The sequence below is a fragment of the Ipomoea nil genome, unplaced genomic scaffold (genome assembly GCF_001879475.1).
Source record: "Ipomoea nil cultivar Tokyo-kokei standard unplaced genomic scaffold, Asagao_1.1 scaffold3321, whole genome shotgun sequence".
Taxonomy (NCBI): Eukaryota; Viridiplantae; Streptophyta; class Magnoliopsida; order Solanales; family Convolvulaceae; genus Ipomoea; species Ipomoea nil.
The window spans coordinates 5,097,754-5,241,333 of record NW_017619749.1 but is presented as its reverse complement, the minus strand read 5'-3'; the positions used below and the strand labels follow the sequence as shown (position 1 = coordinate 5,241,333).

The 143,580-nt window shown below is 34.5% G+C and overlaps 10 protein-coding genes, 3 long non-coding RNA genes, 1 other non-coding gene and 1 pseudogene across 21 annotated transcripts; 10 read left to right on the top strand and 5 right to left on the bottom strand.

Moving 5' to 3' along the window:
• Positions 1-1,950: 1,950 nt before the first annotated feature.
• Positions 1,951-13,700, top strand: LOC109170575 (probable receptor-like serine/threonine-protein kinase At5g57670). Of its 2 annotated transcripts, XM_019319747.1 has the most exons (11): positions 1,951-2,331; positions 2,587-2,684; positions 2,918-3,167; positions 3,268-3,990; positions 4,086-4,334; positions 4,473-4,636; positions 4,739-4,818; positions 5,085-5,232; positions 5,343-5,492; positions 5,779-6,065; positions 13,656-13,700. In XM_019319747.1, the coding sequence occupies exons 1-10, from the start codon at positions 2,166-2,168 to the stop codon at positions 6,046-6,048; spliced, it is 2,298 nt and encodes a 765-aa protein (XP_019175292.1). In that variant the 5' UTR covers positions 1,951-2,165; the 3' UTR covers positions 6,049-6,065; positions 13,656-13,700. The 2 variants fall into 2 exon arrangements, with proteins under 2 accessions (XP_019175292.1, XP_019175291.1); XM_019319746.1 differs by lacking the exon at positions 13,656-13,700 and having other exon boundaries at positions 5,779-6,339.
• A 16,110-nt stretch (positions 13,701-29,810) lies between these two features.
• LOC109170644 (sugar carrier protein A-like) lies at positions 29,811-32,685 on the top strand. The gene is made up of 4 exons (XM_019319843.1): positions 29,811-29,939; positions 31,549-31,625; positions 31,713-32,017; positions 32,146-32,685. The coding sequence occupies exons 1-4, from the start codon at positions 29,815-29,817 to the stop codon at positions 32,581-32,583; spliced, it is 945 nt and encodes a 314-aa protein (XP_019175388.1). The 5' UTR covers positions 29,811-29,814; the 3' UTR covers positions 32,584-32,685.
• On the bottom strand, positions 32,568-37,435 carry LOC109170649. Its single transcript, XR_002052479.1, has 3 exons — positions 37,424-37,435; positions 32,775-32,898; positions 32,568-32,697 (listed from the first exon to the last, which is right to left on the bottom strand). It is a non-coding gene; the product is annotated as an uncharacterized LOC109170649 (long non-coding RNA).
• On the top strand, positions 35,270-37,420 carry LOC109170646. Its single transcript, XR_002052477.1, has 8 exons — positions 35,270-35,346; positions 35,558-35,632; positions 35,762-35,874; positions 36,010-36,083; positions 36,380-36,477; positions 36,563-36,614; positions 36,685-36,752; positions 36,830-37,420. It is a non-coding gene; the product is annotated as an uncharacterized LOC109170646 (long non-coding RNA).
• Positions 37,436-40,966: 3,531 nt separating the features above from the next.
• TRNAR-UCU lies at positions 40,967-41,039 on the bottom strand. The gene has a single exon. It is a non-coding gene; the product is annotated as a tRNA-Arg (tRNA).
• Positions 41,040-41,108: 69 nt separating this feature from the next.
• LOC109170647 lies at positions 41,109-62,713 on the top strand. Its single transcript, XR_002052478.1, has 3 exons — positions 41,109-41,118; positions 42,863-42,873; positions 62,602-62,713. It is a non-coding gene; the product is annotated as an uncharacterized LOC109170647 (long non-coding RNA).
• On the bottom strand, positions 43,332-46,987 carry LOC109170645 (floral homeotic protein GLOBOSA-like). Of its 2 annotated transcripts, none has more exons than XM_019319845.1 (6): positions 46,727-46,987; positions 46,534-46,600; positions 45,563-45,624; positions 45,306-45,405; positions 44,687-44,716; positions 43,332-43,516 (listed from the first exon to the last, which is right to left on the bottom strand). In XM_019319845.1, the coding sequence occupies exons 1-6, from the start codon at positions 46,912-46,914 to the stop codon at positions 43,481-43,483; spliced, it is 483 nt and encodes a 160-aa protein (XP_019175390.1). In that variant the 5' UTR covers positions 46,915-46,987; the 3' UTR covers positions 43,332-43,480. The 2 variants fall into 2 exon arrangements, with proteins under 2 accessions (XP_019175390.1, XP_019175389.1); XM_019319844.1 differs by having other exon boundaries at positions 43,402-43,522; positions 46,727-46,986.
• LOC109170643 (F-box/FBD/LRR-repeat protein At1g13570-like) lies at positions 59,913-61,776 on the bottom strand. The gene is made up of 4 exons (XM_019319842.1): positions 61,686-61,776; positions 60,781-61,606; positions 60,512-60,664; positions 59,913-60,390 (listed from the first exon to the last, which is right to left on the bottom strand). The coding sequence occupies exons 2-4, from the start codon at positions 61,537-61,539 to the stop codon at positions 60,034-60,036; spliced, it is 1,269 nt and encodes a 422-aa protein (XP_019175387.1). The 5' UTR covers positions 61,540-61,606; positions 61,686-61,776; the 3' UTR covers positions 59,913-60,033.
• Positions 62,714-63,904: 1,191 nt separating the features above from the next.
• Positions 63,905-72,247, top strand: LOC109170439 (ubinuclein-1-like). Its single transcript, XM_019319564.1, has 14 exons — positions 63,905-64,354; positions 64,545-64,631; positions 64,844-64,936; positions 65,488-65,564; positions 66,096-66,315; positions 66,396-66,650; positions 66,973-67,054; positions 67,140-67,249; positions 67,390-67,476; positions 68,637-68,762; positions 70,004-70,141; positions 70,235-70,282; positions 70,677-70,778; positions 71,512-72,247. The coding sequence occupies exons 1-14, from the start codon at positions 64,070-64,072 to the stop codon at positions 71,980-71,982; spliced, it is 2,181 nt and encodes a 726-aa protein (XP_019175109.1). The 5' UTR covers positions 63,905-64,069; the 3' UTR covers positions 71,983-72,247.
• A 2,574-nt stretch (positions 72,248-74,821) lies between these two features.
• On the top strand, positions 74,822-85,407 carry LOC109170440. 2 transcript variants are annotated; one of them, XM_019319565.1, is made up of 14 exons: positions 74,822-74,943; positions 77,951-78,494; positions 78,586-78,620; positions 78,701-78,779; positions 78,902-78,980; positions 80,071-80,154; positions 80,227-80,393; positions 80,549-80,605; positions 81,280-81,439; positions 81,544-81,745; positions 82,803-82,916; positions 84,015-84,167; positions 84,225-84,312; positions 84,868-85,407. In XM_019319565.1, the coding sequence occupies exons 2-14, from the start codon at positions 78,057-78,059 to the stop codon at positions 85,018-85,020; spliced, it is 1,809 nt and encodes a 602-aa protein (XP_019175110.1). In that variant the 5' UTR covers positions 74,822-74,943; positions 77,951-78,056; the 3' UTR covers positions 85,021-85,407. The 2 variants fall into 2 exon arrangements, with proteins under 2 accessions (XP_019175110.1, XP_019175111.1); XM_019319566.1 differs by having other exon boundaries at positions 80,227-80,391; positions 80,538-80,605; positions 84,015-84,140; positions 84,261-84,312; positions 84,868-85,401.
• Positions 74,929-77,115, top strand: LOC109169834 (annotated as a pseudogene).
• Positions 85,408-97,237: 11,830 nt separating the features above from the next.
• Positions 97,238-106,532, top strand: LOC109170154 (transcriptional corepressor SEUSS-like). Of its 5 annotated transcripts, none has more exons than XR_002052361.1 (11): positions 97,238-97,689; positions 98,459-99,485; positions 99,762-99,881; positions 100,106-100,154; positions 100,669-100,883; positions 101,041-101,109; positions 102,299-102,399; positions 103,040-103,133; positions 103,673-103,742; positions 105,212-106,284; positions 106,451-106,532. XR_002052361.1 is itself a non-coding variant. In XM_019319140.1 (11 exons), the coding sequence occupies exons 3-11, from the start codon at positions 98,466-98,468 to the stop codon at positions 106,180-106,182; spliced, it is 2,709 nt and encodes a 902-aa protein (XP_019174685.1). In that variant the 5' UTR covers positions 97,238-97,415; positions 97,519-97,689; positions 98,459-98,465; the 3' UTR covers positions 106,183-106,425. The 5 variants fall into 5 exon arrangements, 4 of the variants coding, with proteins under 4 accessions (XP_019174685.1, XP_019174688.1, XP_019174686.1 ...); XM_019319140.1 differs by lacking the exon at positions 106,451-106,532 and having other exon boundaries at positions 97,238-97,415; positions 97,519-97,689; positions 105,212-106,425; XM_019319143.1 differs by lacking the exon at positions 106,451-106,532 and having other exon boundaries at positions 97,238-97,415; positions 105,212-106,425.
• Positions 106,533-111,841: 5,309 nt separating this feature from the next.
• LOC109170153 (transcriptional corepressor SEUSS-like) lies at positions 111,842-119,749 on the top strand. The gene is made up of 10 exons (XM_019319138.1): positions 111,842-112,216; positions 113,222-114,357; positions 114,612-114,731; positions 114,966-115,014; positions 115,356-115,570; positions 115,743-115,811; positions 116,566-116,663; positions 117,325-117,418; positions 117,923-117,992; positions 118,445-119,749. Exons 2-10 carry the CDS (start codon positions 113,230-113,232, stop codon positions 119,365-119,367), a joined length of 2,766 nt encoding a protein of 921 aa, XP_019174683.1. The 5' UTR covers positions 111,842-112,216; positions 113,222-113,229; the 3' UTR covers positions 119,368-119,749.
• Positions 119,750-129,359: 9,610 nt separating this feature from the next.
• LOC109169692 lies at positions 129,360-130,015 on the top strand. Its single transcript, XM_019318557.1, has 2 exons — positions 129,360-129,630; positions 129,716-130,015. Exons 1-2 carry the CDS (start codon positions 129,592-129,594, stop codon positions 130,013-130,015), a joined length of 339 nt encoding a protein of 112 aa, XP_019174102.1. The 5' UTR covers positions 129,360-129,591.
• Positions 130,016-130,046: 31 nt separating this feature from the next.
• On the bottom strand, positions 130,047-132,951 carry LOC109169691 (ribosome maturation protein SBDS-like). Its single transcript, XM_019318556.1, has 6 exons — positions 132,745-132,951; positions 132,519-132,648; positions 132,009-132,209; positions 131,620-131,787; positions 130,683-131,136; positions 130,047-130,280 (listed from the first exon to the last, which is right to left on the bottom strand). The coding sequence occupies exons 1-5, from the start codon at positions 132,876-132,878 to the stop codon at positions 130,684-130,686; spliced, it is 1,086 nt and encodes a 361-aa protein (XP_019174101.1). The 5' UTR covers positions 132,879-132,951; the 3' UTR covers positions 130,047-130,280; position 130,683.
• Positions 132,952-143,580: the final 10,629 nt, after the last annotated feature.

Here is a 143,580-nt window from a genome sequence, read left to right as displayed (position 1 = left end):
TGCATGATGCGTGTGATTATTTGGTACCACATATTCTTTATGCGTAATTCTACTTTTAATACTAATAATGGTGACAACATTTCTTCATATCTCACTCGATAGTAAAATAAATCATTTTTTTTAATACATGAACAAACAGACATGAATTTATATTGTCCAAATTCATTAACACGAAAAATAAGATAATATATCAAAAATTTACAACATATTTGGTCCACGAAATGAATATTACACAAATACTAATATTATTAAGTAAGGATTTTTAAAAAATAATAATAAAGAATAATCATACTTGTAAGAGACTATATCACGGATCGTTATCTGTGAGACGAGTTGGGTCGATCGAGTCCGGTCAACATGTGAGTGTAATACTTATACTAGTAAATGTAATACTAAATTAGAAATAAAATGTTCGTTACTTATAAAGAAAAACATAATACTTTTGAAGACAAATGTAATACTTTTATATTTCGATGTAAGAGTATTACTTTCTTCATCAAAAGCATTATATTTTTTCTTATACGTAATGTTACACTTATAAAGACAAATGTAATATTTTTGATGAAAAATGTAATACTTTTACATCAAACTGTTAAAGTATTATAATTTTCAATGTAAGTAATAAACATTTTATTCTTAATTTAGTTCTATATTTGCTAATATAAATATCATATTTATCTTGATTTGACTTATCTTATAAATAAGAATTCGTAAGACGATCTCACAGAATATTTTGCCAATAAAAAAAAAAGAGCCTACCAAAGCATGTTGCATTTCTTGGTCAAATGTGACTTTTAAGGGTCCAGACAAATTAGAATGGTACTAATATGTATATAATTATGAAAAATGTGAAAATTTGACTTCAATATAAATAAACAAAAAAATATGGTTTGATGGAGATACGCCTCCTAATCAAGCCAATAGATTTGGACTAATATTCTGCTAATTAACAACATGAATCATTCATTCCTTCTTACAACCGCCCAACAACTTTAAATATAAGCAAAAAACATCCTTGTTCCTATCAACAAATTGACCCAATATAATATATAATATATACATGTTTCATGTTTGGTCTGGGGTAAAATAAGGTTGGCGTAGTAATTTTCCATAAGAGTATATTGAGATGAGATTAAAAAATAAAAATAAAAAATCCTAGTGTTGACAAGATTATGGGGAATAAATTCAAAGGACTACAAATATAGAAATTTTAAGAAGTATATCAAATGTTAATGTTAATGGGCGTATGTTATTATTAGTCTATTCAAGACAGTATTTTATTAATGAATATGAATTATTTCGTATACAGCATTAAATAGAAGTTTTAACTGTTTTTTTTCATGTCATTAAACTAAGTTTTTTTTTTTATTGAGTAAATTAATATTAACATGTCACTTTATTAATTTAAAATCTAATAGTTTAAACTAGTTGATAAATGAACGACTAATGCGATATAAGATTGGAGACAAAAGAAGCACTATGTTTATTAAAAAAAAAAAACACACACACACACAAAGTTTAGAGTAAATTTATTATATATATAACATTATAAAATTCTTTTAGAAATGAAATAAGAGCACCTCCCCAATAAGTTATTCATTACGTGTCTAAGTCAAACAGGAAGTCACAATGTCATGTTTCGAATTGAGTATGGCTTAAGCTCATACAGTAAAGGCCTAACACTCTTTACAATTCTCAATTTTATTTTATATATTTTTTTAAATTTTTCTTTCATAAATAATTATTGACTTTATTACAAGATAACCAAGTCGATACCCCTCTATTAATGTTTGATCCTTGACATTTTCAGGAGAACTATAGGGGTGCCACGGTTAATTATGCCAAATAAAGTGGTAATAAATTTACCGTCCAAAAAAAAAGGAAGTAATAATCCATTTGCACGTGAATTAAGAAGAAAGAAATATTAATGGCTGCTGGCTGCTGGTTGATACCAAGCAACGACACTGCACACTTTCTTCTTCCTGAATTTCTGGTATGTGATCTTGAAAACCAAACTACTCTTCAGCCGCCGAACCAATCGACGGTTAAACCAATACCCTTCAATGCAATATGCAATGCTCCTTCCTCCTTATATTGCCCTTTCTTCCACATGAAATTCATTCGGTGGAGGTAGAGTCGTCGGAAATTCAATTCCCAGCAGGATAATGACCCAGTTTCAATCAATCCTCGCCGCCGGAGAAGAGGGAGGTCGCACCGTGGTGGTGGGTGTTAAGCTGGATGGTCAGAGCAGGGAGCTCCTGACTTGGGCACTCGTCAAAGTTGCGCAAACTGGTGACCGCGTCGTTGCTCTTCACGTTCTCAACAACAACGGTACAACTCCGGATCCTCATAAGCATGTATTTATTTAGTTCAATTCCATCCACGAATTGGAGGATCTTCATTGAAATGAGTTGTTCGTGTTTTGACCGAATAGGGAAAATCTTAATCGATCTTCATTGCTTCCTACAAGAAAAAACGTAAACTTTAAAAAGAAATGCAGCAAATGAAGCGATTTCTGTTTTCCCTTTAACTATGATTTTTTTTTGTTGTTTCAATTGGTTTTGTAAAATGGTGTTACATACACAGAAATTGTGGACCGGGAGGGCAAATCATCTCTGTTATCGTTGGTGAAAGCATTTGACTCTATTCTTGCAGTTTATGAAGGCTTTTGTAACCTCAAACAGGTTGGTTTATTTCTTTAAATTTGAAGTATTAATGTTGTCAAATAATTGTCGGTGGATCTGTTTAAGCCGTTGGAATTTATCTAGCCTTATTAGTAGCATTTATTTACTTTGCTTTCCAAGAATTAGAAACAAAAGTTACCTTATTCACTCTTATTGTTCTTCATTTACATACTTTCTTTGGTGGTAAATGAGGCAAGGAATTGAAGTTTTTCTGCTAATTTATGTGAATACAGGTGGATCTCAAGCTTAAGATATGCAGAGGTTCATCAATCCGGAAAATTCTTGTCCGTGAAGCAAATGCTTACCTAGCAAACGACCTTATTGTTGGGACAGCACGGAATCATCATACAATCCGATCATCAGCTTCTGTTGCAAAGTACTGTGCTAAGAAATTGCCAAGTGATTGCTCAGTCTTGGCTGTTAATAATGGCAAAGTGGTCTTCCATCGAGAGGCATCAAGACCATCTCTGGTCACTACGAAAGGTCTGTCCTTTTAGATGTTAATTTTGTTTGAGATTATGCTTGAATTCTTTCTGGAAGGAACCTTAATCCTTTTCACATATGAATGTATATATGCATGTAGAAATTGAACTTCATCAAAGGAATGGTTTGCTTAGTGCAATCCAGAGGACATTAAGCAAGAACTCAAAGGTATTAAATGGCAACGGTGGTACTAATGATCAAAGTGCTCATGAGACCTTGGGGGAGGCATTATTGAAATCTGGTAATGTTTGTGCTGAGAATGCTGCACTCAAACAGAATTGTTCAATTTGTTCACCGGATTATTTGCCTGATAGTTCTTGTACCCAATCATCCACTGATGAGCCTTCAAGAGATAGCAATGACGAAAGCTCTATGGCTTTAGTACCAGTGGAGAAGCTAGAGCCTGCTTCTACTTCAATCTCACAGTTGATAAAAGAACTGCCTGAAGTTCGACCGGGTTGGCCACTGCTTCGCCGTGCTGTTTTCTCAAACAGACAAGCCACAGATGGCTCCTCTGTGCAGCAGATCTCTGTTGTCCAGTGGGCACTCCGTTTGCCAAGTAGACATCCTTTGTCCGTTGAAGACCTGGACAAGAAATTAGTAGGAGTCTCCTTCGGTGATGACAAAAATAATGCTTTCAAACTAGATGGAGAAAGCGGTGCCATTGTCCCTTTTAGCAATGAGAACATTTCTCATCCATCCTCTCCAGAGAAGTCAGGCTCAGTATCTGAAGAGTTAGTGTGTCTTCACGAGAAATATGCAGCAACTTGTAGATTCTTCAAGTACGAGGAACTTGTGTCAGCAACTCTGGATTTCTCTTCAGGTTTAGTATTATTTTACATCTTTAGACTTAATGCACGGTGGTTTGGTTTTATTTAAGTGGATATACATACGTACTTGTTGTTGTTGGAATTTCAGATAATGTCATAGGTAAAGGAGGGAGCAGTAAGGTTTATAAAGGTTGCCTTCCTGATGGCAAAGAGCTTGCTGTAAAGATTTTAAAACCAACTGAAGATTCACTGAGAGAGTTTGTTTTAGAAATTGAGATCATTACTGCTTTACATCACAAAAACATCATCTCACTCTTCGGCTTCTGTTTTGAGGGCAACCATCTCCTCCTGGTTTATGATTTCCTATCAAGAGGAAGCCTTGAAGAGAACCTTCATGGTATGTTAAAATGATTGTTTATTGGATAAGATACTTTCTCCTGGAGTGGTCTGCTTAGCTTGATTATTAATTTGATCCTTCTGAAGAACGAACCAGAATTATCATTTTCTAATTTTAACATGAAAATTCACAACTCAGGTACTAAGAAGGATCCACAAGAATTTAGATGGAGTGAGAGATACAAGGTAGCTGTTGGTGTTGCTGAAGCACTGGACTATCTTCACAGCCGAGATGATCAACCTGTGATTCACCGTGATGTGAAATCATCAAATATACTGCTATCTGATGATTTTGAGCCACAGGTGAGAAACTTGTGTTGGGCTTGCTTTTTCTTGTTACTCTCCTGTCTCCCTTCTGTTTTCTTTCCCCGGTTGTTATATATGTAGTTTTTTTTTTTTTCCCAGCTTTCTGACTTTGGACTTGCTAAATGGGCATCAACGACCTCCTCTCACATAACATGCACTGATGTTGCTGGGACTTTTGGGTATGTCTTCAAATATCCTCTTCAAGCTTTCAGCAAAGCAAAGCAAAGACTAAAAGTAGTTTGTCAAAAATTGAATGTTTCAATGTACGAAACATATGTTAAAATGGAAAATATGCTGCATATATGACCTGATTGCTAATATAAAAGAACCGTCTTCTAGACTTTTTGCTCTAAGTGAGGAAAAAAAAAAAAAGAGGATCGGAATTCATTACAGCATATTATATTCTTGCTCCTAATTATGGTTACTTTCTTTAATGTTGGTGTAGTTACTTGGCTCCAGAGTATTTCATGTATGGAAAAGTGAATGACAAGATTGATGTGTATGCATTTGGAGTAGTACTTCTTGAACTTCTTTCCGGAAGAAAACCTATAAACAGTAACTACCCAAAAGGTCAGGAGAGCCTGGTTATGTGGGTATGTTCACTACTACTGTCTCTTGCTCTGGAAACTATTTAAAGTTTCAACTTCATTCTTTAGTCCTACTCGTTAACCTGGAACATGCACTTTAATTTCATAATTTACAGGCAAAACCAATTCTGAACAGTGGGAAGTATGGGCAGTTGCTAGACCCAAGCTTGGGCAGTAATTATGATCGTGAACAGGTAGAGAAGATGGTTCTTGCTGCTTCTCTGTGTGTTAGACGTGCTCCCCGAGCTCGGCCTCAAATGAGCCTTGTAAGTTATTTCCTAACTACTTTGTTTATATTGTTGATGTTGATTAGATTGAGATGATATGAATTCACAGCATTTATTTTCTGGTAGTGAGTTTATTACCGCAAGTTATATTAAATGCTAGTAAGGTGACATTATCTTTTCTAGGCTTATTTACTCTTACAACATGTTATTAATCAGTTGCCTCCTTTTTCTGGAATAACATTTTTGGAAGAAAATATAATGAAAAGCTAAGAGAAATTCAATACTTCATTTGTTGGAGAGAGTAAGTTAGTAGTTTGGGTTGCAGATTGTGAAGCTGCTCCAAGGCGAGGTTGAAACAATGAAATGGGCGAGGTTGCAGGTGAATGGGTCAGAGGCAAAGCTACGAAATAGTATGGAAGGTGGCGAGACATTGGATGATGACACATATTCGCAGCATTCTAATATACAATCCCACCTCAACCTTGCATTGCTAGGGGTAGAAGAGGATTCAGTGTCGGTCAGCAGCATCGAGCAACATATCTCACTGGAGGACTATTTGCGAGGCAGGTGGAGCCGGTCATCAAGCCTCGACTGACTCACTCAATAATCTCAATTTAAGTTTTAGATCCCGTGATTTTTGTGTACATTTCATTTCTTGTTTTCTTTTACCTAGCTAATTTCCAGCTTCATTTTGGTTAATGCTGGGTCTTGGATGAGAGGTTGTTAGTGGTGTGCCCTCCTCCTTCCCTTCCCTTCCCTTCCACGTGTTGTGTATGATTTGTCAAGTATAGGTTCAGTTCAATTGTCATCATAATTGGAACCAAGAACTGAACCCCACCTTCAAGTGTATAAAAACACAATTAATTTTACTTTATTTTTGGTTTTAGTAAATCTATTTCTTTGATTTTTTTTTCCCTTTATGAATGATATGTATCTTGCTATATCCGTATCTATGATGAGTTCCAATTTTGGTCTGTTACATTAAGTAATAAGCTACTGGTTTTATAAACTTAAGCTTTCATTTAATTTTGTTTAAAGATCTGCTGCTAACTTAGCTGTCTACTTGATAATAGGGAAGAGTTCAGGTGCGGGTGATGTTTCCCGTGCAGTTGTGCGGTTGGATGCATCTTAAACATTAACATGACGCACCTTAAGTATGCAAATCACTACACACATTAAGCACACAAACAAAGCACTTTAAGAACACAAATCACTCACATTAAGTACATAAACCACGCACCTTAAGCACTGAACAAAGCACATTAAGTACAAAAATCGCACAAACTCACGCACATTAAGTCCAAACCCAAACACCTTAAATTTACCTAGATGCAAAAATTATCAAAATGCCACTACGTTTTTTAATTTAATTTTGGTAATCTAAATGTTGATTTAAGCAAAATCAATGATTCTCCTTTCACCGCACTTGACACCCTCAACCGCATAGGAACCCCTTTATATATATATATATATATATATATATATATATATATATATATATAAAGGGGTTCCTATGCGGTTGAGGGTGTCAAGTGCGGTGAAAGGAGAATCATTGATTTTGCTTAAATCAACATTTAGATTACCAAAATTAAATTAAAAAACGTAGTGGCATTTTAGATTACCAAAATGTCTTATTATTATAGTGACATTTTGCTTAAATCAACATTTAGATTACCAAAATTATATATATGGGTATCGACTTTTTCACTACATCCAATTCATAATTAGTACTATAATTACTATTTACTAGCTACATCCAAGAAAAAAAAAATACATAATGTCTTATTATTATATTGGTATTTTTGTATAGTAAATTTCAATTTTGGTCCTGTGACTATAGATGTCCTGTTAATTGCAGTCCACGACTTTAAAAAGTGTTAATTTAATACCTTGACTATGTAAATTTTATCAATTTTGGTCATTCCGACCAAATTGCGCCGTAAAAACTTAATTCATCAATTAGGGTTTAATCTGAGGGGCAAATTCTTCGTTTGAATTGTGGTCTAAATTAAGCAAAGTCAATCTTTAACCCAATTTTTCGGTGAAATTTGACCGGCAATTTAACCGGAGTGACCAAAATTGATAAAAATTACATAGTCAAGGTACTAAATTAACACTTTTAAAAGCAGTGGACTGCAATTAACAAAACCCTATAGTCACATAACCAAAATTGAAATTTACTCTATTTTTTATTTAATTTGTCATATATATAGGGTTCTAAAGTCACATTAGCTATGCAATTGTGTGTACAAAAATTGTGTGCATGTGGACTTATTTACACCTCAAATCATTTTTTTTTTTTTGTGACGAACGAAACTCGCAACCATTACTCAATGTATATTAGGTAAACTAGCTTAGGTGTCGCGTGACTTTAGTTGACAATCATTTTTATTGTTTTTTTGTGTATCTTGTGTGACCTTAGTTGACAAATTACCACAATAAGATAAACTAGTTTAGGCGGTTTATAACTGACTGACTCAAATTAATATGTCTCTCATAGTGAGAGTCAAACTTTGAATTTTATAGTTACTAAACCAACAATTTAACCAACTTAGCTAAGATTGTCATTGTATCTCAAATTATATTGTTATGTATTCATAGAATTAGTTTTTTTTTTTTTTTTTTTTTTTTTTTTTTTTTTTTTTAAGTATAGTCAATAATCAAATAAACAACACAACTACAAAACAGCAGTCACCAGGCAAGCAAGAGATCTAAGAATTAAACAGTAGGATTGAACAAGAAACACTAAAGAATACCGTTTCAATTAAACAAGAAACACTAATAAAGTAATTACTGTTTCTTGGTAAAATTTTCTAACATGTGAAAATTCATAAGTTCAAACATTAGCAAGATCAGAATTACAATCACCTCAAGGAATTATATTTTTGCCTGAAATGTTAGATCTAAATAGTCTAACTATAATGAATAACAGTATAAGAGTGGAAGCGTAGCCATGTAGATCTCCAGACATAGTTGATGTTCATGTTGTGTTGCCTCTTAACGGTAAACCGTTAGCCATATTTTTCCTCAGACCTGACTCAGAACCCTAGATGGTGTATTGGTGTCACCGTAACTGAATGTGCTAACATCCATCATCCTGTATCCCATCAATCTAGGATTATATTAGGCACAGAGTTTGATTGACTAACAACTTCTAGTTATTCAGTTCAACCAGACCACTTAACAAAGCTAGTCAACTTACACCACTTAATTAAGGCTCTAATATATAATATATAATATATAATATATAATATATAATATATATTATTAGGGAAAATCTTACATTCTCCCACTTGGCGCAAGTATTAGCACAACCATCATCAAAGAACAAAACACACGAATAAGTAAGTAGTTAAGGGACGGAGGGATGAGGGAAGTCGGTGGGCTGAATTAAAATAAGAATTAAGAAGCGAGGCAGAGAGGCATATATAAGAAAACTTTATAGGAATTAAGAAGTAACTAACATATACATATATATAGGCAAACTTTAAAAAAATATTCGTGCATTGCACGCGTACTGCACGGATAATTGGACAATTATTTGCTCGAATTCAAGTAAGAACAGTGGCGAACTTATCATGGGGGCAGTAGGGGCAGCTCCAAAACCATCAACCTCAACTTTTACAAGCTTTAATTTATACGTTTTTCCATTTAAGAATCTTCAATTAAAAATCTCATTTTCTAATTAAAAAATATATCATTACATCTTATTTGGTAATATGAATTTTTATAGTTGGATTAGTGTTTTTAAGTGAGTTGTAGTAACTAATTAAGCTGACTCATAAGTTTTACTTGTTCAATCAAACAAACTCTCTAATATTAAACCATATATGGATGCATTATGAGTGGTTTGTTACAATATTATCAGGATGCTTTCCATATAAATTATTAAGCGTGTTTCAGTTGTATTGCCCCTTTTTCATTTGAGCAATTAATGCACCAAAAACAAGACAGAAATAACTAAGCTGTTAATATTTCTTCATAAATAAGAATATTTCTTCATGAATAAGTAAGTGGTTAAGGGACGGAGGGATGAGGGAAGTCGGTGGGCTGAATTAAAATAAGAATTAAGAAGCGAGACAGAGAGGCATATATAAGAAAATTTTATAGGAATTAAGAAGCAAGTAACATATACATATATATAGGCAAACTTTAAAAAAATATATATATATATTCGTGCATCGCACGAGCATTGCACGCGCACTGCACGGATAATTGGGCAATTATTTGTTCGAATTCAAGCAAGGACAGTGGCGGACCTGCTTATTGAAGAAAAATGCATGATTAACATAATTGGTTACCTTGCTTACATGGCACTAAATTAATTTTTTTTTAAGTACTCATGATTTGATCAACCATTTGGAATGGTAACCGGGATGCCACCACACTATATGGTAGTTAGCTAAATTAGAAATTATCATTAGTACTCATCAAATGATAGAAAAGTTCAAAATTTTATTAGCTCCAAAACGAATGCGAGTGAATAGCATAATTCTTGTATTTAAAGGTAACGAGTTTAATAAATACACACTCAATAAATAGTGATGTCATGTTTCTCTCTATCAACCCTAAAAGGCTAAAAATTCAAAATTGTTACTTCAACCCTACAGTTACTGTGCGTTAAGTTAATGAAAATTGAAATAATGATTTAAAACTGTGGGGTGGGTATGTGAGTGGAAAATTATATTTGACAAGAGAGCCGGGAGAGAGAAATGGGTAGGTACGGGTAGAAATTCTTCTCAATTTTTAACCTTAAAAGAACCCAACACCATCCTTTGGTCTGACTCTGATACCAAATTGAAGCATATGCTGCTGATAGTTGGATACACATTAATGGTTATATGCTCACACGCCCCCTCACGTGTGCGATGGGTTCCAAGCAACACGTGGACCGGTAAACCGTAGTCGGTTCCAAGCAACACGTGGACCGGTAAACCGTAGTCGCTTACGGGTGGCGCTGAGATTCGAACCCATGACCTTTGGTCTGGCTGACTCTGATACCAAATTAAAGCATGTGCTCCATCTCAACTAAAAGCCTAAACTAGTAGTTAGATTGCACGTTAAGCAACACGTGGACCGGTAAACCGTAGTCGGTTCCAACAACACGTGGACCGGTAAACCGTAGTCGCTTACGGGTGGCGCTGAGATTCGAACCCATGACCTTTGGTCTGGCTGGCTCTGATACCAAATTAAAGCATGTGCTCCATCTCAACTAAAAGCCTAAACTAGTAGTTAGATTGCACGTTAAGCAACACGTGGACCGGTAAACCGTAGTCGCTTACGGGTGGCGCTGAGATTCGAACCCATGACCTTTGGTCTGGCTGGCTTTGATACCAAATTAAAGCATGTGCTCCATCTCAACTAAAAGCCTAAACTAGTAGTTAGATTGCACGAAATTAAAGCATGTGCTCCATCTCAACTAAAAGCCTAAACTAGTAGTTAGATTGCACGTTAATGGCTATATGCTCACACGCCCCTCACGTGTGCGATGGGTTCCAAGCAACACGTGGACCGGTAAACTGTAGTCGCTTACGAGTGGCGTTGAGATTCGAACCCGTGATCTTTGGTCTAGCTCTGATACCAAATTGAAGCATGTGTTCCATCTCAACTAAAAGCCTAAGCTAGTAGTTAGATTGCACGTTAATGGCTATATGCTCACAACCCTCAACTTTTACAAGCTTTAATTTATACGTTTTTCCATTTAAGAAAACTCACTTTGGGTATGGCTAGAAATTAAATTCTTCTCAATTTTTAACCTTAAAAGAACCCAACACCATCAACCTCAACTTTTACAAGCTAGCTTTATACGTTTTTCCATTTAAGAAAACTCACTTTGGGTATGTTTGATTTATGAGTTTACGCATTATGAATGGAAATTAAAATCATAGTTAATGTTTGGTTGATAATTTTTTAAAACACAAATATAAATTTTGATTATGTACTTCTTTAATTAAAAATCTCATTTCCTAATTAAAAAATGTATCATTACATTTTATTGATGAGTAGTAGAAAATAAGAATACATTTATTATTATTATTTTTTCTTGATGGGATTGGTTGTATGACGAGAGAGAAATCAGAGAATGGCATAGAATCTATGATAGAAAATGGTAAGGTCCACAGCCTCATACTACTTATTGTACAACAAAAATGGGGTGATATTTATGAAGAAAGAGCTAAAGAATAGCATGCATGCAGACAGCTATATCAGCCAGTACATGCAGTACACTAAGGTATAGTTGGTCCACAAAATAAATTTTAATTTTAAAAGAAAAATACTATATGTACTCTCAACTTGTACTTCCTCTCACAAATTCTTGATTTAAACGCATTTCATGACATCAACATGATGAAAATATCAAATCTTCATTTATCATGTCATGGAGTAAAATTTGAAAGTACATGCATGTAGTATAATTCGTTTTGAAAACGAAACAAGTTATAAAGTCAAACAAAATACTCGTAAAGTGAAAACCATACTTTGTATGAAAATGGTTTTATTTAATTAATAACATTTGCAAAACATAGACTATGAAAATATATGGATCACACTCGTGTGCAGCTTCTTATTAGTTAGATTGGTCGGGTCGAGTTATTATGCAATTGTAATACTTATACTAGCTAGCATATGTAATACTAATTAATTAGGAATGAACTGTTTGTTATTTATAAGAAAAAATGTAATACTTTTGAAAGAAAATATAATACTTTCAAACTATAAAAAAAATATTATATTTGTCATAAAAAATATTGGGGTCGTTTATTTCATTTCTCTGTTTTTCCATCTCCAGTTTTCCATTTCTCCATTTCTCCAGTTTTCTTTCTCCATTCTTCCAGTTTTCCATTTCTCCATTCTTCCAATTTTTTATTTATCTAATTTTATATTTTATTAAGTATTATCATCCCTTATATTATTTGTACATTTATACAACAAAGATAATAATAATAATAATAATAATAATAATAATAATAATAATAATAATAATAATAATATGAAGAAGAGGCTAATAATAATAAAATCGGTAGAAGAAGCAAAAAACTGAAGATGATGATAATAATAATAATAATAATAATAATAATAATAATAATAATAATAATAATAATAAATATTATTATTATTATTATTAATGTTTATTATTATTATTATTATTATTAATGTGATTAATAATAGTAATCTGAAGATTAGAAATGCAAAAAGATGAAAAAAAAAAAAAAAAAAAAAAACTAGGCGCACAGTAAGGCCCAAATGAGTGAATGACTGAAGAAAAAAAAAAAAAAAAAAAACTAGGCGCACAGCAAGGCCCAAATGACTGAAGAGAAAAATGAAACAAATCACACGCTTAACAAGATTCGAACCAGAGACCTTCTTCACCAAGTACTATTCACGCGTGTTTTCTCCATTTCTCCATTTGGAGAGATCTAATTTTGGTTTCTCCAAATTTGTACATAAAGTGGAAAAAATGGAGAAAGAATAAGGATTTGAAAAAAGGAATTTAGTAAACAACTTCTCCATTTTTCATTTTCTCCACTTCTTCATTTTTCATTTTTCTGGAAAATCCTCCATTTTTCCAAGTTGGTAAACGACCCCATTACGTTTTTTCATATATAAGTAATAAATATTTTATTCATGATTTAGTATTACATTTGTTAATATACCTATTACATTTCATCTTGACTTGTCTCACGGACACTCACATCAATTTTTGTCATTTAAAAATTGAAATCCTATAAGTTTGACTAACATTATTAATAATTTGAATCAAACATTTCAGATCGACTATGCCTCGATCTGTGTACAGGACAAATCTCGGCTGAATGTTTTTTTTTTTTTTTTTTTTTTTGTTATCAAATTTGTTAAACTTCTGTAATTTTATGTTTTTACACTTTCTCAAATCCACTAGACTTAACCCAAAAAGAAAAAGAAAAAAAAAAACTGGCTCACCAATTTTAGGGTTTGGGACAAAGAATCATTAGATGATGATTTGAAGATTTGAAATTATTTTATAATATTTAAATGAGTTCTAGTAACTAAGTTGACTCATAAATTGTACTTCTTCAATCAAACAACCTTTTTAATATGGCATTCCTTTTATCAAACCAACACCCTTCTTACCTAAAACTTCAACCATTCATAATGTTTCATAAATATTCATTGTTATAATATATGAAAAATTTTACCAAAAAAAAAAAAAAAAGGTAATTTGTTAATGCATGGAAAAATATTATCTGCCATTTAATTTGAAATTATTATATAATTATAGGCGTGTTTAAATTATGCAGTTATAATCTCTGTTCAATTTTCCAGACACATATGATGATGATGATGATAGCATTATAAAATAAAAAATCACACTCCTAATTAATCAATTATTATTGAGTTATAAATTTAGTTTGTGGGTTATGATAATATTACATAATGCACATTAGTAGATAATGAGTGATTTTTTCATTGTCATTAACAAAAATTAGCTATGAGTTTTTATTTATGTTATAAATGATCACGTAAATAAGATTTGATTATATTTGTTAATAATAATATATACTACTCCGTAGATGATTAATGTTAGTTTAAACTTTGATAAAATTAGCTCAATATTTCCATTTTATATTAAAAATAAGAGAAATGATGTTAAAAATAATGTGAACAAATTAGAATACACAAATAATGTGAACAAATTAAAAATAATGATGTTAGAATACACACATCTTATTTTGGAAATGCTGTTAAAAATAATAGAAATATAAATTTTCGTTTGATAATATGAACAAATAATTAAATAATTATCAATTGTATGTGAAAAGAACTCTTTAATTAATACTAGAACATTGGATAGAATGTTAGTTGTAATATAATGTGGACCGTACCATTGAAAGTCAAATGCACATACTTTTTCATACACGCTTTTCTTCTGTGTTTTTTGTTTTCTTGTTTTTTTGTTTATTTTTGCACCATTACACAATTACACGCATTATTTCTATAAGGTCAATTGTTGCTTTGGATGTTATTATATTATAATTAATTGTCTCAATTTTTTTGTTTTTATATTTCAAAATAATTGGCATCAATTTGAAATTGTATTTCCTCTTGACTTTCTTAGCAATGTCCTATCACAGAATATTGATCTTCACTCGAGATCAAATTTTTATTAATTTAAATGAAAAAAAAATTAAAAGAAAAATGTAAAAAGCATGTCATCAAATAACATGAATGGTGCTAACTACCCTATAGTGTGATAATATCTCGATTATCATTTTAAATTGATGCCAACTATCATATAGTGTGATGATATCGATCTCGGTTACCATTTAAACTCCAATGATAGGGACTTAGATTCTTTAGAGGGAAAATGTTTAAGAAATTAAAGTATAAAATATATAGATACTCCCTTGTAAAAAATAATGAGTATTAAAAAAAAACACAAATGATTAATGATAGAATTAATATTTTAAAATTTAAACCCAACAGTATGATTTACCTTAATAGTAAAAGTAACATTATATATACTTTCACCTTTCAATAATCTGATAATATATAGGGAAAATCGCATTTTTGGTCCTTCAATTGTTCCCAGATATGCAATATAGTCCCTCATTGTCAATTTTGCAAAATTAGTCCCTCAATTGTAGCCAATGTACTCCTCCGGTCAGATTTTTCACTAACTAGTGTTAAAACTATGGACAATTTTGTAATTTCGCAACCCATCACTTTTACCCCTAATTTCTTCCTTCACCCGAATTGACCTATGCTAAGTGAACGAGTACTTCCGGCACATATCCAAGCACTCTCCCAGCCAGAAAGCTCATGTGTCGCCGGCGAACCACCGGGATCCATAGACCTAGAACCACCTACCAGGAAATCACCGCTGGAAGTGGAAAGCAAAGTAAGAACAAATCAAGAATGGTTAGGAGAAAAATTGTGTCGGTGGGCATGGAGAAAACATGGTCGGGGATATCCAAACGAGTAATTTGTGTGGACTGGGAAGGGGGCTGTAGTAGGGTCTGGAAAATTAATTATGTTTTCCAGGAAATCTCAGGAGGGAAGCATCATTTTATTTTTGTTACAATTAAAGTGATGATGAGTGAGGCTTGGCTGTTTTGAGGTAGAAGCATGGTATAAATATGAAGGCTGGTCTGTTTCTGGAACCTTGCAGTTTGAATGCTGGAGTTTGGTTTGCGTCTGGATGGAGAAATGAAGCTTCTGGAATGGTGTTTTTGGCTTATGATGGCCGAAGGAAATCTAGAGTATGTTGGGCATTATTTTGGGTTGATCCCACTTTGGAAAATGAAGCCTGGGCAGTAGTAGCTCCAAACTATTTTCAGGGAGGGGCTGCTACTGCTTGAATGTGTTCCAGAAAAAAGGAGGGGGGTCCATGTAGCTTGGTGGACTAATGGCTACTGAATTTGAGTTCTGGTTGTTCTGGTCCAGTACCTGCGTATGTATTATGATAATCAGGTATTTGTTTTCAATGCACCGAAAACAATCAGCAAAAACCATATAAAGGAGTGTTACATATCAGGAGGAGAAGTGGTAAGCAGATATACCCAAGTTGACATGGATATCATCGTCAACTTTGACATAAAACTCAGCATCCCATTTCGCAACAGCAGTGGAGAAGAAACATTTTCTCTTTGCAAACAACTCATGATACCCTTCTATGTGGTTCTACAAAATATCGTCATCAATGAGAAGGAGCTTGAGTACAAACACAGATCAAGTTTTGGATTTTACTTACAAGTCTGAGAATGTTCGTTGTGTTGAGCATCTTTCATGTCAATTGCGCTATCTAAAATGCTATTGGATGTCACACTGCAAAACAACACGAAAATTGCTTTAGCTTGAGACCACCATCTTGACGACCACCCAACAATACATATCACAGACAAACCAATATGACAGGAAAAGAGCATGGATCATCAGAGAGTAATGCTGGACCCTGAGGCCACCATTCACCATCCCCAACTACGTCCTAACTCCAGACGCCATTTGGATTCAAGCAGTCCAAAAGGGGGAGTCAATAGGCACGCCAGAGGTAATCCATTCGCCAGAGAGTCAATTTAACACCAGAAAATCTCACACAAAAAACCAACAGCAAAAGAACACCACCAACATGAAAAGTTGGACGTAAAAACGTCCAACCTTCATGACAACCAAAGAAGTTTCAGGAAATCTTTACCACCAGTCAGCACTCAGCAATAGCCTGACCGGAGGTGTAAAACAGGGGAACAAAATCTTCGAAAACAGTCAAGAAATCTTCCATCCGCCGGAGCCGGATTTGGTGGCCGCTGGAGCAAACATCAACAAATAACGGATTAAAATCATTCGTAGACATCAGTCTTCTTGTTCGGTGGAGACGCCATCGTGCCGGAGGTGAGCCATTCTCGTTAGCCGGTGACACATGAGCTTTCCGGCTGGGAGAGTGCCGTGAAGTACTAGGTCTACTTTGCGTAGGTCAATTCAGAAGAAAGAAGAAATTAGGGGTAAAAGTGATGGGTTGCGAAATTACAAAATTGTCCATAGTTTTAACACTAGTTAGTGAAAAATCTGACCGGAGGATTACATTGGCTACAATTGAAACAATTGAGGGACTAATTTTGCAAAATTGACAATGAGGGACTACATTGCATATTTAGGAACAATTGAGGGACCAAAAGTGCGATTTTCCCTAATCTATATCTATATCTATATATATATAAAAGTAAAATCCTCCTAACAAATTCCCCCCCCCCCCCCCCCCCCCCAAAATTTTTGTAGTAAAACTTATTTGGTAAGTAAATGTCAAATGGAAATTAAATAAATAAATAAATAATAATAATAATAATAATGTTATTACCTTAAATAAATAAATTATTATACTTTCCCTTAAATAAATAAATTATTATACTTTCCTTTTGAATTAGTATTTTCTACCTATAAATACAAGGGCTTCTTCAATCAAAGAATCTCATACTCATCTCTCTGCTTTCCTTTTGTATGAATTTTCTACATTTTTCTAACTATATTCTCACGTACTTCAATATGTTTTGCAGTTTATATCGTCTGGTATGAGTTTGAAGATACTTAAGGAGGCTCTACTTCAACAAAAGGAAATTGAGGAGGAAGAGCATTTGTAACATAACTCTATTGATTTAGTTTTTATGGAAGATTGTAGAGATGCGATCGAGGATGATAAAGACGGTAATTTTGATAATTTTGTAATATTTTTTGAAATTTAGAGTTAGTATGTTGACTTCGAGATTTGTACATGTCATTCAAGTTTCTATGTTTTTTTTTTAACAAACAGCGTTAAGGGTTTACGTGGTTCGCTGGGCAAAAGAGCAATCAAGCAAAAGCTAAATCGAATTGAGGTGTGAGGACGTTGTAGATGAATGCCTTTTCTCATCCTACTTAGTCATTTTCTAGAGAGAGTGAGAATGTGATAGTGAGTAAAGAGAAAAAGGAAATTGAGAGACTTTTTTTTTTTTTTTTAACTAGAAGTTTATATGTTTTTTGTTATACAAATTTATAATTGTAAATTTATATTAATAAATAATTATTCAGACAAGTATAATTTATTTTATATTGAGGACACATTATTTTAAATAAATTTGATTTCAATATAATGAATAAAAAAAGTACCTAAACCATACAAAGAAACGGAATTGTGGAACGAATTACATATTTAGTGTACTAAGTAAGTGCTGATTTGTGCTCAAATATTGTGGTTCTTTCTTTTCTAATGATATGTTTTACTTTAAGATTGAAATCTCACTGCATTTTTGGACAAATATGATTTTTTTTAATGTGTATAACACAGTAATAGATTTTGCCAATGTGGCAATTTTATCAAGAGTAATATTATACCTTAATTATAAAAATTCTACCTAATAATTTTAGTATCAAATGTCATACAATAATTACCATAAACAATGTTTAATAATTGACAAATTCTATTAGGCAATAAAAATTACTATTATAAAATCTTTGGTAATATGTACACATTATTTTCAAGAAGGAAATGAAAATTCCTTTGGTTTTCTAAAAAAAATAAATTGTACACATTATTTTTAATTATTTTGGTTTAATAATATTATATCTTATTTAAAAAAAAATTAAAATAATAGTACTATTAACTATTGATTGACTAAAAATTATCTTAATTATTAAGACAATTCATAGGTATTTAGCTTTAAAAAAATTTCAAATATATAAATTATACATAGTAGCATAGAATCAATTAGTAGGAAAATTATATTAGGTAATCTAATTAATAATTTACTTTTTAAATTATATCCCCTTCATAATGAATATTTTATTAAAATATATACACAAACAATGCTTATTAAAATAGAATTAAAAGTATATATATATATATATATATATATATATATATATATATATATATATATATACACATACATACATACGTAATGTATGTTATTATTAGTACAAAATCAATTATACTTGCCTTAATAATTAGTAATTATTAATATTATTGCCTAATAATTATGTATTGTCACCTTTTTCGATGTAATTATTATGGTAATTTATATACATATATATTTTTATACTTAATGTATAATATTATTGGCACAAAATGAATTATACTTACCTTAATATATAATTAATTTTTAATATAATTTCTTAATTTTTATTAAAGGTAATTATTCTCATAATTTTTCTTTCCTTCTTTTTGTGTAATTATTATGGTAGTTTTATGGTTATGTACTTAAATATTGGAAGAGAACAAATATTATAATTAATATTAATATAATATAATTAATGAAATTATTATGGTAATTGCCACAATATTTGGTAATTATAATTAGTATAATTAATGAAATCTATATCTATATCTATATATAATTAAAATTAAAATCTTTCTTGACAAACTATCTCCCTCAAAATTTAAGGGCATTTCTGTAATATCATCCATTATATATATATATATATATATATATATATATATATATATATATATATTATACAATTAATAATATTTCAAATATATATGAGAAGACGATATTATTATACTAGAAAATTTGGAATTTATGCATAGTGCATATATAAATTACACAGAATTTATAAAACGGTAATGTTAATGTTAATGTTAATGTTAATAATAATAATAACAACAACAATAATAATGAATCATAATAATAATTTTAAAGTCTAAATTATAAATTAGGTATTATGGTAATAATTAATATATATATATTATATATTATATATTATTATTATTATTATTTATATATATAAAAAATTATCCTATTTCATTTTCTCGCCAAAACTTTTGTAGTAAAGATTATTTGGTAAGTAAATGTCAAATGAAAATAAAATAAAATTTATTAATTGGTAATATTATGTATGGTATTATATTCTATAATATAATTGATAATATTATTGTTCAAGTATAATAAAAATCTTATGTAATAATGTAATAATAATAAAATTAAATTAAATTAATAATAATAATAATAATAATAATAATAATAATAATAATAATAATAATAATAATAATAATAATAATCCAAACATAACTATATACAAAATAAAATTAAAATTTAAAAAAAAATAAAATAAGAAGAAGACAAAGGTGACCCCTTTGTAAATGATGTGGGTTCATTTTGATCCCACATTGAAAATGTTTGAAAAGAGGAACTCTTGAACTCCTCTATATAAGAGGAGCAATGCGCCTCTTACAAACATATATAATTGTTTGCCCATCAATGTGGGCAAGTATTGAGAAGTCCAAAGACTTTTTTTTTTTTTTTAGTACTATTGACCCGTCAAATTATGCTGTGGAATCGTGTCCTCCTTGCTAGGTGGACACGATTCTAAAATTGTTCATAATTATGAATATATAGTTCAAAAATTATGAATATATAGTTTTATAAGTATGAACATAGTGTTGTGAACATAATTATGAACATATAATTATGTAATTATGAATATAGAGATTCAATAATTGTGAATATGAAGTTCAAAAATTATGTATATATATATATTTATAATTATGAATATATAATTCAGTAACTATGAACATAGAATTCTGTAATTATGAATATGTAATTCAATAATTATGAATATGATGTTCAAAGATTATGAATATTTAGCTTTATAATTATGAACATATAGTTAAGTAATTATTAACATAAAAATGTGTCCACCTTGCAAGGTGGACACGGTTCCACAGCATAACTATTCAATTGACCCTGTTACATGTAGTATATGTTCATATAAAGTTTCTCAACCTATTGAAGCCCAACGTGTCAAAAAGACTCTTATTTAAGAAACATTATCTTAATGACTTCTTATTTTAGTTTTTTTCTTTATTTATTTATTTTAATTTATTAGGGGGTTTGGGAAAGATTAACCCAAAATGTATACGAGTTGTTTTAGTTTTTAGCAATTTCGAGCAAATTGCTAAGTTATTAAATAATATTTTTGGTGTTTTGATTAAATATAAAATATTAAACAGACGAATTTCTTAAAATTTTGGCAAATTTACCAAATAATCAAATTACAACAACAACAAAAATAATAATAATAATAATAATAATAATAATAATAATAATCCAAACAAAACTATATACAAAATAAAATTAAATTTAAAAAAAAATGACAGAGGGGAGTCACGAGCTCCTTTTGTAAATGATGTGGGATCATTTTGATCTCGCTTTGAAAATGTTTCAAAAGAGAGAGTTTCTCTATATAAGAGGAGCAATGATCCTTTTACAAACATAATTGTTTGTCCATCAATGTGGGCAAGTATTGAGAAGTCCAAAGGTTTTTTTTAATTAATTAACACAAACAACAAGCTATAAATAGCAAACAAAACTATATACAAAATAAAATTTAATTTCTTTTTTTTTTTTAAAAAAAAAGAAGACAAAAGGGAGCCACGGGCTCCCCTTTGTAAATGATGTTGGATCATTTTCATTTCACATTGAAAATATTTGGAAAATGAGCTATTGAGCTCCCCTTACAAACATAATTGTTTGCCCATCAATGCGGGCAAATATTGAGAAGTCCAAAATGTATATGAGTTGCTTTAGTTTTTAGCAATTTCGAGCAAATTGCTAAGTTATTAAATAATATTTTTGGTGTTTTGATTAAATATAAAATGTTAAACACACAAATTTCTTAAAATTTTGACGAATTTGCCAAATAATCAAATTACAATAATAACCACCACACCACCAACAACAACAACAACAATAATAATAATAATCCAAACAAAACTATATACAAAATAAAATTAAGTTAAAAAAAAAAAAACAAAGTGGAGTCACGGGCTCCCTTTATAAATGATGTGTGATCATTTTGATCCCACATTGAAAATGTTTGAAAAGAGAGAGCTCCTCCATATAAGAGGAGCATTGTCCCTCTTACAAACATAATTGCTTGCCCAACAATGTGGGCCAGTATTGAGAAGTGAAAATGTTCTTATTTAAGAAGCCTTTACTTTGTCTTTTTATTTATATATTATTTATTTATTTATTATTAGTGGGGGTTGTGAAAGATTAACCCGAAATGTATGTGTTGTATTAATTTTTAGCAGTTTGGAGCAAATTATTAAGTTATTATATAATTTTTTTAGTGTTTTGATTAAAGTTAAAATGACGAATTTGTTAAAATTTTAGCGTATTTATCACTAATAATAATAATAATAATAATAATAATAATAATAATAATAATAATAATAATAATAATAATAATAATAATAATAATAATAAAAACAAAACGATAAACAAAATAAAATGAAAATTTTTTTAAAAAAAAAGAAGAAGACAAAAAGGAGCCACGTGCTCTCATTTGTAAATGATGTTGGATCATTTTGATCCCACATTGAAAATGTTTGGAAAGATGAGCTTTTGAGCTCCTCTATATAAGAGGAGCAACGCTCCTCAACGTGGGCAAGTATTGAAAAATCCAAAGGTTTAAATTGTTCATAATTATGAATATATAAAGTTCAAAAATTATGAATATATAGTTCTATAATTATGCACATAGTGAAAATGCTTGAAAAGAGGAGCTCTTGAGCTCCTCTATATAAAAGGTACAAACATAATTGTTTGCCCATCAATGTGACAAGTATTGAGAAGTCAAAATGTTATTATTTAAGAAACTTTAGTTTTGTCTTCTTATTTTAATTTTTTTTATTTATTATGTATTGTTTATTTATTTATTTATTTATTTATTTATTATTTATTATTTATTATGTATTATTTATTTATTTATTATTAGTGGGGGTTTGGAAAGATAAACCCAAAATGTATGTATTGTTTTAGTTTTTAGCAGTTTGGAGCAAATTACTGAGTTATTAAATAATATTTTTGGTATTTTGATTAAAGATAATTTGTTAAAATGACGAATTTTTCAATAATCAAATAATAATAATAATAATAATAATAATAATAATAATAATAATAATAATCCAAACAGAACGATATACAAAATAAAATTAAAATTAAAAAAAAAAAAGACGAGCCTTTGTAAATGATGTGGGATCATTTTGATCTCACATTGAAAATGTTTGAAAAAAGGAGCTTTGATCTCATCTTTCAAACATAATTGCTTGCTCATCAATGTGGACAAGTATTGAGAAGTCCAAAGTCTTTTTTTTTTTTTTGATTTTTTTTTTGTTTCTTTGTTTTTGTTTTTGTTTTGAGAGAAGTAAAGAAAAATTAAAAATGGAAAGGAAATATTTCAATAATAATATTTTACATAATCAAATAGTAAAGACATATTTTTAAAAAATAGTAATGGTAAATTGAAAATGGAACGAAAATATTTCATTAATAATATTCTAAATCTTCAAATTAAAATGGAACTGAAATTAGGTAAAAATATCACTGCATCTATATTTTAATTGACTAATTGACTGAAAATAAAAAAAAAAACAATAATTGACTGAAAATGAATCTAATATTACTAATTGACTGAACATATAAAAGGAAATGAATATTGATAATTGATTGCAAATAAAAAAAAAAGATCCATAATTGACTAAAAAAATGGTCAGATCATTGCATTTTAATTAAAAATGTAATGAAAATTAAAAATTAGAGAAAAATATTTTAATAATAATATTATACATTATCAATAGTAAATGCATATTTTAAACAATAGTAAAGGTAAATTAAAAATGGAATAGAAATATTTCAATAATAATATCTACATCATCAAATAAAAATGGAACGAAAATTAGGTAAAAATATCACTGCATTAGATATTCTAATTAACTAATTGATTGAAAATTAAAAAAAAAAATTGTCTGAAAATGAATCTAATATTACTAATTGTCTGAAAATATAAAAGGATAACTAATTGAGTGATATTTTACCATTATATATTTTCACCCAAGTAACCCGTCTTGATGGAGTGAAGGTGTTAGCTCTAGACGAAGATGAACAAGATTGTGTTGCCACTACCAATATCGTCTACAAAGAGGTTTCAATAATGTGTAAATATAATCAGTGATATTATTTTTTTTTAAATGAAAAAAATTGTTATATATCTAGACAAAATATATATATATATATATATATATATATATATATATATATATATATCTTCCATACAAATGAATAATGATAGCAATTCATTTCTATAACTGAGTTGTTAGAGAACGAGCACATTTGTCTAATTTATGAAAATACTAAAAAATGATAAATAAAATCTTCAAAGTTATAGCACCGCATGCGTACATCTAGATATTAGCTATTCATTTGAGCAATTATGTGCACAAATTCAAGCAATGATAACATTAAAATATATAAACAATCCAAATCATATCTTTAATTGTACTATATAATATTTGATGTTCTAATTTAAATAATTATATATCCCTTAATATATTCTCAATATATTACAACAAATCCATTCCGTGCATCACACGGGTGCAAATACTAGTATATATGTTATAAGAATTTTACCCGTTATGCTTACTATTTTTCTGGCTCAAGAAGTGGTCAACTTTTAGTGATACAGCTGGCAGCCTGGCATTGGAAATTAAACAACGGGGAATATAATAGGCAAACCAATTAACACTTTGATTATTTTTTCTTTAATTTTCCATGAAAAGTAATTTGAGCGTTGGCAATGTTCGCTAAACTTACGAAATACATCATATATTGTATTAATGATTTAATTTTGATTTTGATTTTGTTCCAAACGCATAAGAAGCTAAGGCTGCCAGAAATGCAGATGGTTGATTTTGATTTTGATTTAATCCGTTAGCTTGTGCTTGCCAATGTCTGAAGCAAATTAATTAAAACTAACATACAACAACGGCAGTCCTTTAATCATGTAATCGGGCTATTAAAATTAGTCAGCCAAGGGATTTGAGCAATTTTGTTTAGGGTGAGGACGTACACTTGTAGTTATTATTTGAGAGTACGATATGCACTAAATGCAAAATGTCACAAGAAAGTAGGTCAACCTAAATTGTATGTCTATAGCTGACCGCTTTAAATAAAAAAGATAAAATTTTGAGCAATTATTTTTCTTAAAAGGTCAAATCCTCAATCTCAAGAACCTCCATACCCCGACCCAACAGAGCATTTGGGAGGACGTAAATCATGGTAACTCAGTTGAACAAGGAGTCCCGAGCCCCTCTCACTTTGAGAGGTTACTTCCACACTGTCATTGGTAAGACTCGATATCTTGTCATTCTTTTCAAACTTCACCATGTGACCAACTAAGCTGCGGCTAAATTTGAGCAATTATTCTTCCCAAACTTCAGTCCTATGACCAGTTGAGCTGCCCATGCGGGCTAATTTAAGCAATTATTATTACTATTATTGGGTGACAAAGAAAATTTCTAGTCTATCTAAGAACGCGCATGATATGTAATAGTTTGAAATCTACATAGAAGAGGTAAATCACATTACGGGAATAACTTTTGGCTACTTACTTTACGTTTTAACTTTCTGGATATCTTTCTTAATTTTTCTTGTACTTTGAATACCAAAACTTCTATCCCTTCAATGGGGTCAAATAGTAGGACTAATAAGGGTAAATTACGTAGTACTTTCTATAACGTGGTATGTGCTCAAGAGAGTTTTATAGTATTTGACTCGTAGCCGTTATATATATAGACTCACAAGAATTATATTAGATGACATTCTTAACTTGATATTAGTTTTGCACATTAAGAATGAGAATCAAAATGAGTAAGTGTTTAGTAAATAATTTTTTAAAACACAATTATTAAATTTGATTACTTCTTCCATCAAAAATCTCATTTTCTAATTAAAAAATATATCATTACATCTTATTTGGTAATATGATTTTTTATGGTTGAATTAGTGTTTTTAAATGAGTTGTAGCATTCAAAAAAAAAAATGAATTGTAGTAACTAATTAAGCTGACTCATAAATTTTACTTGTTCAATCAAACAAACTCTCTAATATGGCATTATATTCAAAATAAGTACAAGTGTAGGAAGTGGGAACGTTGCATGCCACTCTTAGTTTTCAGCACTCGATCTTGAGATACAAAATCACTGACCACTCCAATTTTATACTACTAAACACCCCATTTGTATGACATTATATTGTGGACCCAACGTAACATTAATTTCATACCATTCTCTCTCTGATCTTCATAAAACACATTGTATTGCATGCACCCCAGCCACAAACCTCCGCTCGATCATTGTTTTGTTTTACCCTATACACTATGGCCCTGTTTGATAAAATGAAGGTTAGCTGATAACTGTTAGATGTTAGCTAATTATGTTAATTAGAGGGTATAAATAGTTGATACCATTAGCTGATTGTAGAAAATTGTTTGGTAAATTAGTTGTTAGTTGATAGCTGTTTTGTATAATTTCTTTTCTCAAAAAGCTAATTGAAAAAGTTGCTTGGAGTAGCTTTTTGAATTTTAGGCTTTTGAAGTTGCAAAAAGCTAATTAACCAAACATTTATATTGATATTTTAACTAAATCAAACAATTAATAGTGATCAAATAAGCTAAAATTTTTTTACCAAATAGGGCTTATATATTTGTTCCATCGGCTCATAATTATATTAATGCCATCAGCCAATCATCGCTTCATTTTTATTTCTATTTTTAAAAAACTCAAAAATAATAATGATTTGAGTTTATAATCAATCCCCAAATGCGAAATCATTTTAAGAAAACACTACATGTACTCCCACATACAAAATCTTGATATAGACACTTATATTGAGACTCACATGAAAAAAAATACCTTATCAAAATTTGTCACATTAGAAAGTAAGATTAGGGAGTACATGTAATAGAACTTTTAATTTTATAATATTGATAGTATTAATTCCCACGTATATAGGATGTATGTATATATGTACTATATATAATGTAGTATGTATGAACAAAAAGGAAGAAATATAGAGCAAATAGGCCTCTTTTATTCATGTTGTTCTTGTGTGTTTCTTTGTAGAGAGAAGGGGGAGAGGATGGTGCATATATATATATATAGAGAGTGATTTATGAGAATGAGGGGAGAGACCCTTAACTAGAAGGGCTACATGCCCTTTTATAGGCATAAGGATGACGGGTTTGACCCGTCACTTTTGATTTCGACGCGTAGACCGGGACTTGAATCTCTTGACCCCGACCCAACTATAAAACGAGAATTCGGACGTATAGGGAATTCGAATCCGGGATATATATCCTATCAAATATTATAAACTAAAATTAATTTGACACTATATATATTATATAAAATGAGGGAACTTGTAAATTAAAAAATAAAAAAAATATGAATACGAGTCATTTGTCTAGCTCATTTAGAACTTTTTCCTTTCACTGTTCCTGATTTCACAAAAATAAAAATTGATAAAATTTTCAGATTCTCTCAATAAGCCAGATATGTTATTCCTATTGATACAGATCCAACAAGATACATATATATATACGCTCGGATAAAAAATCATGCATATAGCTTGAATATATCAGCAAAGATGTAAAAGCAAGCCACTACAATCCCCTCTAGACATGGATTTGAACCATGACCTCAATGGACAATGTTGATTAAATGCACGTTAATTGCCTGATTTGCCTCAAATGGGTGCTTATTTATTATTGTGTATAGTAGCCATTGTCGCTTTACATAGGTTTGAGAAATCTCCATACTCCATAGTAGAGTTGTTTTATTAGTTCTAAGCTCATTACAACAATATCAGCTATGTATGAATAACTTTTGTGCCATCTTACCAAATCAGAACTTTTCATTCCATACTTTAATTTTAAAAACCAGGCAGGCCAAAAACGCATCTATTGAAAACACAAGTTTACATAGAGGATCAAATACAATTACATTATCACAACTATAACATTTATAGGAATCAGAATTCATATAATATGTGTGGCATATAGAATAGGATTGCCCTTATAAAATTCCAAATTTATTATATTATTTTATGAATAAGGTTCAAATTGGTCACTGAACATAACCTGAAAATGCAATTAGGTCACTGAACAAAAAAAAAAGTGCAATTAGGATACTGAACACTCAAAATGTATGCAATTTCACCTTATAGCAGGTTACTTGCTTACGTGACAACTGAGTTGGCATTTTTAATAATTTTAAAATATTTTATAATAAATTTTAATAATAAATTTTTTAAAAAAATAAATAATAAAAATAAATAAAACGACGCCGCCCCGTCGTTTTATTTATTTTATTTTATTTTTCAATTTTTTTAAATTTATTATTAAAATCCTATTATTAAAATTTATTGAAAGTTATTTACAAATTATTAAAAATGTCAACTTAACTGCCATGTAAGTAGGTAACCTGCTAAAATTGATAGTAACATGCTATCCAGTGAAATTGCATACATTTGGAGTATTTAGTGTGGCCTAATTGCACGTTTTTTGTGTGTTTAGTGGTCTAATTGTACTTTTTATTCTTTTTCGTTCAGTGACCTAATTACATTTTCAGGTTAGGTCAATTTGAACCTTATTCCTATTTTTTATAACATTTTCCTTAACAATATATATATTTTTAAAAAAAATCCACTTCACTTCTGAAAATATTATTAGCATTTTATCCCCCCAACAAAAAAAAAAAGTATTAGTCTTTTAAACATACGTCTTCCCAAAAGCAACACTAGAAGCATTCTTAAATTACCTTTGTACTCCATTCCCCCGAATGTGCAAAAATATAGCATAAAATTTCCTCCTTCGGCCACCTATAACGACAAAATACATTAATTAATACATATATGGAAAAAGAAAATTACAAAATACAATATAAAATGAAAACAAAAAAAAAAAAAAAAAAGTAATTATATAGACTCAAAACAAAACTTACACGAACCATTTTTCCTTCTCCGGTGATGTCTTTGGTGTCAAGATACTTCGATTTCGCGAATTTCGCGAATACTAAGTACTGCAACAACGTCTTTCATGTACGATTATTGAGATTTTTTAATTTTTCTGTCTGGATTTTCGATTGAATGCCTCATAGACAGATCCTAGGCGTACAATGGAGCTTCTGGTTGTATGAACTGTTTTCTGGAAGAATAGCGACTTGATGTTAGTTGGAATGGGTTTCTGGGTTTTATTATAGAGTTCTTAGGGGCCGGGGATGAATAGTATGACATTGTTGTCGCTTGGTAACAATCTTTTCAATGCTTCGATTCCACTAAGTTTTGGTGGCCTTAATCGGCTTGTTTATTTGGATGTAAGCAGCAACAATTTGGACATTTTTTAGGTCGTTATTGAATAGTGATAGTAACATGAAAAAACGATTTTATCCTTAGCTTGATATAAAGGGAAAATATTTTTATGATGAAAAATAGACAGAAATTTCACTATTCTTCTAAGAAAATGATACTTGTGAACTAACTATGCAAGTTACGAATCAACATCATTATAAACACAATATTTATGAGATTAAAAGTGCCCAAAAAAAAAAAAAAAAAATCAGTCTCTTCAATTTGTTAACCAAAGAGAATAAAAGAACACAGTTGAGGAAATCCATCAAGAAAAAGCAATAAAAGAAAATAAAGTTAGATATGCCAAAAAGGCAAAAACCACAAACAACTCAAAAAGTGTACGTTCAAGCAAGCACCACTATGGGCACACACTGATGTAGTCAAAATTTCCTCCAACCGCCACTTCTCTTCTCTACAAAGTACAAACAAAACCTCTCCTAACGCCACCACCGCTTCTCTTCCCTTCTGCCACCGCCGACACCGCTTCTCTAACGCCATCGCCGACACCGCTACAGCTGTCGCTACCCGCTCCTAATCGCCACTGCTTGCTCCGCCGCCGGACGCCACTGCTTGCTCCGACGCCGGACGCCACTGCTACCTCCTTCTGGTATGTATGTTTATACCAACTTTTGATGGTTGCATTTTGAAACAGTGTGTTTGGATTAGAAATGCTCACCAGTCAGCCTTACCCTGTTAGGTGCTCCATGAGGACTCTCACCAACCGCCGGGCTAGAGCCCAGCCAGTCAGCCAGTCAGCCACAGCCCATGCGTCGGCCTCTGCCACACCCAATTTGTGAGTTTACCCTTTCTTCTTAGTTCAAATATTTTTATATTTATATATAAAATTAGCTGCACATCTGCAAAAGATCCTCCTAGCTAAGCTGCACCAGATTAGACCTGCAAAAAATAGCCTCATTTCTGCAGTTAAACTGCAGATCAGCCCCCAAAAATCTGCACAGCAGATCAGCTGAAACAGCTTCATCTCTGCTGCCAGTCCCCAAGCAATCTGTATACCCTCAGGAACTGCCCAGAAACAGCCCATCATTGGGTTTAACCTTCCTTATTCTCCCTCATAGCACTCATTATCCTCATATCTCTTAATTTTCCAAGACCTAAGGTTTTTAATTTACACCTTGGACTTAATTCAAACACATCAAAACACCAAGGTAAAGCCCCAGAAACTGCAAGAGCCTCATCAGCCCATACAGATCCCCAGGGGTGCTCAGAAAGCACCCCAAACCTTCAATCATCCAATAGAATCAATGCCAGGGCCAAACACAAAGTGGGGAATACCCTCAAAGCAAAAGACAAGCTTCCCTTCTTCCAGAATCAGACATTCACCAAAGCCCTAGCCACAGCATTAACCCTTTCTCAGCATCTACTGCTTCTGAAAAACAATCCATCAGGTGGCAACAAGTCCTCCACCTGATCAGATTCAAAACAGACTTTCAAATCTTTTTCCTCCTACACAACATTGCTTCATTAAGACCATACAATCATTTAAATCATGCTCATTCAGGTTGAATTGACAAGATGCCTGCAATGCAGAATTGGCCTCTTGAATTTCTTGACAAATTAAATTTTATCTCCCCCAGACCTGGCTTACACCATCTTGCCCTTTGAGTTATCCTGCCACATCCAAACCCCTCAGCCTTCCTCACCATGAATTTCCAATAAGCCCATTTTCTAAGAATACAGTCACCCATGTCCTTAGACACTTTCTGGATAATTCTAGCAACTGAAGGGGTTCCACCACCATAGAACCAAAACTGGGAGTCTATCTGCCATGAAGGCCAACATTCTATTTTTGTACCTCTTATTCCACCACTCATAACAAACATGCCTTTCACTTCTTACCTGAACCCTTGCTCCCATTCATCTTGAGAAGAAATCCCATACCTGTCTTGCAGTTTCCCCAATGCCAAACAGTACAAATGTCTGCACCTTGAAACAATCTCATAACCCATGCCTCTTAGAATATCATCAACTGCCAATCTCCTTTTAAATACCCTCCAGGCCAGCATTGACATCTTCCATGGCAAACCTTTAGACCAAATCTTCTTATACCAGAGCCTTCCTTCCTCTCTTGGCATTTGCTACCTCAGGACTTCTTTGGCTGTTTTAAAAGTGAAATCTGATCCTGAAGGTTTCCAGATTAGAGTATCATCCCTATCTGTTAGGTCTAAGGTAATTCCCCAACCTGGATCTTGGATTCCCATTCTTGTCCAATTCAGAGCTCCATTTTCCACTCCATCCTTCAATTCATCCTTAGCTTTACTTTTTCCTCTTAAATTCAGAATCATGGCTTTGACTAATAAAAAATTCATCCTTAGCTCCATTGTTTTGATTAACTTTGATTAATAAAAAATTATTATTAACTTTTTTTAATATTCAAATTTTAGACGGGTCAATGCACGGAGTTTAAGAGTGTTGAGCGTGATTGTGGGGATGATGAGTGGTTTTCCACAACCATTCATAAGTAAGTATGATTTAAAATTATTTTAGATGTGGTATTATGTGCTTGCGTTGTATAAAATTAAACTTTTAACAGTGTGATTATTTTTAGGTGGATTAATAAACATGTCCGTGTATGTGTTTACCCTATCGACGTCGGCATATACCAATTCCAACCTGGCAGCAACATCAAACTTCTGTATATATACAGACAGTTTGGTGTTTTGGATGTATGCATTTGTCTATTTTGGGACAATCACGGGGTTAATCGTGGGCGAGTGGCTATGCGGGCTCAATTTGATTATTGGGCCCGTATTAGTAGCCACAGGAGCTGTTGTGTGCGCGCACTTTCCATACCTGGGTCTCCATGCATTCATGTATCTCATGATTGGACTAGGTGGTGGAATTGTTCGGGAGGTAATTTTTTTTTTTTTAAATTTTTTATCTAATACTTATATATTGTCCATGTATATATATATATATATATATATATATATATATATATATATTTTGTATATATACTAATTTGCCTACAACATTTGCAGGCTGTTCCGATACATTTCATCCAAATCTCTCCCGAGGGCGAGAGGCATACTTTAGACGTTTTGTTTGATATGTCTAATTTATTTGGGGGAGTTATAGCTAATTTAATAAATTTTATTATTTTTATTTTTAGATACTTTACAAAACTTTGGTGGGTAGGGTTTTATGCTTTAGTTTGTTTTGCATGTTTTATTTTGTTGGCATCATTAAAGATGAGGATTAGGGGAAATGAACCACGTAGACCCCAAATAGGAGGTTCAGTAACTAGAGGTGTCCTAACCAAGCTGCAAATGGCTATAGTACCTCACTTTATTGCTTTAGATCTACTAGTTTTTTTCGCACCTTCTGTTTTAGAGTCTTTTGGGGTATGGGTGGGTAATACCTTTATCCTAGTTTTAGTAGCTAGTATAATTGTATTTTCTGCGCACCTTCTGTTTTAGAGTCTTTTGGGGTATGGGTGGGTAATACCTTTATCCTAGTTTTAGTAGCTAGTATAATTGTATTTTCTGCGCACCTTCTGTTTTAGAGTCTTTTGGGGTATGGGTGGGTAATACCTTTATCCTAGTTTTAGTAGAGCTAGTATAATTGTATTTTCTGCGCACCTTCTGTTTTAGAGTCTTTTGGGGTATACCTTTATCCTAGTTTTAGTAGCTAGTATAATTGTATTTTCTGCGCACCTTCTGTTTTAGAGTCTTTTGGGGTATGGGTGGGTAATACCTTTATCCTAGTTTTAGTAGCTAGTATAATTGTATTTTCTGCGCACCTTCTGTTTTAGAGTCTTTTGGGGTATGGGTGGGTAATACCTATTTTCTGCGCACCTTCTGTTTTAGAGTCTTTTGGGGTATGGGTGGGTAATACCTTTATCCTAGTTTTAGTAGCTACGATTTTAATTCGTCTTTTCGCCTGCGCAGTCATAGTCTTGTGTCAGGTATTTTTTTTTTTTTTTTGAAAGTTATTGGTTCTATTACATTGTAGTTGTAGTATCTGTTCATATACTTTCTCAACCCACTGAAACACAAAGAACCAATAACGCCTCCACTGAGGCCCGAACTCATAATCTTCCAAATGGAAGTCCAACCCGAGTACCATTAGACCACATAGTCCTGGTTGTGTCAGGTATTTAATTAATTTAGTTTTAAGTTATTTTTATTATTTAGTAGATTAATTTCATTATTAATTTGTTATATCAATTTTTTGTTATATTGCAGTGTGTGATGATTACCATTTCTCGTGTTGCCATGACCACTAAAAAGCACCTTCAGTATCCATACACTATATATGCTGGCATAGATTTTATAGTGATTTATGTGATGCACAGGATAGTGAGTGGTCCACATGGATGGACCGCCATTGCATATCCTAGAGAGAGGGAAAGATCATGGCGTGCATGGGAATTGGTGCTGAGTCTTTCGCTCCAAGCCATCCTTCCTTCAATCATAGTATTGATGATTTGTGGACTACAGAAGTGGATTTTTGTATATATGACTTGTGTAGCTTTATTTTATTTTGGATATAGTTTATATTTGTAAGATGATGATGATTTGTATATATTCAGGCCAACATTTTCTCTCATATGCATCCCATCAATGCTTCCTTCTTCATGTATTCATATTCACCTATATTCATGAGTTAAGTTGTAAAAATTTTGGTTGTGCTGGCCTGGATACCAATTCCACTCATCAAAACCTTCCATCCATATTACTCTATCATCAATTTTCAAATTGCAAGTCATTGTCGGTAGGTCGGTAAACACTCAAACTCAAAATTGGATAACAAGTATCTATCGTTCAACTTCATAATTTCACATTTTCAAAACGAATTATCATAATAAAATGCTAAATAAGTTGAATATCTTAGCTTGCTGAAAATACACAAAAATATTTCATCAATTACTTCATATTATTTAACTTGTACACCTTATCTAATCAAATGGTCCATAAGTACACATGTATTGAGGTATAGAGTTATTTCTGAACATTTTTCCCTCACAAAAATACTCATACTATTATTCTGCTGAGATCTCATTTATAATTTTTTTCTGCTGATATGTTTATTATTCATTTTGAGAGAAATGTAGATGAAAACTGGGGGCCTTGTTGTCTGGAGTAAGAATGGTGCTCTGGTTGTTTATAGAGGGCAGAATTATCAACTAGGGTTCAGAAGAGAGTGTATCAATTGATGGATCACTCTATGAAAGAGAAGCTGACAGATTGTTGGATGGTTTAGGACCTCGTTTTGTTGACTGGTGGTATCCAAAGCCTTTGCCAGTGGATGCTGATTTAAGGATAAACATGTTTTTATTTTTATTTTTATTTTTTTTTGTCCAGATCACATCAAAAGGCACATTGACACAAATGGTTGGTGTACAATCTGAGGTTCGCGAAGATAATCTTGCTGCTCGCCCCGGGAGCATTGTGCAGGTATCTTTTCATGACTATTTCCTGTCTATACATATAAATGTTACGCGGTTTGTAGAAATATGCAGCACAGGACAGATCAGAATTCTTGTTTGTGAGGTAAATATAGCTGCACATTCATTACAAGCTAGCAGAAAATTAAACCAGAAATTGACCATACTGAGGCTACCTTGGTTGCAAATCTCAGGTTCCAGGAGCAACAAGATACTCCCTTGCTCTATATTACATGCTGAAAACTCCTCTAGCAGAAAACCCATTGCTCGAGCGCTTCGTCAATGGAGATGATGCCTTCAGGAACTCAAAGTTTAAGCTCATTCCATACATCTCTAAGGTCAGTACAGTACTTCTCTGTATCTATCTGCAATTCTGCAACCAATCTTTTCATTCTGAAACAAAATTTTCTGACTGTTTCTTTAGGGATCATGGATAGTGAAACAAAGTATGGGCAAGAAGTCATGCTTGATTGGACAATCACTTGAAGTGAATTACTTCAAGGGCAATTATTTTATGGTCATATGATGTGTTTAGATCTTCCATTTGCAGAAAATTATGATTCTAGAAAAAATTATTTCTTGGTTTTTCAGCTTGATGTAGATGTTGGATCATCCACAGTTGCAAGGGGTGTTATCAACCTTGTTCTGCGTTAGAATCTGTAATCTCAAGAGACGGGAAATTAAGTTGAGGAAAAGAAACTAATAAATTTGATCGAGCTCTAGTCTTGATGAATCAACTCCTTCCTTAAACTGGATGGTATATATTGTTGCTGAAGGTGATGTCAAATTGCAGGTACATACTTTGTATTTATTTGGTTTAGCATTTGATTTATATATGTTACCAGGAAAGAACAGAAGACTGCATATATATATATTTTTTTCATTTAGAATTGTTTGAAAAGTTTGTACAAGATCTGAAATTGTTGGAATTACCAAGTGAATGCCAATTACGGAGATCATTCAGTGTAATGTTGCATCTTCCTTTTTTTGGGTCTGTCTTTCAGATTAATTGGATTTAGCCTTCTTACCTTCAATCTACTATCTGGTGCTTGAGACACTACAGGCTACTGTCAAGGCAGGTTAGTTCTCATGCCCAAAATTGTAGTCTATGCTCACTTGGTGCCCAAAATAGCTTTACTATTTATCATATTTTCTCAAATGTCAACTTCTGTAAGAGATTTTTTAAATGTTTTTATGCTCTATTGTAGCTCCTCAACTATTGCCATCTGTGGAACCCATTCTCTCTCCTATCATCCTTAATGTGTGGGCTTCACATGTTTCATACCCTTTTGCCACCATTGATGCTCTTGAGGTTTTGGAGGTAGCTTTTTATAATCTTATTGATTACAAATGTGATTCACTCTGCACTCTGCATACTGCTTTTTTGATAAATTCCTTTAGTAATTGTGATTTTGGAACACATACCTTTTAATTTTTTTTTTTAATGTATTCTTAGTTTTAGTAATGTGAATCTGGGTTGCGGTTTCTTCTTTGCCCACTTGGTTCTAACATTGTTGTCCGAACAGCAAGGTGAGGTTTTACATTTCTTATTTATTATCTCGACTTTATATTTATTTTACAATTTGTTATCAGTACAATGGATGATTTTGTTGATGGTGATCCATTTCTATATGCTTAACCATATATATTAGTCAAGTGATCAATAAAACTCCTGATAGAAAATAGTAGAGCGAGCAATGAAATTATTTAATTTACTCGTATATATATAATACTAATTGCTAGAATTAGAATATTCCTGTTATGCAATTGAAGATTAGACAACACTTATTAATGAGGCTTCACTATGCATGGTATGGCTTCTGCAGCTGTTGTGTTGGTGTTGTTTTACCTGTTTATTCTACATTTAAGGCAATTGAACGAAGGGATCACGAGGAGCAAAAAAAATGGCTTATGTACTGGGCAGGTTGGTGGTGTTGTTGAATATTGTTGATGAATGTTGTAATGGGTCTCTTAGAACTAATGATGACTTCCTATTGCTTGCAGCTTAGCTTATGGATGTTTTAGCATGGTAGAATTGTTCACAGATAAGCTTCTTAACTGGTACATATTATTCCTGCTTTCCTGTCTCTGACCTTAATCTGTTGCCATCTCTTTTCAATATAATCTGCAGGTTTCCACTATATATACTATCATACGAAGTTTGCATTTCTTGTTTGGCTTCAACTTCCATCTATCGATGTAAGTCCGGCCAGGTCAATTCTGTCTTGTTTTTTGTGTTACTATATATATGAAACCTAACCAGTTGAGATTTGTAGAAGTTGGTCAGGAAATTTATGCATGGCTGCAGGGTGCAAAGCAAGTGTATAATTTCCTCTTGGACCATCAGGCTAAGCTTGACTGAATTGTTGGATTTGTATATGGTGAAATGGTAAATAGTTTACACATGCATTTGTGAGGACCAATTACCAAATGTGGAGGATGCATGATTCAGATTCTGAGGATATATGATGATTGAGTAAAGAGTTCTCAATCAAACTAGTGGGAGGTCCATGCACAGATCAGAAGGGCCAGGATCGGTGAGCCTTTCTTTCTTTAATTTCTTTCAATTTGTTTTAGCAGTTTGTTTACTTGAATTGGCTAATCACTAATTCTAGTGGGCAGGAGAAAGTAAAGCCTGAGGTTACGTTGAATAGATTTTATAGATCCAATCCTTACTTTCTATCTATAAAAGGTAACAGTATTACTGTTATCCACTTGAGTGTCTACCTGATCTGATCAATCTCTTTGGGATATGATTAATGCTGCTCACTGCTTATGAAGCTAGCATCCTTATTTAAAGTGAAAGAAGATTGATTATTTATATATATGAAGATCGACCACAAAGCGCCTTTAATTTGGCGCCCTTTTACTAGGTTAATTATTTATATTCTCATTATTATTTTCCATAAATCTTGAGTAGCTTATGAGACTGCAAACAGATCTATTCTTGCCTTCTTTTAGCTTATACTATTCTGTGAATGCATTCAAGTCACACCTACTTTTAATTGACTTGTCATAATATAATCTTTTCCCTTGGTCATTCGTTAGTTGTTCAGTTTTTATATATTTTTATATTCTTTCATTATTTCACTCAACTATCCCAGAATTAAGCAGCGTTAATACAGTGTACGTAGCATTTAGAGTCATTTTATTATAAGAAATGAATTTTAATTTTGGCAGGACAAGTTGTAAGTCCGATCCATCATAAATCCCTAAAAAGACCTTTCCATTTTTTGCTTAAATTAGACATGATATTGGTCAAACACAGAATTCATTAAAGGTGGAAAGAAAATTATTTGTAGTGTGATGGATATAACACACCATGTATGCAAAATAAATAAATTAATTGTACTAGTATAGTTGTTACCTTTGACACCATATATACTTGGCACAAATGACGCAGGACCAAAGGCTTTTCTTCTCCTTTAGTGTTCTCAGCTCCATCCTAACTTTGCAAGGAATGAATTGAAGCTAAGGCCATATTCATTTGTTTAGAGCTTCTAATCCCCAGCCCTCTGTTCTCTACTTCTCTTTAGGTTGTGTGACCATATTCCACCCCACAGGAAAGCTCTAATTTTCTTATGAATTTGATCACACACGCCCAGTAAGAAGAGGTACACGGTCTGCATCATATAATACGGGATCGGATTTAATCAACACTTGTCTGCCTGCAAGTCTAAGGAACTTCATCTTCCACCCCTCGATCAAGTCGATCTGTGATTTATTTTAAAAACAAATTTAAAAAAAAAAAAACATTAATTTCTTATATGTTGAAATATTTTGCACTTAGGGTCCGTTTGTAAAGCAAAAAAATGACTTCTAAAAAATGAGTCATTTTTCAAAAAACATTTTCCTTTCTGGTGTTTGGCTACGTAACAGAAAATTGTGTTTGTGTATTTGGTTCATTTTTCAAAAAATAGGTAGGAAAATGACAAAATCAAAAAAAATAATAATAATAAAAACCACAAACATCAATGGAATATCAAAAACATAATACAATTACCTAGAATACAAGTGCAAATTCAAATAATCAAAGCTCAGAAATTTCAGCTCAAACAAATGGAAAAAAAATTATAAATTTTTATAGGATAAACAATGAGTGAAAAGAAAAGAAAGCATTCTTTGTACTAAAGGATAAACAATGAGTTTTCTATTAAAAAAAAAAAAAAAACATATTCTCTGTACTCAAAGAAACGGACCAGCAGCCTCGTCTCCCTCTCCGGAGAGGGTGGTGGACAGCAGATTCGGCGGTGAAACTACAACCCTTGAACCTTCGTCTCCTTTCTTTTTTTTCGACCCGTAGCGATGGCGGTGACCGGACGCAGTGGCTGAGCAAAGCAACGGCGGACCTGGGTTTCTTCCTTCGTCTTCCTGTAGCGGCGCGCAAATCGACGGCAGAAGTGGCTGGGTAGAGCAGCGGCGGATCTGGGTTTCTTCTTCCGTCTTCGTCAGCAGCGACGGGGAGATTGACGGCGACGATGGGATGAACTTCCAACAGTGGCGATGGTCTCCGGTGGTGCAGCTTCCCTTTCTGCGTTTGGTGTTAATGGAGGCTGAGCTTCATCTGATGGAGAACCAACGAATGGAAAATGACTTTCCCAAAAGGGGAATTCATTTTCCGGAAAATAGGTGTGATTTGCAATTGACCACAAGTTATTTTCTATTGACTTCCATTTTCCTTGCCTAGCGGCCCTAGCCAAACACCAGAAACCCGGAAAAATGATCATTTTTCGGGTTTCCAAATACACCCTTAGGAGAATTTGGATCGGATCTCTCAAGTGCCCCTACCACAGTTGAGACATAAAAGCCATCCCTTTCTGAACTCATCTCATCATCATCATCATCACCAATTCCTCATAAGAAAACACAAAATATCAAATGGGTTCACAAAACTTACCTGGTAGGGTTCAAGCATGTCGAATTCAAGAACCACATCATCCAATTTCCCTTCAAAAATCACACACACAACATAAATATCAGATAAAGATTGGATCTTTATATCAGTGAATTGCTTGGATGACAGAAATGAAGGCGGCATCCCATCTCTATCTGGTACAGACAAGGAGATGATGGTGCAGCCATAGTTTGAAACCATAACTTGGATTGCGCCATTGTTGAGTTCAAAGATATTTGCTTCCGCCATTGTTCTAGAATCTAGAAAATTCTCGAGATACAGATTACAGAGTATAAACGTTAGACTTTAGGAGTGAATAAAATAGGTTTGGGAAGAAGAAGAATAAAATAGGTTTGATAGGAAAATTGTAAACCAACATGGTTGGTGTGGTGGTTCAACACCTCGTCCCTTAAGCATGAGGTTGGAGGTTTGATCCGCACCCATGTGAATGGAGCAAACCATTTGGCCAGTCCCCTACCACGACAGTAGGGACCGGAGATTAGTCTTTTGGTGTTTAAAAGCTGCAGGCTTCTATATGTTGTGTTTTCACTCAGGATATCTCCATGTTAAAGTAGCATGCTCCTGCAACATGGAACCTGATCTGGTTTTATGCACAGAGTAATATTGGTTTTTGTGTTACCTTTATTTATCAAATTACACACACACATAATGGTTTTTGCCACTCTCTTTATATAGTTTTTGATAGTAGAGGTGATATTCGTTTTTGGGAGGTTGGAAATGCTCATTGTGCTTACTTTGACCTTTCCTTTTGTCATCCTAGCAAGCCATGTTCTGATGTGGAGGTTTTGGTGACACTTGAAATTCATGCTAACCATGCATTCTAGTCTAGATATATAAAAGTATAACAGTTGCTTGCCTAGCTCCTGTACAGGGACAAGCAAAGTACAAACATCTACTGTAATATAATAAAAAACTTTCATGGTCACTATCTTTGCATTGTTGGCATATTTATGCCGAAATGTTACCATGGGTGATAAAATTGCTGTAGCATGGTCCATATTAGTAGACCCATGGCAACTGGCCACTGGTCACCACTTAGTTAATTATTCAGTCACCCCCCCCCCCCCCCCCCAGCTAGGTTGTTGATCTATTCATCTATTTATAGAAAAGTCATGCAGAACTTTCCCCCTTAATGTTTTTGGTTAACAAGTTCCAGTTGAATTTAAAGTCCGATCGAGGTAATTTGTGTTAGATACTTTAGTTGCATTCACACCATAGCAGATCGAGTTTCAACTTTCAAGGACACCATTCATACCATATATGCATCTACTATACGCCGTGAAACATGGAGAGCCAGAGAAGAAACCTAGTATATATAGTATTTTAACATCAACGTGAATGGAATTGAATAATAATCTTCCCAAGATGCCACGTACCTGAAACATCCACACCACCCAGAAAACGCATGCAGTCGGCAAATACAAAACTCTCCTTCAACCACCAAGATATCCCATGCCCTTCTGCTCAGCCAAATTAACTTCTCAATCTCAAAAGAATACACGCCCAGTGGGACTCGAACCCACAATCGCTTGATTAGAAGTCAAGCGCCTTATCCATTAGGCCATGGGCGCTTGATGATTTAGGTTTGAATTGAAACTATATGTTTATGGTATGAATTAAAGCAGAGCCTATTGAAGCAAATCTTAAGTAGTAATGATATTTATGATGATAAGATTTTGAAAATTGAGGAAGCACGCACTTTGCAATATGCAGGAGGAATTTTGCGACATTTATTCTCAACGTGGAATTAGTTAGATAATCATTTGATAAAAAGTAATTTTGATAATTTTACATATATTGCACAAAGTTTTTTTTTTTTTTTTTGGATCATAGGGAAGGGAACACCCGGGTTTATATTGCACAAAGTTGGTTATTAAATTACCTGCTGGAAAGTGGAAATGTTGTTATAATTATTATATATGGCACCATCATACTGCATATTCAATTTCCCACAATCGCACATACTTATATATCATACCATCATTACCATGCATCCAATCGATTAAGTTAAAATTTAAATAGTTTAAGTAATAAATTGACTTGAATTTAAATATTCTAATATATACTTGTTTAAGTAATAAATTGAGTTGAATTTAAATATTCTAATATATACTTGTTTAAGTAATAAATTGAGTTGAATTAAAATATTCTAATATATACTTGTTTCAAAAAGGTGAAACTTCAACTCTAAGGGTCTCTTATATCCTACCATTGAGTTGAATTTTTTATTTTTATTTTTGAATACTACTAACTCTGTTACAATGTAGTATCTGTTAATAACTACTTTTATTGAGTTGAATTTAAATATTCTAATACTTGATTTAAGTGGTTCATGAGTTTAATAAATTGAGTTTTTATATTTTTTATAGGAAAAATTGCGCATTTTGTCTATAAATTATATAATAATTGTAACATTTGTTCTTAATTGTTAGTCATGTTCGTCGATCACTTTTCGTTCTTAAGTTATCATTAGCGTTGCACTATTTGTTCTGTTACTAACAAAAGTTGTAACTTTAGTATTGCTTATAGACGAAAAGTGAGTACAAAAACTTAATACGGAGTAAAATGATGAAAAGTGTAACGTTAATAATAGCTTAGGGGTGAAAAATAAGCACGACCAATACTTGACGAATTCTACCGTTACCCTATAAGTTAGGGATGAAAAATGCAATTTTTCATTTTAATATATAATGGGGATGTTTAGTAATTTTGGTTGATAATCCATTTTGTCCTTTAGGGTCAGTTTGGAAAGCAGAAAAATGACTTCTGGAAAATGACTTTTGGAAAATGAGTCATTTTCCAGAAGTCATTTTTCTTTCCTGTGTTTGGCTGCAGAATGGAAAACTGTCTTTTGGTGTTTGGCTCATTTTTCGGAAATGATGTAGAATTGTATAATTAAACATTTTATATAATTAATTATTTTGTTTAAAATATATAAAATTTACAATAATATTATAAATAATAATATTTATTTTTAAAATCAAATAATATTATTTATTTAAAAAAAAAAAACAAACAAACATAATATTCAAAGGATGAAAAAGCCAATGAAGATGAAGAAAGTCAACTGCTCTTAAAGTGAAGAAATGAAGAAGTCAACATCTAGAAAATGACTTCCCTTTTTTTAAAGGGGAAGTTGTTTTCCTTAAAAATAGGCTCATTTTCCATTGACCAGTACCTCATTTTCCGTTGACTTCACATTTTCCTTCTTTCCAAACATTGGAAACCCGGAAAATGATTTCCAGAAATCATTTTTAGGGTTTCCAAACACACCCTTAATTAATTTGGACAAGTCCAACCATCCAGAAAAATGTATTTAGTTAAATAGAGTTTTTGAAACTATTGTTTAGTTAAATAGTATTCTGGAGCAGCGTTTTGCTCCAAAACCCAGTAGAAATCTAAAACGTTAATTTGAGTAACGTTTTAAAAAAATTTCAACCTCTTAAATTGCCTTGCAATAGGTTCCCCTAGACCTGTGACAAGCAACGAGTCTGGTAGTAGATCTTACTGGTGAAGTCTATATATATATGACGGTGAGTAGAATGTCGTTGTACTCCGAAAACATGCATAGTGATCAGTTTGGAACAACTAATATTAACGGGATACATTGATAAATTAGTAGGTAGTTGAGTCGGCAAATTATAGTTAAAGACCGGAGTGCAAGAAAATTATGATCGAAATCATGCATCTCAGACGACAAACCCTAGTTAGCTAAGCTAGGTACGTAGAGTATTAGATAGTAGTTAAGGTAGGAGCATGCAATGTTTTATAAATGTTAATGATCGGAAGTACCAAGCTAGGTAATTAATTAATTAAGATAATAATTAAGCAAGGTTGCAGGCAATAGATGTATATGGCTAGGAAAAACAGCAATATAATTTTATTTTTTTTGAAAATACAACAATATAATATAATTTAATTTGCTACATTATTATATTATATTGTTTGGTGCAAATTAGGCTGCATCGGCTGCACACGGAATGTCAAAGGCATCTCTGCGGATTGGTAACCCCTAATAACCACCATTTCGATCTGCGCCCATCTCCTTCTGTTGCTGTACGTGCGTTAGCAATACCAAATTAACAAGTACCATTTTTATTATATTCATTAATTAATAATTAATGATATAAGAATTACTCGCTCAGTCCCTCGCCAATCAATTCATTTAATTTGTAGAAAATAATATATATAAGTTTAATTAATATAATTGATTTCCCTTTCAAATAATAATGAGACACCATACATAAGATGTCTATGATCATATTCAAAATATTTATATGCAAAGATTTTGATTTCGTCCTATCTAGAAGGAAATTATGAAAGATGTTTCACTTTTCAATAGTACAGTTTGATATATATAATCAACATATCCTTGTATTTTTTATTTTTGGTAAGAGATCAGAACTAGATATAACAACACTAAAAAAGTCATTGTAACAACATGTTTGGCTTACATTCTAGGCTCACTAGAGGTACTATTATTATTATTATTATTATTATTATTATTATTATTATTATTATTATTATTATTATTATCAATGCATGTTAATTTTGTTATTTGAATGTTTATTGTATTTTTATTCCTTAATCCTATCAAACATTAATACATTATAATACAATTATTATTGAATTTATTAATTTTATAAACCAAAAAATGAGACATATTCTATAATTTCTATTCCATTCATATTTCATTTATTTTCTTAAAATTTATTCACCAAACATAATGTAATAAATTTGGGTTGAGAATTTCAAGGTAATAGCCAGCCTAGTTGGTTTGCAAATCAGAATTGCAGTTGATGAGCACTTGCAAATATCTCTAAGCTAGCCCCTCAATCTCTTCATTAATTTGTCCAATGTACACGTACATTTACTTTACCCATCCATCTAGCTACTACTATCTATCTGCTTCCATTCTCATCTATAGCTCCTACATACATATATACTTTGTCCAATGGACTACTTAATCAAATGCAAGTAGATGTGATATCAATAATTTTTTAGGTAACACTTGTGTGAGCCTGTCTCACGGGTCTTGATCAATTCGTGAGACAGGTCAGATCTTTGACTAATGGACCAATTTATTTATTAGTTAGTCGGATATTTGACCTCATCAATCAACGATTCAACCCGTCTCACGGATTGAAACCCATGAGGCGGCCTCACGCAAGTTTTTACCTAATTTTTTAAAAATTATTTGTAGAGTTATGCTGCATACCTGTTCTCTCATCATCTTGACTATTTCAAACTGTTAAAATCATGAAAAAAAAAATAAATATTAAATTATATTATGATTTATTGGACTAATTTAACACACACACACACACACACACACACACACATATATATATATATATATATATATATATATATATATATATATAATTTTCCAGTGCAGGTAAAGGTTTTTCGTGCAGTTGTGCGATTTTAACGTGCGTGAGTTTTGTACTTCAGGTGTGTGAGTTTTGTGCTTAAGGTGCGTGTATTTATGCTTAATGTGAGTTATTGTTGAAACTTAAGTGCGTGAGTTTATTTTGTGCTTAACATGCGTGAGTTTTGTGCTTAACATGTGGTGGGGGTTTGTGCTTAATGTGAGCAATTGTTGAAACTTAAAAGACGAGTGTGTTTTGTGCTTAAGATGCGTGTGTTTTGTGCTTAAGGTGCATGAAGCTTTTGTGCTTAACATGCGTGAGTTTGTGCTTACCGTGCGTAAAATTATTTCTTAAGGTGTTTTGTTTGTGTGCTTAATGAGCATGTAATATACGTCCATCTGCACAACCGCACAGAAAATCTTTCCCGCGCCTGATCCCTTCCCTATATATCTTGTCATAACTTGCCTGTTTGTTTCGGATAGAGGTGAGACCACTTTCTAGAGCATCTTCTAAAACCCTGAGGTCCTTGTAGTTCAATGAATTTATATCTTCTCCTTTAAGGTGCCTGAACACACACACACACATCAATGCTTACACTTCAATAAAGTATATATATATAAGAGAGGCGGAGATGGAAGAATATAATGAAGAGAACCCAATTTAGAACTTAGTAACTTACACTTCAATACAATATAGTGGACCATATATACAAATATATTTACCTGAGCTCAATATGCATGCTGTCATTCTCTTTCTTCATCCTATCAATTTCATTGTTCAAGTTCTGTAGAATTTCTCATTTCACTTTCAGAGTTAGTAGCATTCAAATACATACATATATATATATATATATATATATATATATATATATATATATATATATATAGGGTCAGGTCTTCCTGTGCAGTCAGCGACATATATTATTAGGTATGTCAAAATGCACCACACATTGTTCGTAAATACACCATTATGTGTGGTGTATTTTTTGACATTTTATTCTGGTGTATTTTCGAACACTGTATGGTGCATTTATACATACCTAATGGTGTATGCGGCACTGACCGCACGGGAAGACATGACCTCATAGGAACCAAAATATATATATATATATATATATATATATATATATATATATAACGGTAATTATTCAAATCACACAAAACAAAGGGAGTTATTATATTGCAGGATTTTTTTTGGGATATGTATGCACTTATGCAGATCTGTCTATGACCAAATGATCCAGATATGCTGAAAGAATAATATCTCATATCTCATGTGGGATTTCATTCTTTGAAAAGCCAAAAAGAGTAATTAATATAGAGTAATATATTACTGAAGATTAAGACAGAAAATTAAGATGAGACATCTAGAGAGAGAGGGGAGAGCTACACACACACACACACATATATATATATCCTGCCTAGCTATTTGTAGATCTAATCCTAGATTTCATGTTTCAGGTCAGCAGACATATTTTTGATAAAAGCCATGTCTTCAATTCTTCCCCATGGAAAAGCCAGAAAACAGTGTTCTGGAATAGCCAGACACAAGGGTGTTTCACATTTCCATTCCACACAGTACAATTAATTATATTAAACACAAGAATGAAGAGAATTGAGAAATTGATGTATGCATATATTAATGTAGAAATTAAAGAAGGTAGGGAGAAATGAGAGATAGATGGGGATTTAACCTCATGCTTAGCATCCCACAGCTTCTTTCCAGATGCCTTCTGGTAACCATCCAGCATATTAACTAACCTATCAACATAAATATACATATTTATTTATTATTTAGTATTGTTCTTCATGTACTGTAGAAACTGACCAAGAGATATACATATATAGATAAATCCAAAAAAAAACATAGGATGAAGAAGAGCGTACTCGGTGGAAGGGCTACAATAGTGATGCATCTTCCCAGAGCTGGCATAGACGATGAGTGAAACCTTAGCATCACAGAGAACACTGATTTCCTTTGCTTTCTTGATGATGCCATTTCTTCTCTTGGAAAATGTAACCTGCCTATTACTTGAGTTCTCTATTCTCTTTATCTCTATTTTACCCCTCCCCATTCTATATACTATATATGTAGCTAGCTAGCTGCCTGCTTAGCTTGATTTAATTTGAACTATACTATCTAGTAGTTTGTGTTCTGTTCTTCTGATCCTATAATATATAAACATAAAAAGATGAATGGAATAAAGGGGCAGGAAGCTAAGAAGGTGAAATAAATTAAAGAAGATGAAGAAAGTAATTAATGGCGAGTTTCTACTTTCTATTATGGGTTTGATGGACAATCAACTTTTGAAGTTCACAGTAAAGAAGGGTTTAATTTATGTAAGATCAGAGCATGCATTTCACAACCCCAACGTAACCCAACTGTAAACTCCTTTAATAACTTCAACTATTTTCAAATTATATTACTTTCACCGTTTACAAGCTATTATATAAAAGTATAATTTACTAAGTTTGCATTTTTAAATAATAATTGTGAATTTTTTCTTTTAAAAAAAATAACATTTGTCTCTTTCTTTTCCTTAGTGGTTTGCACTTTTTATCCTTTGGTATCTATACTTTCTCGTAAGGACTATGCCATTTTTAAAATTACTTGTAAACTGTAACGTAACACTATAAATGAATGCGTGTACGTGATTATGCTAAGTAAAATTTCAATTATATAATATATATGCTCGATCCAAATAGAATAAAGTTGTGTCAATCTTATGGGAAAAATTCTATACTTCATGCAAATGTATACTTTTTATGTTACATTCAAGATAATTATAATTAAATATTCACCACTCTCATCCCTTAAGAGATGTGAGATAATTCAAACTCCCTCCCATATAGAAAAATCAATCTGGCCAGAACTTTGTATATATATCATGACCGAACCAGGGTCTACATAGCTGATGGGGGTTATACTCTGGTTATTCGGGTCATCTAGCCCGGTCAGCCTATCTGCTCGATCAGCCCCACGGGAAGTCTTTCCCTAGTCGCCAGACCGTCTTCTGGAGGCAGAGTGTTTTGAGGTCCTTGTGCCCCTTAGACCGGTGACCGGGAGGAACGGCCGGGTGGAGCTAGGCTCTGTTACCGTCAGGAGGAGGGCGCCACGTGTACGACTACATGCTTGCCTCTATGGGGTCCGGTGCATGCACGCCACGTGCTACCGTCAGGAGGAGTGCGCCACGTGTACGACTACATGCTCGCCTCCACGGGGTCCGGTGCATGCACACCACGTGCTCATCATGCCGGAAGACCGGGTGCTGCTCCCCATGTCTCTTATAAATACCGCATTAAATGCTGGAGAGAGGAATTTTGGATTGATCTAGACTCTGTACTTTATTAGGTCCCGGTCATTATCTACGATCAGATCTCTGACTTTACTGTTGAAGTACAGTTATTTTATACACATCAATAGCATTATGGACCTTGGATCGAAATGACGAGATACAAAATTCATACTCGTAAGGTACAAAGTTTTATAACACAAAACACAAAAAATCACACACAAGAGACATGTGCATGTTATATATTTACTTATTTTTCAAATATGATTTAGATACATAATTTGTGTTCATAGGCACGAAATTTCACAATACAAAACACATAAATTCATAACATAAGATGCAATTAGTAATTTGTTTCAGATACAAAATTCATACTCTTAAAATACATAATTTTATAATACAATACACAAAAATGCACAACATATATACACATACACTAGGATCCACAATACACTGTAAACCCTAGTTCATGGTATAATTAAGAATTAAAACACCTTGTGGTCTAACAAAACTCACCAAATACAATTAATAAAGCTTCAATTATCATTACAATATAGCACGTAATACTGATAATTTGGTGGATGACTATATTGATGTCCCTAGCATGAAGAAGTTTTTGGTCTTTAAACTTTAGAGTTTAGTGAATACTAAGTTAATTATTTGATCAACTTGATTGTAATTGTAATTAAGTGGCAAATGTGATCTCTTTGTGGGGGAGAATTTGGGATAACTCGAGTTTGATTCTTTTTAGACCAATTTCTGTATCTCTCGAAGCGAATTGGGTGGACCTGGACCGTTAAACGGATAGAAAAAAACCTGGACCATAGTGTGGTTTACACAAAAAAAAAAAAAAAAAAAAAAAAAAAAAAACTTGATTGTAATTGTCTTTAATAAATACGCACTTTAATTATCCATAATTTGTAGCGCGCTTTTGGAATAAATAAGCGAATCAAAATATATATTCCCTATATTCCTGGTCGGCCTGTCACCAGTGGAATTCGTTTTCTTTAGTACGTTAAAGTTCATACGGAATTGAATGTCATATCCATTATATTTTCTATCCATTTTCAAAGAAATTTGTTTTAAGGAAACTAGTATTTGCACCCGTGCGATGCACGGAATGAATTTGTTGTAATACATTAAGAATATATGAATCGATATATAATTATTTAAATTAGAACATCAAATATTATATAGTGCAATTAAAGATATGATTTGAATCGTTTATATATTTTGATGTTATCATTGCTTGAATTTGTGCAAATAATTGCTCAAATTAATAGCTAATGTCTAGATGTACGCATGCGGTCCTATAATTTTGAAGATTTTATTTATCATTGTTTAGTATTTTCATACATTAGGCAAATGAGCTCGTTCTCTAACAACTCAGTTATAGAAATGAATTGCTATCCTTATTCATTTGTATGGAAGCTATATTTTTTTGTCTAGATATATAGCAATTTTTTCATTTTAGAAAAAAAAAATTTAATATCACCGATTATATTTACACATTATTGAAACCTGACAACATAGGTAGTGACAACACAATCTTGTTCATCTTCGTCTAGAGCTAACATCTTCTCCATCAGGACGGGTTACTTGGGTGGAAATATATAATGGTAGAATATCACTCAATTAGTTATCCTTTTATATTTTCAGTCAATTCGTAATATCAGATTCATTTTTAGCCAATTATTCTTTTTTATTTTCAGTCAATTAGTCAATTAGAATATCAAATGCAGTTATATTTTTACATAACTTTGGTTCCATTTTTAATTGATGATGTAGATATTATTATTGAAATATTTCCATTCCATATTTACCTTTACTATTGTTTAAAATATGCATTTACTATTGATAATGTAGAATATTATTATTGGAATATTTTCCTCCAATTTTTAATTTCCATTCTATTTTTAATTAAAATGCAATGTTCTGACCATTTTTTTAGTCAATTATAGATCATTTTTTATTTGCAGTCAATTATTAATATTCATTTCCTTTTATATTTTTAATCAATTAGTTATATTAGATTCATTTTCAGTCAATTATTCTTTTTTATTTCCAATCAATTAGTCAATTAGAATATAGATGCAGTTATACTTTTACCTAATTTCGTCCCATTTAATTTGATGATGTAGAATATTATTAATGAAATATTTTTTCGTTCCATTTTTAATTTATCTTTACTATTTTTTAAAATATGTCTTTACTATTTGGTGATGTAAAATATTATTATTGAAATATTTCCTTTCCATTTTTAATTTTTTGGGTAAACCCAGAGTTTCCGCCGTCGGACACAGTGACTAATCCCCTCGCTAAATTATAAGCGAACCTCTTTTGGGTAGGACAGCTGACTTAGAGATTTAAGGCTGCTCCATTCCCAAATCCAAGGATCGAACGCGTGACCTTTGGTTAAGGATGGATGAGTCCTTTACACTCAACCACACCCTCCAAGTTACTTGCCAACATTGATGGGCAAGCAATTATGTTTGTAAGGCTCCTCTTTCCAAACATTTTCAATGTGAGATCAAAATGATCCCACATCATTTACAAAGGGAGCCCGTGACTCCCTTTTGTCTTCTTCTTTTTTTTTTTTTTTAAATTAATTTTATTTGTATATCGTTTTGTTTGAATTATTATTATTATTATTATTATTATTATTATTATTATTATTATTTGATTATTGACAAATTCGCCATTTTAACAATTTATCTTTAGTCAAAACACCAAAAATATTATTCAATAACTAAGTAATTTGCTCCAAACTGCTAAAAACTAAAACAACACATACATTTTGGGTTAATCTTTCCTAACCCCCACTAATAATTAATAAATAATAAATAATAAATAAATAAAACTCAAATAAGAAGACAAAGCTAAGGTTTTTTAAATAATAACATTATAACTTCTCAATACTCACCACATCGATATTCAAACAATTATGTTTGTACCTCTTATATAGAGGAGTTCAAGAGCTCATCTTTTCAAACATTTTTAATTTGGGATGAAAATGAACCCACATCATTTACAACGGGAGCCTGTGGCTCCCCTTTGTCTTTTTTTTTTTTTTTTTTTTTGTTAATTTTAATTTTATTTTGTATATAGTTTTGTTTGGATTATTATTATTATGAACCCACATCATTTACAAAGGGAGCCACCCTTTGTCTTTGTCTTTTTTTTTTCTTTTTTTTTGTGTTAATTTTAATCTTATTTTGTATATAATTTTGTTTGGATTATTATTATTATTGTTGTTGTTGTTTTGTTGTAATTTGATTATTTAGAAAATTCACCAAAATTTTAAGAAATTCATCTGTTTAATATTTTATATTTAATCAAAAAACCAAAAAATATTATTTAATAACTTAGAAATTTACTCCAAACTGCTAAAAACTAAAACAACACATACATTTTGGGTTAATCTCAAGGTTGCAAAAATCGCTAGGCGCCTGGGGACCGCCTAGGGCGCCTAGAGCGCCTAGGTGGGTGCCTAGAGCGATTAATCGGCGCCTAGGTGGCCGACCGCCTAGCGCCTAGGCGCGATTTTTGCAACAGTGGTTAATCTTTTCAAACCCACACTAATAATAAATAAATAATTAATTAATTAATAAAAACTAAAATAAGAAGACAACGCTAAAGCTTCTTAAATAAGAACCTTTTGACTTCTCAATACTTGCCCACATTGATGTGCAAGTAATTATGTTTGTAAGAGGAGTTTTGCTCCACTTATATAGATGAGCTATCTCTTTCCAAACATTTTCAATGTGTGATCAAAATGATCTCATATCATTTACAAAAGGAGTCTGTGACTCCTTTTTTTTTTTTTAATTTTATTTTGTATATAGTTTTGTTTGGATTATTATTATTATTATTATTATTATTATTATTATTATTATTATTATTATTATTATTGTTGTTGTTGTTGTTGTTGTTGTTGTTGTTATGATTTGATTATTTGGAGAGTTCTTCAAAATTTTAAAAAATTCGTCTGTTTAACATTTTATATTTAATCAAAACATCAAAAATATTATTTAATAATTTAGCAATTTGCTCCAAACTGCTAAAAACTAAAACAACACATACATTTTGGGTTAATCTTAGCCAAACCCCCTAATAAATTTTTAAAAAAAATTAAAATAAGAAGCCATTAGAATAATGTTTCTTAAATAAGAGCCTTTTGAAACGTTGAGCTTCAATAGGTTGAGAAAGTTTATATGAACAGATACTACATGTAACACGGTGAATCGAATAGTTATGCTGTGGAACCGTGTCCACTTTGCAAGGTAGACACAGTTCTATGTTCATAATTGCTGAACTATATGTTCATAATTATAAAGCTAAATATTCATAATCTTTGAACTTCATATTCATAATTATTGAACTCTATATTCACAACTACAAAACTCTATGTTCATAATTACTAAACTATATGTTCATAATTATAAAGCTATATATTCATAATTTTTAAACTTCATATTCACAATTATTGAATCTCTATATTCATTGTTACATAACTATATGTTCATAATTATGTTCACAACACTATGTTCATAATTTTAGAAATATATATTCATAATTTTTGAACTATATATTCATAATTATGAGCAATTTTAGAACCGTGAGGTGGACATGATTCCACAGCATAATTTGACGTATCAATAGTACTCAAAAAATAAAATATTTGTCTTTGGACTTCTCACTACTTGTCCACATTGATGGACAAACAATTATATTTGTAAGAAGAGCATTGCTCCTCTTATATAGAGGAGCTGAAGAACTCCTTTTCCAAACATTTTCAATGTAGGATCAAAATGATCCAACATCATTTACAAAGGGGAGCCCATAGCTCCTTTTTATCTTCTTCTTCTTATTTTTTTTTTAATTTTAATTTTATTTTGTATATCATTTTGTTTGGATTATTATTATTATTATTATTATTATTATTATTATTATTATTATTATTATTATTATTATTATTATTATTATTGTTGTTGTTGTTGTAATAAATGTTTGTATATCATTTTGTTTGGATATATATTCATAATTTTTGAATTTCATATACACAATTATTAAATCTCTATATTCATAATTACATAACTATATGTTTATAATTATGTTCACAACACTATGTTTATAATTATAGAACTATATATTCATAATTATGAACAATTTTTGAACTGTGCCTACTTTGCAAGGTGGACACGGTGCCACAACATAATTTGCCGGGTTAATAGTACTAAAAAAAAAAAAAAAGTCTTTGGACTTCTCAATACTTGCCCACATTGATGAGCAAGCAATTATACGTTTGTAAGAGGAGCAATGATCCTCTTATATAGAAGAGCTCAAAAGCTCCTCTTTCCAAACATTTTCAATGTGGGATTAAAATGATCCCACATCATTTACAAAGGGGAGCCACCTCTGTCTTCTTATTATTTTTTTTTTTAATTTTAATTTTAATTTGTATATAGTTTTGTTTGAATTATTATTATTATTATTATTATTATTATTATTATTATTATTTACCAATTAATAGATTTTATTTAATTTCCATTTGAGATTTACTTACCAAATAAGCTTTATTACAAAAATTTGGGCGGAAAAATGAATTAGGATGATTTTGTTTTTAATTATATATAGAATATAGATAGATTGATTCTATTTCATTTTTAAGCAAAATCTTCCTTAAAGATTAATAGTAAAATAAAGCTAACTTATTAATAACCGATTCTATTACATTTTTTTACCCAGAATTTGTCTTAAAGATTAATAGTAAAGTAAGGCTAAATTATTAATAACCAATTGTATTCTATTTTTTATGCAAAATCTTTCCTAAAAGATTAATAGTAAATATCTTAATGATTCTTTTCTTATACTGCTTATTGATTCTTTTCCATTTTTCAAGAGTGTAGAAAAAATTCACATGGCTAACATTTTCTTCCATTCATTTCCATTTTTCCATATTATTATTAATTTCTTTTTCAATATTATTCTATATTGTTTTGGTGTACGACTTCCTTCCATTCATTTTTATTTTTTCATATTATTATTAATTGTTTAGGCGGGAACTTGTAAAGGAGGATATTGTTTTTATTAATTAATATAAAATATAGATCACCAATTAAAATTAGAGTTTTTATTATAATTGACCAATAATATTACTAATTATTATTTGAAGATTTTGTGAAATAATAAGTAAAAATTATATTACGGATAGGAAAGTATATGTACTTTAATTTTAATTTAAATTATTAATAATTAATTCTATTTTATTTTTAACAAAATCTTTCTTAAAAATTAATAGTAAAATAAAGCTAAATTATTAATAACCGATTCTATTACATTTTTTACGTAGAATTTTTCTTAAAGATTAATATAGTAAAATAAAGCTAAATTATTAATAATCAATTTTATTACATTTTTTACGCAAAATTTTTCTTAAAGATTAATAGTAAAATAAGGCTAAATTATTAATAACTAATTATATTCTATTTTTTACGCAAAATCTTACATAAAAGATTAATAGTAAAATATCTTAATGATTATTTTCCTAATACGGCTTATTGATTCTTTTCCATTTTTCAGAGTGTAGAAAACATTCACATGGGCTAATGTTTTCTTCCATTATTTTTCGTATTTCCATATTATTATTAATTTTCTTCCCAATATTATTATTAATTGTTTAGTCGTACGGCTTCCTTCCATTCTTTTTCATTTTTTTCATATTATTATTAATTGTTTAGGCGTGAACTAAAATTAGGTTTACTACTACTATGGAGTAATTATGGCGATCCCATAATTACGCCAAAAAATATATACACTTTTTGACCTATACACTGAGGAATTGAGCATGGACTTCATAACTTTCAAAATCGACACCATGAGAATAAAACAACTTAACAAATCAGAACTTCATAACCGATTACTTCAATAATCAACGCAAAGAACTAAGAAGAATATAATAATAGTCAATTGGTGTATTAAAGGCGATTCCTGCTATATCTTGTCGTGTATATTACAACAGAAACACTTAACCACTCCCCAATCTCCAATCACCCATGAGTCACACATTTTATTGTGTGGCACTTTAAATTCTTGACCAATAACAGTATAGCAAAAAAATGAAGAGAGAGATTAGAGGAGTCAGCATTCAGCATCCCTTTAAACGGGCATGAGTAGGCACCACTCAAAGCGAGATTCACATGAGGATGTCTTTCATCAATGATAATGAAACTTCAATAGAAACAAAAAATCAATATATGAAATGGACTTGGAGTAACAGTAAAAATATTCAGAATAAATCATAATCTAGGCATATGATATGAATAACTTTTCGCTGGAAAAAGTATTAAATTTGGACAATACAACCATGAAAAACGTATTGTATCTAATCCAATCAAACTACTTGGATGCTAAACCTACCGTTAATTTCGAAACGCGGCTAAACTGAATGATCAAGGCTGAAGACCTAGTGGGAAAAAGGGATGCAATATAAAATGAAGACTTATAATTTTTGTAGTCAGCAACTCATTGTATTTATAGGTGAAAAATATGAGAATTATAAATTTATAAATTTTTTTAAAAAGAAAGTGTATTTATTTATTTAAGGTATTGCCCTAATCAATTCATTATATTGATATTCCTAATCAATTCATTATATTAATATTCCTAATTAATCTTATTCCTAATTAATTCATAATATTGATATTACTAAATTCCCATTTTTCATTTGCTTACCAAATAAGCTTTATTAAGTATTTGACCAATAAAATATAAAATATTTAATTAATTTGACTACAAAAGTTTGGGCGGGAAAATGAAATAGGAGGATTTTACTTATATATATATATATATATATATATATATATATATATATATATATATATATATATAGATTAGTACGGTGAGTATGCACCATTTGTCGCAATATATGCCATCGTAATGTTGCTTTAAGGACTTTATTACGGTTAGTATGCACCATTTCTCGCAATATATATATATTCCATCCTAATATTGTTTTAAGAAATTAAATGTAAATACTTGTGTGAGATTGCCACACAAATTCTTCTCAGTGAGATCGGATGAGTTTCGTTGACAACGGGGTGTATAAGTATAACAATTTTAGTTATAAGTATTACAATATTTACCATTAGTAATAATAAATTTATCTTAAATGGCTAAATAATATCATAATTTAGTCATAAGTATTACAATATCTACCTAAGTAACGATTTATTTTTAATTTAAATTAGTATATATTGAATTTTCTACAATAAATATTGTAATTTCTTTTATAAATAACAAATATTTATTTTAAATTAGACTGTCTCACCAATCAAGTGTTACTCTTCTGGCTATATATTTCATCCTAATATTCACCACGCAGCTGGCCTGTTTGGCCGCTGTCCGAAACCACGGCCCCCGTTACCGCGATCAGGACCGCGGCCCTTGTGGCCGCCCTTTTGCGCTGTGAAAGCAGCCGGCGAGCCACCCCCGGGACCATCGCGCATCATGAATTCCTCCGCGTCCAATAGATCCGCAAGCTCTTGGAGAGTAACAGGTTGTTTGCGCACGTTGTTGAGAGACGACACGAGACCCCTGAACTTTGGTCGTAACTCCCGAAGAACGTAAATGTTTTGTTCTTCAAGTGTCATAGGTCGGCCGGCGAGAGCGAGCTCCTCCACAAAACCCTAGCCTTGCCAATGTAGTTATTCGCGGACATGTCTCCTTAATTGATCAAGTGTCTGCAATTGTCCGAGTAGATTGAGATCACGGGAGCGGGAAGACGACACGAGTACACCAAATGGGAGTAAAATTCGAGAGTATGGGTAATATTTTTCTTAATATAATTGCCAAGAATGGATCAAAAGCAAAAGACTCACAATTAGTCACAAAACTAGTTTGCTCCACCTGCCTCTTTCAACAAAGGAATATAATTAACGTAATAACGGTGTATAGTTTACCTTACGTTGACCGTCCCCGAAAAATTAAATATAAAATATAACAATTAAACGAAAGCCAGTCAAAGTGCCAAACATATATCAAACAATGGCTGATAATGATGTGAAACATGGGATAGATGCCTAGCTTAGCTTCCATTGGGTTTTTACCATTTTCATCGACATATCTTGGACAAATGCCCTCCCGATCTATAATTTTTTTTTTTTTAAAGTATTGTAAATGAATTAATATATGATATGAATTTATATAAGAGTAGTTCTTGTGTGTTAACCTATATATATCATGTAAGAGTGTAAGACCTATAATATATTTTGAATATATAAAAAAGTATGTATTACACGTCTCACGTTTTACATTATATATATATATATATATATATATATATATATATATAGTTTAAAAGTAATTATTCTAAATTAGTTGTAATATGATGGGATTTTTTAGTACATTATTTGGTCTTTTTCGTGAAACTAACCAAATTTAATACACATTATGACAGTAAAATTTGACTATTAATATTGAAAGGTATATGTTCAAATAGGGATGTCAATCGGGCCAGCCCACTCGGTTTCGGGCTAATCCTGTCGGGTTGTCGGGTTAATCGGTTCGGGCTAATCGGTTAATTAATATTTTATTCTCGGGTTCGGTTTGACCCTAACCCTAAACTTCGGGTTGTCAAGCTAATCGGGCGGGTTGAACAATCTGAACTAAAATTAAAAACTGAGAGTGAGTACTCATATTTAGAGTAGGAATAATAACGAGGCGGGGCAAAACAGGGGATAGCATTTAGTTATATATATATATATATATATATATATATATATATATATATATTTATTTATTTCTTTTTAATTATAATAATTATTTTATGTATGTTAGGTTTCACATCACTTCTATAATAAAAAATAATTTTCAATAGTTCGATTATCGGGCTAGCCCTATCGGGTATCGGGCTAATCGGTTTCGGGTTCGTCGGGCTAATGTGTTTTATCGGGTTAGCCCGTTCGGGCCATAGCCCTGTCGGTTTCAGTTTTTATCGAGTTGGCCTATCGGGTTCGGGCTAAATTGATATCCCTATGTTCAAAGCTCTTTTTCGTACACATATATAAATGAAAAATCAATCCAAAAAAAAAAAAAAAAAAAAAGTAAATACTTCTGTGCCTCTGTGCTGTCTGTGGTGCCGGTCAAAAGGTGTGTTCAACAACAATTGTTATGCCACCTTCAAAAATTCTTCTTTTTTCCGCTCGGTTTGAATTAGACTTTTGACTTTTTGTAACATATTTAATTTGCTCATCATATTTATTCATGCAATACTCTTTCAATTTTAAAAATGAATATCACTTTTATATCATTAAATTTATAAATCATTTACTATTTTCTCTACATCTAAATAATATTTCGATCCATCATTTTCATATTATATTATTTATCTTTTTTGGGTAAATTTCATATTATATTATAAAGGAATAAGGGTCAAATAGACCACTCAACTGCGCACAACATTTCAATTAGGCCATTGAACTAAAAAAATAATGCAATTGAGTCATTAAACAACACAAAAACATGCAATTTAGTCCAAATGACTTGTTTACCTAATTAGCAAGTTACCGATTTTAAAATTAATTTTTTAAAATAATATTTAATAAATAATTAATTAAAATTTTAAAATTTAAAAAAAAAAAAAAAAAAAAAAAAAAAAAAAAAAACTGCCGGCCGGAGACGATTCGGCCGAATTGTCTCCAGCCGGCTTCGTCTCCATAGCCATAAGATAGCAAAAATACAAGAGGTACAATTCTAAGAGTCAAACATAACATAATAGCAGCGCTACACATACAACACCGTAGTCATCCAATTCACCTTAACATGCATTTATGCAGTTGGAAGCAATAAATAATACGGAGTAGTTATTAGTGAATGGAAGTTGGCCTGGGATAGTAGCACGTGGCGGCTTGTGGTGGATTATGTATATTGCGGGCTCTTTCCGGTGACCTTTAATTTGGGTTGGTTGATCTGATCTGCATGCCGGCCGGTATGATGGCGTTAATTGGTTACGTGAGAATTCCTTAATTGGGGCGTGGCCAATCGATGCATGCTTGGTGTCTGTTACGTTGCACGTACTCCAATCTGATGGCCGGATTGGATTTGACGTCATGCATGGAGTTTAATTGGCCGGCCGGCCGGGAACTTGAGTACAGTGTTACGTTAGTTGGATATTATATTGCTAGCTTTAATTTGCACTCCGGCGATCCTTGTGTACGTTTTCCGGTCATTATATATGATCGTGTTCTTCATGTTTTTCGAGGGTGGTTGACTTTTTTTGTACAAATTTGACTAAGTAAGAGGAAATATTTTATATGATGTTCAAAATAGTTCAGTTTTCATATCTAGAGATTTACATTTTTATGAACCAGTGTTTCCCACTTTCCTTGAAGACAAATGAAAGAAATGATGCTAAGAATCCTTCAGCAAGTAAGGCACATGATTTGTTTAATCCCTCTCTGCCACTGATATTCTTTAATTTTCAGATGATTATAACATGGGTGATATAGCTATTATATTGATGGTCATTCCACTTTAGGTGTTACATTATCTGCACCTTCACTTACAGCTCAAAATTCAGCAGCAGAGAGTGGTTTGCCAGATGAAACTCAAAATGAATCTCAAATTCAAGAATATAATTATCCCTCTTTTTGCTGAAGTTATGTTAATTGTACTACGTGCATTCTACTTCAATCTTTCCACTATCAGGACCTTGATATAGGAACAAAAAAAAAAAAAAAAAGCAGCATATTGAAGTAATTTATTAACAAAAGTAAATATATATTGCCCAGAATGCTTGATGATTACAAATACCTCATGCTGAACAACTTAGAAAACATTTCAGCTTCCAACACAACCTTTGCTTACATTTCTAAGCTGCAACCAAATAGAACCGATGGAGATTCACCATACTGCGAAATCTAAAAACCTAACACCATGGGTATCCATCCAGTCCTCATCCATACCCGCATAGTAATTGCCAGCGCAGACAATCTGTGCATTTGGAGATGCATGAGGGAAGCATTCCAACTTTCTTTGGATTTTTCTCACCACCTCAGAGGCATTACTACCCCAAGACTTCACAATAACAACTTTCTCTAGCGCAGGGGATTTTGAGAGCAGCGTTTTCATAAAAAGCATTTCCATTACGGATTGGTTACTGAATGCTTCAATCTTAATTGTGTTAAGCATCTGCAGCTCTTGAATAAATAAGAGACCATTTGGATCCTCAAATGCTTCATCGTTCAGTTCATTGTCATCCTACCAAACTAAAAACTATTAACTCAAGAAGAAATGAAAAGCAAAGCACAACTGTGAAGACATTTGAAAAAGCAAAACAAAACAAGAAGAATCATACATGATTGCCAAATATATACTCTACCTCAGTTGCCATAATTTGCAGTTCACATAGGTTAGGGAATTTTTGAAGCAATTGTATAAAAACGGGGAGCTGATCCCCATAACCAAAACGTAATCTATATAGCTTCAGCACTCGCAGATTTATTGCAGTTGGAAACTGAGATACATCCATATCCTTGAAAAATAGGAACAAAGAAACACAATTAGCCACCACAAGAACTTTAACAAGCCAGAAGGTAAGTAATTATATCTATCCATCCATTTGCCAAGTAAAATGAGTTATATTCTCACCTCCAACGAAGAGCCACACAACCAAAGAGTCTTAATGGCTTTCAAATGTGGTGTCAACCATCTCAAATCAACCACAGAACCAATAACAGACAAGATTTCAAGCTTTGGAGGGCTGATCTCAAACATATTGATCCCTCCACAATACTCAAAAGCTAGCTTCTCAAGCTTAGGAGTACTAATACTAGAGGCAATTCCATTAACACCAAATGTAACATTCAAGAAAGCTAATGAAGTGACATTGGAAAATATACCACAAGCATTTACAGGCAAATCAATAAAGAGACCTTCGACTATCAGTTTCTTAATTGTCCTGCATGAGAGTAGACAAAATGGCAGCTGATGAGTTTGATAACTATATAAAGATATGTTAAGTTCTTCGACACCATTTCTTGACAGAAAAAGACACCACTTATCAAAATCAGATTGCTGCGGCGATGGATCATATTTAGTGTCTATCTGTATAGTAAACTTCCTAACAGGCCCAGCACGGGAAAAGAGGATACTATTGATTATGTTCACGAAGGTTCTACCGTCATCATCTTGGCACTGTTTCTGGACACTTTGCACGAATTCGTAATCGAACGTAAGCCGCTCATGCTGCAACCAAACATGATTCCAGTTCCTTGAGAGTAGAGCAGTTCTGGCGGCATCTCGGGTGGGCAAACACTCCAAAATTCTGTCCTTTACCTCTACCGGCAGCTCACGTATTAAATCCCTACTTGCATCCGGTAGGGTTTTGAGTCGCCGACGTCGAGCCATTAAATTGAAAGAACAATGAGGCCTCAGTCGAAATAAAAAGCTAAAATCAATCTATTCTATTCTTCAACTGCAAGATTTTGTAAATAAAAGGAAATTAGGAAGCGATGAGTTGGGAAGAAAACAGAGATTGGGTTAGAAACCCTCACCTCTGATGTTTGGTTTGGGCCTTTGCGGGTTAGGAGAGCCAGACGCCATACTTTGGGTAAACGGAATGCTATTCCTCTTGAAGATTAGCGGTGGAGCAGAGTAGCAGACGCCAGACGGAGAAGACTCTGGGAGTGGAGACGGGAGATAGAGACACCTTTTTATTGGGTCATAATTTAAATGAGGTAAATTTCAATTTTAGTCCAGTAATTATAGGGGTCTGTTAAACTTTTAAAAGTGTTGATTTCGTCAAAAAGGAAACTTAATTCATCAAATAGGAATTAAGATCATTGCCGTATTGGTGTATACATACTATGAATCCATTTAAAAATTGAATTATATAATTGTTTGTTAGTGGATTGACTGGATTCATATAATTGTTCTTGGTGTATATTTATGATACTGTGTGTATTACTGTTAATTTGGAAATGAATTATATAATTGTTTGTTGGTGGATTGAATGGATTCAATCATTCATATAATTATTCTTGGTGTATGCTAGTAATACTGTCATTTTGATTTTTAAATTGTACTAGATTTTGACAGTTTGATTATAGAGTTAATCAAAAATAGAGATTTTTTAAATTTTTCGCGGGAGACAAAGACGGGGTAGCGAAGATGGGAGTATACTTCCTGCCCCACGGCATTGTCATCCCTAGCCACAATTATATTCTCATTTTCAGACCAAAATCCTATCAAAAGGAAATTATGCAAAATTGCACAAGTGTTCATATTGGAATAAGGTTTCTCATATCACAGGGCAAATGAGAAGGGTGATGTTTTATTTTACAATACATAGATTATAACTAATAATAAGTGGGAGACTCTGATTTAGGCTTCCTTAAAGCTTGAGCCTTTGACCTTGTGGCACAGCCTAAACAGTACTAACATGCATCCAAAATTGGCATTGATCGTAAGTCTACTTGTTTTTCCATGTCATCGTCTAATTCTACAAGATCATTATGGGGCCAAAAGATCCAATTTGATCCACCATGCCTAAAACCAATTTGATATACTGAAGTCCCTAAACCAATTTGTCGACTTCCTCAACCTCTTCCTCGTCCATGTCATAGTCGTCTGGACCTCCGCCGTCCGCGTCACCGTCGTCACTCGTCAGTCCATGCCCAAAAGTCGAGTCTCGGCCGAGGAAACGGCCTCAAACTCCATGCAATGAGCTTCGTGTAGGTGGGAAGGGAAGTACTACAGTGCAGCGAAGACGCCGTTATTGAGGAGGGAAGCTTAAAGCTTCAAGCGTGATCCACGTATCACCATGAATAACTATGTTGACCACAATGTATGCCACCATATTTGTTCTTAGTAGATAACTAGATATGCACAATCAATGCCCCCCCCTCCTTCCACATTCACATAGTCCCTACACGGGTCACAATGACCCTTGATTTTTTACCATCCACTAAAGAAGTCCATAAACTTTTTCACATTTACTCTAAATCTCAACACATTGAAAACTTCTTATATAGGCCCAAAGCGCACTTTCTTTAGCACCTACTCCTCCATTTATAGTGCGTTGTTTCATCTAGCTTAAAACACAACGCATACAATCCACATTATCCTAATATCTCGTAGCATTCAACTTCTTATTGTATTTGCACTGTCAACCTTGAAACACTCGTCAATGTTCAATATCTCTTTACTGGTCTACACTTGCCAATTTGCTATCATATAACAAAAGAATAGCATGCATCAATTAACACGTTACACTAATTTCTATTGACCATGTAATTATAGTCAAAATCATCATAACATTTATGTTTAGATAATATTCAATCTTACCATATCATCTATTGAGGCAATAACACATATTTAATTGGGATAAAAAAACATTAACATAACCCATTTATTTTGACTTGGGTATACTAAAAGGCATAAAATTAATAAACTTGTACAACAAAATGCATTTTTACTCTCAAATATGTTCCCTTATCCTAATTCATTAAAGTTAGTACATTCAAAGTTTAAGGATTCATAAGTAGGAGCCATTAGTCACTTGGCAAAATATTTTTATAATTTGTCAAATAATCAAAATCAAAAGCATGCAAACTCCAAAACTCCAAAACCATATTAATATAAATAAATACAAAGAACTAAAATATTAAAATAATAAAATCACAATATTTAAATTTAGAATGACTAAAAATTGAATTAACTCAATTGGAGTGATATATATTACTCCGTATATATAAAGTATATAAACTTCAATGAACAATTTCGTCCTGTGTCCACTGCATAGTTTCGAATTTTCAACTCCTTTCAATTTATAGAATCCCAATCTAGGGTTTCGACTTTCGAATTTCTGTTTCCCTCTTTTTACGCTCCCTTTGTTATTGAACCCTAATTGGATTCAGATTCAACAATCACAGCATCAATGAAGCCTCCGATAGATGAAGGCAGCAGCGGCGGTGAACCTGGTGTCGGGAGGGTGTCGACGTCGTACGAGGCGGCGGGAGGGCGGCAGAGGTTCACGGTTGAGTTAAGACCGGGAGAGACAACAATCGTATCGTGGAAGAAGCTTCTAAAGGAGGCAACTGGTCTTCAGTCCAACGGTAATGGGGCTCCTGGCCCTGCCCCAAGAGCCTCAGCAGCTGCAGCTGAGCTTCAACCACTTATTCTTCCGCCACATAATGATTCCCCAGGCCCTGGCTTCTCTCCAGTAAGTTATTCGGTTTATTTTGCACGGTGCATACTTCCTCAATAGTAAGAATTTCATCGTGCCTGAACTGCTTTTTTTCTGTGATATCAACTTGCCGACCTCTTTATCTGTAGTAATGCCTCTTTATATCTATATTTGTATATCGGTTAATTAATTTAATTGTCTGTTACTTTTTTGGTGGCCTATGTAGGAACAACCTGTTGAAAAGGAAGCTAAGGATGCTCCCCCTGGAAACCGTTTAAATGCTGTAATAGAGAAGATAGAACGCCTATATGTGGTATGATTTTTTTTTTTTTTTTTTTTTTTTTTTAATTTTTTCATTTACAGATTATCTAGGTAGAGAGCTGTGAGCCATGAGCATTACGTATTTAAATGCTGTTCCTAGTTAATGTATGGTTTCTTTATCTAATCTGTAAGCCATGTTTTAAAGGCATTTTGAGCATTTTGCTATGAAGCTAATATGCTAAATGGAGATTTAATATTTTTAAGGGAAAGCAAAGTGACGATGATGAAGATCTTGATGATGTTCCTGATGAAGATGAGTATGACACAGAAGATTCTTTCATAGATGATACTGAGCTGGTCTGCCACATTCCCAATTATTTTCTTTGTTCATTCTTAAAGTATTATTCTATTTCCCCCCTCTTTTGAGTTTAGTGTCTGATTATAGGACAGGACAGGGAATCCTGTGATTTTGATGTAGGGCACCTTGGGGATAATAACCAGCAAGTTTTCCTTAACTTTGTTACTGATAAGGGTCTGAATCTCTGGTTTCAAGGTTTCATATCAAACTATGGTTTGGTAATTGGACTAATTGGTATCGATAGTAAGTGGGATAAAACATCAAAAGATTGATCTAGGGATGAAAATCAGGGCGCTGAACAGTGAAGAAATTGCAGCATATTATGAGGAAATAAAGGGAGACAAAGATTCCATATGAATCCTGCCCATGGTTTACTTCGGCATTAAAACTACGGAGAAACTTGCCCCATGCAATTCAAGCCAAGAATCATTTAAAAATTCTTTAGTAATTGAGAAGTTTTGGTTGTATGTGCTCATTTTATGAATTGGTTTTTCTCCAGTGTTGATTTTATTTATTTATTTATTTTTTTTTTTTCATTTTTTATATGCAGGATGATTATTTTCAGGTTGATAACTCAGCTATAAAACACGATGGGTTCTTTGTCAACCGTGGCAAATTAGAGCGGATGTGCGTGTTTATTGTTATTAACTTATTATTATTATCATTTTATTTAATATAATTTGTAGCACAGATCTATTGCAATAGTGAATTTAACTTTACAAAATTATCTGTCCATCAGAAATATTTTCTTGTATGGTTTTCTATGCTTTCATTTGCTCAGTTGGGAAGATTCAGTTATATTTTATATTCATGTTCTCTTCACTTGAGGAAATAAATCTGTTAATAGGCAGATTCATTGAAGTATAACATATTAATTTCTTTGTTTTTGAAATCATATTCCCAATAACATAGTTCAATTATTGTTTCCTTAGTATTTACCAGTAGTAAGTTTAAGTGTTTTAGAGTTGTCTGATACTAAGAATATCATTGCAACATAGTGGATGATGTTACCTCAGGCAAATAAGAAATCCTTTCCGAGAACATTTTTGCCTATGATTTCATTGCATCTTGTTGCTATGCTTGAGAGATGAATGCTTCCTTCTTCAACCAAGGTTTTTTTGGTCTTCCTGATATGCATTTGCTTCTGTTTTTTCTTAGTGAACCTACTTCTCAACAAAATCAGCTGCCAAATAAGCGAAGAAAGAAAGATCAGACCAAATGTCAGTCTGGTAGTGATGATGGATGTAATCCAAATAAGCCTGCTAAAGTAGGAAAGAAGGCTGGGAAATCAGTACCGCTTGCTGCGGGAACATCTAGTCCCTCTTATGGTGTTGTCATGCCAACTTTATATCGTGAAAATGCTAATGTTCATAATCAGGTGAGTGCATGTTTGCTAATACAAGAAATACATGGAATCCACTTCCTTCAGGAGTCCTAAATGATGAAACCTTCTTGCAGGAGGTGAATTTTGACATGCAGAAGGCTGAAGTTCTACATTCCAAGAATGTTGTTGATAAATTAAAAGAAAGCTCTGAAACTTCCAACCAAAGGTCAAATGAAAGAATTTCTGTTCCTCAAGAAAAATCTTCTGGAAGATCTGCAAATATTTCCAATGGGCTAGATCAGTCTTTTCAGCAAGGAGAAAAAAGTGTAATTTATGATCAAAGGCTTGACGCAAGTGCTCCCGAGGGCAAGAGATCCACACAAACTGTGGTAAGTAATTGTTTTTTTTTTTATCTTCTTTGCAGTCAATACATATATACATATGCATGCACACACATATCCAAAATGTGTATATATACATGTGCATACATATATGTGTTTGTTTGTAATATTGCAAACTTTACGGTTCCTATAGATACTTATGATCCATTTAACTTGGTATGAATATTGTATGTGATTTAAGTGGTTGGATCGGTTATCATGAATGTTCTTCACAATTTATTGTTTATGTTTCTAATGATTATCATCAGAGATTGCATGAACAATGCCAATTTTGTCTTTTGTATAAGTGAAGAATGCCCTTTTTGTGCAGAGAAGGGATGGATCTAGTGTTAGATCAAAAATTACAATGCTTGAGAAGGCAATCAGAGACTTGGAGAAGTTCGTTGCAGAATGTATATTCTGTTGCTCATGATTCTTTTGACTTTATTATTTGATCTTCTTATGCATTAATTATATTCATATGATTTGATATCACAGCAAGGCCACCTAATGCTGAGGTTCAAGATGGTGATAATTCATCTCAGGCTATCAAAAGGAGATTGCCACCTGAAATAAAGCAAAAACTGGCGAAAGTTGCTAGATACGCAGTACTAGACAAGCTACCCTAAGTCCATAAATATGTTTTTAATATTTTTATCTTTGTTTTGCCACATTTGTTACTTCAGCCTAGATCTTTTGGATTTTCCCTATTGACTTCTCATGTTTTTGTGTGTTTGGGTGGTAACAGCAGGCAAGCCATGGAAAATTATCAAAAGAGTTAATAAATCGTTTAATGAGTATTGTTGGCCACTTGGTACAGCTCCGGACATTAAAGGTATTTTCCTCCTAACCAAGGATCAGAAATTGTATCTTAGCTACATTTTTCTGAATCCAGTAAAGCAGTCCCTTCTTTATTTTCTTTATTTGTCGGTGTAATGAAGGACTGAAACAACCACAATCTAGATCTTTGTTTTTTCTTCCCTTGATGCAAGTTGTGTTCTTACTTCTTAGATTCCAACTGTACTCTCAGAGACACAAGTAAGAACTGGCATGAACTAAAGAGAGAGAGAAATTTGGATCTGAACTAGGAACTCAAGTATTGCCATCCATAGTTATCATGGCGTCGCCTAGGCGTCCTGTCGGTGGAGACAGGACGCCTGGAGAGCTTGCCTCTCCTGAAAATGGCAAGGCGAGCTCCAGCGTTGCCTAGGCGTCCCAGGCGACGCCATGGACGCCAATCCGGCGTCCAACCCATAAACCCTACCCATTTTTCAATTTTTTTTTTTAAAAGGTAGACCTAAAACCCTAATAAGCATAGAGAAGAGAGAGAATATCAGAATAAACATCAAACATTTCGTGCGACTGCGTAGAGAAGGAGATGACTGCCGTCGCCCTCCCTTCCACTGCTGTCGCCGTCCCACCGAGTCTTGGTTTGTTTCTAGTTTCTTCTTTCTTCTTCATTTTGCGGTTCACACTTCGCACTATTCGCGGTCTTCTTGCTGCTGTGATGCTGACTTCTTCATTTGTCTTTGTTTTGGTTTATAAACCAAAGAAAGTTATTACTTTGATTTATAAAGACACATGGCTAGCAGTGGGGGCAGAGGCAGTGCTCAATGCCTGCCACTTGTTTTTTATTTTTTTTATTTTCCTAATTCCCTACATTGTTTGGACTTTGGACAGTAGGATTATAATATATATATATATATATATATATATATATATATATATATATATATATATTGTACTTTTTAACTTGTCGCCTAGGCGACAAGGCGGTCGGGGGGCGCCGCGACTTATTTATGATGGCATCAATAATCCCTAGTTTATTTATTTCTTGATAATAATAATTCCAGAATGTATGATATGTATTAAGATGATTGGAAGGAGGGGACTATTTGTCATCAGTTCTGATGTTTGTGGGGAAGACTATAAGCAAAATCTCAAGATGGTCTGAATATGAAGCCATTACTTGATTTATCTTATTTTTGGCTGCAGAGAAATTTGAAGATCATGATTAATATGGGGTTGTCTGCAAAGCAGGAGAAGGATAACAGGGTACAGCAAATAAAAAGGGAAGTTGCAGAGATGATAAAGGACCGAGTTCCACTTATGAAATCAAAGGTGTGTTTTTCTTTTTCTTATGGATTTCCTCATTTCTGTCCATAATGTAATGTCTCTGGGGGATTTCCTTTCTTATTATTATTTTATATTTTTATTATTGTTGCTTTTCTTGTTACTAGGGGTGGGCATTTTGGGTTTCGGTTTCGGTTTCGGTTTCGGTATTAAAAAAATGATACCATTCGGTTTAACATTATAGTTCGGTTCAGTATTCACATAGTCCAAATTATCAAATATGAAATAACATTAGAATTAATACTGAAAACTGGAATTAAACTCCAGTTAACCAGTTTACTGGAATTTAATTACTGGTAGTGAACTGGTGGGAACCAGTTTACTGGAATTAATTTCAGTAAACCGGAACTAGTTTACTGGAATTTAACATGGAATTGTGATTCTTGAGTTCTTCAATATGTAATTAGGCATTGCTAACAAGTTATAGTTAACCACCAAATTCAACCAATCATAAACAGAAGCAACAAGATACCCAAACAACAAAATCAATTTTTTTTCATTATATAGACTATAGAGGACAACATACAACAAAACTTGGTAAAAGCCATGGCAACAAACAATTAAAAGGGGGAAAAAGGTACATGTTGTAGAAAATAAAAAGAAAGTAGCCTCTTACCTCTGTGGTCGCCAGTTGGTCTTCAACAGTGATCGACAGCGGTGAGGCTACGGCGTTCAGACTTCAGGGCTCATGCTACGGTGGTCGGCGGCAAGGAGAGTGAGTGCGTGGCTGCGTATGGAGTATTGACTATGGCATTAAGGCGTATTGGTGTATGCAGTTAGGGACTTAGGGTTGTGAATGTGTAACTTATTATTATTTTATTAATATATATATATATATATATATATATATATATATATATATATATATATATATATATATATATATATATATATATATATATATATATATATATATAACGAACGGTTTTCGGTTCGGTATTTTTGCCCACCCCTACTTGTTACCACTCTACTACATACTAGTATACTACAACTACTACTACTATTTGGCGAGGCTCGGCCGTTAAGTGGTATTCTGATTGTTGTGCATTACCAAAACTATATCCTTCAATGTTCTAGTTATTCAGATAGTAGGAAAGCTCTGATCAAAGAAGTGTGTAGGATACTCACATTTGATATTTTGTTGCTTTTTTGAATTATGTTGATAAATAATGGTGCCACAGTTATTAAGAATTTTAATTTTTTAGTGATTGCTTAATGTATATGTGCAGGCAATCGAACAACAGCCTGGAACTTCCGATGATTTCCAATCAATTGCAACTGAAGAAAAAGAAGCTTTTAAAAGAAAATATTGCATGGATAATGCTTTAGAAAACAGAATATGTGATTTATATGATCTCTATGTTGAGGTTGTAACATTTAGTTTCCAATAAATGTTGATGCATTTTCTAAATTATCTGTTGGTAATGTATTCGTGGAGGCTTAATGCTGTTCAATTTTAGGGACTGGAAGAAGATGCTGGTCCACAAGTCAGAAAGCTGTATGCGGAGGTAGAAACTCTACTTTTGACTTTATCTAAAAAAATCAGTTGGCTGGTAGTAAATGATGATTTTTCACTTTGTTTTGGGTGAAAACTATACTTTTTTAATTTTTTTTAATTTTTTTTTTTAATTTTTTCCCAATTGTTAAGGCACAAATCACGGCCATTTGCCCATTGTCAAGACAACCCTCAATTGTTCAAACTCTAGATGTTTTTAGGTTAATATATAATAGTTTAGTATTAACTATTAAAGTATTAAATAGTTTATAATTATCAAGTCTTAAAAAATTAAAAATTTTAAACAAATTTTAAAAAATAAAAAGTAAAAAAATACAAGGGCGGCGATTGCGTCCCTCGGGCGCCTGAAGTCTATCCCTGATGTGCTGATGTTGTTCTTGATCTAGCTTGCTGCATATTGGCCAAATGGATTCATGGACAACCATGGAATTAAACGTGCTATCTGTAGAGCAAAAGACAGAAGGAAGACATTATACAACCGGCATAAGGTATGAATTCCTTAATCTTGTTCACACATTATAAACTTTATAACTCTATTCCCATGCATGTCTTTTGATCAACCATGTTTTTCTATGCTTTGGTTTTGAGGTACACCAACAAAAAAATAATGAGGATTTAGGAAATTCAATCGCAACTGAAATTAGAAGTGTTGTTTATGTTTTAGAAATTACTCACAACCAATAAAATTGAGGAGCTGCCATTGGGAAAACAAATACTGTTCCATCTAGTACGAATATGTTACTGTTCCATATAGCAAAGAAGAATTACTGGAAAAAAGAATAGGGGCAAAAAGGATAAGAGAGACACTGAGTCATCTATATTTGCTAAACTTACCACCCTTTCTTGCCCTCTTGTGATATACTCTGGTGCATTCATGTTGTATGTGCATATTAGACTTGGCTGTGTCAGTGCACGTGTGATCTTTTGACAGTTTTATTCTTCTAAGCCTGTGCCTGATACAAAATGTCAAGACAAGCCTGCTGCTCTTTGCCATTAATTGCCTAAACCAGCATATGTGCTTAAAATTTTGATTCGTCTAGTCCTGTCTCCTTTTTTATTCTTATTTTGCAACATAAATAAAATAAGTAAATGTGTTCTAGAAATATATAAATCATGATGAGTACATACTCTGTAGTTTGTATAGGTTTATTTATGTATTCTTTGGTGTATTCCTTCTTGTCTCATTTTGCATAGCATCTGATGTGTTCATTTTATTTTTAGAATCAAGAGAAAATGAGAAGGAACAAGATTTCGGCTCAAAAGGAAGAAGAGGGTTATAGAGTGGAAACTACTACTCGTGATCAACCAGTGCAGATCCAAGAGAAGTCAGCAGTTGATGCCAGAGATCATGGTTCAACTGCAACAAATAAGCCAATCTCCAGTACTGCAGCAATAAATATGGTCGGGCGCATACCTGTTCCTTCCCCGGGTGGCACTAGTTTGGATCGACCAAAACCCGAGAAAGTTAAGGGAACTGGTAATTCTACTGATAGACATATCACAACAGATGCGTTAACAAAAAAGAAAATGAAGAGGAAACCAGAACCAGAGTTGGGTGAAGGTCAGTATCTTCCAGAGAAGTTGTCTTCCAAACAAGCGGAGTACAAACCTCAGGAGCCAATAGCTGCTGCTCCTGTTCCAAAACCCAGTATTCAGTTAAATGAGCCTCCAAGCTTTGAAGAGCTGACATAAATTATCAAATACCACATATATTTAGCCTGATTTTTTTGCCCTTGGCCAGCTTCTTCCCTTGCGGCTACTTTTAGATCTGTAATTATTACGGAGTAGTCAACATAGTACATTTCTACTTTAAATCATTTATTTTCATCACATTAGTTTGTCAAAACTCAAGTATTGGGTACTTGCGGGCAACATGGACAATGCAGTGTGTTTGGAAATGGCTTCAACACAGCAATTGCCATATGGATGTGATCTAACAGCATGGTTCTTCCCGTCAGTTTCTCTGATTTAGACGTGCACTTTCTGTAACATATTTACACTCTTTGACCCGGAAACTACACTTCTATAAACACATTTGATAATGCTTATATGTTGTTGCATACAAGCATTAAACCATCTGTATATTGATTCGGGAACCCTTGTACAATAATAAGTGATATACCATGCATCACATTGTCGAAGTATGTAACATCTGTTAACATGTTCACGTGCATTTGGTATATTCAATATATTTCTTATGGTAATTTTACTAATCGATACACTGAAGAATTTGTTATCTCATGTTACTAAGAGCATCCACACCAATGGATAATATGGGGTTAATGTAAGAATAAATATCTTGGGTGGAGTTATTTATAGATGTGGGGTGGGGTTAATTGTAGAGTTATTTCTCTTGCAAATACAAAGATATTTCTCTTCCCAATGCATTCTCTATATCAGACAAAACAGGTTGTTGTGCGCGTTTTGCGCACAGCAGCCATCCACACGGGCGCGTGCCTGACCATGTTTTTTTTTGTTTTTTAATTTTCTTTTATTTTAAAAATCAGTTTTGTTATTTTTTTTTATTTATTTTTCTCTCCTTCCCACTTTCTCTTTCCTAATCATTCTTACATTATCCCCAATTCTCCCCAACCATTGTGGATGCTGTAATTGTAAATTGTAATTATCATTCAACTATCACAATGTGACTTTTTCCAACTTCTTTGTTTAACTGTATATCATTTCTAGAGTTTTGAAGTATGGAAAGTTGTGTTTTAATTTATTTTTCATGATTATCTAACCAATTGAATTGCTCGAAGCCTCAAATACATCAACATAAATCTTAAGCAAATTTTATATAATCTAACAGGTGTAATGGTAATAGTTGTTATCATTGGAAACCATATAATAACACCACCAATTCCAACGACGACCATGACCACAATGATGACGATGTGGACATGTTGAGACAAGTGTATTTTATCAAACTCATTTGGCTCCATCATTTGCCAGACACAAAGTTTGATCCTAATTACCATTAATGCCTAATTTTAGAAATCAACCATAATTTTCCCAAGTCCATTAATCACACTGAGCCTTTTACATTATAGAGTTAATTTAATTTTTTGTCATAGATTTATAGATGTCATTTCACTTTTAGTCTTTTTTTTTTTTTTTTTTTTTTTTTTTCAAAACATTCATGTTAATTCTAGTATTATTGTGACATGACTATTTTTTGTCTTCCGTCAATAAACTTGTTTAAATGACACGAAGACATTTCAGTCATTTTCATACAAAGCGGGTAGACGCCTAAATTTTGAATTTTATTTTTTTTGAAAAATTTCTAATTCAAGACAAGAGTCGTAAATCTTCTTCAATTGCAATTCATGCCTCCACAGGCCACATCAGTGCCTCCACAACCTAAGTCTTTGCGTCAGTGAAATGAGACATAAATCTATGACAAAAAAAAAAAAGAAGATTTAACACTTAGAACTAAATAGTCCGGAGGACCAAGAATGATCATGCCACAATAATATTAGGACCAATAAGAATTTTTTGAAAAAAAAGAAAAAAAGACTAAAAGTGATATGTGACCTAGATATATTCTTGCATTGTAGTGTGCTGGTATACTAGTTTCTCGTGTCGCAATTTCTACTCATCACCATCTTCAATATCTGTTTCTATTATTGCAGGCATAATTTTTTTTAGTTATTTATGTTATGCATGGTATAGTGATTGATTCTTATATGAATGTACCTCCCTTGCATTTCCTAGAGAGGTGGAAAGGGTATGATGTCATTGATGTGCATTGGAACTAGTTTTGTCTCTTTTTGTTGAAGTCTCCATTATTTCAACCTTGTTAACCATGATTAGTCCACACACACACACTGATGGAATCGTGCACTCAATTGTATTACTTTACTACTTAATTGGACTGGTTCGATGTGAATGAAAATGAGAATTAGTTTAAGCATGGTATAGCAATTGTTATACCCTACATCAAGGCGCGCATAGCATTGTGTGCCGCGCGCTTCCTAAAACGACGTCGTTTTAGAAGGCGCGGTAAGAAGTTATTGTGATTATGTATATTTGTTTATACAATTATGTATATTTGTTCATACAATTATGTACATTTTTCTACAATTATGTACATTCTTTTTATATAATTATGTACATCTGAATCAAAAAAATTTTGTGTATTATGTTAAGAGTTGAAGTGTATTATGTTAAAAGTTTATGTTTATTATGTATTATGTTAGATTATGTGTATTATCTTTTAAAAAAGAGTATGTATATTTTGTTATATAATTATGTACATTCATTTATACAATTATGTGTATTTTAGTATAACATTATGTACATTTTTGAACATGTATTTTTTTTTGAAGAAAAATTAATTGCCAAACACTAGGGCGGGAAATTTCAAATAAAAAAAATAAAATTGAAACGACGTTGTTTTTCAATAGGACGCACAATGCAACGCGCGATGTGGTGCTTGATATAAATTGCCCTTATATCACCTAATTAAAAAAAAAAAAAAAAAGGAATTGGGCCTAGAAAATAGTTTAATTACCTAAAGGAAGAATCCAAAATTTCTCTCCATCTCGGCATTCGCATTAACACCGTCAGTCCAGCTCCAGCCCGCACCGCAATATATTGTCACCACCATAACAGTTAACAGATCAACGGCCAAACCATATGCAAAACTTTGAGGTGAGCTTCTCTTGCTGTTTTCAACTTTCTGATTCTGATTTTTTTCTTTCTTTGAATGTTTTATATGTTCGGTTCAAACCACTGTGTTGAAAGCGCCATTGCTTTTTCACTCTGGCTCGCCACTACCGGACCCTCCTTAGGTCATGCGCTCGATACTTAGCTTTAGATGTAGGCCAGAAAGCTCATGCTGCGGCCATCACCTCAGGACTGTTGAATACTCCCAACGCATTCCTTCGGAATGCTGTACTCCACATGTATGCCGCGTGTGGGCGTGCACTGTCCGCGCGCAAGTTGTTCGACGAAATTCCCCTGTCCCAGAAGGACACCGTAGATTGGACTGTCTTGATGGGCAGTTATATTCGGGCAGGGTCTCCACTAAGCGCGCTCAAGCTATTTATAGATATGCGCAGAGAAATTGTTCCTGTTGATGAACTTACTATGGTTTCAGTGTTCAATGGGTGCGCAAAATTAGGTCGCGATGGGGTTGGGGTTCAAGGACATGCTTTTTTAATTAAAATAGGGCTGGATTTCTGTGTTAAAGCGTGCAATGCAATTATGGATATGTATGTGAAATGTGGATTAATTAATGAAACGAGAAAGGTTTTTGACGAGTTGAGAGAAAGGAGTGTTGTTTCTTGGACTATATTGTTGGAAGGCGTGGTAAGGATGGAAGGCTTGGAAATTGCTAGGTTAGTTTTTGATAGGATGCCCCAGAGAAATATTGTTGCTTGGACAATTATGATTGCAGGGTATGTTGAAAATGGGTTTACCATGGAGGCTTTTAGACTTTTAAGCATAATGCTTTTTGATTTAAGATTTGAGTTAAATTTTGTGTCACTTTGTTCGTGGTTATCAGCTTCTGCACAATCAGGGAATGTCATGATGGGTAAATGGGTGCATGTGTATTATCTGAAAAAGATAAACAGTGAATTGGATGCTATGATCTCAACGTCTTTGATTGATATGTACGCTAAATGTGGTAGGATTGATGATGCTTTTCGAGTTTTTGCAATGACACCTCAAAGGAATGTGATTACATGGAATGTTATGCTAAGTGGGCTGGCAATGCAAGGGAAGGGAAACACTTTGTTGGATATGTTTGGGGAAATGGTTAAAGATGTCAAACCAGATGATGTTACCTTCACAGCTGTGTTAAGTGCTTGTAGTCACTCAGGTTTAGTTGATCAAGGTAGACACTTTTTCTATAATCTCGAACCTATGTATGGGATAAAACCCTCTATGGAACACTTCTCTTGCTTTGTAGATCTTTTGGGCCGGGCAGGGTATCTTGAAGAAGCAAAATCTGTAATAAAAAAGATGCCTATGCCCCCAAATGAGGTTGTGTTGGGATCACTTTTAGGGGCCTGCAGTGTACATAAAAACATTGAAATGGGGGAATGCCTGATGAAGGAGCTGGTTCAAATGTATCCACACAATTCAGAGTATCACATTTTGCTTTCCAATATGTATGTCTTTGCTGGCAAGAGAGACAAGGCCAATTCACTTCGTGGAATTCTTAAGCATAGGGGTGTTAGAAAAGTACCTGGTATTAGTTCTATATATGTAGGTGCTCATTGGTCAAATTCATCAGTTTAGTGCTGGTGACAAATCACACTATGAGGCTCATGAGATATACTTGATGCTGGATGAGATGATTCAGATGTTAAAGTTGGCCAGTTATGCACCCAATGTTGCCTGCCAAACATTTTCCAGTTGTAATGGTGGAGAGGAGTATGCAAATGAGTGGGAGGAGAAGGAGCAAGCATTGTTCTTCCACAGTGAAAAACTTGCTGTTTTTTTTTTTTTTTTGGGGTCTCATGAGAACAAGGGCTACAACACCTCTTTAGTCTTTACATTTTCAAAAATCTAAGAATATGCTAAGATTGCCATTCGGCTATGAAGATTGCTTCAAAAGTTTTTGATTGTAAAATTGTTACAGAGACCATAATCACTTCCACTGTTTTGAGTTAGGCTCATGTTCTTGTTTAGATTACTGGTAGCTGAACCTCTTGACAGTATTAGCTCTAGTTATTCCCTTTTTTTTCTTATATATATAATTACCGAGAGTGATAACTCTTGCTTTAGATAAGCTCTCTGTAAAACTAGTCTGTTGTATGATTGTGCTGAAGTTTTTATAGAATGATAATGCAATGACAAGAATTTTAATTTCAATGGCAATGCGATGAGAATTGAAACTTGTTAGGTGTTTTTCTTGCTTAGTTGGTACGTGATGCTAGCTTGTTGTACTTGTATAGCACCCTGTTTGTGGCCTTCAATTATACTGTGTATCTTTATTCATAGAGAATGGAATTCTATTTTTCAGTACTTATCTCATGTTGTTTATAGCATTAATGTATAAATACCTGCTTTAACCATACATGGTGCTTACGAGACACAAACACACACACCCCACATATACCAGCTAGTATTTAAGATTAGTATGCCTACAAACACAAGATGATGAATTTGTGTATTTTTTTTTTAATTATAAATTTAATGTGTTATACTTCCATTTGAAATCAACACTCAAAAGTTTGTCTGCATTTGATCATTATAGTCTTTATTAGCAACATGATCAATTAGGATTTGCTATGGAAGATAACTGTAGTCCTATTGTTGTTACACCTGAAGGAACCAAATATCACTTGTCATGTAGTCTTTATTAATCCATGCATGGTCAAAATGTAATTGTAAATAACTCTCATGAAGTCCTTAGCGTTGCAAAAGCTTGCCTTGAATTACAAATCATTTTTTGTAACTAAGGTGAATTAGAATTACCTTCCAAAAAAAAAAGGTAATGAGACTTCAAATTTTCCTAGAATGATTGAGGAGTTAATTGTCCAGTTTCACTCTGGAAAGACCAGCCTTCTTGAAAGTGTACTTTTTAGATCATTTTAATGGCAATTCATTTTTCTTCATTTATCTTGAAGATGAAATCTCTTAACTTTATTATAATTTGTGCATTGGAGTTAATACTTAATAATTTCTTTTTCACTTTCTTTTGCAGGTTTGAACAGCTTCCCTTTGGTTAACACCCATTTTTCTTCAACCTTTAGTGATTTTGAGGACAAATTTTTTAGATTTAGGCATACACAGAATACCATTTTAAGCTTATGGATCATCATTCAGATCAACCGCTTCCTCCTGGAGTCCAGACTCTTTCAATTTCTTCTGAACTCCTTCCTGCAACTAAACCTTCTACTCCAAATTTTCAGAATTCCAATAATTTTGAATACCCTGCTCACTCTTCTGAGGGCAGTCTCTTTCCTGTCCTCCCTTCTAATGGATTTAGGTTTACTCCAGCAGAAAGCTTCCAACCACATTCCACAAGTTCATCTCAAATTCATTGTACAAATACTCAGCATGTGGTAGATCAAATGCCAAATAGCTTTCAATCTGTTCAGAAACTCAAAGAAGATACTTCTGGAGTGTCTACTGAGGTCACATGTCATATAATGCCTTCTGGCTTGGAATCTAGTGGTTCTACCCCACAACCAGAAATCACCAATGACATTGAGAATGCGGCTCGGAGTGCTGTTCTGCACGAACAGGCATGATATTCCCCAACCTTCGTTAGTACTTAGTAGTTTACTCATTGCTTTTTGTTCACCTCTAATTTTATCTTGTCAAACATCTATTCAGGAAATTGCCACCCAGAAAGTTATACAAATTCAGAGGTTGGTGTTGGTTGGAATTTATTTGCCTTTTGTAAGTAGCCCACATAATTGATCTTTACATAAATTTACATCTCAACCAGAGAAGCAAGATCAGCAAGTGAGCTTCATGAGGATAGTAAAGACCTTTTTTCTGGCCGTCATGACCCAAATACTTTAAAGGTGCTCACCTCCACTGTCTGGCTGTCTCTGTTTCTTTCTATTTTCCTTTGGCATCTTTGAATGTATGTAACCACATTAGATCATTCTCAATTGGGAGGTGCTTACTCGTTTGTGCTCTATAGGAGCATTTACTGAAAATGACTGCAGAGCATCGTACTCAGATGGCATTGAAGCGTGGAAGGTCTGTGTTGCCTGAGGAAGGTTGGTTCAGGAGTTTCTTCTGTTTGACCTGAAATTCTTTGTATCATTCTAAATTTTAAAAAGAGAATACTATTGGTAAGTTTCATAGATAACGATGTTAGTAGATCCAATAAAGTTGGAAACAGGAAACCATTAATGAAGGGAAACCGGAAAGGAAAACATTACTGAGAGGTGTTTTCCTCTGAATTCTCATCTAGAATTCACCCATTTCTTAAATAGGTTGAAAATTTTCTTAAAACAAATGTTACTACTTTTTTACTGTTTTTGAAAATGATGAATTTTATTTTGGTTTCCTAAAGCAATCTTTCTTCTTGGAGGGTGAATGTTTGGAAAGTGAGTAATATAACTTTTGATATCCAAAAAACAATACTGATGTTGAATCCCGCATTATGAATCTGAAGAAAAAGATTTGAAAGATTAACTTATACTTTATAAGGTTATAGTAGCTGTAGCTCTTTCTCTGGAACCAACATTATGGTGCTGTGGGAGGGACTTCTCCTGTTAGAGCACCCTAAATATATAGGGGCCCGCTCATAGCCCTTGATGTGGTAATGTGTGGTCCCACAGTATTTCTGGATCTATATGATTCGGAATCTATAGTAGCTTTAGAGAAAAAGATTCCACCTTTTGATGTGGGGCCCAATAGTAATTAGTATGATTTAGATTAGAATCTATGAAGTAGTTTTTAGAGATAAATTTCAGCTTAAAGCTGGTCCCAACTGGATTTTGATTTAAGGATTAGCTTAGTTAGCAGAGATGACTTATATTTTCAACTCAGGCCTATGATAAATTTCACCTTAAAGTGATAGTATTTCTCTGAGATGAAAATCGTGATGCCTGCCAAGTTTACAAAAAATTAAGATACCTTTGTGTTTTATCGGTCATTTCTTATTACTCATAAGAAAAGTAATCTCAAAATTTCCTCTAATGAAGAATGAGAGGTCTGTCCATGTTCTTCAAAATAATGTGCATCTGAATCCATATCTCAAACCTGGCATTCTGGCAATTATATTAAACTAGATTAAGCAATTTTAAAGTCTAGGATTCTGTCATATTTTATTATAAATAAAATGTTATTGCTTCTTACCAGGTAATATAGAAATTGGAAATGGGTATGGTGTTCCGGGTGGCAGTGCTTATTATGGTGCTCTGAAGCCAAGTGCCACTAACTCCAGTAAGACTTCTTTCCTGCTCTTTATTTGATGTGTACTGTCAAGTTTGATCTAATTGGACAAGATTTTTCAAGGAGATGCCGTCCCTGGCTATGCAACAAATGAATCCAATGCAGAGCTTAGTGGGGATTCTGGACACAAGTCTACTGCTAAAGAGTTGCCTGAATTTCTCAAAAAGAAGTTGAGAGATAGGGGTATTCTGAAGGATGGTCCAACAATGGATCATTCCATTCCAGCCAACGTAAGTTGGAATTTCTTCACCTCATGCCCATATTTATTCCTGTTTTTCTCTTGTGAGGATCTTTATTCTGAAGTATAATGTGTGTGTTTGTTTATTTTATTTTTTTCTTGAAAACATGTATCTAATTAACTGTTCTAAAAATTTATAAAATCCAGAGATCAGAGATGTTGCCATCTCAGAGGATGCCACTTGCAGAATTGCCTCCAGGATGGGTGAGTACTTAAGTTGATATTTGTATTCTTCCCTTCTATAAAGTTGTTATATCCATCTTATAGACAACAAGAAATTATTATTTTTTGCTTTTGAGTTTTGAATGATTGAAATAGGATTTTGAGTTGTGGGAGATTCCAAACTCACATATACCTGAACTACTCAAAATAAGATTTTTTTTTTCTTCTTGTATGTATGTATGTAATTTGTGTAACTTTTTAAAAATTTCTTTGTTGTTTTATGGACTATCCAAGCCAAGCTGAAGTGGTGTTAGAAATAATTTTTGACCGTACATAAGGTTGTATTGTCAATGAGAAATTTATTTAGCATCTATGTTTATAAGAGTGAGAAGTGGGAAAACTGGTTAGAAAATATTGCAGACATTGTGTTCAGAGTATCGTTTTAGATCCTGGATTTCAGCTGGTCAAGAAAGATTTAGGGCACAGTTGTATATACCTGTTTTTGCTATACATTGAAGGGTAAACAAATTCTATTGACATCTTCTGCCTAAAAATATTTGGCAATTTGCATTTGCTCTGGATTTCATCTATGTAAAATGTAGCCTAGAAGATTTTAGGTTTGTTTGGAGTTATACAAAGGGAGTTTCTAGTCTAGGCTTTATGTTCAAATTAAGAGTTAATTATATTGAAAAGATTTCCATCAAATGCTTGTGCAGATTGAGGCCCATGACCCTGCAAGTGGTGCTACATATTACTATGATGAAAGTACAGGAAAAAGTCAGTGGGAGAGACCTACTGTGGCTGCTTCTGTCCTGGACTCAACATTGCCTTCACAGCTTCCTGAAAATTGGCAAGAGTTTATTGATGAAACAACGGGTATGCTCATGCACTTAACTTGTTTGGCTACTCATTGTTTTTTGCTTGTCTTTCCCTCCTCCCTGTCACCCATAAATCCATAATTCCTGAATTGTGTTGTACAGGTCAAAAGTATTACTATAACACGTTGACCAATGTATCTCAATGGGAGAACCCGTGTACAAAGCAGGTTGCCTTACAGCAGCATGATGCAAATACAACTAGGAATTGGGGTGAACAGTCATCTACACTACCAAAATGTATGGGATGTGGTGGATGGGGGGTGGCCCTTTTGCAATCATGGGGATATTGCAGACATTGCACTAGGTTTGCCATATTTTAGCTATTTAATTAGTTAACCATTTCTTGCCATTTTAATTTGGACTTTTTCTTTTGTTGCGAATTTGGTGCATTGTTTGTTGTTGCTGCTCCCCACAATATTCTGTTTTTTGGCCTTCCAGCAACAAAATTTTGATCTAACTGTACCATGAAACCTACTATTAATGAATGAATTAAAGTAGTTAAAGAAAAGCTAAAATTTTGTAGGGTATGATTATTATAAGATTTCTTTTATTTTCAATGGAAAGTCTTTTTGACTAAATTAAGTTCCTTTATGTTTCAAAAAAAAAAAAAAGTTCATTTTTTCCAGACAGAAATGCTATATGCCATTCTGGGAGAACATAAGTTAGAGGAATGACCTTGAAAAATCCTCAATGAGATATTCTACTCTTTAGTGAAATATAAGAAAGTGTAGCTAATTGAGATTATAATCATATTAAGCTCTAACATTTAATTTAACAAGATACAATGCTCAAGGCTTTAAAAATTTCACGGGATACAATATCCACGACAGGATTAAAGAGTAAAAGTTAAGTAGTTCATGTGCTTTTGAATTTGATTAGAAATTAATTATGACTTGCACCTGAATATTTGCTATTTGAATATTTTAATGCTTTTTCGTTTATTTTTAATTTTTTAATTTAGTATTTTTTTTTTAACACAGCAATCAAGTAACGAGCTTAGCTTACATTATTAACTGATGCAAATGACATTGACTCCTTTCTGTTCTGTATGCACTGAATGGTATCAATTTTAAAGTATCAATAGCAAAACTAAATGAATGTTCAAATATCTTAGTTCCCTGGTACTCATGTGGCCATTTGGCTTTTATACCCATTAGTTTCAGCTTGCGTGTTAATTTCTTTAACTTGCTTCGGTTTTATGTGAACATGGTTCAAACTTGTCTCTGAATGTTAGTTGTTATTTCTCTCTCATTAGTTTGACTTAAACGTACAGCCTTGATATCATGATAATGTAATAGTACACCTCATATTTCTTATGCTTCACTAATGTTATATTGTTGTATTATCTTGTTCACATGCAGAGTTTTAAACCTTCCTCAAAGTCAATATATATTGGAAGACATGGAAGGCAAACATCATACAACCAATACTTTTGGTTCTAAAGAAGATTCTGATAAGAAATTTCAGAAACAGAGGTATGGTATTTCTTCTTTGGTCATTTAGTATAAATACATTTGCTGTTGCCCTTCATTTCTTCACCCAATTCAGTTTCTATACATGGGAAGTTGTCTGTACATTGTAGCTCCTGCATAATCAGAGCCAAGTTGTCTTGTGGTTTATCTGTTATGGCTCAATGAAAATGTTGTCAAGGAAATGCCTTAGACCTCAAAGTCTGTACACAAAGAGTAGGAGCTCGTAATCAATTAGGAAAAAGGTTGCCCTATTGTAATTTGAGAATCAATTTTCCATGTGTAAAAGCCTAATGCAATAGTATTTGTAAGTTCCTTTTGAGAGTTACTTTAATGTAGTCAAAGGAATAATTCCAATCTCTGCAACTATAAGAAAGACTAATTGGCTTAATAGTGCTAATGGGCGAGTGTTGTCGGTTGTTCTTGAGGTTGGACTTTGACAGCTTTTCTGGCTCTGTATCAGTCTCATGGAGGGCGCTTCGAATTCCATGCTTGACATGTAGAAAATACTGTGATTGGCTACTTGTGTATCTGGAAAGCAACAGTGTCAAACTGATTCCACCTTCCCACCCCCAAAATAATGCTTAAGGGTATTAAAAATTGACCCTACCGGCAATCCATGTCACCTCACAACTATACAATTCAAAGCTCACACTGCCCTGCCCTGTACTTGAAGCCTTGACGGCCCTAATTCATGAGTTGTTCTCTTATTTATTTATACTTTTATTTGGTCATTTCTTGAGAGTTTCTATCACTACTGTGGCTCCTTCCCCAGTCCCCGCTGGCCACTATTTGTGTTGCTGAAGGTGCACTTTATGTCAATGCATTTACACTTTTATGCTGTAAAATGTGCGCTTTTAGGTGTGAAAATTACAAAATTGCTGTGTAAATCTGGACCATTTAACCATATGATCTGGTCGGTCCATGTTATATCTCATTAATTACACTAGCAATGATTCTCACATGATCCATTCTCTTTTCCTACTGGCTACCTCTATATATATTGCCCTTCCTAAATGGAATAATGGAATATGATTGATAATTGAAACTGTTTGGATGTCAATCAGCCTGATTAACTGATTGTTGGGTGACTTGGGTCTGTAGGTCCAATTTCAAACCACCCATGGGAAAAGGTAATAAACGAGACAACCGGAAGCGTACATACTCCGAGGATGATGAGCTGGATCCCATGGATCCAAGTGCTTATTCAGATGCACCTAGGGGTGGTTGGTATGTGTCCATTTTGCCTTCAAGTGATATTTGTACAATTCCCCACCCCCCCCCCCCCCCCTCCCCTCTCTCCTGTGTGATGTAAATTTTGAACTATGTTTCTGTCATGTCTATATTCAGGGTTGTGGGACTGAAAGGAGTGCAACCACGGGCAGCAGACACAACTGCCACGGTACAATTTTTTATTTGAAGAATTGGATCTCATTGAACTGAATTTCTCATTTCGTTTGTGCAAGAGATAGTAGCTGAAATAATACTAAGCCATCACTGCTCCTCATGCATATAGTGTGTAGGAATATTTAGAACATTTAACGTGCTAGGGAAGAAAGGCGTTGATAATCATTACTCTCTAAAAGCAAGTATCATGGACAATACTAATTGGCTAGCTAAAAAAGGTGTCAAGTCAGATTTTACAGTATGCTGTCATTGTTTGAGTTTTAGAGATTTTCAATTGATATGTTATGCATATGATCTTGAGATATTTGGCCTGAGGTTTTTGTTATTTGCACTCATGTCTTCCAGATTCTCCTCTCAATACTCCATCACTCTCTTTATGAGAGCACCCTAATGTTAATGTTTTATAGAATTGTAGTATTTGTTATGTCTCAATTATATATGTATTATACTCAACATATAGTTCCATGCATGAATAGATTATATGCAAGTTTTGTGTTTGTTGACATGCAATGTATATTAACATTAGAGTGGTGTTTGTTATGAATTTCAGGGTCCTCTGTTTCAACAGCGCCCATATCCATCACCCGGAGCAGTGTTGCGAAAAAATGCTGAAATTGCTTCACAAAAGAAAAAACCTAAAACCCATCTAATGGCTATATCCAAAAGAGGTGATGGCAGTGATGGTCTAGGAGAGGCGGATTGAGCCTCCTAAATAGATAGATATTCACATGCATATTTCTTTCTTATGTAAAAATGAAGTGACGATTATCTGAAGTATTAGTACAGCTTATAACATACTCTTTTTTTTTTTTTTTGAAGTAACATGAGATTTAGAAAATTCTAAATAATTATTAGTTACTGGATGAAAAAATGAACTGACTAAAAAAATGAAATGTCACCCAAGGTTATTCCAATCACTCTCTCCACTCGGGAAGAGTGGAAGGCTCTCGGATTGTGTAGGACATTGCCCAAACATGACTTTGTATAAATTAGTTGCTCTCTTCTTTAGGATATGTATGGTCTCACTTAAAACACCAAATCATGTGATCTTTGAATATTTGATAGCAAATTTCGTGATTTTCTTGTTGTATTTAAGCATTATTGTTGTCTTTATATTTTTATTCGGGTTAATTCAAGGATTAATTTTCTCTACTTGAGGTATAGTGTAAAATCGTGGTTATTCGATTTGCATTCTAAACAGACATGCATGTAGACTCAATGTCACGCATTCAATGTCGATATGACGCTGATGTGCGGTGAATCATGTGTTATATGGCATGACACATGCATGCCACATAATGCCATACATACATGTATGTATGCATGTTCTTTTATGCTATGCAAGTTATTCATTGAATCTGGGTCCAAATGTTCTCAATTTTTCTTTTAAAATTTTACAATTTGTATATTAAGAACACACAATGTTAACATATATGTAATTATCTTATTTTGTATTCAGGGACGGAGCCAGAAAAATACTTGAGTGGGGGCAAAGTTTAAATGACGGTTAGAAATATCAATTACGAAATATCACACTGTCATAAATAATAAGGTTAAAATACAAAATATATTATAAATTACAAAATATATTACAAATTACAGTAGAATATTTTTGATAGATTAAACGATGGTTAGAGTTGGAGCAAAAAATATACTTGAGTGAGGTGAAAATGTAAAAATATTTATGACAAAATATGAAACATAATCAATTAGATAAAATAATTTGAATAAAATGAAGTATAATATAAACTTGTATACTACATTAATTAAATGATTAATAAAAAGTAGACTAAAAGAGCATTTAATTTGTTAATTAAATGATTCATAAAACTAGGCTAAAAAATATTTATCTTGGGAAAGAATGAAAGATATAAAATAAATAAGTGAAGATAAGGAAAAATGTTTTTAATGAGATTCGAACCTATGACCATACACTTTTTTAAAAGTTAAATATGAAGTTCAACCAACTAAGCTACTTTAACCATTAGTTAGTTAAATATAAATATAAATTTTATATAAAATTTAATGCTATATATGTCGATATAAATATAAATTTTATATAACATTTAATGCTATATATGTCGATATATATATACATACATACATACATATATATATATATATATATATATATATATATATATATATATATATATAAAGGGGTGGGGGAGTGGGGGTAGCAGCCCCCATACAGCCTCCGTTCCTGTTTGTATTTATAAGTTACACAATATTAATATATTAATAATTATCTTATTGGATAATTATTATTTTTTAATTAATGATGAGATTTAAGTACTTAATAAATAAAAGTTACATCACAAGTATAATAGTGAAGCCAAGCACATTATGCTTAATTGGTACTTTTGTGAATTTTTTTGAGAGAAAATCACAAAATCGAAATTGGTGGTGAAATATTAACTTTTTCTTGCTTCTTTGTAATAGAAACCTTGGATATTTGGGCATTTATTCATCATTGCACATGATAATGGGGGAAAATTAGGATTACTTGTGAAAGCATAAAGAGCTCTCCCTTCCGCTTTTATACAATTCTGCCCATTGGAGCACAATAGTACAATATTTAAATTTTATTATGAATTACAACAATTTTTTTACTATAAATAAATTATTGTACACATCTAATTACATATACTCCGTATTTAATACGGAGTTACTCCATAATGTTTTGTTCATAAATAATAATAATAATAATAATAATAATAATAATAATAATAATAATAATAATAATAATAATATTATTATTATTATTATTATTATTATTATTATTATTATTATATTATGGAATTGTTTTTATTTATAGAATCAACTATTTGATTTTATGTATATGCCTATTTATAAATAGTTGGTGTAATAATAAATTTAATATATAATTGGTGACAATTAACAATTGGAAGTGCTCTACTTACACAAATTAAATACAATTTAGGTGTTCAACAAATAAAAACATTTACAAAAGAAAAAATTGTTCACAACTTATATTAATCAGAATTGAGAATATATTGACTGTGATAAGTAAAAAAAAAAAAAAATATATATATATATATATATATATATATATATATATATATATATATAGACTCTATTTGGTAAAATAGTTAGCTTATCAGCTAATTTTGACTTATTTAATCATTATTATATATATATATATATATATATATATATATATATATAAAGAGAGAGAGAGAGAGAGGGAGGAGAGAGATGATGGTTTGTACGGTTTTGTATTAGGCTCGCCAGCTATGCATGTATGTATAGTTTGAAACGTAACGACGGTAGTGGTGTTACATATATATGGAGTTTGCATGTAAAATTTTCCCCAACAATAAGGTGGTGTCTAAGCATAGTTAGGCCTAATTTATCAACAAGCTTTGAAATAAAATGTATATATAACAAGAGTGGTGTGATAATTAAAAACCAAAAATAAAAAATAAAAAAATAGTAAGCCCCAAAATTATATACAACCTAGCTAACCAGGACAAATTATGAAAGTTATAGAGCATATCATTCATAAAAGGAAACAAAAGGTGAAAAGGATTTGAATCCAATAGTAAAAATACAAGAAAATTTTTAAAAGAAAATCACTTTTGCTTTTCTAAGACACGAGAAAAATTCAAAACCTCTTGGAAACCATGGGTATGAACAATGGCAACCTTCTCGAGTGTTAAAAAGAGAGCTTAGGAAAGCAAACAAACAATGGCTTGACAAAAAATATTTCTTTCCGGTGTGGAGAAATTTTGTGTGTGAGCCAAACTAAGCCGTTACTTCACTTACTTCCAAAACATCAGGACAATGTTGTCACCATTCGGCTTCATTTCATCAACCTTCCAAAAATAATTTGGGATAAAATTGCATTAGTGAATGCAAAACAATACAAACAAGTTGCCACAACATTGGGCACATACACAGCAACTGAATGGAATGCAGAGATTTTCATAGAAACCATTTCCAAAATAGAAACTTGTTTGTTCAATGGAAATATACTCATTAGACAATAATGACTTTCGTTTTTGTGGAGGCAACGGGAAGTTCCAAAAGCTCCTGCATAATTCCAGTAGAGTCCTTTTTGCAGAAACGTTTATCACGAACAATGACAACCTTTTCAAGCGTTGAAAAATTGGCAAGTAGCTCCTTAATGAAAAGTGTTTCAGGATATGACCCGTTAAATGAGAAAAACTTCAAAGCATAGAGCATCTTATTTGTTTGAGCCACAGCTTGAAGTTCCAAATAGGTGTCGTCCATACATTTAGTAGCTGCTGGTGCGAACTATAGACAAGCATCAAATACAGAGAAAAGAAAACTCAATCAGATCAATATTTACACAACAAAATTGTATTCGGAAATGCAAAACAGTACAGAAACAACTAAACTATCAGAGAACAAATGAATTATTTGTCCATGAATAAGAAGATTACCAAGAATGATTCGATATCGAGTTTGCGTGTAACTTATGGCATAATCGCAGCAAATGAACAAACACAGAAGATGATCCATCACTTTTGATATAGAATTTTTGGGTACATGAAAGCTTAAGGTATTCCACATTTAGTTGAAATCCCATACTAGTGATTTCTTTAAAAAGTCCCTTGAAAATCAAATAGAAAGAAAGTGGAATCAATTCTCTTTTAAAAAAATTATAAATAAATAATAGTCAAATCTATATTTAAAAAAAAAAAAAAAAAGTATGGCTAAATACCTGGCGATAACCATCCAAATCAAAAGTAGAAATAGATCTCAAGTCCAAGTTACCCGGGAGAAATTTGCCCATCACGGTAGATGAGCAGAATTTAATTGTTAAACTACATAGCTTTGGAGCAGTAATGTCAAAATGAAATATGTCACGACATTGAATAAATGACAACTTCTTTAGTACAGGAATGTCAATAGCACAATCTAGACAATTTATAGGACCAAAGTCAACACGTTCAAAACAAATTGAAGCAACATTAGGTAATATGCAAGGGAAATTCATTGGTTCAACAATGACACCACAAAGATGCAATCTCTTAAGTGTTAAGCAAGAAAATACGCAGTTTGGCAACCTGTATGATTTTTCGTCAAAATTTCTTCAACATTTTTTCGTGTGACTAAAAGTAACCATTGGTCAAAGTCATAAGAACGAGACTCAATTACACGTACCCCAACATTAAAAAAACTCGAAACAAATTTCCGAATGGTTCCCTTGTGCTGCAGCAAAATTTTGTTGATCACGTATAAACTCACCGCTGATTTCTTGGCATACTTGATAGCATGGCAATATTTTTTATACATATAACAAAAGAACTCATCATCAAAATTGAGTTGGGTAAGACTCAACCAAACATCTCTCCAAATGGAAGATAACACAGCGGTTTTAGCAGCATCTTTAATCGTCAAAAATCCCAAGATGTGGTCAAGTATATTCGCGGAAAGTTGACTGATTCTATCTCTCCCCGGTGCCATAATCCAATAACCTAAACCTATGCAAATTAACTAACAAATAATCAAAATTTAAAACGCAGTCCAAAAATGGGTTAACTTCGCCATAGTAATTAAATTGAAAATCTTAAACACAGACAGATTTATAGGAATATGTCAAACATCATACATGGACTATGCAGAGTAGAAATGAGAAACAACGAATTCAAACCACACAAATTTCTAGAGTATTCAAATGTACAATTTAGGTGTTCACCAAATAAAAACATTTATAAAAGAAAAACATCGTTCACAGCTTATATTAATCAGAATTGAGAATGTATTGACTGTGATGAGTGAAAATAAAAATAAAAAACATATGAGAGTTAATAAACTAAAATAAAATTAAAAAGTTAAATATAATTGATTAAATAATTCAATTTATTATAAATGTACCCCTTTCTCTTTATTTTATTTTAATGTGAAACACAATTCAATCATTTGTACATACTCCATCTTAAATCCCATCATTATATCTTGGACCATGATTCGCTGCAATGTGGATCATGGTCTAAAATAATATCGTTTCAAAAAATAACATAGTTAATTACTAACCACACACTACAATTATGATGAACTTGTAGTGTAATGCTTATCAACTTATGTACATCAAACTTTGTATGTTTGAACATGAAAATATGTTTGATTTACCTAGAAATGGCAACATGGTAGGGTGAGAGAGTATACTCCTTGTCCCAACAGAGAATCCTCACTCGAAGTCCGCATTTAGTCAAACTAGTATCTCTCTTTTAAGAAGTAATAGTGACACTACTATAATTCATTAGAGTTAATTTAATTTCAATAATGATATTTTGACTATTGACATTTATTAATTTTTATCATCCATTTTCAATTTGACCATAAGTGGTCCATTAACTATTGATTTTGTTCTAAATTTGATCATCCAGTTAAACTTTCATTTAGTAAGTGTTAAATTTAATGGTAAAAATGTAAAAATTTACTTGCTATCAAGATGGACAAATTGAGTTCATAAATTTCATACACTAAGTTCATCATTTGTGAGAATGTGAATAACACTTTAATGCATGCATAAGAACATGTGTGCAATTTGCACAGAGAATTATGAATCAATCAGAGCCGTCAATTTGGAAGATCTATTGAATCATAAATAAATTTTTAAAATAAGATGATATTTTTTGTAAATAACTAAAACTTCGAAGTGTAAAGTAATAACATTATAGAGTGCAACAATATAAAATAAATTCAAATTTCGAAGTATAAGCAATAACACGATGGAGTGCGTACTTAACAACCATATAGAGTTCAACAATATAAAGTACACTCTTGCAACAATATTAAATGCACCTAACGTTATCATTAGTTGCACCGAATGTAAAAAGTAAATTACTTGCACTTTATAGTGTAAAATGTTGCATTTTATAGTGATGTTACTTGCACATATCATTTGCACTTTAAGCACATATTACTTTGCATTTCAAAGTTTGAGTTACTTACAAAAATGTCACCTCATTTTTTTTATAAAAAAAATGGTTATGATCCATTGATCTTTCCAGATGGATGGCTCCAATTAGTTTTTAGTTCTCTTAAGCAATTCACACACAGAGAGAGTTTAATAATATATAAATATTATGTAAGGTCCTTAATCTCGGAAGTTCATCAAATGTAATGTTATTGTCGCATTTGACGAGCCAATTAATGAATGATGACACATTGTTTGGCACGTGGCAAGCAGAACAGAGGTTACTGGTTAGAAGAGAAGTTTGCTATCCAGTCAACTTGTTTTGACGAAGATGCCCTCTTGTATCCTTACAGATTGCAAGATTAGAGTCTTAATAGTGGATTATCAATCTAGTTTTACTACACCATACGCATAGTGATATATATAGGTCACCCTCCTGCACAACTTTGCTTTTAAAACTTGACATCATGCCTACACGTAATAATCAATCGAATCTACTCCTCTTAATATAAAGTTGCATACATTTCAAATCCAACTAAGCTTTGGTTAAAATCTGTCGCAATTTAGCTTTTATGAGTTGCAGTTTGATTTAGACTTAACAAACTTACCACCATTTTTAACCCATATATATCGTACAAAGCTAGTTAGTTAGTTTGAGTGATCAAAAGATGTAAATTATTGAGATCGTTACAATATAATATATACTTTTTTTTAGAAGACAATATATACTTTTAATGCACATAAAATTCGAATACTCAATAGATGATAAATTATTACATAAAATATTCAATTAAATTAACAGATTAATAAGCCACATGATGTTATCACAACCTTTAAGTATCAATCCAAGCAAGCAAATGTAACCTAACCTGTGGATATATATATATATATATATATATATATATATATATATATATATATTAGAGAGAGAGAGAGCCGCGCTAGCTATGCATGTACGTGTAGTTTGAAACGTAACGACCAATGGTAGTGGTCGGCTAGTTACATATATATGGAGTATATGATGCATATATACATTATTGATTTGAAGTGTTGATCTAATTTAATTTGGACCTCCGGCTCTCAACTAACATACACTACCCCCATAGTTAGCATAGATATATGTATAGAGTTTTATTATATTATCAATTATATAATGTGACTTCCATGGATAGGAGTGAGCTCTTTGATGTGACAATCATTTATAGGACATTTTCATTGTGTGGGTTGAAAAAAATTTGTCGGAATTGTAAAAATAAGTAGTAAAAATTAAGAATATATGTAGTTGATGGATACCTAGCCCGAGGTATCCAGTCGGCCATCCAAGTCAGTTAAGATTGGAAGGCGATCAACTTGACCACCACAAACAACATCTAAGTAGGAATCCAAATCGACATTCCGGAAATATTGTAAGATCGTTGTCAATCTCCGGTTTAATTTCCATTTTCAATTTTAGGAAAAAAGTCATCTCGTGTTTTAAAAAAAAAGAAAAAAAAAAAAAAGAATCTCATGCTTAGAAAGGAAGTCAAACTTGATTTATTAAGAAAGTTGCCTAAGTTAAATTTGTAAACAATTTACTTTCATTTTCTTTCCGTGGATTAGCCGCGTGTGTATAAATACTGTGGGCCACATTGTAAGAGGTTCGAATTCTGCTTTCTAACAATAAGATCACTTTCGCCTTATTTAATTTCACATTATTTACAGGAAGTGTTGACATTCCGATAGACTATCTCGTAGTCGTAAAACCAACAATAATATTTTTCATATGCATATGGGGGCAGTACAGTAGTCCTTTAACCAAGTAATAACCAACCACTACCTGTCAATATGTCATCTTCCTAATAAACAGCCTTAGCTTAGCTTTTTTCTGCTGCTGAGACGTACTACTGCCGATTAAAGTCAATATTGTATAAGCGTTATCTTTAAAATCAATATTGTAAAATATATAATTTTTATTTCAAATAAGTATGAACGATGTAACACTACAAAAATCACAGTTCTTATGGTAAAATATATAATTTTTATTTCAAATAAGTATAAACGGTGTAAATATTATGACTCTACAAATTGAAGCCATATGCTGTTGTTTATCTTGCACGCCTTAAAATCCGGCCATGCGGGCAGGCGAGCAATCTCTCATGTGAATATGCACAATGCATGTTATCTGATCTTCTCTTCCTAATAACACGTACAGCCTTATTAGCTTAGCTCTTTTCTCAGACTGCCCCATTAAAGTCATTAGACCCACTGCGCTGTACCTCAGTATGTATATGATTGGTATTAGTTACAATTAAGTTCCCCTCCCCGCAAATGCATGCGTTAGTTCAATTCGTCGCTATATATGTATATATCTAAACCAAAATTCCCATTATATTGCTTCTTCACCACCTCCCAATTCCATTCATCTCATCCGATCAGAGGTGGCTTTTATTTTTGCACAAACGTGCATGCATGCAAGCTTAACTGCAATTATCTACAAATACTGTTCATTACCTTCCTTTTACACTATCTTGTACTCTTTCGGTCCCATTTTATCATTGTTATTTATTATTCATTAGTCAAACAAATCATTTTTTCTTTGTTTATTTTCTTTAGTATTTTTTACTTATTTTTAAATTTGATTTTTTGTGTGTTTAATAGTACTTTTAGTGTAGTTTTTAAATATATATAAATTTTGTATACTAATACTAAACTTAATATTATAAAAAATTGAATTAAAAATAACTTCAAGTCAAACCTAGTTAACCGAACCTGACACATAAAATGAGACGGATAAATTAATTAAATATCAAAATTATACTACAAAATATGTATATATATTTATTTACTAAGTATTTTATACAAATATAATAAATATTAATATTTTGTTCAATATTTTCACATGATAATCTATGACACACATCTCACAATACATAAAACATGTAGGGAGAAAAACTAACACTGCCAAATATCAACATGCACTTGGCAGATAAAAAGTTTATAGTACAACTCAGATCCTAGACATATACATAGTAAGGCAAATCTACAATTTTCTACACCATAATCTCATTGCATGACGTTGCCCTCTATGCACCACCAATAACCCAATTACACATGACATTACCAATAAAAAAAGAGGAGGACAAGTAAGGAAGATGAAGACAATGACAATGTTGTCCAAAAGAGAATTAAGAAGACTTAGCTTACACGCACGGGCTTAGCTCAATGATTTAGTGGGCAGTATTTGGGAGAAGAATTAAGAAAACTTAGAAAAATTTAAACCAATAGTAATATTTAATTAGGCTATCATTTTTAGACCAAGTATTTAAACTAGCGTTATTACAAAGTTATAAACATTTATATTAATGACAATTATAATCAATATTTCATTTATTATCTTGCATTTATATATTTTAAATTATTGATTTAAATAAACAAATTCAAGATTCAATTACATACTTGAATGAGCAAGTTTTATAGGTCTGTAGTTTGATTCAATTTTTATCTATATTTTTAAAATTGATGAGAATCTATTTTTGTGTTTAGATTTTTGAAAAAGGGAAAATGTGAGAAATAGAATTAGAGAATTGAGAAAAAGCAAATATAATATAGTTTGTCAACCATGAACCATAAGATATTAATTTGCCAATGGGAATGCTACTCGGTCATCCCATATGTTTTGCACTAAATTCATTTTGACAGAGCCTTGGGGCATCTCTCAAACGGAGTCTCAAACAATTGGAAGCTGCTCTCATGGACAAAGTCGAAGGAAGAATTTGTCAAGATCAATGTTGATGGATCAGTGGATCTCACGGCAAGCAATGCGTACTGCGGAGGCATTATCCGCAACTACAAGAGCGATTGGAAGCAAGGTTTCGTGTTCAACATGGGCAACTGCACCCCGTTTGAAGCAGAAGCTTGGGCATTACTAAAAGGCATCCAGCTTGCCATTCGAATGGGATACAGGAAGGCTATATTTGAAACTGACTCGGCCCTTGTGGTGGAATATATGAACAACTCCAGAAGGCCCTCAACGGTAGCACACAATATAGACTAGCAAGAAGGAATTACGAGCTTTTGAAGCTTGGGAACTGGCGGCTATCGCACGAGAACAAAATCAGACAGCCGATAGACTAGCTAAGCTTGCCCATAATTTCCCAAAAGGTATGCATATCTTAGAGAACCCTCCAGATATAATATTAGGCATATTAGAAGACGATATTGCTGGGATGCCTACATGGCGCCTCTTCTGTAATGCAAACTAATTTTTGCTGTAGCTATTGGGTTGCCCCCTCCTTAATAAATAAATAAAAATTCATTTTAAAATATTACTTTATTATTTGATGATAATTTATAATGAAATTCATAAATTTTAAATTTTAATTCTAAGTGCTTATCATAAATCATAATCATAATTTATAACTAGAATGAGATAAGCTTAAATGAATATCAATCGTTATGTTGTGAACACGTGCTTACCTCGTAAGGTGCACACGATTTCATATCCATAATTTTTATACTGTAGATTCATAAAATTTATACTTTAGATTCTAATTGTTAAACTCTGTTTTCACAAATCCGTGCAGTATCTATAATTTCTATATTATAGATTCATAATTTTTATATTGTAGATCCATAATTTTTTCGGTGAGCTAAAGTATAAGTTTTAGCTTATCGAAAGTCTAGAAATTATGGATCAGTATAGAAATTATTGATAATGCACTGATTTGTGGAAACATAGTTCAACATTGGAATCTAAAGTATAAATTTTAGCTCACCGAAAGTTTAAAATTTATGGATCTACAGTATAAAAATTATGAATCTACAATATATAAATTATGAATATGGAATCGTGGCCACCTTGCAAGACGGGCACGTGCTCACAACATAATTTGCAAATGAATACGGAGTATGATTTTAATTTAGAAATTTGGGAAAAGGGTCAAATACACCCTTGAACTATATATAAAAATGTATTAGGCCCTTCAACTTTTTAAAAGTTCAATTAGGCCATCCACCTTGTTATTTTGAGTCAAATACGCTCAATAACAGGTTATTCACCTGCAATAACCGGTCAAAAAAATTTCAGCGACATTTCCCATAGGAATTTCGACGAAAAAAATTCGACAACAACAATTTTTATTTTTATTTTTTAAAAAAGGACCTACCGAAGAAGATAACCGTTCGGTGGTCTTCTCCGGTGGAAAAGGTGACTGGACTGGTCGCCTTCTCCACTAAAGAGGCAGGACGAGGGTCGCCTTCTCCGGGAGAAGAAACTCCTATTGCAGTTCTGATAATTTTTTTTTAATTTTTTTTTTGCAGCAGTCAACAGTGATTTCCGACGGTCAACATCAATAATTTATTTATGACTTGTTGGTTACCGGTAATTAGACTTATTTGACTCAAAATAACAAGTTGAATAGTCTAATTGCATTTTTTTTAAAGTTGAAGGGCCTAATTACACTTTTATATATAGTTCAAGTGTCTATTTGACCCTTAATTCTAGAAATTTAAAAAATAGCCTTTATTTAGAGCTACTAGCGTACCAAAACCTGTGTAATTTATCGACGCATCCGATAACACAAGCAAATTATGCTGTGGAACCGTATCCACTTTGCAAGGTGGACACGATTCTAAAATTGTTCATAACTGTGAATATCGAGTTCAAAAATTATGAACATAGAGTTTCATAATTGTGAATATGAAATTAAAAAATTATGAATATAGAGTTCAATAATTGTGAATATGAAGTTCAAAAATTATAAATATAGAATTTTAAATTATGAACATAGAGTTCAGTAATTATAAATATAGAATTGTGTCAACATTGTAAGGTAGACAGTCTACATGACATAACAATTGGATAACACAAGAGCGGGCCGGGTTTGGTTAACTGGTTATAGGATAGCGTAGGGTGAAATCAAACGCAGGTGGTGCGCGTGAAACATGACAAGCGCGCAGGTGTCATTATCATTCATTATACATACATACATACATACATACCACCATACATATAGGGAGAGATAGGAAAGAAGAGAGGATTTGACCTGGTTTGATTTGGGGGAGAGAAGCCAAAGAAGGACCGGAAGAGAAAAAAAAAAAAAAAAAAAAGAAGGAATGAAGCAAAATTCAATCTGATCGAATGCAATTTTGACGTCCGCGAGAACCCACACTCCCTCTCTCCCTCTACAACTTTCTCTCTCTAAAAGGTACAGCTCAGAACCTCATGAACTCTTCCCTCTCTCCCTCCCTCCCTAACGAAGACTAAAGACTCTACTGAGCTTCTGGACTTACATTTAAACTTGTATGTAGGAATATGAACTTGTATATACAGACGCGGGTGACACAAAAGCTTTAATTAGATTCTGTGTGTTTGTATCTCTTTTACTAATGCTAAAGGAGAGGAGTAGTCAGAGTAGTATTATCTGTAATTGTGGTCAATCAGGTGAAGCTTTGGCCGCCTGGTATTGAAATCTGCTTTTGGTAAGTTTTCATTTATATAGGTAGATATATGTTTATGTATTTATATGTGTCTTTTGTTTCAGTTTTTGTGTGAATTTTGGTTATACCGAAGCTGTAAACCCTAGGGACTAGTGTTTAGTAGTGTTTTGGATCTAGGGGCTTTGTAGATTTACTATATTGGGTCGATCAGTTCGATTTTTGCTATTAAAATTACTTGCTATGGAGTTTTTTTTTTTTTTTAAAATTTTTTTTTAAATTTTTTTTTATTTAATTTCTAGTGTGTTAATTAATGAAACCTTCTTTCTTTTGGCAAATTTGTGTTTCTCTATGTGAATTTTGAGGGTTTTTATGCGTTTAATTTCTTGTGAAGTTTGATTTATGCTAATTGTTATGACTAGTGTTTATATTAGGGAGGGAAATTGATAAAAGAATGAAAAATTGTGCTGGGTTATGCTATGTAATTTTATATCATAAATAAGCAGGGTTTAGCATGGCTAGAATCAGAGAGTGGCATTTTTATTTGGTACTTCTCTATATTTTTCTATTTCCTACACGTATCACAAGGTGACTTTTTTTCCTGCTCAATGTAGAGGCTTTGAAATATTCAGCTTCATTTCCAAATGTAAATTACTTGCTAAATTGACTGATATTATGGTATCTCCATGTATTGGTGTGCGATCTGTTTTAGAGTATTTTATACGCTGAAGCCAGGTGTTGGTCTGTTGGTTGGATGCATGCCATTCTAAGATGATTTATTACTTAACTAATTGCTTGCAGTTTGTATTTACAGCTGGAGAATGGTACCCAGAGGGGCTTCTACACCACTTGGTGGTGCCCAGTCTGTTCCACCTTCACTATTCCGATCTAATTCTAGTCTGTTGGGTGGTCAGGGAGGTGCGATGCCTTCACAGGGTGGTTTCCCCTCTATGGTGTCACCACGGACACAATTTGGTAATATGAATATGCTTGGGAATGCTCCAAATGTTACATCTCTACTCCATCAGTCTTTTGGAAACGGAGGCCCTAATCCTGGACTTTCTGTTCCTGGGGGTACTCAGAGGGGTCTTATTGATAATGGCGCTGAATCTGATCCACTTTCCAGTGTTGGAAATGGAATGGGATATAATGCACCTTCTTCATCATTTGTTTCAGTTGCCACACCAACGAATCCTAATACAGCAGCTCAAGTTCAGGGGCAACAGTTTCCTAATACTTCTGGGAACCAAATGTTGACAGACCAACAACCCCAACAGCTTGATCCCATTAATTTCCAGCGCAATCAACAGCTGTCTCAATTTTCTACCCCCGACAATTCTCAAACACAGCAGCAACAGCAACAACAACAATTTCAATCGATGAGAAGTGGATTAGGAAGTGTTGCACCTGTTAAACTGGAGCCGCAGGTCATCAATGATCAAACGCCACAGCAGTTGCGAAATCTTGCCACAGTGAAACTGGAACCACAACAGCTACAGAATATGAGAAGCCTGGCAACTGTCAAAATGGAACCGCAACATTCTGACCCATCTTTGTTTATTCAGCAGCAGCAACAGCAGCAACAACAGCTTCTTCAAATGTCCAGGTCGTCCCCTCAAGCTGCTGCCATGGCCCAGCTATTGCATCAACAGAGGCTCATGCAGTTCCAACAGCAGCAGCAGCAGCAGCAGCTGTTGAAGGCTATGCCTCAACAAAGAAACCCACCACAGTATCACCCACAAAATCCAGCTCTACGATCTCCAGCAAAACCATTTTATGAGCCCGGGATGTGTGCACGTCGACTAACTAATTACATGTATCAGCAACAACACAGGCCTGAGGTAAGGATGATGCTTCAGAAATGTCTTTGCCTCTCCCCTTGATACAAGAACTAGATTTTGCCCATGCTCTGCTCTCAAAATAGCCCTCCTTTCAGAACTAGATTTTTGCTCAAATTGTATATCATTTTACAAACTCTACTTCATTCTTATTTTGCAGGACACTTTGTTTTTTATTCTGTTATAAGATTATACTTTTTTTTAATGCTGTTAAACAAACTCAACCTTCTTAATGGTTATCAAAGAGGAAAATCTTCACCCTTTTTTTTTTTTTTCCAGGATAATAATATTGAGTTTTGGAGAAAATTTGTAGCTGAGTATTTTGCTCCAAATGCTAAGAAAAAATGGTGTGTCTCAATGTATGGAAGTGGCCGCCAGACAAATGGTGTTTTCCCTCAGGTTTGTTGCCGTAGAAAAGCCATTCATGCTTCAACTTTTGCTAGGAGTGGGCTCTTTTAAATATTTATATTGTTTTCATGATGAATTTATGAAGGAAATATGTTTGTTTATTTGATGATAATTATAAGTTTATAAAGTTTTTATTTTATTATTATTATTTTTTTTTTGTCAATTGTTTATTTGTCTTATCATAACCAGATGTGATTGTTCTTAAAACTGTGTAGGATGTGTGGCATTGTGAAATATGCAACCGTAAGCCCGGGCGTGGATTTGGTATGATTTTTGTTTCCCATACATGATCTAGCAAATTACCTTCTAGGCTTCTATTGTCATACAAGCATCTTGCAGAAATATTTGTGGTTGCATCTATACTCATGCATATCTAGTAGAATTGTAGAAATTTGTTTATCCTCTATGAGACCTTTATGCAAAATAATAAAGCTATTGTGCCGGTTGTTCACAACTTCACATAGTTGCTATATCTATTTTGCTTGTTCTTGAAGTTTATGGTTCTTATGTTTGTATCTAAAATGATCTAGCAAATTACCTTCTAGGCTTCTATTGTCATACAAGCATCTTGCAGAAATATTTGTGGTTGCATCTATACTCATGCATATCTAGTAGAATTGTAGAAATTTGTTTATCCTCTACGAGACCTTTATGCAAAATAATAAAGCTATTGTGCCGGTTGTTCACAACTTCACATAGTTGCTATATCTATTTTGCTTGTTCTTGAAGTTTATGGTTCTTATGTTTGTATCTAAAATGTGCCTTACTGTTGTAACAGAGGCAACTGTTGAGGTCCTGCCTAGACTTTTTAAGATAAAGTATGAAAGTGGTACATTAGAGGAATTACTCTATGTTGATATGCCATGTGAGTATCAGAATTCTTCAGGGCAAATTGTCCTGGACTATGCCAAAGCAATTCAGGAGAGTGTCTTTGAACAACTTCGTGTTGTCCGTGATGGTCAACTACGAATTGTATTCTCATCAGATCTGAAGGTTAGACATGTTCATAGTATTACTTGTGGAGCATTTTATATACTGATGTGCCTTGACATCTATCTCATTGCTTATTCCCTCTCCTCTAGCCCTTTCTCATAAAAGAAGAAACCCACAGCAATTAAGAACAATTGTGCTCTTTTGATGAAATTCACAGATAGTCTCTTGGGAATTTTGTGCTCGACGTCACGAGGAGCTTATCCCTAGAAGATTGTTGATACCTCAGGTTTGCAATGATATTTAGTTTTAGCTTCAACTGATGCATTCATAGATTGATGTTCTGCCCTGGCTTTTATACTTCTGTTTAAATATTCCTGCAAATGGATAGGACTTCTGTCTCATCTGGTCTTTGCACTAACTTTTCTCTTTATATCTTATCATGAAATGCTAGCACTAATGTGCAGTTTTCAAACTAGTTAAGGTACTTCTTTGGTTTCCAATTGAATGATATGTTCTACTTAGGTAAATTGATTGCATTTTATTAAAAACAGAAACTTGTATTCATTTTCACTAGTTATTATTTCAACTACTAGAAGTTAAATGGGTCTTGTTATACTTTTTCTTGGTCTAAATAAATTTGTCAAATGAATCATGCCTTGGCAATGGTTTTTAATGAAACATCCTGTAAGGTTGTAACAGATGTCTATTTGAAATGTGGAAGACCTAAATATGGAATCTGATTGCATTGTTTATAAATTGAAACTTGTATTCAGTTCTTAGTGAATATTAATGCAACTAGAAGTTGAAGGGGTCCTGTTATTACTATTTCCAATGTCTAAATGAATTGGATGAATAGATCATCATACCTAGCCAAAGTTTTTACCTCAAAATCCTGTAAAGTTCTAATAAACATTTTAAAAATTTGGATTACCTAAATATGAAAACTGTTATATCTAAACCTCCATTTTTTCTTCAATTACGTTTGTCCTTGCTTTATTTTCATCTTACCCTTCTTTCCCCACCCCACCCTCACAAAAGATACAAGCCTTGAGATTTCCATTGTCATGTAAGTGTGCCTGTGAGGCTGTGAATTTCGTAAAAATCAATTTAGTGTTACAAGACCCTGTTAAAAGCAATTCATTGTGGAACTTTAATGGTAAGGCTCAAATTGGCTGGTTATGAAATATTGATTGATAGAATAATTTATTCTTGACTCTTTGAGTGTCCAATGCACAACATCATACTGTTTGATTTTGTTTGTTTTTCATTTGTATGATGGGAACTTTCTATTTTCTACCGACAGTTTTTGGGATCTAGATATTATGAGATTATTTATGTTTAGGACCATAAATTTCCTAATAAGAGTTTACTTCTTGGCCATGTAAAGCTTGTTTGTTTAATTTCAAATAGAGCATATAATGATGCTTCCTATTTTCATATTTTGTTATTTTATGATTTTTTGGTGTACAATGCAGGTCAGTCATCTAGGAGCTGCAGCTCAAAAATATCAAGCTGCAACCACCCAAAATGCCTCATCTAACATCTCTGTTCCTGAGTTACAAAATAACTGCAATATGTAAGCTCCAAATTGTCTAAATAATGTAGTATTTCATAGACTTTGCATATTGCTCTCTTCTTTAATTCACTTGCCTTGTAATTTATTCTCAATTGACTTACCTTAATGGTAACCCCTGCCTTATTTACTGGCTCATTACCTTAAATTCATGTAATTTGTCATATGATTAAACACTTTTGTATGGTCTGAGGTGGTGCCACAACTTGTGTAAAACATTGTTGCTCTTGGTTTAGTGAGTTAACCTGTTTCTGTGATGGTGAATTTTGAGGTGCTGTATAAAGTTAAAAGGACCCTCTTTAAAAACAAAGGTAGGTTGCGCAAACTCTGCATGATGCTGAAACCTTTATATGCTTAGCAAGAATCTATGCTTAATGCAAGGTAGAGAATGGGAATCACAGTTCGCCAAGGTATTTAATTCTTGCTTAGGATAACTGTATAAGGAAGTATATCCTTCCCTCCTCATTGTAGCTGACTATATAGCTTGGGTGGCTTTGCTGAGTTCAGCCCTTTCTCTTATCTAGGAAAATGAAAGCCAATGTCTATATAAGTATCTTGTACTTAATGTAATGTATTTTGTATGTCAAAATTTTCTTAGCAGTACGAGTGTGTGTGTGTTAAAATAATTTTGAATTTTTGTCAGGTTTGTTGCCTCAGCTCGTCAATTGGCAAAAGCTTTGGAAGTTCCATTGGTAAATGATTTGGGATATACAAAGAGATATGTACGCTGCCTTCAGGTTTGCTTCTTATTCTACATGTTTAGCTGTTTTGCCTTCAGAGCTTTTGACAATTCTTTTACATTGCTGATATTGTTGAGACACAGTCTAAGTTTTCTGCAATTTTTTCCTCTTTTTTATTATTCACAAATTTCTAGTTGTGTATCTTTTTCCCCCCTCTTTTATCTTTTGCTGGCTGACTCATGCCTCCTACTTTTTTTCTTTCTGTTATACCTTACCTTGAGGCTTGAGCTTAAAGAAATTTGCTGTCAAGGATTTTAGGGATACTTTTGTCTTTTATCAATGGGTAAAGACTTACTCCTAAGATCTCCATCATGAAACTTGGTAGGAGTATTGTAAAAGTTGTAGCCTTGATTCCCAAACTGAATGATTTATGTTGTGTCTAGTTCAATTGTTAATTGAAGATGTTTTTTGTGTTATAATGCTTGTATCTGTATGTGCTATGTTATGTGCAGCAGCAAAGAAAACTTGCTATGTCCTTACATTTTGTTCATGTCACCGATATTGATAGTTAGATGTCTTTCATTGGTGCTTGATAGATATCGGAAGTGGTAAATAGCATGAAAGATTTGATTGACTATAGCAGAGAGACTGGGACAGGACCTATGGGTAAGCTCTGTTTGCCTTACTTTACAACTTATTTATTTGATGGTGTTAAACACTCTTGCATCTGCATGTGAATCTTGAAAGTTGGATAGGAGTGCATATGTTTTTTCCCTGTTATTTGATATTGGTACCTTGATCTGATTTGGTATTCTTCAATGTGAAGGTAAATTTTCATCAGACAGTGCAAAAAGGTGTATATTGTTCTCATGATATTAATACCAGTATGAGTCTAGGCTTATTGTGTGATATAATGAATTTTCATTGAAGTTGAACATAGTCTCATTGTAGTTATAAAAATAGTTGGTTTAGTGATCTACTTGCCCTTGAGCACCTATCAAGTGGCCCTGTACCAGTACCAGTTATAGATCTCTATAGTATCACTACTTTTGCTACCTTGTATTACTTGCAATTAGTGTCCCAAGGCATTTTATCATGCTCTATTTTGTTAACTAGTTACACTATGCATGTGATGCAGGCCCAATGACAATATTGTATTTTTAAATTATTTGCAAAAATAGTTCTGCATTAGATTTGATTAATATATTTGTGTAATCAAGATAATAAGATAGAAAGGAACAAGGTGACAATATGTTGCATATAAGATGTTTTCTGTTAAATTGATTTGGATTTTTTTGTTATTAATATGTAATAAATAATTTTTTAAAATACACATTTTAGGGTTATAGCTCCATATTTATATTGAAAAGCTTGTGTGGTTTGCAATTGTGGGGCTCAATTACTATACTTTTTGAAAAAAAAAATTGAGCTTTGTGTTATCAAATATTGATAGAAATGTGTTCTTTTAAATGATGAGCTATACTATTTTCAAAAAAAAAAAATTAAAAAGAAATGATGAGCTATACTTATATAAATGTTTAGTCTAACATTATTTTTAATATACTTGATACTTGATGGGTCAATTGTGCAACTTCTCTTTACTTCCTCTGTCAATCTGCCCTATTGTGTCCTATAGAAATCAAATGTACAAAATTTGAATTTGTGTTATGAATGGTACAAGATTTTTGGACTGTAAAAGAGTGAAAAAATTAGGGATAAAACTCTCTTCCATGCTTTACATTACTATATGTGTAGACAAGTAAAATATATATGGAGTTTGCATACTGACTTTCTCTGCAGTTGTCTTCCTGAATAGATTAAAGTTCTTCCACTTTGCTTGCAAAATTCCAAAATTCTTGTTAGAATGTTTTGATTTTTGATAGTACTATCCCTTCATTTATGGGAAGCTTTTATATTTATTGCAACAAGTATGACTATCCTGATGGTATTCCATGTCTGACTGCCACTGAGTGGTGTGCATATAATGACAATATGCAGTTTGAGTTTGTGTCTTGAGGGCATATGATACATATGTTCATCCAATATGTTTTTTTTAGATCTGAATTATTTTTCATTATGAAACTGTAGTTGCACTGCTCTTTTGAACAATATCATATATTACTTTTTCTCCTCAGAGAGCTTGGCTAAGTTTCCTCGGAGAACAAATGTTTCATCTGGGACTCACGGTCAATCTCAGCATTCTGAGGATCAGCCACAACAGCAGCAGCAACAACTGCAAAATATGGGCCAAAACTCCAACCATGATACTTCTGTTCAGGCGGCTCAAATGCAACAGCTTTCAGCCAGCAATGGTCTGCCAACTGTTAATAGCTCTTTGAGCCCAACACCTACTCCCTCCTCTAGTAGTAACATTGCTGGACTTATTCACCAAAACTCTATGAACTCTAGGCACCAAAACCCATTGAATAGTGCAAACAGTCCCTATGCTGGAACTGCTGTTCAAATGCCTTCACCAAGTAACTCTAGTAGTATGCCACAGCCCCAAACTAACCCTTCCCCATTCCAATCTTTGACACCATCTTCGTCTAATAATCCACCACAAACTTCACATGGTGGCATATCGTCAGTATCACAAATTAATTCTGCAAGTTCCCCAAATATCTCGCTGCAACAGCCAGCCCTATCAGGTGACATGGATGCTAATGACTCTCAGAGCTCTGTACAGAAAATTATAAATGAAATGTTGATGTCTTCACAACTTGTTGGGGGTGGTATGGTTGGAGCTGGTGCAATTGGGAATGACATGAAAAATGCTAATGGGGTGTTGGGAGCAAACAGTAACTCCGTCCTTAACGGCGGCAGCAATTGCCTGGTAGGAAATGGGACAGTAAATGCTAATGCAGGCATTGGAGGTGTGGGATTCAGGAACATGGGTAATGGTATTGGGCAGGGTGGCATGGTTAGTGGGATTCGAAGTGGATTGGGCAATAACCCAGTGAGTGTGAATGGACGAATGGGCATGACTATGGCACGTGATCAGAGTATGAATCAGCAACAACAAGATTTGGGAAATCATCTGCTCAATGGTCTTGGATCAGTTAATGGGTTCAACAATCTTCAGTTTGATTGGAAGACATCTCCTTAAGAGGAGCATTGTTCCTGAGACTAAAGTCCTTGTCCAAAGTCCAAACCATGCATTCTTCGGAATAGAACATTGAGGAGGAGGTTGCCTGTTGCCACATGCACTGTAAGATTAGCTAATGAAGAGATATTCCTATCTTAGTTCTGGTTTCGTTTGTAATGCTTTGTGAGGAAAAGGAATGAGTATAGTATAGTTTTTGTTGATTGAAATGTTTACCTGAAAGTTGAGTCATTATTCTTCTTCTAACTTCATTTTGCCTGGTTTACCACAGTTGCTTATTTCCCTAGCCAGCCAGCCTTCAGGAGGAAATTTCAGGGCATCGCTTTGATATCTTTCTCATGTACCTTTTTTTTTTTTTTTTTTTTTTTTTTTTTTTTTTTTTTTTTGGGCATTTGTAAACTATAGTAATAGTATTCTGTTGATTTCTCTGCTTACCCTCAACTTCTCTGTTTCTGCCCAAACTGCAGAGCATGTGTATGTATATATTCTTTCTGGATTAATTAATTGGAAGCAAAGTTTTATTGTAGAATTCATTCGCTTCTTATTATAAGACATTATACAATTAATTTTTAACATAATTTAAAACACTAATAATAATGGTAGTAATTTCATATACAAACTCAAATAAACAAACCCACACACTAGACCTGATTCAAATAATAATTTTAGTATCCCGGTGGACCGATACTCTTTTACCTGCTCATTACCATCCTTATTTTGTAATTAGTAGTCATTTTCAAATAAAAATTTCATTGAAACATACACTTAATTCTCAGGTCTACTCTTTTACCTGCGCATTACCATCCTTATTTTGTATGCGTCCTTATTTTGTAATTAGTAGTCATTTTCAAATAAAAATTTCATTGAAACATACATACAGTTAATCCTATTGAGTTACCTAGTACTCGTATTATCCATACTGAGATGCCACAGGAGTTAAAGTAAGTGGATTGAATCATATTCTCTCAGATATTTTCTAATCAAGTGACATACTCTCTCAGATATTTTCTAATCAAGTGACATACCGCGTATTCTAAAAATACCAGTATCTCCGGAATAATATGATGATGATTGGTATTGGCATGGGATCTTAAGGGTACCTACTCAGTTAAGGATGGCTACAAGCGTATGGTAGGAAATTATACTAGTAGTAGTGATGGAGCATTTGATAAATGGCTCGCTTTATGGAGATTACAAATCCTCCAAATGGAAGACATTTTTATGGATAGCTAAGTGACAACCTTCCCACCACAAATAATTTGCTTATAAAGAGGGTGGATGTGGATCCGATTTGTGCTATGTGTGAAATTATGCAAGAGAACACATTGCATACTTTAGTATCGTGTGGTTATGCTAACTCCATATGGGCGCTATCTAACCTTCCACTCCCCAATATTGTGACAAATGTTTTCCATGAGTGGTTTAGTGCAATGTTAAATGTTCTAGAGACTAATGGGGTTATATATGCAGCTGCAATTCTTTATCATATCTGGAGAGTACGAAATGAAGCGGTTTGGGATGCTTGCTTACCTTTGCCCAGAAAAATTGTTGCCAACGCAGTATCCGCCATGCAAGCGTGGAAGGCCGTACACCATGCCACGGCTGCCGGCGATGTAACTGCCGTCGTCTCCACTGCTGGACTGCCGCCAATGCCACTGCCGGACGAGACCGCATCTGTGCCGGAGACCGTCCATGCCGCAGCCCCACGAAAATTTTATATGGATGCCGACTACCACCATGCTACGAACGCGTCCTCGATAGGAGTTGTACTGCTAGAGCCCGATAAAAGATTCGTTGCAGCGTACAATGCCCCCTTACCAGACTGTTTTTCCCCACTTATGGCCGAGGCTTTTGCGTGTAAGGAGGCTTTATCTTGGTTACGGGACCGTGGCGAGCACATCGTTCGACTTTACACGGATTGTCAGACTCTACACTGTCCTCAATAGGACCCCCTCATATCATATATCGACTATGCCGTTGATGCTTGCAAGACTTGCATATCTACTTTTGATTTTTGCTCAGTTAATTTTATTCCTAGATCTCATAATTTATTAGGTCATACCTTAGCTTCTACAATTTCAGAACAGTCTACAGTTTTGTATTGGGACTCACTCCCCCGACTCTATTATGGTTTATCTATAAAATAACCACGTATGATTGCCTTAAAAAAAAAAAAAAAAAAAAAAAAGATTCAGTCGCAAGCAACTGATTTGAAATAATTATGCTTAGATTCGGCCAACAATTAATTTGAAAGTAAAATTTGAATTTGTGTTATGAGTACTTATGAAATTGGTAGCCACTAGCCAGCAATTAAATTGAAAGTAAAATTTGAATTTGTGTTATGAATAGTTATAAATTTGGTATCTATGCATTTAGAATCCAAACTCAATAAATATTAGTTATGTTATTATTTAAATATTCTAGCCAAATAAAAATAAAAGATAAACATTGTAAAATACCTTCTTAACGTAATAATTTATATAGTTATAATAGTACTTTCAATATTTACATACATACATATATTTACATACATACATATATATATATATATATATATATATATATATATATATATATATATATATATATGAGTAAATACCCAAAATGGTCCTTTGACTATAGTTAAATTCACAAATTGGTCCTCAACTTTCAATTTCAACCAATTAAGTCCTTAACTTTGTAATTTTGACACGATTTGGTCCTCTATCTATTTGACCGTTTGTTGACCGTGATCAACGATCTCCAGAAGAACCTTCAGCTCTCGTCGGAGCACGTGGAGGCCTCCAGGATGACGTTGCACCGGTTCGGAAATACGTCATCTTCTTCGCTCTGGTATGAACTCAACTACATTGAATCCAAAGAGATGATGAAGAAAGGCGACCGGATTTGGTAAATTGCTTTTGGCAGTGGATTTGAATGTAACAGTGTGGTCTGGAAATGCAACCGGAACCTTAAAAAACCGATGATGGACCATGAAATTACATATATATCCTCAAAAATCGCAGTCAACAAACGGTCAAATAGACAGGGAACCAAATTGTGTTAAAATTACAAAGTTAAGGACTTAATTGGTTGAAATTGAAAGTCGAAGACCAATTTGTGAATTTAGCTATAGTCGAGGGACATTTTGGATATTTACTCTATATATATATATATATATATATATATATATATATATATATATATATATATATGTATGTATATATATAATGGGTATGAGTATTTCTGTATTTGTTTAGCTGAAAAATATGAATCCGAATCCTCAAGCCGTGTCTGCTACTGGCACCAATTACCAACACAGAAAACAATGGGGGTAATTTCGCAAATAAGATGAACATCAGTGTCGTTTACTTCTTAGTTCTTAGGCGGTGAACATGGGAGATTATTATGCCCTGGTGATGCGCGTGTAAAATAACAAATGCATGCTCATCATTATGCATTCATAATAACATACCTATACAGGGAGAAGAAAGCAACATTTGACCCCGTTTCATTTAGAGGAAAAAGTTTGCAAGTCAAATAAATAGTTTAGTTACTTTTATTTTTCATCATAGATTTGTAGGTATTAATAAGTTTTTAGTTAATTTTATTTTTCATCATAGATTTGTAGGTATTAATAAATTTTTAGTTTTTTTTTTTGAGTTAATTATCGAAATAGTCTCTTGATTATAACGAAATTATCAATTTATATATTAATTATTCTTTGTCTAATTAAGTCTTCAACTTTAAAAATCTTAATAAGTTTGATCATCTGTTTGTTTAGTCGTCAAACGTCTGTTTAATTTGATGGTATTGCTGGAATTTTATGTTGCTTCCTGGATTGCTCGGGGTCAAGTTGGTAATTTTACATTAATCAGTGGACTATTTCAGTAATTAACTCTTCGGTTTAATACGAGAGGATATGATGCTTGTGATGTGAAATTACAGCTATACTCTCGAATTAAACAAATTTTTGACGTTGACCAAACGAATGACTATATTAGTTAAGATTTTCAAATATGATGATTTAATTAGGCAAAAAATAGTCAAGGATCAAATTGCTAATTTTGCAATAGTTAAAAGATTATTTAAGTAATTAACTCATTTTTTTCAAAACATTTCCATTTAGTCTTAGTATTAGTTGTGTCATGCTCATTTTTTGTTCTCAATCAACAAAACGGTAGCATTAAATAAAACGACAATTTTGTATATTCAGTTCTAAGTGTTTTTTTTTTTTTTTTTTTTTTTCTAAAATTATATGTGTCATTCACTTTTAATCTTTTTTTTTTTAGAACATCCTCATTGATCCTCATTGTTAGGGGGGGTTTCGGAGGTCTTGTGGATCTTTATGAAGTAAACTTATGCACTAGATTTAAGATTTGTCATGAAGTAAATTTGTGATTTTTTCAATTGCACTTTTATGGGTTTTGCGGTAGATTTATGTATTGGTAACAAATTTTGCCCTATTATGATATGAATGAATTATGGATTATTTATGCTATTAAAGAAGGATTTTGAGTGGTTAATAACAGTCATTTTTTATGCCATTTAAACATATTTGTTGTCGGATGACCGAAAAATGGACATGCTAGGACCAACGACGATGTTTTGAAAAGAATGATTAAAAGTGAAATTACACATATAAATATAGGACAAAAAAATGAATTAATACTTAGAACTGAATAGATCGAAATACCATTATAACACTATTTAAATGATTTTGTTGGCGAATATAAAAAAATAAGCATACTGTAAAAATACTATGACCAAAGAAATTGACACCTATAAATTTAATAATATATTTTTAATTCATAAGTTATTCTCGAAAGGGTTGTTTTAGTCATATTTGTTAATGTAAATTCAATGAAAAAAAGTCTAATTAACAAGTACGAATTTTTGTTTTGTTTTTGTTTTTATTTTTATTAGACACTTTTTGTAACAAGGAGAAAAAAGATGAAATCAAAAATTTATGCTCATTTGAATTATTTAAAATTTTATTAAATTTTCTTTCAAGTCTAATAACATATTGTTGAACTGAATTCAAATAATAAGTTTGTGACATTTTAGTATGATTTTTTATGGTTTATAAATTATTAAAATTTATCTTATATATATACTTTTAAATGCTTGAAAAAATCGCGTTCGGGAGTGCCTAGGTGATGATTAATCAACGTCTAGGTGCCTGTATATTTTTTATTTTATTTTTTAAAAAAATATTAATTTTTTTAATATTTAAGACTTGATAATTATAAATTATTTAATACTTTAATAGTTAATACTAAATATTAAATATTAACCTAAAAATGTCTAGAATTTGAACAATTTAGGGTTATTTGTTCAAATCGATGTTGTTTTTAGTGAAATAACTCATTTAAAAAAAAAACAATAGCTAATTGATTATGCAACCTAGTCGGTGTGTAAGAGGCTTAGGAGGCACCTAGAAGGTTTATGCGGTGCTTAGGCGAATGCCTAACCGGCTAACCACCTAGTCTACCAATTAAGATGATACGTTAGGCGACCGAACGACGCCAATTTATTGATGCCTAAATGAGATTTTTACTAACATTAATTTTTAAATAGTGAATACAAATTTCTTTAGTCATTAAAAAAATACTTGATTAATAGACGCATTAATAATTGAGAGATTTTTAACATCCGACCAAATATGCCATTTTCCGAGAGGAAAGAATGAAGCAAAATTCAATCTGATGGAATGCAAATTTGACGTCCGCGAGAACCCACACTCATCCTCTCTCTACAACTTTCTCTCTCTAATGGTACAGCGCAGAACCTCATGAACCCCTCCCTGTCTCTCTCTCTCTCTCTCTCTCCCCAACAGTGACTACGACTTTACTGAACTTCAGAGCTTCCATTTAAACTCATAATTTTATTAAATATTATTGTATCCATGTATGCACACAGATGACAGAAATACGTATGTTCCTAGTATCTGTGTTACTAATGTTAAAGGAGAAAAGAAGTGAATGTAGTAGTATGTTTGATTCTTGTCAATTGGTTGAGCTCCGACGCTGTGGTGTTGACTGTTAATCGGCTTTTGGTAAGTTGTATTTGTATTTGCATAGATATAGTGTGTGTGTGTGTGTATGTGTGATATTTTTTCTGTGAATTTTGATGCTGCTGAAGCTGGAACCCTAGTGATTATTGCTGATTAGAGCTCTAGATCGAGTTCTTTTTGTCAATTGTTCCCTCGATCACATTGAGTTGATCTTTTAATTATTTGATAAGGAGTACTTTTTTTAAAAAACCTTTTGAGTGTTAATTAATGACTTTAACTTCACTCATTCTGCAAATTTTCTATTAATTTTTGTGTTTGTTTTCAAGGGTTTTTGTTTTGATTGTGGTGTTTTTTTTTTTTTTTTTTTTTTTTTTTTTTTAGTTTGTATCGAAACAGTTAAGTGAAGTTAGATTTTTGCTCATAAAGTGTTGTGAATCAGATATAGTTTGACAGCTCGAAGCTAGTTTGGTAAAGATTGGAAAGTGTGGCAAAGACTGATGCAGAAACGTTGAAAAGATTGTTATTGTATCAGAAAAAGGGTACTTTAATATGCATGGAGCCAAACCTTAATTTATTTATTTGCCATTTTTCTACTTTCTACTTGAATTATTTGGTGTTATTGAAGCAGCAACTTGTCTTTGTTTCTTTTCTGTCAAAACAGATGCTTTGAAATGTTAAGATTCAGTTCTTAATGTTAATTACTTGCTAAGTTGAAATTGTGGTTTCTACCTGTTCTTGCATGGTGTGTTTAAGTATGTTTTATACTCTGATGCTGGACTTATGCCATTTTAGGAAGATGCTTTATTAAGAATCGTTAGGTGTTATTGCAGCAGCAATGTGTCTTGCTTTCTTTCCTTTCAAAACAGAGACTCTGGAATTTTCAGATTCAGTTCTAAATGTGAATTACTTTCTAAGATGAATGATATTTTGGTTTCTCCATCTGTTGGTGCATGATTTGTTTTATACTGTGATGCCGAGTGTTGGATGCATGCCAATATGCCATTTTGGGAAGATTCTTTATTAAGTGTTTCTACATTGCATTTTCAGTAAGGAAAATGGTACCGCGAGGGGCTTCTAATACACTTGGTAACTCCCAGTCTGTCCCACCTTCACTACTGCGATCGAATTCTGCTATGTTGGGTGGTCAGGGGGGTGCTATGCCATCACAGGGTGGTTTCCCCTCTATGGCATCTCCACGGACACAATTTGGTAACATGAATATGCTTGGGAATGGTCCTAATGTTACATCTCTACTCCATCAGTCTTTTGGAAATGGTGGTCCTAATCCTGGGAATACTCAGAGGGGTCTTATTGACAACGGGGCCGAATCTGATCCACTTTCTAGTGTTGGAAATGGAATGGGATTTAATTCTCCGCCTTCATCATTTGTTTCAGTGTCCATGTCCACAAATTCTAATTCAGCTGCTCAAGTTCAGGGGCAACAATTTACTAATACTTCTGGAAACCAAATGTTGACAGACCAACAAACCCAACAGCTTGATCCCCAGAGCTTCCAGCATAATCAACAGCTGCCACAGTTTTCTACCCCTGACAATTCCCAGACACAGCAGCAGCAATTTCATTCAATGCGAAGTGGATTAGGAGGTGTTGCTTCTGTTAAACTAGAGCCACAGGTTACCAATGATCAAATTCCACAGCTGCAAGCTTCGCAAAACCTGACAACAGTGAAATTGGAACCACAACAGATAGAAAACATTCGAGGTTTGGCCTCACAGGTGTCTACTCAACCTCCCCAGCACTTACAAGCTTTACGGAATCTTGCCACAATGAAACTGGAACCACAACAGCTACAGAACATGAGAGGCCTGACACCTGTCAAAATTGAACCACAGCATTCTGACCCTTCCTTATTTATACAGCAACATCAGCATCAACATCAGCAACAACAGCAGCAGCAGCAATTACTTCAAATGTCTAGGTCCTCCCCTCAAGCTGCTGCCATGGCCCAGCTTTTGCATCAACAGAGACTTATGCAGTTCCAACAGCAACAGCAACAGCAACATCAGCTCTTGAAGGCAATGCCTCAACAAAGAAATCCACTTCAGCCACAATATCAACCACCAAATATGGCTTTAAGATCTCCAGCAAAACCATATTATGAGCCTGGAATGTGTGCACGCCGATTGACTAATTATATGTATCAGCAGCAACACAGACCCGAGGTAAGAATGATGCCTGGGAGAAATCTTAGCCTACATTCTCCCATAAAGTATAAAAGTTTTACTCAAATTCTTCCCTCAAAATATCCCCCATTCCCTTAGCACTAAATACAAGTGAAGCAAATATTTTCATAGGATATTCTGTCTGGTATTTTGAATTATTGTTTTGCATGTCACTCTGTTTTTCTTTGTTAAAAACTTAAATTAGGTTTTGTACAGTGTCTAACAAACTCAACTTTCTTGTTCTTATTTTCCAGGACAATAATATTGAGTTCTGGAGGAAATTTGTAGCCGAGTATTTTGCTCCGAATGCTAAGAAAAAGTGGTGTGTCTCAATGTATGGAAGTGGCCGCCAGACAAATGGAGTTTTTCCTCAGGTTTGTTTCTGCAGAAAACCCATTTGTGGTTCAACTTTGGCAAGGAGTGGCATCTTCTAATGTGCCATATTGTTGCCATGAAGGTCATATGTTGTTTTAGATAATATTGCATGTTATTATGAAGAATATACATACTTTAATGGGTGATAATTACAAATTTATGGTGTGATATATGTCAATTATTTTCTTTCCTTATCCAAACCGTATGCAATTACTATTCTGAAAACTTTGCAGGATGTCTGGCATTGTGAAATATGCAACCGCAAACCTGGGCGTGGGTTTGGTATGTTATTGTTTCCTTTACATGTACAAGCACATAATGGGCACAACCTTCTGTAGTCAGATGCATGTTTTTCCTTAAACATTATCGTTGATATGTAGATCTATAAAATGCCCCCGAAGCATGCATGTGAGGATGCTTGTATACTCTATTCATGCATTTATGCACATTTTCATCTAGTAGGAATTTTTTGTTGTGTTATGAACTTATGATACCTTTACGCATAAAAAGAAAGGCATTGCACCAGTATTTTCATAGTTTCTATGCCTCATTTCATTTGTCCTTGAAGTCTATGATTCTTTCATTGGTATTAGTATCTGAAATGTGCCTCACTGATCTTACAGAGGCAACTGTTGAGGTTTTGCCTAGGCTTTTTAAGATAAAGTATGAAAGTGGTACATTGGAGGAGTTGCTCTATGTTGATATGCCTTGTGAGTATCAGAATTCTTCTGGGCAAATTGTCCTGGACTATGCAAAAGCAATTCAGGAGAGTGTCTTTGAACAACTTCGTGTTGTCCGTGATGGTCAGCTTCGAGTAGTCTTCTCACCAGATCTGAAGGTTACACATGGAGCTTTTCGCTTTACTTATAAATACTTTTACTTATCAAGAACTATTTATATACCAAATGGACCTTGATATCTGTCTTGTTATTTTTTCCTTCCCCTACCTTGAAAAGAGAAGATACCTGCACTAAATAATAACAATCTTGCCTTTTTCGTGAAATTTATAGATTGTCTCTTGGGAGTTCTGTGCTCGCCGTCATGAGGAGCTTATCCCTAGAAGATTGTTGATACCTCAGGTTCAGAATGATGATTAGTTTTTGGCTTCTGTTGATACCTCATCTGGCCTGGGAAATTTTTTGTTTAATTCTTCTCACTGAGTTTTGTGCTTATCTTTTACTCTGTATGTTGCAGTACTAGTACCAATGTGTGGTGTTATTTTATTTTATTTTTATAATTAGTTCTAAATTTTGGAAGACTGCCCTTTCAAACTAGTTAATTCATAGTTTTGAATTGAGTCTCATCTGGTTGGTATTTTTCTCTTTAATTGCTATTTTTCAAGACTATGATTTGAAATTAAGTTAAAATAGTTAAAATCACTTCAGTTTCAAATTGGATGCCATGTTTCTACTCAGGTCAAATTGATTTGCATTTTTCTTAGACGGAAAGTGTATTCATATTCCACTGGTTATTAATGAAGCTAGAATTTAAAAGGGTCCTGTTATTACTCTTCCCAACATCTAATTAAGTAAAAGGTAATCAATCATACCATATTGAAGTTTTTACCTAATAAGCTAAGTTGTACCTAAAATTCAAGTGGGATATACATGCAATTCCATGAACTCCTGGACATCTTAGTGTATGAGTTTGACAGTTCTTGTCTGAAGCTGTGATGAACCTTGAAATTCAGTGCTTCAAATTTGTTAGGTTGGGGAATTGTAAATTCTAAAGCTCTTGGCTGGTTATATACTTATATTGACTAAAACAGATAATAATTTCATGCAAGTCTGATGGACTACAGAATATGTATAATTTTTATTGTGTTCTTTGCAGGTCAGTCAACTTGGAGCTGCGGCTCAAAAATATCAGACTGCCACTCAAAATGCATCATCTAATGTATCTGTTTCTGAGTTACAAAATAATTGCAATCTGTGAGTTCCATATAGTAATAGTACATTATTTCTTGAAATATATTAATATCCCTGTTTTTCCAGTTCATTTGCCTCCAAATAAAATATGTTCCTGGTAGATTTAGCCTATCACTGGCTCCTGCAATATTTATATATACATTACTTCAGTCCCATGTGGTTTATACTGTAAATATTGATGGGAAATTATCGGCCGTATGTTTAATGGTTTGAGGTGGTGCTATACATGGTGTCAAACAGTGTTACATTTCGCTTAGTAGACTATCATGTTTCAGTTGTGAATTTTGAGGTGCTTTATAAACTCAAAAAGGCACTGCATGGTCTTTAAAAATCAAAGGTAGGTTGTGCACCCCCTGCATGGTGCAGCAAAGCTTTACGAGCTTTGAAAGAAGCTATACTTGATAAGGAAATGGTTTTCATACACGCCTGCTGAAGTATTTAATTCTTGACTAGTATAAGGAACTTTATCTTTTCTCCTCATTGAAAGTGACCAACTAGATTTGGAGGCTTCACCAGTCCTCTCTCCTAAAAACGAAATGGAAAAAATGTGTAGAGAATTTGTTAAATGCATGTCTTCATGATACTGAATCTGCTTAACTTGTTATCATGCACCTTTGTTTAGCATATAAGTCTGTCTATTATTTATAACTTCAATTTGTGTCAGGTTTGTTACCTCAGCTCGTCAATTGGCCAAAGCTTTAGAAGTTCCATTGGTAAATGATTTGGGATATACAAAGAGATATGTTCGTTGCCTTCAGGTATTCTCCTTATTCTTACATATTATTTTACACATTATTTTAAGCTTCATTTGCTGCTTGTTATCTTTTCTTGATGTGGCTTGTATCTCCTACTGAAGAGTTGCTATTTTGCTCTCTTATTTTTCATCTCAAGCTCTTTTATATGCTTTACAGAGTAACTTGTGACAATATTTATTGAGGCACTTGTATTTTGTATAATATCCAAGCTTGTCTTGTCTTGTCTTTTGTAAAATATTCAAGATAGAAAAATATTGAGATCTCCCCCAAATATAAACACACATGAACTTGATACTAGTTTATAGGATAACTGGGAGATTTGGGACCCAAACTGAAGAGATCTTGATGTTTTCTCCAATTATATTCTCTGGTGGATGATGCTTTTGGAGTTTTGGTGTCATGATGATTGCTATATCTGTGCACCATTAGATAGACTTTTGTTATTTCCTTCTACTCAGATAATATCAAGCAAGAATGGTAATTATGTCTTTCTTTGGTGCTTAATAGATATCAGAAGTAGTTAACAGCATGAAAGATTTGATTGACTATAGCAGAGAGACCGGAACAGGACCTATGGGTAAGCTATGTTTACACTTCACATTTCTATATTGCATACAGATCTTGAAAATTGAGTGAGGTTGGATGCAATTTTTTCCTGTTGTTTGATGTCTAGTTTGTTATTCTTCAACATTACTGTAAAATTTCATCAATAAGGTGCAACAAGGCTTTACTGTTGTCTTGATTTGTAGCACACAAAGTCTAGGCTTGTGGCATTACATAATGAATTTTAATTGAATGGTGCAGTTTGTTTATATGCAATTACTACTTACTAATAGCTGTTTTAGTAATATATTTGCCTTCAATATACAATTGGGCTCTGCACCAATGGTGGATTTCAGTTGTGTTACAACTTTTGTTACTTGCTATTGCCTTTTAATAATCGCTCCCTGTTAGGCATATTCACATGATCTACGCCTCTACCTTGTTCATTTTCTTGAAATTGTGGCTATTTTTTTTTTTCCTTCTCAGAGAGCTTGGCGAAGTTTCCTCGGAGGACCAATGCATCATCTGGCATTCACAATCAAGGTCAACATTCTGAGGATTGGCAACAACAGCAGCAACAAAGTATGGGTCAGAATTCCAACCATGATTCTTCTGTTCAGGCTGCTCAAATGCAACCTATGTCCAGCAATGTTACATCAAATGTAAACAGCTCTTTAAACTCAGCACCTGCTACCTCCTCCACTAGTAACATTGCTGGACTTCTTCACCAAAATTCCATGAACTCAAGACAACAAAACCCTGTGAACGGTGTTAGTAGTCCATATGCAGGAAATGCAGTTCAGATGTCTTCACCAAGTTCCTCAAGTAGTATGGCACAGCCCCAAACTAACCTTTCTTCATTCCAATCTCCGACAGTTCCCTTGTCTAATAATCCACCACAAACTTCGCATGGTGGTTTATCATCAGGATCACACATTAATTCGGCAGGTTCTCCAAATATTTCAATGCCAGCCCTTTCTGGTGACATGGATGCTAATGACTCTCAGAGCTCGGTACAGAAAATCATAAATGAGATGGTGATGTCTTCACAACTTGGTGGAGGTGGTATGATAGGAGCTGGCACAATTGGGAATGACATGAAAAATGGAAATGCGATGTTGGCAACAAACAATAATTCTGTCCTTAATGGCAGCAATTACCTTGTTGGGAGTGGCACTGTGAATGCAAATACAGGCATTGGAGGTGTGGGATTCAGGAATATGGGCAACGGACGAAGTGGATTGGGCAATAACCCTGTAATAATGAATGGAAGAGTAGGCATGTCAATGGCACGAGACCAGAGTGTGAACCAGCAGCCGCAACAAGATCTGGGAAACCAACTGCTCAATGGTCTTGGTGCAGCCAATGGTTTCAACAATCTTCCATTTGATTGGAAAACTTCTCCTTAAAGGCTGTGTTTCTGATGTGAGTCCAATCACTCCTGCAGGCAGCATAGAAAATTCCGGAGGCCTCATGCACTGTAATATTAGCTTTGAATGAATAGTTGTTGGGTTTTTAAGTGCTGGGGTCCATTGTAATGATTTGCAAGAAAATGAAGAAGAGTATAATATAGCTAGCTAGCTTTCGTGATTGAAATGTTGGCCTGAAAGTAGAGTCCATCATTCTTGTAACTTCATTTTGCCTGTGTTGCTTTTTCCCTGGGACAGGGAAATTCAGGGAATTATGCTGTTGTTACCTACCTACCACCCAAGCTCGCTTGCTCCCTTTCATATCCTCATGTAAATGTAAACTATAGTATGTATACCATTGACTTAATGTCTTTACTCTTTACCCCTTGCCTTGTACTCTTCTTCCGCCATATGTGAGTGTATATAGTCTGGATTTATTGGGAAGGAAAATTTTTATTGCTTTTTGTATTTATTTTTCTTTCCCACAAGCCATTTTCTTCTTCCTTCTGTGTATATTATTTCCTACGTTGGAGGAATAATAATATTCTTGTCTTGGGGGGGTCAAGATGTGTTAAATCTAATTAACAGGAAAATAAGACAAATAATAATTGACACAATTTCTCCAATGTTTTGTGTTTTTAGCTCAATATATAAGTTTACGTGTGTTGTAGTAGCAGAGAATGTAAATGGGGACAATTGCCATCCATGTTCATTAAGTTTTGGATCTCCTCACTCACACAATCTCAAAGGCAGTAAGAAAAATGTTACACTTCAATTCTCTAATGACTTTTTGTATTTTAATTGTAGGTGTTGTATAGTAGCAAAGAATGTAAATAATGGGGATCGGACAATTGTCTTTCATGTACTCAAAGTATACATTGTCCAATTAAATACACAATTGTAGTAGCATGGGGAGGAAAGTGATGGGAATTAGGTAGGGGTGATCACCGAAGGTTCGAACTGAATTGTGCACTATGCTAACCGAACCGGAATATCCGTATGACTCCGGTTTTGGTTCCTAACCGGAACCAAGGTTAAGGTTTGTAATATTCTGGAACCGGAATCGCCGGTTCCGGTTCAGAACCTCCCCAAAGAAAAAAGGCAAAGTGGCACGGAAGTTTGAATGAAAATTATAAATTTGTTATAAATAGGGGTGTAAACAAATCAAATAAAAAAAAATTCAATTCGTGATTCGAATTCGAATATTTCGAATATTTTTTTCGATTTGAATTTTTTTCGAATACGAATACGAATTAGAGTGTATTCGATTCGAATATTTTATGTTATTTAAATATAAATTTTTATTACATTTTATCTTAATTTAATAGAGAATTTTGTACAAAATTAAGTTAGAACACTAATTGAAAAACTCATACCCAACCAATAAAATTAAATTTTTATTACATTCCTATTGAAGAAACATGGACTACCCCGGCTGCTTCAGGGAGCCAGTCTATCCGACAACCTAATCAGAACTCTACGGGTGGTTTTGTTTTTGGAACAACAGCCACACCTCACAATTTTCACATTGGTAACAATTTGGTGGGGTCTATGGTCTGGGACAGGTAAATGTGTCCCAAAGGCCCAGTCCGATGACGCGTAAGGAAGGCGATGTCCTAACTTTTTTGCCCCTCCAAACGTCTCAATGATGATGGTTTCGTGGAATTGTCGGGGTGTTGGGAGCAAGGGAACGATCCGTCATGCCAAAGTTGTCATTGACAACAATAACGTGGAGGCAATTTGTTTCCTTGAAACCAAGATGAGCAAAGCCGACAATCTGCTCAAGGCGTTCAGTAAGTGGGGCTTTAATAATTCTTATATCGTTAATCCGCTTGGTTTTGCAGGTGGTCTCCTTCTTGTTTGGAACAAAAATCTCCTTTAACTTAGAGGTGGTTGGAAGTAACTCCCAAACGATTCATTGCAAAGTCTCGGAGGGAGGAACATCTTTCATGTACCATTCCTTTGCGTATGTGAGACCTAATCTTAGGGCAAAAGAGATTTTTTGGCAAGAATGTAAAACCTTTAGTGAGTCCATAACAGGGCCGTGGATCATCTTTCAATGACATTGCAACTTTAAACGAACACTGGGGAAGTGATCAGGTTAATCTCCATAATCTTAACAGGTTCTGCGAAGCCTTTGAGAGTTGTGGCCTCATGGAGGTGAGTTCCATAGGGCCGTCCTTCACTTGGTGTAGACATATTGGTGGCCAGATGGTTACAAGAAGGAAGCTCGACAGGATCTTCTGGAACATAGAGGCCCATGAGGCTTTCCCGGAAGCTAAAGCCAGAGTCCTTCCTAGAACCCATTCGGACCATCATCCTATTGCTTTTATTAGCAACGCTGGCCTGATCCCGATCCCAGAAAGGAACAATAAACCTTACCGTTTTGAAGCGGCTTGGCTTACCCATGATGAGTACAAAGAGATTTGGAAAAAAGCATGGAATAACAGAGATGGTAGTGTGGTGGAAATACGTATGCACACAGATGACAGAAATACGTATGTTCCTAGTATCTGTGTTACTAATGTTAAAGGAGAAAAGAAGTGAATGTAGTATCTGTGTTACTAATGTTAAAGGAGAAAAGAAGTGAATGTAGTAGTATGTTTGATTCTTGTCAATTGGTTGAGCTCCGACGCTGTGGTGTTAACTGTTAATCGGCTTTTGGTAAGTTGTATTTGTATTTGCATAGATATAGTGTGTGTGTGTGATATTTTTTCTGTGAATTTTGATGCTGCTGAAACTGGAACCCTAGTGATTATTGCTGATTAGAGCTCTAGATCGAGTTCTTTTTGTCAATTGTTCCCTCGATCACATTGAGTTGATCTTTTAATTATTTGATAAGGAGTACTTTTTTTAAAACCTTTTGAGTGTTAATTAATGACTTTAACTTCATTCATTCTGCAAATTTTGTATTAATTTTTTGTGTTTGTTTTCAAGGGTTTTTTTTAGTTTGTATCGAAACAGTTAAGTGAAGTTAGATTTTTGCTTATAAAGTGTTGTGAATCAGATATAGTTTGACAGCTCGAAGCTAGTTTGGTAAAGATTGGAAAGTGTGGCAAAGACTGATGCAGAAACGTTGAAAAGATTGTTATTATATCAGAAAAAGGCTACTTTAATATGCATGGAGCCAAACCTTAATTTATTTATTTGCCATTTTTCTACTTTCTACTTGAATTATTTGGTGTTATTGAAGCAGCAACTTGTCTTTGTTTCTTTTCTGTCAAAACAGATGCTTTGAAATGTTAAGATTCAGTTCTTAATGTTAATTACTTGCTAAGTTGAAATTGTGGTTTCTACCTGTTCTTGCATGGTGTGTTTAAATATGTTTTATACTCTGATGCCATTTTAGGAAGATGCTTTATTAAGAATCGTTAGGTGTTATTGCAGCAGCAATGTGTCTTGCTTTCTTTCCTTTCAAAACAGAGACTCTGGAATTTTCAAATTCAGTTCTAAATGTGAATTCAGCCCATTTAGAACCCAAAAAATTGTCTAAATCAACAATTGAGTCTCTAAACTTAACCCATTTCAAACAATTCTTCTTATTTGAAAGTTTCCAACAAGTTAACAGGGTTCTCCTCCCAAATTAATTATTTTTTTAAAAATAAAATTTTAAAATTAATTATTAAAATAAATAAATAAACAGAATCTGGCCGGAGACGAAGAAACCTAAGAAACTCTTCGTCTCTGGTAGGATTCTGTTTTTTTTTTTTTTTTTTTTTTCTTTTAAATTTAAATTTAAATAATTAATTTTTAAATTTTATTTTTTAAAAAATAATTAATTTGAGAGGATGATCCGTTAAAAACTTACAAATTAAAAGAATTGTTTGAAATTGGTTAGTATAGGGACTCAATTGTTAATTTTTTAGGTTCGGTGGACTAATTGCATTATGATTTTATGAATAATGCGAAATAGAGATAGCAATCAAAACAAACAAATCATTTTTACGAATATATTATGACAATAATAAGAAAAGATAGAATAAAAAAAAAAGCTAGATAGTAAATAGTAAAAACGATTCATTTTACGCAATAGATGTCTTTCACATCTAGTTTTAACCTAAAATTAAGTAATTTCTTCATTTTTAAATGGCTGTTACAACTAAACAAAAATCTAAAAAGGGAAAGAAATGAAAGATAGATCAGATGTTTGGGTGGAAAAATCTGTGTTAAGGAAAAATCTTAATGAAACAAACTGTGTTAATATGAATATAATATTAGTATTTTTTTTTTTTGAAAAATTAGTTTTTTTAAAGAGGCATAAATAAAAAACTGAGCCGGATTCCCCGTACTCGAAAATTCCCCGTCGGACCCCACTCCCTACCCCGCTCCGTTGCCATACTTAATTAAAGAGGAGACATAAAGTTTAGGAGATTTTAGATTTCAAAATTTTTAACAGGATAGGAACAGTGATTTCAAGATTAATAAACTAGCATACGTGATAGGTGATTTAACTAGAGATCAAAGAGCAGCTTCTGTATAATTTACGTAGTTTCATGTTTCATGAATACATACAGCCTTTGAGACATGGATGGGTCTGATCTTATGAAATTTTTTTGTATGCTTATTAAATACTACGGAGTATACAAGTAATTAGTATATAAGTTTCATCATACTATAGATAAAAATAATAATGTTAACAATGTTGATGTATGTGGACGAAAAACTATATAATAAGAAGAATTTTATAATATATTTTAACATGTTTTATAAGAAAATTATAAATGATAAAATTTAAAATCATTGGAAGTTTGTAAGGATGTGTTCAATTTAGAATTTCAATGACTTTTGTAGACTCTTTAAAATAAAAAAGTCAATAAAAGTTTATAAATGTTTTTTTATAAAAGTTTATAAATATTTTTTATATAAACTTTTATAGAACCTTACTAAACGACTATATGAAAGTCAATAAAAATATATTAAAATCTATCATTTTAAAAGTCTAAAGTCATGAATATACCCCCTGAGTTGGAGAACAAAACTTACCAATGATTTAATTATATGATATGATTTTGGATTTAGGTGGGTTGAATCGAAGTATGATCGATATGCAGGGAGGGCTATGAGGATCACTTATCTTCTGTTTCCTTGCGATTGTCGTGCAGTCGCAACAAACTGTGAATCCCCCCGGATCAAAATCCTTGTTGCCTGTTCAATCACCGCCACCACTGCCATTGTCTCCTACTCCTCCCCTGCCTAAATCGCCCACCCCACCTCCACCCCCTTCCCTTACCTCCCATCCCACTCCCCATCGCCCCGTTGGGCCCCGAGAGCCCTATCACCAAAGCAACCCACCTCCACCCCTTCCCCTACCTCCCTTCCCACCTCCATCACCTTCCCCTACTTCCCATCCCACTCCTCATCGCCCCGTTGGGCCTCGAGAGCCCTATCACCAAAGCAACCCTCCTCCACCTCCTTCCCCTACCTCACATCCCACTTCCCATCGCCCCGTTGGGCCCCGAGAGCCCTATCACCAGAGCAACCCACCTCCACCCCCTTCCCCTACCTCTCATCCCACTCCCCATCGCCCCGTTGGGCCCCGAGAGCCCTATCACCAAAGCAACCCACCTCCACCCCTTCCCCTACCTCCCATCCCATTCCCCATCGCCCTGTTGGGCCCTGAGAGCCCTATCACCAAAGCAACCCACCTCCACCCCCTTCCCCTACCTCCCATCCCACTCCCCACCGCCCCGTTGGGCCCTGAGAGCCCTCTCACCAAAGCAACCCACCTCCACCCCCTTCCCCTACCTCTCATCCCACTCCCACCGCCCGTTGGGCCCCGAGAGCCCTATCACCAAAGCAACCCACCTCCACCCCTTCCCCTACCTCTCAACCCACCTCCATCACCTTCCCTTATCTCCCATCCCACTCCCCATCGCCCCGTTGGGCCCCGAGAGCCCTATTACCAAAGCAACCCGCCTCCACCTCCTTCCCCTACCCCCCATCTCACTCCACATCGCCTCGTTGGGCCCCGAGAGCCCTATCACCAAAGCAACTCACCCCCACCCCTTCCCCTGCCTCCCATCCCACTCCCCATCGCCTCGTTGGGCCCTGAGAGCCCTATCACCAAAGAAACCCACCTCCACCCCCTTCCCCTACTTCCCATCCAACTCCCCACCGCCCCGTTGGGCCCTGAGAGCCCTATCACCAAAGCAACCCACCTCCACCCCCTTCCCCTACCTCCCATCCCACTCCCCATTGCCCCGTTGGGCCCCGAGAGCCCTATCACCAAAGCAACCCACCTCCACCCCCTTCCCCTACCTCTCAACCCACCTCCATCACCTTCCCCTACCTCCATCCCACTCCCCATCGCCCCGTTGGGATCCGAGTGAATTTGGGAATGAAATTAGGATTCCTATTTGGAGGCATTGCTGCGCTCTTGCTCGGGGGGTTTGTTGCAGTATTCTTGGTTCTCAGGAGGATACGATTGTTAAAAGCTTCAGAGGTAAGTTTAACAATGCAATGATTTATCCTATGAAGTCAAGTTTGCTTAAATACGGAGATATTATTGAATATGTTTTGTATTACTCCAACCAAAAAATATCTAATCCGTGTTTCTGAGTATTTGCATTTAATTTAAGATATATGGTGTAATATCTTGGGTTGGAGCATATGCTGCCACAAAACCTTTTTTTGGTAGGCGAATTTATAACGTGATCATATAGCGTGTGTTTTTGTAGTTTGAACTTTAATTTGAATGATGGTACATCTGTTAATGAAGTTTGCTGATATATTGTCATCTTTGTGCTTGCATGTGAAGAGTGAGGAAAATCATGTCATCGGAAGAAACTGAAACTGCAAATGCAATATGCCGGTAGGGCGGGTCCTATAGTTTTATAGGCTCGGGGAAAGTGAAAGAAAAGGGCCACAATGAAATATGTAGAATTTACATAAATTTTTATAACTAAATTTTAATAAATGTTATATACGAGTACAGAAATACTAATGTCAACTAAATTGAAATACAGTAAAATTAAAAAAGGGCAAGTTTGACAGCAGACAGTATTTTCTCATGCTTCTTAAATCAGGGTTTAGTAAGAATGCAGTATTTTCCCCTCCTGCAACAACTTAAATTTGTCTTTATTAGATAAAGATATTGTATAATATGTCAATTACAAGTCTTATACTTAGGTTCTGTCATTAAAAAAAAAAAACAAAAAACAAAAAAAAAAAAAACAAAAAAAAAAAAACTAGACACATTTGAAAATTTTTAGATTTGTTTAATCAGATTGAGGTATCAACGGTATAATTTCAATTGGATGTCTACAGTTTAGGCATTAATTGGCTTTTTTAAAATTAGATTTAAATACAAAGTTAATTTGAGACACTACATCATGGATATTTTTAAGCACACAATAATAATAATAATAATAATAATAATAATAATAATAATAATAATAATAATAATAATAATAATAATAATAATAATAATAATAATAATATATCAATTATCCAATTACTCTATCAAATATGCAGTCACAGTCCATAAATATTGCATATATGATTATAAATCTGACAGTTGTATGATACTAAGCAGTAAGAGCATCCTTATCAGTTGAGGTTATTTCTAAGTTATTTGTGGGTCCCAGCATCCACCTCATCCTCTATCATCTCATTCAATTACAAAAAATCCTTCTCCACATCAATTTTGAGTTATTTCTCAGTTTTTTATGCACCCACCATTTAACTCACTATATTTTAATTATTTCTCTTACTTATTGGGACCACAAATATACCATACTTTGCATAAGAAATATTTTTGAAATAACTCCTCCCCACATCAGCTATTAACTTTGAGTGGAGAGAATTCATGTAGAAATAACTCCTAAATAACTACTAGTGTGGATGCTCTAAGAACTTAAGCAGTACAGCACTTTGCAGTTCACAAATCCTAATTCCTAATTACAGTAAATAATTCACAAATCCTAATTCCTAAACCGTATCACAAATCTTAATTCCTGAACTGTATTTACAAATCACAAATCATAAATCATAATTCACAAATCACACATCCTAATTCATTGCATACTAAGCACTTAATTGAATATTACATCCTAATTGCACATTTGCACGAGAAATCAGAATACACAATAGCATATTTGCACATCCTAAGCACAAATTTATAATTAATTGAAATTAGAAAATGACTTTGCAATTAGGGATTAGGCTATGAAAGTGAGTGGGGATTAGGCGAAGGTGGAAGGCCGGGTGGTAAATGCTAATTGAAGGCGGATTTGCAGACAGCCAGATAGGACCCGTGAAATTGATTCTCGTCGATGGTTGTTCAGATTTGAGAAGACCTAGCAATCGGCGATGCTTGGACTCTAGGCGTCGTGGGCGGTGGGTGCGAGAGAGTCTCCTCGTCTTCCTTGACTCCTTCCGGCTTCCCCTCAGAGTTGCAAGACGCCGACCAAAACAATAAAAGAATTATATATATATATATATATATATATATATATATATATATATATATATATATATATATATGGACTATGGGTCCCTAGGTAGAGATGGGCCTTGGGCAAGGGCCCAGCCTGCACTTGCCCAGGGCCGTGCCTGTGTGCCGGGAGAAAATGGTTAAAGTGTTGGAAGAAAGCCAAGAAAGAAACATGTTTACTCGTAATTATCTCTCTAGTTCTAACCAGCTTTGGTTACTAAGTACAAACACATTGTTAAGATTAGAAGACTAACAAATTTGAGTAAAAGAGTTTGATTCTCCTTAAATAAAGTCTCGTGTTTTGTTTGGCTCTCTCATATGAGATTTAACAACAATTCAACGATAAATTAGTTGAAACTTAATGTGACTACGAGATACTAGAAGTTTATAATAAAAGTCCAAAAAAAAAAACATAATACTCCATAGTAACTAATAAGAAAGGAGAAAGTTGTGCCAAATGGCAATATTGGTCAAGTTTCCCGTTGGCCATTAGAACAAAGTAAATCCACTCACTCCTTCATTTTCCCTCACAGGGGCTGAGGCTCCTCTGCAGCCACACCAAGTCATCTAGGCATGCATACTCATTTCTAACTCAAAAACAAAAACAAAAAACAAAAAACAAAAGAAAAAAAAAACCAAAAAAACAAAAAAACAAAAAAACAAAAAAAAAAGAAAGAAGGAAAATGCCTTCCTGCTTTGGAAGAAACTCTAAGTTTGATTGGGAAAGAGTTCTACTGAAGCCATCTTAGTATCAGCAAGAAAGAGCAACAATGATGATTTAGTAGTCCCCTCCTCTCTTTGTGATCCATACAGAACAGGGAACACTGAATATCCTCTGCCATTACCATTACCATTGCCATTCTACTCATCCAATTCGTCTCCAAGATCCAGAAACAGCACCTCTAAAAATTTCTTCCATTTCTTATTATGATGAGGAGATCATAATCACAACTTCTGCACCAAAGTCATATTTCATGCAATGGGGAGTAAGTTGCGAGTCACCTCCAAGCCACCCGCACTATCCTCTTCCCCTTCCACCGACTTCTCCTACTAAAACTTGTCATGAATCAAAATGGAAGAAGGGAAGGCTGTTGGGGAGGGGAACATTCAGGCATGTTTATGCTGGATTCAACAGGTATTTATATATTATATATATCTCAATAATATTATGTATAATATGTTTTAAAAAATTGAAGAAAACAGGTCTTCTAAAGGTATACAGCTTTGTGTGACAGTGAAAATGGGTGATTGTGTGCCATAAAGGAAGTGAGAATCATCTCAGATCATCATACATAAAGGAATATCTCAAGTATTTGAACCAGGAAATCGAGATTCTTAGTCAATTCTCCCATCCAAACATTGTGCAATACTACAGCAGTGAATTGGTAAGATCAAGGGGGAAAATATACTAGTAAATGCCAAAGGTGATATCAAGCTTGCAGACTTTGGCTTGGCAAAACATGTATGCATATTCCCTTCTATTTCTATGAAAACAAGTTATTCCGTAATATATAAGATCATAGCTGCTAAAACCAACTGCCAATAGAAGATTTTACCTTAAGAATTCGTTATCCCATCATCTTCCTTGATGTTATCGCTCAAGGGAAGTCCACACTGGATGGCTCCGGAGGTACTTAACAAATTCAAACTCCTGTTTAAGTGAAAGCAAACATTTTTCATGTTCTCTTTTATATACTGATCTTATTTGCCCAGATTGTGGTGAATGAGAGAGGGTACGGTCTAGCAGTGGATAACTGGATATATGGAGCTTAGGATGTACAATTCTTGAGATGGCAACAGTAAAACCTCCATGGAGTCAATATGAAGGGGTAAATAACTGCCTTTGCCAATAATCATTTATTTGGATATTGAACTAAAGATTAATGTGGTTTGACATGGGGGGAAAAACTGCAGGTAGCTGCAATGTTCAAGCTGGCAACTAGTAAAGACTGTTCAGAAATCCCCATCACCTCTCAGAAGATGCAAAAAGTTTTATTGAACTGTGCCTACAAAGAGGCCCCAGTGTTCGTCCCACTGCCGCTCAATTGCTACACCATCCTTTTGTCTAAGAAATTCATTGACAAAAAGGAAAGAGTTAGAGATTCAATGGAAAGAAATCTAGGTTGGATGTCTAATTTGAACGTTTTCTGGAGCCTAATTGACCAGACAGTGGTGGTTCAGAAGGCAGAAAGAACAAACACAAGCACACTTTGAAACACGCTAGGGTGAAAGAGAGAGAGAGAGGGGAGATCAACCAGTGAGCTATGATTATAATATGTACCCTCAAGAGGGAAAATTCTATCAATCTTGTAAGACGTGTTCATACAAGGACTAGGAACTCTCTTCAAATACATACATCCAGCCAAAATAATTCCTCTCAGAAAAGAACTCTGCTATCACTAATCTTAAAATGTGAAGAGGCATAAGAAAACATAAGGTTCCATCAATCACCATGCTGTGACAATTGACAATGTTCAACCTGCCAAAATCAACAAAGCAAGGTAAAATGATGTTAATGCAGGTGAGAAAAAAGATGAGGGCATCACAGATTCACAGTATGATGAACAACAATTTAACAGTTAAAAAGGCGTTCTAAAATAATAGTAAAAACCTTAGAACGTTCTAAGGCATTCACCAGCAAAAAGAAGCTATTAGCCCAGTTAAGTAGCTAACACCATGGACCATATGCCAGCAAAGCTACGAGTAGTATGCTAGTCAACATGTTCTTGATTAAGAACTTCCGTGTCTCGTAAATTTGATTATGATTGTAAAAATGTACTTTCAGATTCAAAAGCAAAAATCATTTCAGGAACATAGCCAGCCCACCAACATTACAAATCATATTAATGTAAGGTTAGCAACCTAGGAAACTTAGTCCCACCTCAAAAGCAGTATTCCTTCAGATCAGCCTTTGAGTCCCCAAGTTCCATGTCAGCCATACACTCCTCTGCAGTAAGAGGAGGAAGTTGCCTAGTTTTTCGCCTTAGATTATGTTTATGCCAGTCACTCTTGAAGTGTTCTCTAAACTCCTTGGAATCTCCCACAACTGCATTGCATGTACTGCACTTGTTTAGTTTGACTTCTCCTTCTGAACTCCCACTTTTTGCTGGCCTGTGCTGCTTTATCTCTCCCCTGAGATATTCATTTTCAGAAGAGATTGTATGTTTTTGCATTTTTTCCGTCAAACTTGATGATTCATCCTCATGATCATCATACTGATCGACAAAAGTATCGCCTTCTACATGCACATTAACTGCAAGAATTTCCAATCTTCCCTGCAAATTCCTTATCAAGGCATCAAAATCTCGAAAAAGATTTGGTTCCATCTCACAAATCTGCAGCAGAGTTAGAAGGAATGAAGGATGGTCAAATTCAGCATATTATAATAGCTGCAACAATTACAATCCATGATACTATATCCCGCAAGCTATGTCATTAAACAGAAACATGGAGTTAAAGACATACAAGTGATGAGTGCCTTAAGAGCTTGTTGCTCAAAGAGATCCAATAATGTTGGAAAGCTTAAGGGTAAATTAGACTACAAGTAGGCAGCAGAAGCATAGCAAGTTAGGGTATAGAGTGGTTTGTTTTGTAACAAGGGAGCAGCAGAAATGGATTCTCTGCGCAATTTAAGACGTAGAATACAAGTCCTAGATTAAGAAATGAGGAAGGACCATTTGACAGACAGACTAGTTCCTATGATTGCTTGCTAACAACAGCCAAGAGTTAAAAGTTATAGCCTGCATGACTGAAACTAAATGCAAGCTTTATACTAAATGTAGTATAAGGGTTTGTTCAGACATGGATCTGGGACTTACAATAGAAAGTTGGCTTCCAGCTTCATCTCTTGAAATCACACCAACATTCCATTCCTTAAGCTTTTCCAGTATGGAAAAACTTTGTTCTCCTGGTATGGTTAAGCGTAACCTCATTGGGGCCCGTTTAATAGGATAGTGCTTTTGAAGCTCACGGATGACCTCCAGTGCCTGTGGAACATAGAGCCAAAAATTTCTTTTTTAAGAGATTTGGCTCCTAATTATTAGTAAATATATAACTATAGCAATTAGAGAGAAAGATAGATAGATAGAGAGAGCTTTCTACTTGATAAACAAATACAGTGAAAAAGAAAGTTGCAAATCAATATAGTGGGGTAACCTGCCAAAGGAACCATGCAGAATAAAAAGGGGAAAGCCATATTTATTAAAACCTGTTTTTTTGAGCTACTATGTGGATCAACAGCAAAATGGATTTCATGCATTAGGCGTTCTATCATGCTTATGGTATAAGGCCGCTGAGTTTCTGGGTTGACTGTCTTCTGCATGACTATTGTAGCAATATCCCTGAACTGACTTGAAAATTGTGACTCCCTCTCCTTCCCTGCAACTTGTAGCTCTCCTTTTTCCAAAATCTGAGAGAAAGGAAATGATCCTTCATTCAAGAATGCCTTTAAAACCCTACAAACAGGGGGATGGGGTGTTTAGGCAGGAAAAAACAAAAAACTGTTTTATCAGGCACAACCGCACAAATCACTGAAAAAGAATCCTGTTTTAATGTAGAATAAGAAACCAAATTAAATTATAAAAGCATTTTGTCTTCAATAGTTGCGCAATATTTTGCAGTCACACTTTTAAGCTACTTAACTAACTTCCACGAATCAGGTTATTAGCAGAAACTTCCAGGAATTTATTTAACACTGAAGATAAAACTTCCTTCTAACCTCCAAACAAATTTTGGTCTGATCATCTGTCCCGAATGCCGCAAGCAAATCTTTTGACTTGGCGAGAACTCCCTTGGAGACATTGGAATACACAGTATGTGACTGTAAGACTTCGTCAATGTCCTTCTCCCTATTTGAATTTTTTGTAAAAAAAACATTATTCATGATTTTTATTATGTGTATAGATAGATAGAGAGATAGATGGTGGAGAGAAATGAAAGCTTACACGCCGGAGCGCCAAGAGAGGACTTTGTTCTTGTAGCACGCAATCTCGAAACGATTTCCATGCTTTTTCAGACGAACGACGGCGACGTTCGTCAGCCGTTTTTGCCCTATCGGCTGCACCAGCGTCTTCGACATCTCTGCTCTCTCTCAGTCGCCGATTGATCAATGCGTTGCCGTTGTTTTCCTTTCAATTAGTTTTTCTTGTCACTTTTCAAATCACTGGGCTTAATCTATACAAGGTTTTTGGGCAATTAGAGCGCAAATTAGATCGTGCACCGACAGTGCATAAATCAAATTTGTTTAACAACAGGAAACGGCATCTGTTTCCTGTATTTGTATACACTGCAGTTTCGTTTTAACACAATTATAGTTTCATTTTGATATAACTATAATTTCATTTGATATTTATAGACTCAAATATGGGAAAATGTTATTCCGTATTTAATTACATAACTACATGATCATTTTGATATAATTACAGATTTATTGTACAATATACACCCAAATATGTGAAATGATATTCAGTTTCATTTCACCACAACTACAGTATCATTTTGATATAACCGCAATTTCATTTGATAATATAAAAATAATATACGTGAGGCAGTGTCGGTTTAGATATACTGTAGTGTCATTTGGTAATTAATAGAGTTAATTCCAGCAATGGTCCTCCGACTATAGTGATTTTCCAAAATTAGTCCCTGACTTTTAATTTGGACACTTTAGGTCCATTGACATTCAATTTCTTTTCAATTGAGGTCCTTTCGTTAGAATACAGTTCATTAGACTTTAAATGAAGGGGTAAACTCATCCTTTCACATGTCTATGTATTATTCTTCGTATTTCTCCCTTCGTATTTCGCTGTTATACCTTGTAAACATCATAATAATAGAGGAACGCACACACGAGTAGTCAGCAAATGGGGAACGACGAGGAACATTTTAGGGTTTCGACTAAGATTATCTTCATATATATCACGTATAAAATGGAGAAATACTAAGAATAATACATAGGCAGGTGAAATGATGAATTTACCCCTACATTTAAAATTCAATTAACCGTATTCTGACAAAGGACCTCAATTGGAAAGAAATTGAAAGCCAAAGGACCTAAAGTGTCTAAATTAAAAGTCAAGGACTAATTTTGGAAAATCAATATAGTCGGAGGACCATTGCTGGAATTAACTCTAATTAATATATACAAAATGTGCGCTCTAATAAAACTAATGGCGCGCCGTTTCTTTACTTACAGAAACGGCGTCATTTTGAATATAAAATTATGAACGTAGAGCTATAAATATAAAATTCTGTAATTGTAAATATAGAGCTCAATTATTGTGAATATAAAATTAAAAAATTATAAACATAAAATTTTATAATTATGAACATAGAACCGTATCCATCTTACAATGTAGACACATTCTACGCCATAACAATCCCAATACTCATAGATTTAGAACTAGAAGAGTAATGTTTAAAAAAAAAAAAAAAAAGATAGTAGAGTAATCTTGGGCCATCAGAAATTGAAAAGCCCCATCAGTTTTGGAGCCCTTTCTTCTCATGGCCCTTTCTGCCCATTATAAGTCTTTTTATTTTTAGTTTTGCTCCTCCTTCTACCTGGCCATATTTCTGCCTTATTAGCTTGACTATCTTGAGAATCCGGCCAAAGTGCTTGAGAAATGAGAATTTTCAGAAATACCAAGGTATTTTTTTTTTTAAATCATGAATATAGAAAATATATTATTTATATATAATGAATGTAGATCATTTTTTTAGGATAACAAGTAAAAATATATTAATCATCTGAAAACAAGTGTAAAATACATCTTGAAATAAAAGATAACCACATGTGATGATCAGAATGTAAATCCACACCTCTAGCAAGTGTATGAGCTATAACATTCTCTGATCTAGGAACATAGATAACCGACACTGATTCAAAGTGTCCCTTGAGTGAACGACACCTTCTCAGAATGCATCCAACATAAGAACGATCAGGAGAAGAGTTATTCAAAGAATTACAAACCATTTGGCAGTCGGATTTGATAAGTGCACGACACCACAACCTCTTTCGAGCAAAAAGTTCAGAGCCTCCTCAACTGCAAATGCTTCAGCCATATATGGATTGTTCATACTTCGTGAAATGCCTAATTTTGCTGCCAAGAAAGCACCATTAAAAGTTGTGATGGTCATACCAAATGTTGCATAAGAAGAAGTATTGAAAACTACAGCATCAACATGACAAAATACATGATCGTGAGAATCCTCCATAGAATGTTATACGTTGACATGCGGAGTGACAGGTGAGATAACATGCAACGAACTCCATTCCCCAGTGAGAGAGTCGACCATGACTTTAACTACAGCTATGTTCCATCCTTTCCCATTCCACACCATATCATTTCTATGTTTCTAGATTGACCATAACAACGCAACTGTACGAATACAGACAATATTGTCTGAGTGAGAAATCAACACATACAACCAATTAGAAAAATCCAAATTTGCATGCATGGGTAGAGAAGGATTAAGAAAATCCCATAATGGCATGTATACAATCACATAATAAATGGACTGCATGTTCGTCAGTTGCACGACAAATTGGGCAGGAAGTTGGAATGTCTACTCCTTTGCTTCTTAAAGCCATTTTAGTTGGTAAAACTAGCATCCTACACCTCCAAATAAAATTTGTGTATTTTGGAGGGATCTCCAATCTCCAAAAATTTTGCCAAGCTTTGAAGCCATTAGTAGCCACAGTTGTTTCCCCCATTAAAAGTCAATAGCCTAACCCCACATAATAAACTCCCTTCATATCCGGTTCCCATTGCCACCGATCTTCATATCCAATAGAAATCGGAATGCTTTAATAAGATTTGCATCTCTAGAATTAAACATCTCTTCAAGTAAGGAAACATCCCAATCCTGTGTTTCTGGGTAAATAAGAGAACTTAGTGTAGCCATACAATGGTGTTTAGATATTGGTGTTGTGACAAATGGATTCATGTTGTATAGAAGCTATGGTTGATTCCAAATAGAAGTAGAAGTATCATTCCCAATTCGTATACTACAACCATTGTATTTAATGAAATTTTAATGATTTTGTTGATAGAGAATTCAAATTGATCATGTCACAATAATACTATGACCAAAAAGGAGAATGATTAAATGTGGGCTACCACCTATAAATCTATGACAAAAAATGAAATTAACTCAATATCAATGGTAAAAATTGATTTTTTTAGGTTGAAAACGACTAAGAAAGTATATAACAATTGTAAAAAAAATTATAAGTATTTTTAAAAAAGAAATAAATAAGGATCAAATAAGCCACTCAACTGCACATCAAAATGCAATTAGACCACTAAAACACAAAATCATACAATCAGATCCAAAATGACATGTTTACCTGAAAGAAGGCTAACATAGCAATTATTGATTTTAAAAATAATTTGTAAAATAATTAAAAATATAATAATTAATTAAATTTTTTTAAAAAAACTCAATCTGCCGTCTTTGTCTCCATGATGAAGACCTTCGTATCCTCGACCAACGACGACAGTGTATTAGTTTTTTGTTTTTTTTAAAAAAAAAAATAATTTTAATTAATTATTTTAAAAATTGGTAACCGCCACATCAGCATTTTTTCAGGTAAACATGTCATTTTGAATCTAATTGTATAATTTTGTGTTGTTCAATAATTCAATTGCATTATTTTTTAATTGAGTTAATATCCAAAATCGTCTTCGACTATAGTGGTTTTTCTCAATTTTGTCCTAAACGACTTTGGTGACTTAATATAGTCTCAGAGTTTTGTGTTTTTACTCAATTTCGTCCCAGACTTTTGTGTTTTTGCTCAATTTAGTCCCTCATTTGTTATTCCGTCCATTTGTTGTTAAATAAATAGACAATTCAGTAATTCTAATATTGACATCTCTTTATTCATAGACATGTGAAGTGCGAAATCCCTCTTTTTTTACGAATTACTCCCAGAATCACTTCTAAAGCTGCGAATATAAAATTTGATTCGTAGGTCTGAGAGTAACTCTGGGTGTAATTCGTGTAAGAAAGAGAGATTTCTCCCTTCGCATGTTGAAAGTAAAGAGAGGTCAATATTGATATTATTGAATTGTCCATTTATTTAACACCAATTTGACGAAATAACAAACGGAGGACTAAATTGAGCGAAACACAAAAGTCTGGGACTATATTAGGTCACCAAAGTCGTTTAGGACGAAATTGAGAAAAACCACTATAGTCGAGGACAATTTTGGGTATTAACTCTTTTTTAATTTGATGGTCTAATTGTATTTTGGTGTGCAATTGAGTGACCTACTTGACCCTTATTCCAAAAAGAAAAAAAAAAACTTTTTTAAACATAAGTATTCAATGTACTAAAAAAAACATTTAATGTACTAAAAATGAATAATAAAATATACATTTGGTAGGGAATATCCCGACCGACATAGCTTCACCACGACCGAGGAGTCTTTGTCTCTTTCTCCTTGTCTTTGCAGGTAACAGGTCGGGCTCCACGAGAAGAACCCGGTCGTAGACCGACCGGAGTTTCCCGAGCGACGGTGTCGACCACCGAGCGGTAGCCCTTGGGCGAAAGAGCTGACGAAGGACACGTGGCGGCTCTTTACATCGACAGGCAGGGCACCCGGGAGGATGACACGTGGTGGCTACGTGGAGGACATGCCGAACGGCTGGAATCCTGTCCCCGGCATAGCGGCTATAAATACCCACAGTAGCTACAGTGTAAGGGACTTTTGGACGATCGATAGGTTGTTGTTAGAGAATCCCGACCGCAGTCAGTCGGTACTCAGAACAACCAAGTAGATTGTACTTAGGGCCTTTACCGGGATCAATAAAGATTTTACTTGCTTTAATTGGTCTCGTGATATTTTATATTGCTTACGTAGAATTAGCAGTATCATTTTGGCGCCGTCCGTGGGGACCCGTCCAAGAAACCAACGTCTTGACGAGCACCCGATCACCATATCGACATGTATCCGTGGGCACACAACAACTTCGCCGACGACCAGGCGGATGCGGCGAGCTCCTCCGACCACTATGCTACCCAACAGCAAGGTCAGACAATGGACCTCAACCTCAATCTCTCACCGCCACATCCGTCGAATACATACCCGGCCGCCCAGCAGCCGGTGAATTACATACAACCGGGATACCCACCACCCGGTCTGCCATACCAGCAGCAGCCGATGATGTATCCCGCCCAGTACCCGTACCCGGTCCCACCTCCACCGTACGGGTATTGGCCAGGCCAACCGATGTGCTACACTTCCCCGGTTGGTTATCCACCATATACGCCTGCCTATACAGCTCCAGCCGCCGCCCCTCCAGTACAACCGACCGCACAAGTAGAGCCGCAGCGTCAGTCCACTTCCCGGGCTCGACGCTCGGCTCATTCGCGGTTGGGGTCGGGGGGTGCTGATGCGATGGAGGCACCAGCTCAGGCTGTTCAAGCGGAGGACCCTGAAGAAGCTGCCCGAGCGGTAGCTTTTGATCGTCTTCGACCAGAGATGCGCCAGCGTTTGGGACCCCAAGACCCAAATCGCGGACAAGAAGACGTACAAATGCAGGAAGCTAGCCACGAGGCTTCATCCGGATATAGCGGGTCGAGATCTCACCGACGGCGACGCGCTCGGGATACAGCCCAAGCCGCTCAAGCCGCCGAGCTCAACGAAACCCGAGGATTGCTCTACAACCTCCAGGCGGAAGTTGCGCAGCTCAGGAGTGCGTATCCTACAGCACCCCCGGCCGACCGATCGACCCTACACCAGACGCCTTTCACAGAAGCGGTAATGGCTCAGCCTTACCCGCTCGACTTAAAGGTCTCGGGAGAGAAGAGTTACGACGGTCGGACAGATCCTGAGGCTCACGTGAATGATTTTTTCAGCAATATGATGCTGAAGGGCGTTTCAGACGCCGTGATGTGCAGGGCCTTCTACTCAACGCTCACCGGTCGGGCGGCAGAATGGTTCCGAACCCTGCAGCCGGGGTCAATCGACAAATTTGAGACCCTGGCGATCAAGTTTGTACGGAAGTTCATTACTTCCAAAGTGGTGAGGAAGTCCTATATGTACCTCGAAAAGGCCAAGCAGCTCGAAGGGGAAAGCTTGACCGACTTCCTCATCAAGTGGAAGGCAGCAGTCGGGGAGGTCGAGCCCATGTATGATGCGACCGCCACTCACATGCTTCACATCTCCCTCCGGGCGGGGTATCTATACTAGGATTTTATCCTCCACCCCCCGACCACATATGAGGAGGCCCTCCGAAGGGTCACTGATTATGCCAACGCAGGTGAGGCGAATGCCGTCAAGCGCTCGCAGGAGGTCGGCTCTTCGTCCCGTAAACCGGCCGGCCGGGCGGAACACCGGTCGGGAGATGACCATCCCCGATCCCGAACCAGGCCTGGGGAGTTTACGGCCTTGAACCGATCCGCAGCGGAGGCCATGCAATACGCCCAGTCCTGCAATCTCATCAAACTTCCCCATCCCGATCGAGACGGCCCTGACAAGAGTAAGCATTGCGCTTACCATCGATGCGCCGGGCATGACACCGAGGAGTGTACCCACTTGCGCCAATTATTGGAAGATTTGCTCAATTTGGGAAAATTGGACAAGTGTGTGGGAAAGAGAGAAGACAGCAAGAGAAATACCGATCGGAGGGATCACAGACGATCTCATCACCGCTCTGATCGGTCGGGCCAGGACCGAAGAGACGATCGAAGGGACGATCGTCATGATGACCGACGGGACCCTGACCCTCCGTCCGGTAGCCGCCCGTCCGGAAAACCAACCATCCATGTCATTTTTGGTGAGCTGGAAGATGCTTCCCGACCGCGGACAAATTGCCCGGTTGCAGTAGTGGATTCCCGGGAGACCGGGAAGAGGCAGAAGATGGAGCCCATAACCTTCACCCTCGAGGACCAACCCACCAGCAGTGATCACGGCATGGAGGCGCTCGTGGTCACGATTGACGTCAAGGGGACGGATGTCCAAAGGGTTATGGTTGACACGGGCAGTAGCGTGAACGTCCTATACTTGGACGTGTTTGAGAAGCTTGGCCTTGACAGGAAGGAGCTGACTCCGGTCGGTGTACCACTGTCAGGATTTACCGGGGCTCTTATCTACCCCGAGGGAAAAATAACGCTCCCGGTCGAGATCGGCACGCCTCCAAAGTCGATCCAAACGGAGCTGGAATTTGTTGTGGTCAACCTCCATTGCGTCCACAACATTATCTTGGGCCGACCCGCCATTATGAAGATCGGTGGGATAATTTCTATGCCTCACCTATGCATGAAATTCCCCACCCCCAACGGGGTCGGCGTGGTCCGTGGCGATGTCCAATCCGCCCGGAAGTGTTACACCCGAGCGGTCAATAGACGTGACTCCGGTCCGTCTTCCCGGGTGAATACCATAGCCAAGGAGGAGGCTAAGGAACGGAAGGAGCAGCCTGAGCCTTCCGAAGAAATTGAAGAAGTTCCCCTATCCGAGGACCGCCCGGACAGGAAGATTAAGATTGGCCGAGCCCTCACTCCCGAGCTCCGAGCGGAAGTTCTGGCCGTGCTCCGGGAGTATGCCGATATTTTTGCATGGGGACCCGAAGATATGCCCGGGATCGATCGGTCGGTCATTTGTCACAAATTGGCCGTCGATCCCGCAGCTAAGCCGGTCGTGCAAAAGACACGACACCTCTCCTCTGATCGCCGCGAGTTTGTAAGAGAAGAAGTCAAAAAGATGGCGGCGATCGAGCACATCCGTCCGGTGGTCTATCCTGAGTGGGTGGCAAATATTGTTCTTGTTCCTAAGCCCCCAGCATGGAGGATGTGCATCGACTTTACGGACCTCAACAAAGCCTGTCCGCTCGACCCGTATCCTCTACCGAGCATTCATCAGATGGTCGACGAGACGGCTGGGGCCGAGTTAATGAGCTTCATGGATGCCTTTAAGGGATACCATCAGATCATGATGCACCATGAAGATGAGAGCAAGACAGCCTTCGTGACCCCGGATGGGCTGTATTGTTACCGAGTGATGCCGTTCGGCCTCCGAAACGCAGGAGCGACCTACCAAAGGATGGTCAACATGCTCTTTGCTGATCTGCTGGGCCGAACGATGGAAGCTTACATCGACGATATGTTGGTCAAGAGTCGGGACCGATCCGACCACACTCGGGACCTTCGGGAGTGCTTCCAGATCATGAGGAAGTACCAGTTGCGGCTGAACCCGACCAAGTGTACATTCGCGGTTCAGACCGGCAAGTTCCTCGGCTATATGATGACCAAGAGAGGAATCGAGCCTAACCCGGCCAAAGTAAAAGCGATTCTGGACATGCAGCCACCTTCCACCGTTCGGGAAGTCCAGCAATTGACCGGTCGGTTGGCGGCCCTCAGCCGGTTCCTCTCCAAGCTAGCCGAGCGCGCTTTACCTTTCTTCAAGGTATTGCGAAAAGTTAATGGATTCGTCTGGGACGAGGAATGCCGAGCGGCTTTTGACGAGCTGAAGGAGTATCTCATGTCACCAATTGTGCTCTCAAAGCCCGAGCTCGGAGAAAAGCTAGATGTGTACCTCGCCGTCTCCGATCGTGCAGTAAGCGCAGTTCTGTGCCGAACCGATCCGGAAGGGGTCCAGCGACCGGTGTACTATGTAAGCCACGCGCTACATGGTCCCGAGCTCCGGTACTCCCGGCTCGAGAAGGTCGTCTACGCCCTTTACATTGCCGCGAAGAAGTTGGCTCCCTACTTCCAAGGTCGAGCAATTCGCGTGTTGACCGATCAGCCGATCGGGCCAGTCCTCCGAACTGCTTCATCATCAGGTCGCCTAGTCAAATGGGCGTTAATGCTGACCCAGTACGCGATCGAGTACCGACCAAGACCTGCTATTAAAGGTCAAGCTCTTGCGGATTTCTTGGTTGAGTGCACCGCCCGGGATACCCGGCCTCCTGAGGTTGCGGATCCCGAGGCTGAGTGGTGGTCACTGGCAACAGATGGGTCGAGTAGCAAAAAAGGGGCAGGAGGAGGAGTGGTGGTCACGAGCCCGGAAGGATTCAAGATCTATTTTGCTCTTATGTACCAGTTCCACCCGACCAACAACGAAGCCGAGTACGAAGCGTTCGTTAACGGCTTGCAGTGCGCTCGGGACTTGGGGGCTGACTACATTCGAGCACAGACAGATTCCGCGCTCGTGGTCGGGCAAGTTCTCGGGGACTATGAAGTTAATGGTGAGCGTTTGCAGTTGTATCGAGACCTTGCCATGGAAAAGCTCGCTCAGTTCCGGGGGTATACCGTCCGACACATACCCCGGTTGGATAACGCCGATGCGGATATCTTATCTAAACTGGCCCAAGACGCCCCGGAGCACATTTCGAAGATAGCTCGGATCTTGGTGATCCCCAGACACAGTATCCATCGCCTGCCGGTCAATCCAATTCAGCCGGTGGAGGACAGCTGGATCACCGATCTGAAGGAATACCTCGAGCACGGTCGACTCCCAGACGACCCACAGCGCGCTCGAAAAGCCAAGCTGAGAGCCCCGAGGTTCCAAGTCTTCGATGGTCGTCTTTATCGGCGATCGTATGGAGGCCCTCTTATGCGTTGCTTGACCGCGTTCGAGGCCGAGTTAGTCATGAAGGAGCTGCACTCGGGAATCTGCTCCTCACATCAAGGAGGTCGATCCTTGGCCCGTCGTATTATGCTGATCGGGTACTATTGGCCGTCCCTCCAGCTGGACTGTGAAAAGTTAGCTCGGGAATGTGAGACGTGCCAACTGTACGCACGGATGCCTGGACGACCGGCAACGTTCTACCAGCCAGTCACGACCGCAATTCCTTTCGCTAGGTGGGGGGTAGATATCTTGGGCCCCTTCCCTCAGCTTTCCGGTCGGAGAAAATTCGTGATCGTCGCCATAGATTACTTCTCCAAATGGATAGAAGCCGAGCCCTTAGCCACGATCACATCTCAGCAGTGTGCTCGCTTCCTTTGGCGCAATGTCATTTCCCGTTTTGGCGCACCCGTGCATCTCATTAGCGACAACGGTCGCCAGTTTGTGAGCCAATACTTCCAGAATTTCTTGGCCACGATCGGGACGACTCACGTCCGGTCGTCGGTCGCTTACCCACAGGGAAATGGACAAGTGGAGAATGCTAACCGGACAATATTGGAAGGTCTGAAAAAGAAGTTACACTCGGCCGGTCGTAGTTGGGCCGATGAGTTGCCATATGTTTTGTGGACTTATCGGACGACCCCGAGGGAAGCTACTTTGGAGACCCCTTTCGCCCTGGTTTACGGAGCCGAGGCCCGACTTCCGATTGAGGCCTGGATTCCGACCAATCGAGAGAGAACCTATAATGCGGAAGAGAACGAAAACGCGATGGCCGTGGACCTTGATGGGATCGAAGAAAAAAGGGAGCTAGCCGCTCGACGCATAGCCGAGTATCAGAAGCGCGTCAAGAGTTCTAAAGATGTTCGGGTCAACGCTCGTTATTTCCAAGTCGGAGACTACGTTCTACGACGAAGGGAGGCCAGCCAACCTCTAAAGGGCGGAAAGCTAGCTCAGAACTGGGAAGGGCCGTACATCATCAATGCTGTCATACGGCCGGGTACATACCGACTAGAGACAACGACTGGTCGGCTAATCGAGGGGACTTGGAATTCCGAGCACCTCGTTCTTTTTAGGCATTAGCCCATTTTTTGTATTTTTAGACGAAGTGGGGGCTCGACCTGCGAGTTAGTCCCGGTCGTCATTTCTATGTAAATTTATGGTTGTAAAATTGATTCAACCGCCTGCGAGCGGGAAAGTTTAATGTATGTACGA

What these genes read in the sequence shown, in the direction of transcription:
- LOC109170575 (XM_019319747.1), top strand. Translation starts at nt 2,166, where the DNA reads ATGACCCAGTTTCAATCAATCCTCGCCGCCGGAGAAGAGGGAGGTCGC. An exon ending in ATCTCTGGTCACTACGAAAG is followed by an intron (nt 3,168 to 3,267) that starts GTCTGTCCTTTT and finishes ATATGCATGTAG; the next exon opens with AAATTGAACTTCATCAAAGG. An exon ending in AACTCTGGATTTCTCTTCAG is followed by an intron (nt 3,991 to 4,085) that starts GTTTAGTATTAT and finishes TTGGAATTTCAG; the next exon opens with ATAATGTCATAGGTAAAGGA.
- LOC109170644 (XM_019319843.1), top strand. Translation starts at nt 29,815, where the DNA reads ATGCTCACCAGTCAGCCTTACCCTGTTAGGTGCTCCATGAGGACTCTC. An exon ending in TTTTCCACAACCATTCATAA is followed by an intron (nt 31,626 to 31,712) that starts GTAAGTATGATT and finishes GATTATTTTTAG; the next exon opens with GTGGATTAATAAACATGTCC. An exon ending in GTGGTGGAATTGTTCGGGAG is followed by an intron (nt 32,018 to 32,145) that starts GTAATTTTTTTT and finishes CAACATTTGCAG; the next exon opens with GCTGTTCCGATACATTTCAT.
- LOC109170645 (XM_019319844.1), bottom strand. Translation starts at nt 46,914, where the DNA reads ATGGGGAGGGGTAAAATAGAGATAAAGAGAATAGAGAACTCAAGTAAT. An exon ending in TGTGGGATGCTAAGCATGAG is followed by an intron (nt 45,625 to 46,533) that starts GTTAAATCCCCA and finishes GAAATTCTACAG; the next exon opens with AACTTGAACAATGAAATTGA. An exon ending in TCAAGATGATGAGAGAACAG is followed by an intron (nt 43,523 to 44,686) that starts GTATGCAGCATA and finishes ACGCACGTACAG; the next exon opens with CAACAGAAGGAGATGGGCGC.
- LOC109170643 (XM_019319842.1), bottom strand. Translation starts at nt 61,539, where the DNA reads ATGGCTCGACGTCGGCGACTCAAAACCCTACCGGATGCAAGTAGGGAT. An exon ending in TGTGTGGCTCTTCGTTGGAG is followed by an intron (nt 60,665 to 60,780) that starts GTGAGAATATAA and finishes CTATTTTTCAAG; the next exon opens with GATATGGATGTATCTCAGTT. An exon ending in TGCAAATTATGGCAACTGAG is followed by an intron (nt 60,391 to 60,511) that starts GTAGAGTATATA and finishes TTAGTTTGGTAG; the next exon opens with GATGACAATGAACTGAACGA.
- LOC109170439 (XM_019319564.1), top strand. Translation starts at nt 64,070, where the DNA reads ATGAAGCCTCCGATAGATGAAGGCAGCAGCGGCGGTGAACCTGGTGTC. An exon ending in TCAGAAAGCTGTATGCGGAG is followed by an intron (nt 70,283 to 70,676) that starts GTAGAAACTCTA and finishes TTCTTGATCTAG; the next exon opens with CTTGCTGCATATTGGCCAAA. An exon ending in CATTATACAACCGGCATAAG is followed by an intron (nt 70,779 to 71,511) that starts GTATGAATTCCT and finishes TTTTATTTTTAG; the next exon opens with AATCAAGAGAAAATGAGAAG.
- LOC109170440 (XM_019319565.1), top strand. Translation starts at nt 78,057, where the DNA reads ATGGATCATCATTCAGATCAACCGCTTCCTCCTGGAGTCCAGACTCTT. An exon ending in GCCAAGTGCCACTAACTCCA is followed by an intron (nt 80,155 to 80,226) that starts GTAAGACTTCTT and finishes AGATTTTTCAAG; the next exon opens with GAGATGCCGTCCCTGGCTAT. An exon ending in CAGAATTGCCTCCAGGATGG is followed by an intron (nt 80,606 to 81,279) that starts GTGAGTACTTAA and finishes ATGCTTGTGCAG; the next exon opens with ATTGAGGCCCATGACCCTGC.
- LOC109170154 (XM_019319143.1), top strand. Translation starts at nt 98,466, where the DNA reads ATGGTACCCAGAGGGGCTTCTACACCACTTGGTGGTGCCCAGTCTGTT. An exon ending in CAAATGGTGTTTTCCCTCAG is followed by an intron (nt 99,882 to 100,105) that starts GTTTGTTGCCGT and finishes AAAACTGTGTAG; the next exon opens with GATGTGTGGCATTGTGAAAT. An exon ending in GAAGATTGTTGATACCTCAG is followed by an intron (nt 101,110 to 102,298) that starts GTTTGCAATGAT and finishes TGTACAATGCAG; the next exon opens with GTCAGTCATCTAGGAGCTGC.
- LOC109170153 (XM_019319138.1), top strand. Translation starts at nt 113,230, where the DNA reads ATGGTACCGCGAGGGGCTTCTAATACACTTGGTAACTCCCAGTCTGTC. An exon ending in GATATGTTCGTTGCCTTCAG is followed by an intron (nt 117,419 to 117,922) that starts GTATTCTCCTTA and finishes GGTGCTTAATAG; the next exon opens with ATATCAGAAGTAGTTAACAG. An exon ending in GACCGGAACAGGACCTATGG is followed by an intron (nt 117,993 to 118,444) that starts GTAAGCTATGTT and finishes TTTCCTTCTCAG; the next exon opens with AGAGCTTGGCGAAGTTTCCT.
- LOC109169692 (XM_019318557.1), top strand. Translation starts at nt 129,592, where the DNA reads ATGGCAACAGTAAAACCTCCATGGAGTCAATATGAAGGG. An exon ending in CATGGAGTCAATATGAAGGG is followed by an intron (nt 129,631 to 129,715) that starts GTAAATAACTGC and finishes GAAAAACTGCAG; the next exon opens with GTAGCTGCAATGTTCAAGCT.
- LOC109169691 (XM_019318556.1), bottom strand. Translation starts at nt 132,878, where the DNA reads ATGTCGAAGACGCTGGTGCAGCCGATAGGGCAAAAACGGCTGACGAAC. An exon ending in AGACCAAAATTTGTTTGGAG is followed by an intron (nt 132,210 to 132,518) that starts GTTAGAAGGAAG and finishes CCTTTCTCTCAG; the next exon opens with ATTTTGGAAAAAGGAGAGCT. An exon ending in CTGGAAGCCAACTTTCTATT is followed by an intron (nt 131,137 to 131,619) that starts GTAAGTCCCAGA and finishes ACTCTGCTGCAG; the next exon opens with ATTTGTGAGATGGAACCAAA.